Here is a 144179-nt window from a genome sequence, read left to right as displayed (position 1 = left end):
GATCCCCTCTTTCTCTAGCTGGTCTCTGCTCCTTTCGGAAGAGACCTTGGGATGATGATGTACTGATAACATTCAGATCACAGGATGCACTGATGGCAGAACAAAAGATTTCTCTTCAAACAGCTCTTCCTGCTCACCTAAGAATGGCCCCAAACCTGCCTGGCTTCGTTCAGTTCCTTTTAAAGATATACTAGAGTCAGAAGCAGGGTGTCGCTGCAGAATAGGCTGAACCTGGGAGGCAGGGACTCAAGCACCATATAGCATCCTGCGAGACAATGAGAACATTACACAACGTGAACAATGCCGTGGTGAAATGGATGGGTTCCAGGTCACATTGCCTGATTTAAATCCCACTTCGCCTTGTATTACCTGTGTGATCTTGACTAAGTTTTTCATCTAGAACAGTGGGTGTTGTAATAGGACCGTTTTCATTGTGAGTTTTAAGTCAGAGAATGTCCTTACCGTACTCAGCACAGCTCTTGTTATTGTTAACATTACAACCTGGCTGTTAGTCTTGTCGCAGAGGGCAGAGTTATTGAGTCTTGACAGGATGGTATATTAAAGGGCTGGAAGAGCCACAGAGAACCAGAGTAACACTTCATTCCGCTTAGCCCGTGACAGTCCTGGGTTATGCCTGTTGTCTCAGCAGTGTGATCATAAGAGCGTGCCCTGTCACTCTCAAAAGCATCCTAATTTGGACAATGAATTATGTGGTCCCCCTACCTTGAACTCATCTAGCTAGTGAGAGTTTTCTCTGTTCTCTTTCCACACGCTCTTGCAGTTTTCTTAAAACAAACTAGATTTTGAACAAATGCTTGTTGGATGATAAAGGAAATTTTTAAAAAGAGATAAAGAGAAGAAGAGGAGGAGGAGGAGAAGGAGGAAGAGGAAGCGGCTGTTGGTGGGGGGAGGAGGAGGAGAAGTCTCCAGAATTTTATCACCAACCACTTGCTGAAACCCCTTCTGGAAAGATAGTCTATAATCTCAAAGGAAAGACGGAGTGTTGTGGGCTTCAGATAGAATGTGGTCAGCCCTAGGAGAAGGACGGGGGTGGGAGCGTATGTAGCTGTCATGACAAGCTGGCTTCTCATTCTCACGTTACCTTCACTTCTGACACCAGGAGCAGCCATAACAATCCTGCTGGAGATAGAAATATAAATATCCCTGAGGGTCATGACGTAAGTTTTTGTGCTCCCCTTTTTCTTCCCCAGCTTTATTGACATATAACTGACATATAACATTGTGTAAGTTTAAGGTGTACAATATGTGATTTGACACACCTATATTGCAAAATGATTACCACGGTAAGGTTACTTGACACCTCCATCCTCTAACATAATGACCTTTTTGTTTCGTGTGGTGAGAACATTTAAGATCTCCTCTCTTAGCAACTTTCAAGGATGCAATCCAGTGTTATGAACTGTAGTCACCATGCTGTACATCACATCCCCAGAACTTAGTCATCTTATAACTGGAAGTTTGTGCCCTCTGATCAACATCTCCCCATTTCCCCCTCCCCAGCCCCCGGTAACCACCACTTTACTCTCTGTTTCTGAGAATGCGGCTTTTTCAGATTCCGCATGTAAGTGAGACTGTGCTGCACTTTTGTGTAGAGCTCTCTTTTGGGAGCCCGTCTCCCTCCCTGTGCCAGTCGCTGGCTCTGGACCACAGCCTTCCTCACACAGGTTCACCATGAAGGCCGCTACCCAAATCCCTCCCTTGGCCCCTGCCAGCCTTCCAAACACTACTGCTAAATTCTGTTCTCTTTTAAATAGGCTTTTCTTTTCTTTTTGTTTATTTATTTCTTCTTGAAAACAGAGCCTACTGGGAGCCCCAGAATCTGAGGTCTCCTGTTCTTCAGCATGTTAACAGTTGGCCCACTGGGAGCAACAGTGAGAGGCAGTGTATTTTTCCAACCTTGTACTACAGCCTAAAAACAATAAAAAGATGTTCTGGAAAGATCTCAATGCCAAAGGTGTTCTTGGCAGACGAATTTGAAAAACAAGTGACGTGGAGGCCTACGGTGCCTGGCCCTCTTAACGTGTCAGAGCAGCAGGTGGGGTTCTGGGGCAGCATTGGACCAGATGTGTCACCCTGGCTTCCTTCTTACTAGCTTATCACATGATGGTCCAAGCCATCTCCATCTCTAGCCTGGACCACTAGAAGAGCATCCTAACTCTTCTTCCTGCTTCCACGCTTGTCCCTAGGTCTGTTCTCAACGCCACAACTTGAGTCATCCTTTAAAAATGCAAACCAAATAAGGTCACTCCCCCACTAGACTCCTTCCAATGGCTTCACTTTACAGTTAGAACTAAATCCAAAGATCTTCCAGGGGCTCTGACGCTCTGCGTGTGTAACCTGGCATCGCCTCCCACTCCCTCTCCTGCCTTGCTGTCCCCCATCATTGTCCTACACTGGATCTAAACCAGGCCCCCTGGCGGAAGCTCCCTACCCCTCTCTCCACATGGCTCACGTTCTGATTTCTTTTAAGAACGTAAATCGCCTCCTCATGGCCACCTTCCCTGACTGTCCTGTGAAAACAGCTGCCCGTCCACACCTCCCTCTCCATCCTCCTACCCAGCTCTATTCTCTTTGTTGGTTGTCTATCTCCCCATTAGGGGAGGGCGGGAGCACACCTCTGGTTCACTGGTGTCTGGTCACCACCTAGAACAGTGCCCGGTCCACAGGAGTCTCTCCATAACCACTTGGTCTATGAATGAATGTTACTTTGATTGAACTGACTTGACTTGCTGTCTAAGTTGACTAGATGCTTTAGGACTGTTTGCACAGCCAACGTTTTTTCTTAGGGAGCAAGTGTCTTACTCATTCATTCAGTCAGTCAACCATCAAAGATGTTTTCATTGGCAAAGTTACTCTGTCGTTCATGCCCAGGTGGAGGTGAACTAGTGACTTAGCTTCTGAACTGTCTATAAAGTCAAGACCGAAACACAGCCCTCTCATTTTTCTTTCCAAGGACTCGTTTGTCTCATTAAGAGGAAGTCAGGTATCTGTTTCTTGGGCCTCCCTCTCATTTGATTTACCCAAGAACCCCAGAAGCCTCCTCATGCCAAAGGAGTGAGAAACTGCTCTGGTTTTCTACCCTCACTCATGCTGGTGCTCAAGCCAGGGACCCTTCTTGCTTCTGCAGAGAGGCCTCATCCCAGTCCCCACCGAGCCTCAGGGGGTAAAGCTTGGAGGGGAGACAACCCCATTCCATGGCCTCTGAGGGAGTGCCCCACATCACAGCTCTCAGACAGTCCTCTGTGGGTTGGACACCCGGCCCCTTCCCAGGGTCCATGCTGGTCCCAAGAGTCTGAGGTTTGAATGCAACCCAGTACCAGCACCCCACGGTGCCTCCTCTAGAGTAGGCTAGCTCCTTTTTAACCCTCAAAACAAAACCACTCTTACTCTACCGTCCTCAGGTAACCCAGGCCAACCCCCTCTGCACCCACCTTTCAGTGAGTCCCAGATAACTGACCAGCCCTTCCTCTGCTGAGGATAGCAGCTTCTCCCACCAAGAAAAAAAAATACACCCTTAACATCCAACACAGCCCTCCTTTGGAAGGCTCCCGACTGCATTTCTAAATGAAAGACTGCTTTTTTTAAAATTCCATTTCATATTTAAGTCCCTGAATTTCACAGATGACACTCATGGCATTTGTTAACATCTAAGATTGCCTCTAAACAAAATTTCAAAATAAGCTGAGGGCAGACCCAGCCCTTCTTTCTTTCTCTTTTCCTTGCGCTTGGCACCTGGGTGTCTTTGGATGAGTCCTAAACACCTCGGGACATTTTTCCCCAACCTGTACTCTCGGGAGGTGAACTCTGCCCTGCCCTCACAAGGTTGTTTGGACCCAAACAAGAAGTCTGTGTGAACAACACCCATAAGCTGTGGACACGCAGACATGAGGCATTCTTCATCAGACTTTTGGTGCTCAAAGCCAGTGGGGTCCAACCTCAGCTGTGCCTCAGAATGACGGGGAAGCATGTCAGAATGAAAGATCTCTACGCCCTGTCTCCGGAAGTGGTTTGTCTGATCCGTCAGACTTGAGGCCCTGGTGTCCGTTCCATAGGTTCCACAGGAACGTCTTGCAGTCTTCTAGGATTGGGGAGACAGCCATGAGGATGTGAACTCGGGTCAATGAGCTACTACGCTAAAGGGTATTAGCGCTTTCAGTCCTATCTCTACTTGAGAAATAAAAGCTTTGCACCCATTAAATTTTTAGGGCACCCAAGATCAAGTAAGAAATCTATTTTTCATTCAGGAAATCTATTTTTATTCAGGTAGAGCATCTTTGACAGTTCCCTGGAGTTAACCCAGCTGGGACCTTGGGTGAAAGAATACAATCAAGGTATTTTCTGACCATATGAGTTTTTATGGTGAGGAAGCAAATAAGGAATTTGGTAGGACTAAAAACAGTTTAGGCACGTGGTAGGAAGGGGAAAGTCCTAGATTTTTTTGGAGGTGTGAGAAAAAGGGTGAAAAGCTAAACTTCAAAGCAATCCTATTTAGTAAAGATTTTATTTTTTGGACATTTTTTTCTCCTCATAAATCTCAGTGTCTTTAAGGATTACTTGTCTGTGTCTCTGGTGCACTTATATTCATTACATCTGAAAAAAGCCCGTTGGGTGAGTGCAGGAGCATTTGATACACGTAAAACTTGAAAGCTGGTTTTTAAGCCCGTCTCCAGACCAGGAAGTTGAATTTTCCCAGAATCAACCGGGCTCATGTTTCAATAGAAACTCAGAGCTCACAAAATACAGGTTGTATTTTTCTACCGCAAGCTAAATTCTTCTTGCCTTCCCCCCACCTCCACCCACCCTTTTGCTTTAAGAGCGTTTACACTGCTATAAATGCAGGTGGCAGGTCTCCTTGTGGAGATCGCGTTAGACGGTCCACCTCTCCGAGGACTTTGGGGGCTTTGTTCTCTTTCATGGGACATGAAGGCATAATTGTTAGGCTGCTGTAAGCTGAGCAGTTTCTGAAGTCACAGAAATGACTAGGGATCAGGTACGTGCTTAAAATAGGTAGGTTATACACTCATCAACAGCTGTGAACCAGCAGAGAAAAGGACCCGGCTCCATCTCAGTGGGTATGGACGTCAGCAACAAGGAGTTGATTCTCCTCCCTTTTTAAGGTTGTACCAACAAAATGAGCTGCATGATCTAATTAGAGCAAGATGCCAGAATCCAAGTCCCCACAGGTTATATGGATAGAATTCAGGACTTCATGGGAAAAAATATTTTTATATTTATGAACCTCAAATTGAAACATCATTTCCTTCAATTATGAATGTGAGAATCAAACAACAGTAGTAATTATCGTGTCCGTGACTTTGTCCCCAATAAAAATCACAGATATTTGTATATCTCATTCCAGAAGTGAGTTATCTCAAAGTGCCACTTACACTCATCATTACCTGGAAATTTCAATAGATATTAGACCTGCCTGGGATTTTATTTGATGTGTTCGTAAAGAAATACATATGCTACCACATCACAATTTCTTCTTAACATTTGATCATTGTGTTTCAATGTAAGTGACTTCCTTTGGGATCCTATGCATTTTATTTTACGCATTAAAAACGTTATTCAGAGATGAGTTCACCACACTAGCAGAGGGACCCATACCTCAGAAGAGATTAGGAACCCTTGAACTAGAACTTGTTTCTCAGTGGTATTTCAGATGCACATATATGTATGTCTTAAGAGGAGTGCAAGTTACATAGGCATATTGATTTGTCAAAATTATACAGTTAATGAAAACAGCCTAAACGACCTTGAACTGGGGAATGGATAAACTGTGGTATATCCATACACGGACTACTTCTCAGTAAGAAATAGGAATAAGCTACTGATCCACCAACAGCATGGATGAACCTCAAACGCATTATGAAAATGAAAGAAACCAATGTCAAAAGGCTACATGCCGTATGATCCCATTTATATGACACTATTTCAAAGCCAAAACCATAAAGACAGAAAACACATCCACAGTTGGCGGGGGAGGGGGGGGTGGCGGCAGGGAGTAGGGTCAGAATTGCAGACAAAGGGACACACAGGTTTTGGGGAGGCTGATGGAATTTTTGCATTTCAATGTATGTAAATTTACCTAAAAAGTCAACTGTCACCCATGCACTAGTTGCCTGAATATCCACCATCTTCCAGCTCTCCCCAAAGATGTAAGTAACCAGAAGCCTCATCCTGAGCACAGAGGGCAGCCCAGCATCTTTCTCGTTGCCTCCACTCCGTCTCCCCTGGTCACCTCTGGCTCTGGGTGCCTCTGTCTGTCCCACCCCAACCCTGTCTCCACCCGCCCTGCTCTCCCATCCTCTTCATCGCAGCCCAGGTGAGCCCAGTGTCTTTTCCTTGGTTTTTGAAACACATAACCTCACAAAAGGTAGTTGGCATAGTTAGGACACAATTTATAGCCAAACTCAGTAAAAATCAAAAGTAACTATGCTGGGGTTACAGGCGTAAACCACGGGACTGTTCTAACAAATTAGGACGCATAGCTCCATGACATGGGAGATGTTTACTTAAGATTTGGGGCTAATGATAAGCAGTGGTTGGGGGTTGGTTACATTAGAGCCACAACAGGGAAAAAAAATGACAAAAAGTTGAAAATTAGACATAAAGATTCTTAAGGGCTTTAGGCCATCCCCAGCTCCCGGAATTTTCACTGGTTACACCGTTAGCTTGTAACACCCGCCCACTCTTCCTCTTGGCCTCGTCCTGAATTCTTCCCCCTGTCCTGAATTCTTTTTGGATTCCCCCAGATCCCTACTCATTTGTTGTACAAAGCAATTTAGCCCACTCTCTGTTTCCTGCCTCGGCCCCATCTGCCTACGCCGAGAGCTATTATTCCAAAACCAGAAGGCCCATCAAGGGGCTTTTGCTAATTAGCTCTCTCCCCTGGTAGGATCCTTCTGTCTGCTCCTGAACTCCAAAACAGAGGGAGTAACGTTAACAGCTAATGCCTAGTGACACATTCGTGTGCTAAATTCCGCGTGTGGATCATCTCATTCCATCCTTTCAGAGCTCTGTGAGGTAGCTGAAATTACCATCCCCCTTTTAAAGATGAGCAGACTGAGTTTCAGAGGCAACAAATAACCTTAGAAAGAGGCAGAGCCAGGAGTCTGACTCAGGTCTCTGGGACAGCACGGTTGACCTGTAGAACTGCCATTGCCCTTCCTCGCTTTGTCCCAGGGCGCCTAGCACAGGTTTCAGGCAAATGTTTGCTGTCTGGCTGCTTGATTTAATTGTTCAAACAACCAAATTAACTCAACAGCTGCCAAATAACCCCATTGTTTCCATTGCATTTGCAACTGCATGAGCTCGAATAATCAGTCAAGGTCAGGATGAGCTTCTGAAAGCAGGCTCAAGAATCAAAGCACTCTTCCAATTCTTGGCTTCTCAGAAGCCAGGATAACCTTGTTCAGAAGTTCGCAGTTGTTTCCCCTCTAGACATTAAAACCTAGGCTTGGCACCACACCGGGTTGTTTCTAACTCCAGACCTGTGAATGCAAACTGAAAATGTGGAAGGAGAATTCAGGTTTTAGTTCACTGTCCCATGGCATAAATATGGAGAATTTGAAATGCCTCCAAGGCAGATTTGAATTTTCCATTTCAACCAAATGCACCACGGTTTCATACAACTGGCAGTCCCTTCTTTTCTAATGGATGTGTTGACAAGCGGAAACGTAGGAACTTGAAATGCATTTTTCTCATGGAAACGATGTGATAAATGCTGATCAGGTGACCAGAGAAGCTTCCTCATGTGAGACCTGGGGAGAGAGGGCCAAATAGGAGAGGAGGGAAGGAAGAAAGAGAGTTTCATTCTCCATTCCTGGACCCCAAATAATTGTAAAAATGAGTGAGCTTCTGGAACCTTCCCACCCTCTTCTGCACTCCTCTCTGAGGTCCTAATATTATTCTTAAGAATTCCAGGCTATTGGTTTTCTCTTTTACTGACATGAAGACTCCCAGCCTACCTTGTCTCCCATCCCCCCTTCATCTCAACCATCCACTGTCCCCCTCTTACCAAAATTCTTATCCTCTTACTGTAAGTTCCATTGAGTCTTCAGAAACTCTAACAACAAAGGTAGTGCTGACTGTCTGCCAAGCACTCTTAAGCACATAACACATACTAACTCATACGATTCTTATGATAATCCTTTAGGTAAATACTTCTCACCACCCCACAATAAAGGTGAAAAGACCGGAAGAGAGAAGGTAAGGAGTTTGCTCAAGGACACCCAATCAGAAAACAGCAGAGAGCAGCCATGTACCTAGACAGCCTGGCTCCAGTCTGTGAACTTGACCCCTCCTAATATTTGGGAAGCATGTGCCTAGTGCCAGGCACTGTACAGTGTGTGCACATATTGAGCAGATACGCCCCGAGACCTGCTGACATGCCAGTCACTGTGCTGGGGCTGGGGACCCGGGGTGACAAGGCTTCATAGCCTATGCCTAATGGAGCCCCAGCCCTAGGAGGCCTCAGACAATTAGACAAGCAGTTACAACCTGGAGAAGTAAATATTCCCTGAGGAGAGGGCCACATGTCCAGGAGCATGTTGGAGGAGTACCCAACCCTGATCTGGCACTGAGTAGTTTTGGAGTGAAGCCTGGTCAGGTTGAAGGTAACTGAAGGAAGACTGGAAGTTTAGCTGGCCAAAAAGAAGGTGGGAGATAGCATTCCAGGCAGAGGAAAGAGCATGGGGAAAACCGAGAGCAAGAAGTACGCCAAGAAAAACAAATCGTCTCAGTGTGAATGGAACACAGCGTGGAGGGGTGCCGGGGGCGAGCTGGTGAAGGGCTTAGGTTCTAGAGAGGGAGCAAGGACTAGCTGTTGATGGGGACCCTGTGAGCCCCGTCAGAAAGTCTGGGCTCTATCCAAAGATCAATGAGGTACCTGAAGGGCTGTCCACCAGGGGACTGGTATGAACTGATGTGCTTCTAGAGAAAGCACTTGCAGAAGATGAGTTAGGAGGATGTGGCTGTGGTCCAGGAGAGGGCATTGGCCACCCTTCTCTACGGATCAGATGCAACAGCTTTCTAAAGAGTGGAGGGCTCCAACCTGGAGGTCTAGGGCCTGAACATTTGCACTGGGCTCAATATCGAAGAGTAAGGGGGAGGTAGGGGACATCTGAAAAGGGTCACCCAACTGTGGGGCTGTGGTTTCCCACTAGTAGTTCTCAGCTGGGGCCCTTTTGCCGCCCAGGGGCATTTGGCAAAATCTGGAGACACTTTTGGTTGTCCCAGCTTGGGAGAGTACTAGAGGTATCTAGTGGGTAGAGACCAGGGATGCTGCTCGACATCCTACAAGGCACAGGACAGCCCCCCACAGCAAAGAATGATCTGGCCCCAAATGCCAATTGTGCCCACATTGAGAAACCCCGCATTGGCTCAGGGCTAATCTTCCTCACCAAAAAAACTCCACAAAACTTGGCATTGACTATAGACTGTTGGTTGGCATGAGCTCTGGAATGGGGTGATTTGGGATGGTTGTTTTATTTAAAATTTTTTAGACCAGAGGTTTCTACCCTCCCAAAATTCAACTCCTTCCCTTAAAGAGATTTTTTAGCTTATAGCAAATGTAGACTTGAAACAATTGGCAATGATTCGATTTTCAGCAATCAGTCCCGGGGCCTCGCTCCCCTTTGCCAAGAGGTTCCGCCCTTCACCAAGGTAAGGGTGACCCCTGCCAGCTCTGGAGGGAAAGGAGCCTGGTTGAAAGATGCCGCTTCCCTGCCAGAACTGGAAGGGGAGGGTCGTGTTCATCAAGCCTTTCTCTCCTTTCCTTTCCCACATTCCCAGAAAGGCTGCAGCCGGCTGGTGACTCAACTCAGGAAAAATAACAAGATATAGGTACTGGGCAGGGGATGGGGGGCGGGGAGTGAGTCATCTCTGTGAATACCTTTTTAGTGGGGCTTTGACTTTTGAATCCCGTACCTTCAATTAATTATATTAAAACTTTTAAACATTAAATGTTAAAAATTCTTTTTCCCAATTCAATAATAATATTTAATTAATTTTTTAAAAGAGGTTAGCAATTCAGCTTTCCAAACTTTTATCGCTTCTGAACTTCATTTGTAAACTCTGGATTTTTCTGACGACTCATCTTCTTAACAAATCTTTATTTATTGGTGGCATCTTTATCAAAACACTGCACTGCCTGATAGTCCCTTCCTGTGAAATTGACACAGCTGATATGCACCCTATTTCTTTAAAAAAGCTCACCCGGAAGGTTTAATCTTTCCTGGGGCCAACAGTGGTCTGGTTTCAGGGAACTTTGTTTTGTTCCAGGACTTACCTGTGACACGTATTTATTCTACAGGGAAGCTTTTGAGGGAGTCGATCACCTGATCTCTCCCTGGAATCCATAGGCTCCGAGAGGTCAAAATTCCTGTTTTCTCCCGAGGCCGCCAAGTGCCGTCACAGAGGACAGATCATATATCCAAGGTGTGTGAGCCCTCCTTTCAAGACTCATCCACCTGCGAAGGGGTTCTTGGCAGGGGCTCAACCTCCAGGAACTTGAAACCTTGACTTGTTCCCCAAAGCCCTAGATCATGGGGCCCAAACTGGTTGATTTGGGGGGTCAGCCCATGGAATTTATGACACACCTATCTGTATCAGACAGGGTGGCATGCCTCCACTATGCCCAGATAAATGGAACCAAAAGCCTTCCCACTTTTCCAGGAGCTGGCCCTCAGCTGACTCTTTTTGGAGGTGATGGGAGGCAAAGAGGATCTGGAGTCCTGGCTGGACCTGTGGGACTAAGCTAAGAGGGGACTGGACGCAGGAGGAAATTCAACATCCAGTGCAGGAGGGAGTTTTCCTTTCCTATAGGACTTGAGGGACTTGTAATGCCCTCAGAGAACACTCCAGCACCAGAATTCTGCCCCCTGGGGACAGCATGCATTTTTTTTCTATTGAAATAATTTTGGGGGTCGGCTCCATGGCGGAATGGTTAAGTTCGCACGCTCTGCTGCAGCGGCCCAGGGTTCGGATCCTGGGCATGGACATGGCACTGCTTGTCAGGCCACGTTGAGGTGGTGTCCCACATCCCACAACTAGAAGGACCTGCAACTAAGATATACAACTGTGTACGGGGTGGGGGTTGGGGAGATAAAGCAGAAAAAAAAAAAAAAAAGATTGGCAGCAGTTGTTGGCTCAGGTGCCAATCTTAAAAAGAAAAAAAGAAAACCAGGATTGAAAAATATTTAAAAAAAGAAAAAAAAGAAATAATTTCAAGGTGCAAATATGTTAATGAGCTGAAATAGCCAGCCATTAGCATTTCCCAGTGTATGGCATTAGGGCACCTTTGTAAGTGCCTAATAATTAAGTAGCCAAATTGGCTTATTGTCATACACTAATAAAGACACTGTTTCATGGACACATTGAGTGAAACCTATAATAGGAACTAAAATTTTAGTCTGTCAACATGGTTTTTCTCTTGAGCGGTGTCTGCCCCTGGTTCCTGGCACAGCACTCCTGAAACCCTTATAATTTCCTGGGTGACAGGAGTGTCTTTTGTTCTAATGAGGTATCTCTGGGTGGGCTCCCAATGGGGGCTAGTCACTGGAAATAACAAGCCATGATGAGAAGCTTGGAATTTTCAGCCCTGCCCCCCATCCTCTTGAGAAGGGAGAAGGGTTGGAAATGGAGTTAATGATCAATCATGCCTACGTGAGGAAGCCTCCATGAAAATCCCAATAGTGTGGGGTTCGGAGAGCTTCTGGGTTGGTGAACGCGTGGAGGTGCTGGGAGAATGGTGGGCCTGGAGAGGGCATGAAGACTCTGTGCCCCTTCCCACATACCTTGCCCTATGCATCTCTTCTATCTGGATGCTCATCTGAATCCTGTATCATGTCCTTTTATAATAAACCAGTAAGTGTAAGTTGAACTGTTGTCCTGAGTTCTGTGAGCTGCTCTAGCAAATTAATCAAAGCTAGGAGGGGGTCGTGGGAACCTCTGATTTATAGCTAATAGGTCAGAAGCTCAGGCAACAATCTGCACTTGCGACTGGCATCTGAAGCAGGGGTGGAGGGGGAAGTCTTGTAGGAGTGAGCCCTGAACCTCACTCCTACAAGGATTTGGTGCTACCTCCAGGTAGATAGTGTCAGAATTGAGTTAAATTATAGGACACCTAGCTGGTGCCACAGGAGCGGTTGGCACGGGGCAAAAGACAAACCCACACATTTAATGATCAGAACTGTCAGAAGTGTTCTGCGTGAAAGTAAAAGAAACACACAGAAAGACTGGATTTTTCTTCTCTAACTCAGTGAGACATTGTACAAATAAGTTAAACATAAAGCTTCTGGTTGACCAGTGTAAGAGAGAGAGACATAAAACCTTGTGACTCAAATGGTATGATACTACAGAGTAGGATTATCCAGGAAATTTATATCTGCATTTGCCCTTTGACCCAGAAATCCCACTTCTGGGAATCTTTCCCAAAGATATAAGGGCAAAATACAGAGGAGATTTACTCACAAGGCTGGTCACAGAAGCACTGTTGTCAATAGCAAAGGGCAGGAAACAACCCAAATGTCCATCAACAGGGAACTGGTTCAATAAGATAGAAACTGGCTGAGTAAACTAGGGCACAGGTGCACAGTGGGATGTAGAAATGAAGGAGGAATAGTTCCCTGTACACCTGTGGATTGATTTCCAGGAGGTAGTATTAAGTGAAAGAAGCAAGATAGAGAAAACAGTAAAACATACACATACGGATATATAATACCTCTTCCCCACATTGCAGTGGGACTTGCAAGTGAGGCGAGAGGGGGGTGACAGATCTCTGTTGCTCTGGTCTCCAACAGGTCTCCAGGAGCAGAGTTCTAGCGTTCCCTGAAAGCTGCTGCTTCTCCCAGGCTGTTCCTAAACCCCCGAGTCCCTCAGGATAGTCCACTCTGACCATCATCTCTAGGTTCTGACCCCTAGGGCTCCATCCAGTTTTTTATATCGTAGCGATGTGATGCTTCCTTTGGCGTGTTATTAAACTATCACTCTTCAGAGCTCTTCAGGGGAAAGCGTATGAAGAGGCTGATTTTGTCCTATCAGGAGAGGATGGCTGTGTCCTATTAATCAGACTTGTTTGCTTGAGGTATTTGGTGAGATGCTAAACGGTAATGGAAAGGGGCTTGGAGGATGAAATAAATGAATACATATTCAATTTTTTTGTTATAACATTTGTAACCTAAAATTGACATGAACCCCCTATCTTTCATCTGGAGAGAAGTCCAACGTGCTCACTGATATCTTGATAATTTTCCAGGGATAACAATCATTCCCATGGTAATGGTGGCCTCCACTCCAGGGCTGAGTCTCATTAATCTAAGCTGGTCATGGTGATCTCATGTCCCCATCAGCAATGGATTCAAGAACTTGAGCCTGAGTCAATCCACAGGTGGTATTTTTCACACCAAAGATTCGTTCAGCCATGGACCCATTGGGTAACGGAAGTGCAAGGAGGTTTGCTGGGGGGACTCTGGGAAAAATCCTTTGCTCTTAGAGAAAACCACAGAAGGAAACACTCTCCTGTTCCTTAGGATGTTGTCATGCCTGGAAGTGATCTAGAGCACTGCCTCCATCTCATGGAAGGGCAGAGTCAAGAGAACTATGGGAGAGGGGGCTGGGGTCCTAGACCTACAGTTACCGTTAGGTGAGTCAATCAGGAAGCCACTTGTTGGAGCCAGTCTGAGTTGGGCAATCTGCTATTTATGGCCAACAGCATCCCGATACAGGGACCTGTGCTTCATACTCCTGTCTCCCCTGAGGTCTCCAATGCATTCATGTCTCACCATTGGTGGCTATTCTCCTCCACGGACCCATGCAAGTGTACGGAAAACACCTTTTACCCCAAACAAGTGAGAGTGCCCACTGGATGCAGGTTCGGGTCTGCCTGTGCAGGTATGTTGCAGTACCATCAGCAAAAACGTCCCAAAGGGAAGTTCTAGCCACTCTTCCTGGGAAGTCCTTCAGCTACATTCGCCTGCACCTTCCACTATGTGGCCCCCCGATCCCTCCTCTGTGCCATCAAAATAGGGGTCACCTCTAGGCTGGGAGAGTGAGTGTGAGCAGGGAGGATATGCTGGAGCTTCTAAGTTACTGGAAAGATCTCTTTATGAATTTAGGTGGTAGATACACGGATATTTGCTTTATTACTCATGAACCATATGTGCGTATATTTTATACTCTCTTATATCTAATATGTAACTCACAATAAAAAGAATTTATGAAGCAGCTTGGGAGTGAGGTGGGGCAAAAATGCTAGTTCGCCCTTCTTTTTTATTTTATTTTATTTTTTCTTCTTCTTCTCCCCAAAGCCCCCCAGCACGTAGTTGTACATTCTACTTGTGAGTGCCTCTGGTTGTGCTATGTGGGACACTGCCTCATCATGGCCTGATGAGTGGTGCCATGTCCGCCCCCAGGATCCAAACCAGCAAAACCCTGGACCTCCGACGAGGAGTGAGTGAACTTGACCATGGGGCCAGGTCCGTAGCTCACCTTTCTTAAAACAACCACAGCAAAACACTGTGTCTCATAGGAAGTCCACTGCTCTGCCCTCTCAGAGACATTGGACAGCTCCCCTCTGACCAAAGGATAAAATCCAGAGTCCTCAGCCTCAGGCCTCCCTTTGTCCAACCCATCTGCCTTTCCAGGCCTTTATCTTCATTATTGGTGCTTTTTCTGAAACTTTTCCACTCACCACGGCCTTTAGCCCCCACACTGACAGCTCAGCTCTGTGGGTCTTTGGATTCAGCCCCAATTCAGGCCAAAGCTTTGAGACCCTTGGACATTGTGAAGAATCAAAAGATGACCAAATGCAGGGCAAGTGGGGACATCTCTATGCAGGTTATTATTATTATTCAGATTATTCTGATGACAGGAATGCCTAAAAACAGTGACTTCCAGATTTTAGTATGAATTGAAATCGTCTAAGTCTTTTATAAATGCACCATTTCTGGAAATTTCAATTCAGTAGGTCTAGGTTGGGCTCAGGAATCAGAGTGTTTAACACACATCCCCAGTATCAGATGCATGTGGTCACTGGATCCAATTCAGGAAACCCTGCCTTAGACATCAATTTCCTGATGGAAAGAAGTTATGCTTTGTTAGAAGCTATTAGTTCATTTTTTCAAATTGTGTCACAACATCAGTTTTATCAACATCAACACTAGGATGTCTACAGTCTTAGAAATCTCACAGTGGCTTCAACAACTCTGGCAAATGGCCCCATAACAAAATACAGTGTTGCAGGAGGTTACCTGCACCAATCATTGACACACCATCATCAGAGTCCTCTTTCTTCTCACACTTAGGGTCGTTTGAGTCCTGTTGCAAATACAACTGAGGTGTCAGGTCCAGGACCATCAGAGGATGATGAAATTCCTGAGCTCCACCATCAGGGGAACAATCAAATCCACCTGGCCTCAGGTGTCATGCGCTGCTACATCAGCTCCTGGTTGATGCTGGTGGGTTTGCATGCTCTGCTTCAGAATCCATTCTCTACGTCCTGGAACCTGCAGGTGGGGCACTGTGAATTCTTCCAAGGGCGGGGGAGGGGTTGCCCTCTCCAGCCCTCAGCTTTAGGTCTCTGGGAATTTCTAAGCTGCGTGTCTCTGAAAGAGGACTGTCAGCCACTAGATTCCAGCGTAGTCACACCACCGCTACCCACTAGCTCCTGGGAAACTCAGAAACACAAGACAGCTTTGAATCAACCTTACATCTGAAACCTGGAGCAGATGTCCCTTGAAACTCGAGGCCTTGCCTGGCCCAGAGGGATGCACATGTACCCCACGCTTCATTCCTTGCCCTCATGCCTGTGGCATCCCCAGGCCTCATGTTCCATTTCTACTAAGCCAGCTTCTAAGGTGCAGGTGTCTGTGGTCATTTGTTCTTTTAATTCTTCTTGTCCCCACTCCGTTGTCTCCCCTTTGCTGATGTATGCTCCAGCTCTCACCCAGTCCACTGTGTCTTCAGGATCCGCACCACTCCATGGGCCTCTTCTTCAAGGGGGTCACTCCTGGGTTCAAACACCAGCGGAGGCACCTATGACCTCTATGTCCTTAAGTGGCTGTTCATCTTCTCAGGTCTCATCTGTGCAGTGAGTGTGACAGTTCCCCCCATGGGCTTCAGGCAGGGTCCACTCACAGTTGTAGGAACCAGTCTAGCTATCTCAAGCAGAAATGGATTTAATACCAAATTTATGTGCTTACAAAATCTTCAAGAGGGCTGGAGAAGCAGGCTGCAGGTGAGGCTTCGAGGAATGACTCACAGAATAATAACGCAGAACTAACTCAGCAGGGGAGATGCCTCTTTCACTCTAGCAGGAAGCTCTGGGATCAAGAAGTTGCACAGCTGGAACCTCTGAGTCAACCTTTGCCTCCAGCGACAGAACGCTTTGGGTGGCCTCTCTGCACCTACTGGATCTGCACAAGCAAAACAAATGGGTGCCCCTGACTGCCAGCTCTCTGTGCACTTAATCCTGTTCCAAATCCAACACTCTCCTGGCTGCATCTAATCTGCCGATCCCGAGTCATGCGTGGAGCCTGTTTGCAAGGCAGCCTGGAAAATGCAGTTTTCACCTCTCCAGCCTTTGCAGAAAAGGAAAACCCGGTGGAATAGGTTGAAATGAATGAACGAGACCTGTCGTACGTGCCACGCTACCTCATAGAGGTGTTGGAAGGAATATAGCCAGAATCTTCTGACATCCTCATCGGTTCATTCATTCATTTACTCAGTAAATATTTATTTATTGCTACTTATGTACCAGGAGCTCAATGATGAATCAGGCACAGTCTGTGCCCTCAAGGAGCTTACATTCTATGCTATGGACTGAATTGCATCCCCTCAAATTCATATGTTGAAGCCCTTACCCCCAAGATGTCTGTGTTTGAAGATAGGGCCTTTAGGAGACAATTACAGTAACACGGAGTCATAAGAGTAGAGTCTTACAATGATAACGTTGGTGGTCTTATAAAAAAAGAGGAGGTAGATCTCCCAGTCTCTCTTTCAATCTCTCTCTCTTTGCACACATGGAGAAAAGACGTGAGGACACAGCAAGAAGGTGGACATCTGTAAGCCAGGAAAAGAGCCCTCACTAGGAACTGAACCCTGCTGACACCTTGATCTCAGGCTTCCAGTCTCCAGAATTGTGAGAAAATAAATTTCTGTTGTTCAAGTCCCCCAGACTGTGGGTTTTTTTAATGGTAGCCCAAGCTGACCAAGACAGTCCAGTAGGGGTTGGGGCAAGAGGACAAGCATCTGTGAAACAATGCAGTAAGTGCCAGGAGGCCAGCACCATGGGCTTTGAGAGCAGAGGAGGGCAGCTCTGTAAGCCTGGGGGGCTAATAAAGGCATTTGGAAATATGAGGGCAAAATCCTTGCAAAGGTCCAGAGCGAAGAATGACCCTGGCACATTCAACAGGGCTAGAAACGCCCTATTTCTGGGGCATTGGAGAGTGTAAGGAGGGAGAGGTGAGGGATTAGCCTAGAACAGCACATCCCTCACACAGGATCCAGTCACTGAAAGTACTCACAGACGTGCCGCATAGTCACACGTGGCTTTAATAAAGGGAAGGATACAGCACAACAGTAAGAGAAAATGGAGGCAACCAAGGAGAGATCCAAAAACCTCCAGTCACAGACCCCCATGGCCCTTCCTCAGTTACGCAGGATGCACTTGTCTCCAAATTATGAACCACCAAGATGTGTGCACATTATTTCAATTTTGGGGGTACCAGCCAGTTTAGAGCTGAGTCTTTCAGAGCCAGACCAAGATGTGGAACTGGTTAAAGCAGATGTCCAGCATCACTCTCTACATGGATAAACAGTGTAGACAAGCCAGCCCCCAGTGCCTCCAGGAGAGATGCAAACTTTAAACAGAGCCCTATAAGTCACTAACTAGCTCATCTCATCCTTGTTTTGTCCATGAGTCAGTACCAAATAGGTGACCCTACCATCCCCGTTTTCCTGGAAATGAGGGGAGTTTTCGGTGCGAAAACCAGGAAATTCCTAGGCAAACTGGGATGAGTTAGTCATCCTGGCAGTGCCTAAGCATCTTCAGGAAGCTTCGGATTTGCATGGAGCTGTAGCGGTTCGCTGTAAAATGGACCTATCCTACACAAGAAGTAAGCGTATTCAGATCTGACTGGCACCGTGAGCCACCTACAGACCTGTTGTAGCTACCCCAGTGAATCCCCTCTGTGCTCGTGAGCCATCAACGTCCTTCTGAAAGCACTTTCGGCTCCCCCTGAAGACTTGTTTCAGCCGGGAACACAGGGGAGTCAACACCTGCAGAAATCGTCCTCAATGGGAGTTGGAAGATGCACACCCCAGCTGCCGTACCTTCTGGGTTGGCAACTCTGAGGTGTGTCCCATGCATCTCCACTGCTTTGAGGCACCATCACCCCGAAAAGGAGGCTAAATAGGGAAATGACATTATCACGTGCGTATTTTAATTCCTGCCTTCATGAAGCCTACATTTGGGGACAGGAGGCTGTGGTGGGCAGAATAAGGGTCCCCCAAAGATGTTCGTGCCCTAATTCCTGGAATCTGTGAGTATGTCACGTGATAAAGAGCAATTAAGATTGCAGATGAAATTAGAGTTGCTAATCAGTGGACTTTGAAACACAGAGATTAAATTGGATGATCCTGGTAGGGCCAATATAGTCACAAGTATCCTTAAAAGATGAAAGAGGGAGACAGCAGAGTCAGTGAGAGGAAGAGAAGGAGATGAAATGACGGAAGCAAAAGTTGGAGTGATGTGAAGATGGAAGGGGCCAGAAGCTAAAAAATGCCGGCAGTCTCTAGAAGCTGGAAAAGGCAAAAAACAGATTCTGCCTCTGGAAAAGAATGCAATCCTGCTGACGCATTGACTTCAGTGAGACCAGCAAGACTCATTTTGGACTTTGATCTCCAGAACTATAAAACAATAAATTTGTATTGCTTTTGCCACTAAGTTTGTGGTGATTTGTTACAGCAGCCACAGGAAACCAATGCAGGAGCACAGGCAAAAAAAAGAAAAATAGTGATCGACAATCTTTATACTATAAATTTTAAAATCTACTATATATGATGGTGGTAAGTGTTATGGAGAAAAACGAAGCAGCAAAGTGGGATAGGCTGATGGGCACGGCCTGCTTTTAGTTAGAAATCTCCTTTTTTGTTTGCTTGAAGATCATGTACGATGAAAATTTCTCAGTGTGGCAGCCCCCCGAAGTGATACAGCCACTGTCAACCTGTTCAAACGTAGAGTACCTGCTTGCATTCCAGTGGGGAGAACGTGCTGGAATTTGTGACCAGCAGGTGAGAAGCTGCTTTGGGCTGGAACCTCAGTGCCTTTCCTCCTGAATTAGTGGGTTCAGCATTTGTAAGTGTGAACACACCCCCTGCCGTGACCATTTTGTAAGAATCCGTTCTGGTCACCAACGATGGAGGAGAGCCGCTGTGGAACTGGGTGCAGACAAGCAGACTTCCAAAAGCTGGTCATTTACTGGGGCGGAAACAGCCGAGCAGAGATTTCCCTTAACTCAAAAGAGCCCAAAGTCACAGACACATCCAAGAGACAGACACAGGAACATGCAACCACTGTGCTCTCCTGACATGACATCACATACGAAGCCAAATGCAGTTATGGCACACTGGGACAGGGTGCATTTCCTGGCAAATTATTTTTTTATTATTATTTTTTTAAACTTGACCTAGCTCACATCTTTTTTTTTTCTTTTTTCTCCCCAAAGCCCCCCAGTACATAGTTGCATATTCTTAGTTGTGGGTCCCTCCAGTTGTGGCATATGGGATGCCACCCCAGCATGACCCAGTGAGCGGAGCCACGTGTGTGCCCAGGACTCGAACCGGCTAAACCCTGGGCCGCCACAGTGGAGGGTGCGCACTTAACCACTCGGTCACAGGGTGGGCCCCCTGGGCAAATTATTCTATAAAGCAACTCAGGCAGTGTGTTGTGGGTTGAAAGGTGACTCCCCAAAAGTTATGTTGAAGTCCTAACTCTCAGTACCTGTGAATGTGACTTCCTCAGAAACAGGGTCTTTGCAGATGTAATCAAGTTAAAATAAAGTCATATCAGATTAGGGGGGCCCCCAAATCCAATGACTGGTGTCCTTATATGGAGAAGGAGATTTAGAGACAGAGACACACACAGAGGATCACACTGGCTGAAGATCAAGGCAGGGACTGGAGTGTTGCAGCCCCAAACCAAGGACCACCAGGAGCCGCCAAAAGCTGGAAGAGGCAAGGAAGGATTCTTCCCAGAGCCTTCAGAGGGAGCACAACCCTGCCGACACCTTGATTTAGTTCTTTGGGCCTCTAGAACTGTGAGAAAGTTGATTTCTGTTGTTTAAGCTGCCTGGTTTGGGACGTTTCATTTCAGCAGCCATAGGAAACCGATCGATACACAGGATAACCCAGCAAAGAGCAGCGGAGCCTGACGCTCTGCCTGGAGCCCCTTCATAATAGGAATTTTCCTGTGTTGAGACAAAGAGACCCAGAATCAGCCACCCATTAACCAGCTAAAATGTTTCACCAGAGGCTGCTGAATTGCTGCCCCCCAGGCCTGAGGCTAACTCAGAGAGTGGCTAACTCTTGTTTTCATGGCCTCCCTGCTTCTTGCCCTGTGGGTCTCCCCTGAACCCAGTTAATGGTGTCCCTCTAAACACACTCTCTTGACCGGGAGCCCTGGGTCCCCCTCCTCCAGCTCCAGAGTCGCTCTCCAAGTCTCCACTCCTGCTCCCCTTTCATAGTCAAAGGGACACATTGCAGGAGGGAGGGATAGAAGGCAGCCCATATTTCCAGATGACATGCGCAGTCTTCTGGATGTAACGTTCCCCCCAGCATGCCCAGGAGTGCCTGGCCCCGAATGGGCACCCACTAGAGACTCACTGAATGAGGGGTGTCCCTGCGTTTTGGCCTGTCCCAGACTGTGGGAATCACCATCAAGTAGTGCCTATGGGCAGTATTGTGTGGCACAGATGTTTTTAAGCAAACAGATCCCGCGGTGCCTTTTAAATCACTCTTATCTGTAATAGCCTCTGTGCTTTCCTATCTGATCCGTCTGCCTAAGTCGGTCTGTCTGATAGAAAATGTTAAGTGCCTGACCACGTGGGCAGCCAAGCTCTCCTTCTCCTTTCCATTTATCTTCCTCCTTCGCCCATTCCATCTTTCTTCCAGCTTTTACAAAGAGATGTGGGCACTTCCCCCGTGTTACTGATAATACCTCAGAAAATGACCCATGCAAACCACGTTTTTGAAAGTCTGTCCTCTACCACTAGGTGGTAGTGTTTCTATGGCTTGCTCTGCCTTACCTTGCAATTTGCTAGGAGGGGCCCCAAGAGACAAAGGAGTTTATTCTCTCGATATTTAAGGGGAGAGAAACCCCCTTACAATTAGCTACTCTAAAACCAAATCAGTATTTTGACATACGTTCTCCAATATTATCCTGGAGAGGTACAATTTGAACTAGTTTGTTCTGGCAAGTTTACTTGACTTTCTTGCTTTAAATCAGGTGTTTTGTGGACATATTATTAGACAATTAAAAAAATTAACAGACTATTTCTTGAGAGCAGTTTTAGGATTACAGAAAAATTGAGCGGAAAGTACAGAGTTCCATATATCACTTCATCACCCCCACACACAATTTCCCCTATTGTTAATATCTTGCATTGGTGAGGTACATCTGTTACAATTGATGAGCCAATATTGATACATTATTATTAACTAAAGACCATAGTTTACGTTATGGTTCACTGTTGGTGTTGTACATTCTACGGGTTTGGACAAATGTAAAATGACATCAACCCATCCTTATAATGTCAAACAGAGTATTTTCACTGCCCTAACGGTCCCCTGTGTTCCATCTATTCATCCTCCCCTTACCCCCACGCCCAACTCCTGCAACCACTGATCTTTTTACTGTCTCCATAGTTTTGTCTTTTCCAGAATGTTACATAGTTGGAATCATACAGTATGTAGTCTTTTAAGATCGGCTTCTTTCATTTAGTAATATGTATTTAAGGTTCCTCTACGTCTTTTTGTGGCTTGATATCTCATTCTTTTTAGCACTGAATACTATTCCATTGTCTGGATGTATCACAGTTTATCCATTCACCTACTCAAGGACATCTTGGTAGACACTTGCTGGACATCTTTTGGTAGTTATGGATATAACTGCTATAAACACCCATGTGCAGGTTTTTGTGTGGACATGAGTTTTCAACTCCTTTGGGTAAATACCAAGGAGCACAGTTGCTGCTGGGTCATATGGTGAGACTACGTTCTACTAGGCAATTTTCATCAAGAGGGTGAGCCAATGGCAAGGAGTACTTTGAACATTTTCCTCACAACACCTACAACACTGGGGCTCTTGCTATTTTATGAGGATAATCTTGATTCTCCTTGAAATAAAAATGAGGTGCCACAGGAGTCCTGCAAAGAGAACTTTCACGGTGTCAAGGGAGGTCCCCGCTCTGCTCACTCAGTTGACAAGGAGATGGATCCACCTCTAACACACTGCATGGACTTCTACATTCGGAGCGGAAAATAACCTCCCACTCTCTTCTGACCAAAACTAAATTTAAGAACTCAGGTGAAGTGGTTTTAGTTGAAGGAAAAACATTTTTTTTAATAAAATAAAATGGCAGTGGTGCTTCTGCATTGTAGAGGGATGGCCTTGGTCTCATAGGTAACCCAGAAACACCCAGGTGAGCCCTGAAGAGTGGTTGCGTGTGAGAAACAGGAGACCCTCTTGGCAATGTAGCGAAAATAAGAAACCCTGACAATCAACGCAGCCTTCAAAGGGGCTTAGCATGTCCAAGGAGCCCGCGTGGCTGAGAGAACTGAGAGGCCCAGGGCCAGGATTAGCAGAGGATTAGGGTTGAAATGAGGATCATTTGAAGCTTCTGTATAGGAAATAACCATAACAGCACACATGCACATGCACACACTCACACATGGGCATGTGTATGCATGCACATGCAAACACACACACAAACACATGCACACACATACTCGTACATGTGCACACACATGCCCATCCATGTGTACACACATGCACACACTTACACACATGCGTGTGCACACACTTCCCATATAAACACACATACACGCTACGCATATGCACACATGCAGCTATGGATACATACACAAGCATGGGCCTACACATATACACATACACACATAAGTACACATGAACACAAATATACATATGTACATATGCACCTACACATACAAGCATGCACACACACATACAAATGCACATATGCACACACACAGCAAACAGAATACAGCAAAAACCCAGATGGCTCTTCCAATAAATGGAACAAACTATCTGGGGGAAGCTAAAACTTTTCTTGCTAATTTCGGCATCCCAAGTAAAGCCCTCGCCCTCCGGCATTTGGGGGTCTATGTGCTGAGGGCTAGTGCCATCCTACACTGCGGGCTGACAGTTACCTCACCCATAACCACATCCCTCCTCACCTAGAGCGGCTACTCAGAAACCCCGGCCATGAGAGACCCTGGGAAAAACTGCCGCCTTCAACAGCAAGGGAAACACACGCTGTTGTCCTTCTTTCTTAACGAAACCAAGCTCACTAGACACACGAGAACAAGGAAGATGAACCAAGAAAGTCAAACTGCTTTGGAGGCCACGGAGGTAACTGAGAAAACCAAGCCCAAAGATTTTTAATCGAATTAAAACTCCAGAGAGATATCAGATAATAAAGCAATAATTTATTATTATTATAGAGACGACAGAACAATGACGCTCTTGAAGGTTGGATATGCACTTGCTCAACTCATCTACGGGGCAGGAAGCAGCTCAGTGGTGGCTCAGGGGTGCCGTGGAGGGAAGGATGACCAGGAAGTATGAGGAAACCTGGGGGGTGGATATGTTCACTCTCTTGCTTGTGGTGACGGTTGCAGCATATGTCAAAACCTATCAATGGTACAGTCTATGTTTAGTTTAGAGCATGTCAGCTACACCTCATTAAAGTGGCTTTAAACGTATGCTTGCTCCACAAAAAGCCATAAAGCACTGGAAAATGAATGCAAATTTGAAGAAATTGATTAGAATTCTAGCAAAGACCCCCTTTAGGGCTTCCAGGGTAGGAGGAGAGGTGGATAGACTGCTCGACGTACATACAGTCTGACCGTTCTTATAGAATAGTTCATTCATTCTGCAGGATAAATCAAAATGTATTCCTGAATTAAGCCAGTCTGAGGACCGCAGTGTCTGCTCCCTCTTGGAATTGCTTTAGGGGACTAAACAGTGCTTTGGTTCACGTCCCTCCAGCTGGTACTGATGGAAAGTCTAAGAAGTGGTCTTATAAAATGTGCCGTTCTGTTAATTGGAGGGACGTTGTCCATCATCCATTCATTCCTCCAGCAGTCAGTTATCAAATGCTTGGGTTGGATGCACAGATAATTATAGGAAGGTGCTGTACTTATGAAATATTGAAAGCCTGTGTGCCTGGAATTATACAGGGTACAAGGAGACCCCCACTGTCCCTGTCCTCAGGGGCTCACAGTACAGTGGGTGAGATAGTGGGTAAGAAAGATAGTGAGGTGTTATAATGCAGTATGATCGCTGTGTTTGATGAAAGCGATAAAGAGGGCATCGATAGAGGACTGCATCCATAGCAGACCACGGACCTTGCCTTGGAGGGAGGTGGGTATCACTTATTTGGACGCCCGATCCTTGGAAGTTTCTGGTGATTAACTCAACCATGAATGGAGAAGGCTTCCAAGTCCTCCGCTCTGCTCCCAGGAGCTTCCTGGGAGACACTGGAGGGCACCCACCTCATCATCTAAAGAGAGACAGGACTGGAGGGTGCAACTTGGACCCGGGACTCAGCTACAAAGCAGTTTAGGTGATCCACATAAGAAATGCAGTAGTCCTGAGCTAAGAGCCTGGAGGTGGGAATCAGGAATGAGGTGAATTAAGCCAATACGGTGTGACGATTCAGCAGGAAGAGTGGACAGCACCTGGTGGTTGGTTATCTGGAGTGGGGGTTGGGTCACTTGGCGGGGTAAGATAGAAAGAGCAGTATACAGGACTCCTGGTTCCTCCCCTGGCGACTGGGCAGAGTGCAGGGTATGAACTAAAACAGAACAGAGTGGGGTGAGAAGGTTCCATGGGAAAGATTATGATCTTCATTCTGGCCTTTCGAATTTGAAGTGTTCTTTGGAAATTAGCCTGTGCTCCTGACCCCAATGATGAGCTGGGAGGGTGGAGAGGGCAGAACTTGGTAAAACCTCGTAAGCTCCACTCACAGAAGTCACAGTACCTAGTCAGAGCGAGACAGTCCGTGTGCCAGGAGCTGTCCTTGGTGGAGTCTTGTTCATTTTGTTTATTTGCCCTAGGGGGTCAAGGTCACATACCGGGGTGAGAGAAAAATACTAGGACTTCTGTTTATATTTTGGTTTCTATCTTAAAAGGAAGAAAGAGAGAGAGAGAGGCAGGAAGGGAGGGAGAAAGGAAGGAAGGAAGAGAAAGAAAGAGAGGAAGGAAGGAAGGAAGGGAGGGAGGGAGGGAGAGAGGGGGAGAGAGAGAGAGAGGAAGGAAGGAAGGAAGGAAGAAAGAAAGAAAGGAATTATGCTCTGCTGCCTTGCCATGTGGGGTGACCCTGGGACCTACTCTTGCAGCAGGATGCAGACTGGCAGGTGCGACAGGAGTGCACAAGGCACTCTGATGGAACAGCTGGAGCTCCAGGTAGCATGCATCAGCGAGGCTGCGCATGGCTTCCTCACTTCCAGAATTCTGCTGTTATTGCAGATGCCAAATTCCCTTTAAGAGAATTTGCAGATTATATTATCTAGTTTTTAACCAAACTAATCCTCATGAAAACAGACAAGTGCCTTACAAAGATGTCTGCCAACAATGGTATGAGGGTATTTCTAAGTAAGCAAGCAAAGTTGGACAATGAGAAAGGAACAGAGCTGGCACTTCTCCTCTCCAGGTACGAGCAACCACCAGCCAAATTAGGAAGTTTGAGCCTTGACAGTAGTTTAAAATAAACAAACTTAACCTGCCCTTTCAGGGTCAAGGTGACATTTAACAACGAGGGAGAAAGTACTTTCTGTCAGAAACGAGTGCTATGGTGAGAAGATTTTGAAAACAGAAGTTTGGAAAGGTCTCCATCATTACGTGATTTTATTGCCAACAAATGATGTGTGACGTCTATAAAAGTTCTCATATCTCACACTTTAAAACTTGGAAACACTTTTCTAACCTGTTAAAAAGCTTCCAAAGGACTCTGTGGGTTTTAAAACCCATTTGTGAAACACATAAAAACGAATAATTTCCAATTAATTTGTAAGAACAACTCATTGACATCAAGTGCCTGGAAATTTATTAACTACATCTCAATAATAATAATAAGCCTTTGCATATTTGGCAGATGGAATTGAAAAATGAGGATGATTTAGTAATCAGAGCACACAATACCCACCACGTGGCTCACCACGTTTTCCGAGAATGAAACGTGTAATCACATCACTGTCACTAAGATATTGTTAACAAGTCATTGAGAGTAATAGGAGACTTTCTAGAAAACAGAATATTTTTGACTATTGATAAAGACTTTCATTCATTGATCTTCCAAGCTAGGGGAGATGAGGATAAAAACACAAAAAACATTTCAATTTGTGTTTATTTCTCTGTTCTTATAATTTTAAAATTTCTATGTATGTTTCATAATAAGGAAGAAAGAAATATTCTGTACATTATGAATAGAGTGGGGGAGACAGACAATTCAGAAATAAATATGTTTTAATTGTATGTAATATACACAGTTTATTAATATGTTATTACGTACATTATCTGCATATATTTCTATATTCATATATGCTGGAAGAACATAGAGTTGTATGCCATATTACATATAATATGTATTAAGCACTGTTGATTTTAATTATTTTGTAACGTGTGTTATATTATACAGATCTTCCTCAATTTATGATGGGGTTACATCCTGATAAACCAATCATAAGTTGAAAATATCGTAAGTCAAAAAAGCATGTAATACCCCTAACCACCCGAACATCACAGCTTAGCCGAGCCTACCTTGAACGTGCTCAGAACACTTACATGAGCCTGCACTTGGGCAAAATCATCTAACACAAAGTCTATTTTATAACAAAGTGTTGACTAGTTCATGTAGTTGATTGAATACTAGATTGAAAGTGAAAACAGAATGGTTGGGTGGTACGGATGGTTGTAAGCGTATCGGTTGTTTACCCTCATGATCAGTGGCTCACTGGGAGCTGTGGCTCGCTGCCACTGACCAGCATCACAAGACAGAATCGTACCACAGATCACTAACCAGAGAAAACATCAAAATTAAAAATTCGAGCTACGGTTTCTACGGAACGCTTATCGCTTTCGCACTATCGTAAAGCCGAAAAATTGAAAGTTCAACGACTGTAAGTCAGGGACCATTTGTATTTTACTGATTATGTATAAACATTATATTTGTTTACATCTATGAAGACATATGTATACATTGTAATTATATACATAGATTTACAGATTGCATACTTATATTATACTCACACTACATTTGTGTGCAAATGTCATCCTCCTACCTTCCCCTAGTGCATTCACTCTCCGCTCTCCTGGAAGACTACTTCACATTTTCTCACCTGCCTTCAACTCTCACTGCCACGGTCCTCATCCTCACCCTTAGCTGATCACATTGCTTTCTATTTCATTGAGAAGGTCAAGCAACCACAGGGCACTTTCAGCATCCCAACTCACTATCACATCACCCCTCCCGCCAGCACCTGTCTGAGCTTGCTTCCTTTTTTCTGGGACAATGAATGGATTCCATTCTTCCATCTGGGGCCCACCGCTCTACTCATATACCAGGTACCCTTTTCTCCCAACTGCACAGAGATGGCTCCAGACATCCCTCTCACCCCACCCGGTCATCAAGCCTTCCCTGGCCACTGGGTCATCCCCATGAGTGTACAAACCTGGTGTTTCTTCTCCCATCCGTAAACACACAAATAAAACCCGTCCCCTACTCCAACCGCTTCTTCCTGCTACTGTCCTATTTCTCTGTTCCCCTAAACTCGCTGTCTGCAATTCTTCTTCCCCCAACTGGATATTTACCTCCCACTATTTTTCCAAAATTTCCCTTGCCAAGGTCAACAATGACTTCCACACTGTGAAATCCAAACCTCAGTTCCCAGTCCTCCCCAAAGCCGACCCTTCGGCAGCATTGGGCACAGAGGACCTTTCTCTCCTCCATGAAGTCCTTTCTGGCCTTGGTTTCCAGGAAGTACCAGCTGCCTCTCTGACCCCCTTTCCCAAGCACCACTGCTGACCATATCTGAGCTCAGCATCTTCTCTTCACGCCCTCCAAAGGGGATGGCAACAGCCTCATGGTTTTAAACACCATCTCCCGAACGTGTGACTCCAGATTCTCTACCCAACGCATTCCTTGACAACTTCACTTTCAGGTCCAGGGGTCTCTCAGGCCCAAATTGCCCCAAAGTGAGCTCTGAATAATGGCCCCTCTCCCACCCCAATCTCCTCTTCTTCCTTGCAGCTGCACAGGCCCAAAACCTTGGAGTCAATGTTGACCCCTCTCTTTCTCTAAGCAGGGTAGGTACAATAATGGTCCCCCTCACCCCAAGATTTCCACGTGCTAATCCCAGAACCTGTGAATATGTTACCTTACAGGCAAAAAGGACTTTGCAGATGTGATTAAATTGAGGATCTGAAGATGCGGAGGGGAGCCTAGTCATCCTGGTGCCCGACGTGATCACAAGTGTCCTTATAAGAGAGAGACAGAAGGGGAGCTGTGACAATGGAAGCAGAGGTCGGAGTGATGTGGGGCCATGAGCCAAGGACTGCAGCAGCCTCGAGAACCTGGAAAAAAGGCAAGGAAATGGATTCTTTTCTAGAACCTATAGAAGAAAGACAGCTCTGCTGACCCATTTTAGGCTTCTGACCTCCAGAACCATAAGATAATTTTTTGTGTTGTTTTAGCCACTACATTTGTGATATCTTGTTACAGCATTACTAGGAAACTATTACACTCAAGAAATCCTGTTGGCTGAACCTTCAAAATATAGAGAGAATCTTACCACTTCAGGTCTTCCTTCTTGATCCAAGTTCCTATCATTTCTCACCTGGGTTATTAGAACGGCCTCCTGACTGGTTTTCAGCTTCTACCCTTGTCCCCACCCAGTGTCCTGTGCATGAAGCTCCTGAGCGAGCCTTCCCGATTGTCATGACAAAGTCAGATCATGTTAGTTGCTTTCTGTTTAAACCCTCCACTGGCTCCCTGTATCAGTGAAGGGAAAAGCTAAGCCCTTACTGTGCCCTACAAAGCCCATTATGATCTGACCCTATCACCTCTCTGATCTCAACTCTACTCACTGCCTGGATTACTCGCCCCTGCCACACTGGCCTTTGAACCCTTCCTTCAACAGGCTAGGCAGCTGCTGCCTCAGGGCCTTTGCACTTGCTCCTCTGCCTGGAATGCGTTTCCCTAGAAGTGGGCATGGCACTCTCTCCCCTCCTCAGGTCATGGTCTTCCCTGGCTGACCTAGCTGAAATCCTTTCCCCCATACACACATGCACGTGCACACACACACACACACACACACACACATTTCTAATCCCTCTTTCCTGGTTTACTTTTTGTTTCTTCGTACTTATCACCATACATCTATGTGTTATATTTAATTATGACCAACATCTACAAGTTGTATTGGTTTATCTTATCTATTGTCCCCCCATTACCACCACTAGAAAGTACACTTTATGAGGGCAGGGATTTTTGTCTGGTTTTTGAACCGCTATATCCCTACCATCCCAATGAGAATGGGAGTCCCCAAAGTCAAAGTCAGGGAGGGGTCAGTCCTGAATGAAGCTGGCTTAGTGTCGTCACTTTAGCCCTGCTCCTGGTGAGTTCACGAGCGCTAAGTCATCATTATTCAACACACTAGGCACTGTTAGGTGTTATAGGCAAATAAGATCTTACACAAATAACACCATTAGTTAAAACCAAAGAAAGAACCCATCACAGTGGTTTAAAATCATCCCCAAAGAAAGGCACTGGAAGAGGTTCCAATGATGCTCTACCCCAACCCTAAAGTTAAATCTCTCCTGTTGGAATAATGACAATGACATCAGCTGGATCTCAGGACAGGCTACCCCAGCACACAGGTGGCTTCCAAGGACAGACTGTCAATACAATGGGTACGAGGTGGGACAAGTCATTAATATATCATCCACCTTTCAATCTAAAGAACTCATGACTGGCACAATATCTAACCAGTCCCTAGACCCAGATCCTGCCCTGGTATTCATCCCCTAGAAGCTGGCCAGAGGGGAAGATCTGTTTACCTGCTACCCCACGGTTAAGAGGCTTTAACACAGAAGAGAAGGGAGCCTGCAAGTGGGACATCCAGGACCAAGAGCAGAATTATAATCCTTCCGCTCTGGGCCCCTCCTCTGTGACAGGCATAGGTTGGATATGGTTTCTAGTCCCCACAACACTTTTGAAAGGAAGCTATTGACATCACCTTTCTATACACGAGGAGTTAGAGACTGGAAGAGATCAAGTGACTTCTCCAAGGCCACAGAGATAACAAAGGACAGGACCGGAATTTAGACCAGATCTTCTGAGCTTGTGGAGTGATACAGGAGATGGTGCGATGCTATGACCGGAGCGACAACTTAGCTCAACACCAAGGGAGACATTTTGAGCAGTGAGAACCCCCTGCAAATGCGTGGGCTGCAAACTTTCAGAAGTGGACACCCACTTGCTTATGTGCCCATTCACCACCTTGGATGGTCCCAAGATGGCCCAAAATGACAACCTGGCTTCTGGATAGCCAGTGAGGTTCAGTCTCTAGGACCTTCCCAAAGCCTGGCTGCATTCCTGCCTTTGGCTAACATGAGATGCTCTACAGCCTTGATTTAAATTCCCTCTTGTTTAAACTGGCCCCAGAGGTTTGGGTTACTTGCAACCAGAAGAATCGTAACTCACATAAAAGCCACACAAGTGTCAGCAACTTTGAAAGAGAGCTTAGAGTAATGTAAAAGGCAGTGAACATTCCTTCTAAACTTGGAAAGGCAAAGCAACCAAACTCCAATATTTCCCCCAACACCTAATTTATAACTCGGGCTTTCTGATTTAAAAAGCATCAGAAGATCACAAAAAATAACAGATTTTAAGAGCAGATTTTAAGAATGAATCTTGAGTAGAGAAAAAAGTTCCTTTCTCAGACAAACCAAAGCAACACTAACAACAAAATAGCATATATTTTTATTCATTTTACCGGAGGTAACAAAATAGAAACTTTGAGTTATTTAATGTATCTATGCGTTCCAGCGTCTTTGGAACAGTTCATTCTTTGTGACAGCAAACACTCAGAACGTCAGCTATTTGCCTTCTATCTTAAATAAATTTCTTAAATGTCTATAATTTCCCAGAATGTGCAGAAATGGTTCATTTAATAATCATTCAGCGAGTGCCTACTGCACACAGCCCCTTTCAATTTCCAGAACAAAATAGGAAGCAATTGACAGCGTCATACAGTGATAACTTTCCCACCTGGCAAGTGAATAAGCTAGTTTATCTGCACACAGGCGTGTTTTCCATAACTGGCCTGCATTCAATGTATGAAACAGGTGCTAAGAACCAAAATAACCAAACTTGGCTTTTTAGTGCCTCTTCTCCTTTTATATTCGGTAATTGCCAAGGCTGACATGGAGGAAGTGTAGGGGGAGGAAAATGAATGGGAGGTGGTAGGATATATTAATTAAAATGTGTGCCCCTTTCCCCATTTCAGAGTCAGAATTCACAGAAACACTGAGAGTCGGGTTGGCTCCTGCCCCTTCTGGGTAGCTGAGATCTGGATCAATCTATTCCTGTGAGCCAACAAGAAGGAAAGGCTCTCTAGTGAGACAGATGCCGAAGCTGGAAGCAGAGACAGATCTTAGATTCCCACGCCACAGCTGGAAAAAGAGGGACAGTGAACAATTCCCAGAGACGCTTGAGGAATTTTGTACACGTTCTATGGTGGAACAGCTCTTAAAAGATTACCCTCAAGTTTAATTGATTTTACCTCGGAAATGTCTGCGACCATACGTAAGCAGCATGTTCTGCTTGGTTTCTGCCTGCGCTGTTGACAGCTCACATTTTCTCTGTTTTTTCCCTCCTTGGGAGCCTCCACTGATTGTTGGTGTTCATTGTTAGCGTCAGTGAGGGCATAAGCCAGAGCATCTGCCCTCCTTAAACTTATAAGGCATGACGAAGATGGAACTTACTATAAAGTTTTATTTTCTAAGTGAAAAGAAGCAGCTGACGTTTTATTACTAAATATGTCACCTGCAATAGGGCAAGAACCTTGAGCACCCAGATGTGGAAGGCATGACACTAATCCTATTTATTGAGAGCTTCCATCACTTGGCGCTGATATTTTGAGAGCTCGCTGTCTCTCAGGCATCATGCCCAGCGCTGGCCCTGAGTATCTGAGAGGGGGCCCTGCATGGCAGGCCGTGCTGGGGAGACACAGCTCTTCCTTTGGATCATCTCTTTGAACCTCAAGCACCTCCTACCTTCTGCTCTCAAACTCCTTACCTTTCTCTCACCTCTCCATTTCCTCTGCTTTATTGTCTCTCTCCTCTGCTTTTCTCCACCATTTTTCGTTGGTTCCTTCCCATTTTTCTGTTTCCTGTAGCCCCGGGGGCAGAGGCATCTTGGGAATGAGAGCAGGAGGATGGCCTGCTTTGCCATTTGCTGCCTGCTTGCTTATGGGAAGGTCATTCAATCGCTTTGAGCCTCAGTTGTAAGAATCTAGAGTGACAGTACCTTTTTGTGAGGATCATGCGTGCTATTTTATGTGTGTACACTCATTAACTATTTAAGAGCTACCGAGATGAAGTCGGCATTATTACTGGAGTCATACAGACAACTGAGAAATGTCACCGCCTTTCCTTTGCTGCCTGGAGAGTGAGAGGAGAGAGAGAAAGGTGGGAATCCAAAATCACTGCAGGGATGTGTGACTTGGTCTGTCTTGGTGATGACTAACTGCATTCCAAACCCTATTACAGTCATGTCTCGATTAACGACAGGGATTCATTCTGAGAAATGCGTCCTTAGGCCATTTCCTCTCTTAGCTCAGTGGCTAGCCAGCTGTGATGGCCTGCTCTGCGTGCATTTCAGGATTCTGTTTTGCTGGTACTTTCTTTTGCTCTCACACGCTTTGTCTACCAGGCCCACTCTGCATGCTGTAAGCGGCTTAGGGTAAGCCAGGATTGAAAGAGCGTGCTGTCCTAAGGGTGATGACAGCACGGACCCACCCAGCAACGGGGGTAGCTGGGAGTTGTTTTTCCAAAACTGGTGCCTCATCCTCTTTGTTACCCTTTCCAGAATGTCTGACTGAGTTCATAGAGTTTTCAACTCTGCAATGTCATCCACTCTGCCACAGTTAGTCTAACCCCTCGTGGCCTTTATCACATTCTCTTTTTTGTAAATACCAGCTTTATTAAGATATAATTCACATCCCATAAAATTCACCCTCTGAAGTGCAATTCAGTGAGTTGTGGTATATTCATGGAGCTGTGCAAACATCACCACAATCCAAGTTTTGAACATTTTCTTCACCTTACACCGTTTAGCAGTCACTTCCCTTCCCGCCTCTCCCAGCCAGCCCCTGGCAACCACTAATCTACCTTCTGTCTCTATGAACTTTCCTATTCTGGACATTTCACAGAAATGCAATCATACAATATGTGCCTTTTGTGACTGGCTTCTTTCACTTAGCGTAATGTTTTTGAGGTTCGTCCGTGTTGTAGAATTTATCAGTACTTCACTCCTTTTTGTGGTTGCATAATTTCCCATTGTGTGGATAGACATCTGGTTTACCCATTCATCAGTTGATGAACACCTGGGTTATTTCCACTTCTGGGTTATTATGAATAATGATGCTATGAACCTTCATATATACATTTTTGTGTCGACACACATTTTCATTTCTCCTGGGTCTATATCTAGGAGTGGAATTGTTGGGTCATGTGATAACTCTAAGTTTAACTTTTTGAAGAACCGCCAAACTGTTTTTCCAAAACAGCTGCACTGTTTTACACTCCCACCAGCAACATACGATCGTTCCAATTTCTCCAGGTCCTCACATCACATTCCATTTTATGAGTTATCTCTGCATGCATATTACTACTCCCCTTGGATTTAAGCTTGCAGAGGGCACAAAATGCCCTGAGATTGTCATAATAGCAACCATAGCACATGGCATGTTCTGAATTAATCTCAGCTGTCAGTTGACATACTTTTTATTATAATCACTTACAGTTCCTAACTAGAGGGTAAGCCTATTTTAGGAGAAAATACAAGTCTAATTTCACATCTTTCAAAGAACCCTGCACATAAACAGAACTGTCTTTCATTGGGCCCTTCCTGGATTCTTACCATATATGACCTCATTTTTCAGATGAGGAAACTGAAATTCAGGTTACTTGTCCAAGTAATTAACGTCAAAGCTGAAATTCAGACCCACGTTTTCACTCTCCCACATTGTCTTTTGCAGTGAAAGAATTCTATCTGTTTTGCAGGAAGGGAGAGAGGGAGAGTGAGACGCTTATTTAAGGACCTCTGCTTTCCTTCTATAAACACTCCAAAGGCAAGAACCAATGTTTTACTTCCTTTATCTCCTATTGTACATAGTACAAGGTGGAAATTAAAAAAGTTACTTCTGATTATATAAATTTTGAACAACGATATAATGACTAATACGCTGAAATATAAAAGTAAGGCGTAGTTATGGTCTAGTTCAATTCCCTACTTGCGACTATATCTGATAATATACGGTAAGCATCTAACCACTTGCCAATGGCCACGGAGCCATAGCCAGGACTATATCTCGCTTAAATCCACAGAAGTTGGCCTGTGTGCCTCAAAGCGTCACCTCAAGGGAACCACAGAAGCGCTGCCTCTCCAGCTATCATTCCAGCGCCCAAAACACTGCCTGGCGCTTTTCTGCCGGCATCAGCTGTCAGAAGAGCGGAACTGGCTAAAGAGGCCTCTGCCCCTAACCAACATGGCCGCATTGAGGCTTCAGAGTGAGGGCGGCAGAGTGAGGATCACGTGAGGAGAATCCTCTTCTCTTATTGGCTTTTTCTCCTGGAAGGGCGGAACACAATAACCCAGCGGGGACCGGCCTTAAAGGGCCCAAGGCTAAATCCGCCAGAGCTCCGCCCTCGGGGCTGGGCGGGCGGGACGCCCCGCGGAACGGCGGCAGGCGGGACCGGCGCGCGGAGGCCGTCTCTCCGGGAGTCCCGGTGACCGCCGCCGGCTGCGACGCGACCCCGAGGGGGTTAACCGCGGAGTCGGCTGACGGCAGAGCGCGAGGATCCTGCGCGCGAGCCCGGCTCAGCCGACGGGGGCGCACGGGGGCGCGCGCAGGCGGACGCGGGGATGGAGGACGGCGTGGCCGGGCCCCGGGTCGGGGCGGCGGCCGAGGCTGCCGAGGCGCGAGCGGGGCCCGGGGTGACGCTGCGGCCCTTCGCGCCTTTCTCGGGGGCGGCCGAGGCCGACGAAGGCGGCGGCGACTGGAGCTTCATCGACTGCGAGATGGAGGAGGTGGACCTGCAGGACCTGCCCAGCGCCACCATCGCCTGCCACCTGGACCCGCGCGTGTTCGTGGACGGCCTGTGCCGGGTGAGGGCCGTGCCGTGGGGCCGTCGGGCGGAGGGCGGACACTTGTTGCCCGGAGGAGGCGGCGCAGGTCGCAGCGCCGAGGTCCTGGCCGGCCCGGGCAGCCGGCGGGGCGGGGAGGCGACCCTCGGGGACGCGGCGATGCCCCCGGCTGCCCGGCCGCGGTCCCCGTCTGTCCCAGCGAGGGTGGGGGCGCGCTCCCCTATAGTCCCGGGTTCCCTGCACCTGCCGGGCCACCCGCGCAGCCCGTCCAAGGGAGTGTCAGGGGTTCGCCTTTGGGGGTAACCGCCTCCCCGCGATGCCCCTGCCCCCGGGTGTTTCCTCGGGCGGGGAGGGGGCGATGGAGTGGGAGATAATCAGGGGATGAATTAGCCCCAAAGTGGCCGAGAGCTTCTACTGTCCCCCTGGGGCTTTAACCGTCGCCGTGCCCTTACTCATTAGAGGAGGGGGTCGCCTCATTCATAGGGAAGCAGACGTTGAGCGGCGACGTGACTCACTGTTCAGAAATAGGACGAGGTCCCTGCGTTCTCAATCTGCACCATTGGAAGGAAATCCAATGTTTGGGTGAGGATCCGTGGTTGCTCATTATCCTGCAGTTGGCCAGTTGTGGTCGAATGGTGTTGGGGGGGAAGGGGTCCATTTGTTAGGCCTTCAGAATATTTAGTGAGGAGTCTTGCTCCCTGAAGGGGTGACATGCCACCATCGGGGACACTCAGTACCTGGGGAGTTGATTTTTTATTTTTCAAATTCACACAGTTTAGACACTTGGAGGGTGAGGGAGCAATAATGAGTAATCAATGGTGGTGGTGGTGGGAGGAGGAATTTATTTCAAATCGGCAATTAGCATGCAGAAGAAAATTTGGACAACGTAGGCGTTGCAGAATGAAGCCTGTCTTTGAGAGATATGCTCCATTAGGAGAGCAGCTGTTTAAAAAAGCAATGCTTTCCATGCTTGGCTCTGGGTCTGCACATACTGTCAATGAACTGTAGTCGAAGGCTGCTGCCAAGAGGAACACCACTGTAGAACAGAGAATGGTGCGCTTAATCCCATTTATTTATAATTTATATGCCTGTCTACTTTCAGAAAGGCTTTACAGTGGCTGCGTGCTTAGGTAAGCTTCCGTGCATGCTTTCTAAAGCAACAATTGTCACAAATACAGGGTCTCCCTTATCTTACTCTAAAACCTTTTCTCTGCCTGAGGCAAAGGTCTAACCAGCATTTCAAGTCTCTTTCTTAGGGGTCCTAGGCTCTCTTTCATGGAGCAAGGTCAGCTTATATAAGAGTGCACTTATTACCTTGATGTCTAGCCATTCATACTGTTGCATTTGTCTCATTCATTCATTTGTTTATTCTTTTGCTGTTTATTGAATGCTTACTTGTTCCAGGCACTGTTTTAGGCCCAGTGGAGACAGTGGTGAACGCCATGAGCTGCCTGTGGTTGAGGGGAAATAGACAATAGAAAAAAGTAAGTGAACAAGGTCACTTCAGATAGTGATAAGTGCAGTGGAGACAATAAAGCAGGATAATGTGATGGAGAGGGACCAAGGAGGAGATGGGGCTGGGTCATATCAATCAGGGCCTAACAGGGACGTTTGGAGGTTCAAGAGGTTTTAATGAAGAACTGATTAATTGGGCCCGGACTGAGGGGATCAGCAAGGGGTGTTGGACCAAGGGGAGGAAGTAGTGTTGCTGGAACCCTAGGAGAGGAGCCGCCTGGCAGGAGCTGCTGATGTGAAGGTGTGGAATTGAGATGCTGAAGCCAGGAGTGGCAGGGAAGAAATGCCCTGCTCGACTTGGCCCGGCTTTCTGATCCCGTTGGCAGAACCCAGCTGGCAGCCAGGAGGCAGGGGAGCCCAAGCAATACAGTCCATAGATGGGGTCAGCCTTCCAGGGCCAGGAGAAGGAGGGAGAGAGGCAGAGAATGGCTCTGGGGACAGTGCAGGTCAAGAGGACGTGCAGAGAGGAGTCAACATGGGGCCAATTCAATCTCAGGGGCTGGGAACTGAATGACCCCCGAAGGCCTCTTTGCACAGCTTGGACTTGGCTCACAGGATGAAGCTCCTTGTGTAGATTTTGTGTGGCCGGCGTCCAGGCAGAGGGAATAGCAAACAGGAAAGTTCTGGTGCAGGAATGAACTGAGTGTATTCAGAGGGCACAAAGGGGCCCCCATGGCAGAGGGAGAGGTGGGGGTGGTGGCCCAGGTTGGACGCAGCCGGGGAATGGTTCCATGGAGGACCTTGGAGGCCATGGTAGGGATTCAGATGTTATGCTAATTGCAAAGCTGGGTGGAGAATGTCTTTAGGGAAGGAGGGTGCGTCGGGAAGAAGAGAGGAAGCAAGGAGACCCCCTAGGAGGTTCTTGACATTCGTTGTCCAGGGGAGCCGTTAAGGTGTTTGCACTAGGTTGGTGGCATTGGTGACGGAGCAAAGGAGCCTCTGTTGGAAACTGGCCTCTCCACTAGGAGGGTCAGGGGCTTCCGATGGGGGCAATAGGAGCTTTGCCTGTTGAACCTGTAAAAGGTAAACAATCGGTGAAGAGGGGAAAACCCACTGGGCTAAGGAAGTCGGAGTCCCTGAAGACGACGAGCCCTGTGATGCGCTCAGACAAGGTGATGGGAGCAGATGTGACTGCAGGCCATTGGGAAGCCGTCCTGGAAAGGGATCTATCTCATCTAGCTGAAGCCATCCCTCTGGGTGGAAAGATATGGCCTCTGAGGTTTCAGTCTGGCAGCTTTATTATTTTAAAGGCCATTCTTCCTTAAGGCTGGTCTGTCACCTTTGGGTGCTGTTGTGAAAGTGTGATTCTACTTCAGGTCGGTCGTGTCTGACCCTTGCGTAGGCAGACCCTTAACGACGTTGCTGACAGAAGTCCCTGTGCTGGTGGTCTGGCCATCCCCTCTCCTTAACCAGTCTGTTGGAGGGCCCCCTGTGTGAGTGATGGTGTCTTAGCCTGCTGGGCTCCTCTGACAAAACACCACAGACCAAGTGGCTTAGAAACAGCAGAAGTTGAGTGCTCACGGTTGATCAGGTGAGGGCCCTCTTCCGGGTCGCAGCCTTCTCGCTGTGCCCTCACGTGGTGGAAGGGATGAAGGAGCTCTTCCCGGTCTCTTTTATAAAGGGACTAATACCATTCATGAGGATTCCGCCCTCATGACCTCATCACCTCCCACAGGCCACACCTGCTGATACCATAACCTTCAGGGGTTAGAATTTCAGCATATGCATTCGAGGGGGACACAAGCATCCAGACCACGGCAGATGGTGTGAAGGAAAAAGGTTGTGTCAAACCTGTTTACATTTGTTCATACTCTTCTCTAACCTTAGTCTTAGAGGAATGAAAGAAGTTGACCTGAACTCCCAATTTATTAGAGAATTTGCATCCAAAGCTGTTTTCTAACTATAACAGTTGGGTCTGATATGTAAATTTGTTTTTGTTAGCCAGATCATCATCAATATTGTAAATAATTTATACTGAATATGTTCATTAAATGTTTATCTAAAAAATAACTGTATCGTCATTAATTTCAAGTAATATTATTAGAGAGATCCACACTGTTACAAAGGAATGCAAACTTTTATTAAAATAAGATGATTTTCTGTTGTGCAAATATTCCATTACTTTGTTCTTTCTGGGCCTTTTTTCTTTTTACTGAGAAAGCAGAGCGCTGCTGCTCTGAACCAGTAATTACATGTGCTTTGGGTTGTTGGCAGTGGTTCGTTGGTTCCCTAGAATAAGAGTTTATTCAGTTGTCACCAAGCTAACCAGACATTTAAGGGTTCTCAAATAATATTGTTAGTTTCCAGGCAGTAAATATAGTTCCATACAGTAATGGAAACGAATACCATTTTTTCGGTTGTCTGAAACATGGATCTGTATTTGATAGAGCTTTGCATGAATGCCAAGTTGGAAAATGCTAATCCTAGAAAAATTTACTCTCCTCTAGTGAATAAACTCATTTTTCTTAAAGCACATGCCCGCTTAAGATTTTTGCTACTTCCATGACTTTCTTTTAATAACATGAAATATTCTGATAGGCATAAAAGAAGTTTGAGTGACTTCTTTAAATTCTTTGTATCAGTGAAGATGCTGAGCGGTTCACATCTTAGCAGCACTTGGAATCCCTGGGGAGCTTTGCAAAACCCCCATACATTGGGGCTGCACACCAATTCAATCTCAGGGGCTGGGAACCACCTAGAAAGTTCCCCCAGGTGATTCTCATTGGGAGTCAAGGCTGAGGACCATTGTCCTAGCCAGAAGGGGTTTTGCCTGACCAGTGGCATTGTTGTGTCATGAAAAGATCTTTGGGTTCCACTTGTAGCCAGATCTGTGCCTCAGTTTCCTCGAGCTTCAAATGGGAGTCAGGCTCTTCTTGGTCTGGCACCTCCCTTCTCCTGATTGGCATGTGACCTTCTAGCCTGACAGCAGGATGATGGGCCGTCAGCCAGAGAGCTGGAGTCCTTAGGCAGGTGACACATGAGATAAGAGCATTTTACTCTAACGTGGGGCTGCCCCCACCCGCCTTTGTATGCATCCTCTTCACAATGCTGCTCGCTCTCCCTCCAAATGTTAGATCCCAGACTCTTTCTCCCAAAATTTGTTTTTTGGTAGACAAGCTATCATTCAGTAGTAATTTGACTATTGACATGTTTTTAAGATCCAACTGCTGATACGCAGTTTCTGCTCAGAAGGTTGTATCTACTTGGCTGTGTTTCTGCCTGTTTCTATTATAAGTCAGTCGGTGGCAGCTTGTTGTAAAATGTGACATTCCATCAGGATAGTAACAGTTGGATCCTATTACAGTGTAAAATCCAGGCGTTTTTAGACCATTTTCACTTTTCATCCTGGTGTCATAGTCATGTTTCTCGGACTTAAATTATGCACAAAATTTCCCCCTTACGCCTCCTTAAGAGTGAAGCAATATTAAACTAATATGACATGGTTTAATCTACTTGGGAATGTTCAGAATGTTGTATGTTAAAAAAACTACATAATATAAACATGCAAAATTTTTAGAAGTTATATGCTATTTCCCTAATTTTAGAATTTCTGACTCTGAAATAAATCAAATTTGTCTTTTACATCCATGAGGTTCTTTTAATCCCTCCTTCCACTCCACTCCCAAGCAAGAGTTTGGGGTTTTTTTCAGCTTAGTGGGCCACCACTATACAAGGCTGAAAGCATGCTTTTCTTCAGTAGCAGTAGCTTTAAATGGTTTCCCCACAACTCCAGGCTTTTCAAGCCCCAAGACGATTACATAAGGGAACAAAAAATTAGGCTTTGTGATAGAACAGAATAGCTAAAGCAGAGGCTGTTTGATTTCAGTGTTTATATTTCAGGCTGTATTCTTTCTTTCTTTCCTTTTTTTAAAAATGTCATCACACAACACAGCCCGCTCTTTTTCGTACGTGTCACTGAGGGACCTGTTTGCCCTGTTCTGTGACTGCCTCACTCTCGTTACAGTAATAATAATTGTGCACATCAGAGTGTGTGCTGGGGGGAGGTAGAGCCCTCAGTGCGTGTTTTCTATTGTTAGGACTCATTTCAAGGGCCTTGGGGGACTGCTGATCATTTGCAATACAATCTAGTTGTGACAGAGTTTTTTCCTTTGTGAAAATACTAATCACCATCAAAACCTGGGGATGCTGACAGTTAATGAGACGTGAATGACTCTGCCACGTCCTCTGAGCATTGCCAGGCTGTGCCATGGCAATAGGAAGTAAAAAGGGCTCTTCCACCCTTCTTGGGCAAAACAAACATTTTCAAAATATAACATCAGGAAAATATTAATTACCTTAACTCAGACTTTGACGTTGGAGAGAGGGTTGGCTTCATGTTATATAGATTTCAATCATGGTCAAAATCCTTTACCTGTGTTTGATTTGGTTGGTGTAGAGTGTTGTTATTTATTTTTTTAACCTCTAAAGATTTAATTGGGTTTCATATGCTCACATTCCCCCTTGAAGTGTGTACTTGAGGAGGGTGTGGATCTTAAGCATACCTTTACCACTTATGCCTCGTGACTCTGGGGAAGCTATTTATCCTACCTGTGCCTTAGTTTCCCTACCTGTAAAATGGGGTGCTAATAGTACGTAATATCTTAGGATGTAAGTGCTTATCATAAAGTGCTTATCTCAGTGACTAAGACATAGTAAACCATAACATAGCTTAAAAATAGTCTAGATGATTGTATTATAGATAAAAACATAGATAGAAATAATATAGATAAATAAAAACAATATAGATTGTTAATTACTGCTGTGTAACTAACTCAAAACAGTGGTTTAGAACAATAAACACTTATCTCACAGTTTCTGTGGGTCAGCAATCCAGGGATAGCTCACCTTCGTGCCTCTGCCTCAAAGTCTGCAATAAAGTATCAGCTGCGGTCTCATCTGAAGGCTCGACTGAAGGAGTATCCACTTCCGGGCTCACGTGGTTGTTGGCAGGATTGCACTTCTGATGGGTTGTTGGACTGAGAGCCTCAGTTCCTTGGTGGCTGTGGGCTGGAGGCCTCCCTCAGTTCCTTGCCACATGGACATCTCCATTGGGCAGCTTACACCATGGCACTTGCTGCCGTGAGAGCAAGCAAGCAAGAGCATGCAAGATGGAATGGAATTCATAGTGTTTGCGTAACTTAATCTCAGAGGGGTATCCACCACCGTGGCTGTGTTGTCCTCGTTAGAAGGGCGTCCATGGTACAGGTCACCCTGAAGGAGGCTCAGGCCAGGGCGTGAATGCCAGGAGGAGGAGATCACTGAGGACCCCACAGGCTGCCTGCCACGGTAGCTGTTTATTAGGACATTGTTTTCTTTGTAAACTTTTCTGACTTCTGTGGAGCAGTGAATGTTCAGAAATGTTTGTTAAGGTGTTTTCTCATCTGATTTTTTTTTAGCTTCAACTATAAAAGAATTCTATAAAAGAATACAGTTTTAGGCTCCACATCTTAGTATAAAATACCTCATTGGTAGGATTATAGCCGGGTTATTAAGTTTCTAAAGTGTCAAGAGCTGTTAGCCACTGCATTTCCGAAAGAAGAGCTCAGGAAACCACACCTGTAACTTGGGCAGGCCCAGTACTTTTCCTCGCATACTAATTTCAGCAGGTGCGCTGTGTACGAAATTCCCACGTGTGATCAGAATTAACACCATAGGAAGAGGAGTTTGAGGCTAGCCTGCATTCAGAATTGAAAGACAAAAACGTTATTTAATTCAGATAGCTAATTTTGGATTTTTTTCACTCCCCATAACAATAGCTTGTTTTACTTTATCACCTTCCTATTTTTGGTTAAACTTTCTGCTTTATTTTGAAGATGATAAAGTAATTTCTGTTCATTAATGTGAAGTGCTTTGTGTGTAATACATATATCATTTCATCTTTTTACAAGAACTCCCTGAAGTAAGTACTATTTTCATCCCCATTCTTCAGAGTTGGAAAGTGAGGCCAGGGGTGGCCCAGTGACCCATCTCAGGTCACGTAGCCAGTAAGCGTTGGTCCTGTGATTCAAACCTAGTTTTAGCCAACTCGAGAGCCTGTCCTGTAATCAGCTTACAATATGCAGTAAGGTACATGAATTTTTCATATCTTTCACATCTTATTTAAACCCTAGGACAGCTCTGTGAAGAAACTATTTTTAGCCACAGGAAACTCAGGTTCAGATGAGTTACAACTCTTGTTCTTCCAGTTATTTATTTATATTTGATGGACGTATTTGAATGGCGGCCCTGGTGATGTTCTTGTGTGTAAATGGAAGGCCACGCCTGGGCATTGGAGCCAGACAGATCGGATTTGAATCCTGGCTCCATCACTTCACTGTTTCATTCATTTATTCAACAACTATTTTCTGAGGGCCTGTTGTGTTCTGAGCTCTGTGCTGGTTGCAAGACCAGCTGTGGGACCCCAGGTGAGTCAGTCCGTGTCCCCAAGCCCAGCCTGCTCAGGTGCAGAATGAGGACAGTGTATGGTGAGGTAGGTCAGTGTGAGGGGGGCACAGCCCGGGACAGCCCTGGGTGAATGACGGACACCATCCCTCCCTTTATGGAGCCCACAGGCTAGCAGGGAAGATTTTTATTTTTTTTTGTTGTGTGTTATGTAAATAACCAAAGAGCTTAATGGATCCATACTAAACCACGTGTTTTTGGGCACGTTATTCAGCCCCACCTCAATTGCTTCACCTGCAAAGTGATCTGGTCCAACTGTCTCTGTGAGGCCATTTCCGGCTCTCACAGCTGGATGGCCTCTGGTTGGACTCTTCCATCAGGGAAACACGGCCTGGCCCCATGGCCCCTTGCTCCCCTGCATCCCCAGAACGTAAGATCAGGCTTTTCCAAGTAGGAATTTGCTCCGGAAGAGAGTTTCTCTAGTGTGATTCTAGTTCTCTTCCATCCAGCCCTTCCAGCCTTGCACCTGGGGGAAGACAGAGCTTGACCTCCACCCTTCCTAGGTTTTCAGCCGCGGATCTTTAACGAAAAGACGGATTAACGAGAGAAAAACAATTAACGCACGCAGTGTACATGGTGCGGGAGAAACCTCAGCGAAATGTAGCGCAAAGCGGAGGCTTCAAACTCGGCTTACGTGCCTCTTCAGCAAAGAACAATAAATTCATAGAGAAATAACAGGACGGAGCTGAGCAGTTTTAGGCTTCCAAGCGGCATCAAATCGTGGGAAGGTAAATATGTGGGAAGAAACCAATAGAACAAAGTTTGCTTGCAGATTCCTCTGGGCTGATAAGAGTCTAGAGTCATCTCCAGCAAAAGGAGAATTTATATCCTACCTTTAGGCAGAGAAGGCAGAGAGGATAGAGCAAGCTGCTGCTTAATTGCCTTCAGCTCAAAATAACTTTATGTCAGGGAGGCATATTTTGGGGTGACATTCGAATTTCCCTCACACCCCCTCTCCAGCCTTGTCCTGCATTGTTCAGTGGGAGGCCTGTCTGCTGGTTTGTGGCTAGAGAGGAGGTAAATTTCAGTCACTTAAACTTGGTCTTGAATTGGTCTTGGAAATTTACCTAGGACGGGTCTGAGAGGAACCTGTGTCAGAGAGGGTATAACTGAGCCCAACACAATTCTGTCCAGGCACCATTTGAGGATTTGCCAAAGACACAGCCTCGCAAAGCCACAACGCTTGAGTGAAACGTTTTTTTAACTCTTTCGATTATTGGGAGCTTTTCCAAATCTCCTGATAGCGTTTACTTATTGATAGGGTGACTGTATGTCCCGGTTTGTCCGTCTGGTTTATGCCTGTCATCCGGGGAAAATTATTCGTAGTACCCCCCCTTTTAAGCATGGATGCTAAATTATATGGTTGGTAGTTACACAATTAATCATAAGCACCCTATTGATTTAGCACTTAGCATTTGTGCCACATATTTCATGTCCATCATTTCGTTTAATCCTTCTTACAACCTTCTAAGGGAAATACTATAGTTGCCCATTTTATAGAGGAAGAAACTGCCTTCTCCCTTTGCAAAACTAGTCAGCACATGGATTCCCGCGGGAGCCGGGTGTCTGACCTGGGGTTTCTGGAACCTCAGCGGGGAGGGCCCCCAGACCCCAGCCTTGCCTTTGTCCGGGGAGGAGTCAAGGTGCGGACAGATGGTGACGATTTCTCATCGGTGCTCACTAGATAAGGACAGAACTCAAACTTACCCGCCGGTCTGCTTCCTCCCAGCTGGCTGATTTTTATATCACTCATTTAATTCTCTGTGAAATAATGTCCTCCGCTCTTCCACCCCCACCCCACTCAAAAGAACCCAGGGCGTGCAAATAATGAGGAGGGCATCTAGGGTCACGTCGGCTAGAACAGGCAAACTGTAACAACACATGGGATGGCCTGTCCTCGGCGCCACTGGCCCTGGGTCTGTGCGGCCGCTGCTCGAGGAGGGGCGGCGAGCTTCGCCTCGAGAGCGAGTCCGATGCTGTTGAGAACGGCAAGTGACCACCAGGGGGCGGTAACCACACGTGTGTCCTGCGATGGAGGCGGGTGGTTGACTTACACTTCTTTCAGGCGTCAAAGACCACGCGCATCTTCAGAAGGGAGGAGCCATGTCCTGTGCTGCACAGGAAGCTACTGTAAAGATAAGTTTGCAGTCGAAACTTGAAAGCGGAGAGACAGCCCCCAGCAGAAAACCAGGGCAGTGAGGAAGCCCACGTCCCTCGCTGGACCCGTCCCTGCTGCTGGGCCATGGGACCCCCTTTGGTTAAACAGGAGACACAGGGGCACTGTGTTCGCCTGACGGAGTGACCCTCCTACTCCAGCTAAGTGTGGGTACAAGTTTGTGACCTTCTCTGCCGTATGCTCACATTGATTGCAATTTATTTGGACTCTGACTCAAATTATCACCATAAAGAAATACCAAGAGAGAACTCAGAGGAAACAGAAGCTTCATTTCAGGGACAGGGGGAATTTTCTGAGCCGGCTTCAGATAGTAGGGCACCACGTGGATTACTTTTAAAAGGCAAAGCTTGTGCTGGTGGATAGGTCTCCAGACCTGCGTGATGGGAAGTGTTCTCTCCCATGGGAGCCCTGTCCTTGGATGATTCCAGAATTACCTGCTGCTCAGGGCATATAGTGACAGTATTCTTCTGGGCTGGAGGAGGGACTCTGGGGAACCCAGATCTTGGCTCCACCAGCACAACTATCTTTGCATCCGAAGCTGCAGATCGCAGACGGTGATGGAGACCCCCTCAGGCCTGGGTCAGCAGTCTGTAATCTGCTTTGCAGCCCCTAAAAACAGACCGCTCATCGGAAAAATTCACTGGGTTGCATACAGGTCAGGAACTGGCCTAAAGACACTTGTAGATGTTTGGCAACTTCAGGGTCGGTTTGTATCTGTACCTCTCTTTCTAGAATTGCTGAATCCAGAATGTGTCTGTCCAGCTCGATCACCTGCTTTTTCCCTGACACAGTATTTCCAGAGTGGTTTTCATTTTCAAAATCAGTTCTGAATTTTTGTAATTCTTTAAAGTGATTCATAAATTTGCAAGGGGCTAACTCTCTAATGCACTCTGTTTTGTCAACTACTCATTTAATCCTTGCTGTGTATTGGGAAATACTGTTAACAGATCATAAGATACTTTGTAACCTCCACATTTAGAGTATTTCGGTTCATTAGAGCAAGTTTGGGAAAGTGACCTGGTCCTCAGCACCGTGAACCTGCCTGAGACTTTGGCATAAGCTGAGGTGGGGTGGGGGTTAGAGAGGTTGTCTGTTGAGGAGGTGACTTCCTGCATTTCGTCACGGGGTGGTTGCACAGAGGACGGAACGGAGCATTGTGTGCTGTTAGTGGCTCGGAAAGCAGCAGTACCAGCTGGCCGCCTCGAGGGCTGGGGCTGAAATTCTAAGCACCTTCATCTTCTATCTGTAAAAGGAGGGTTGGCAGTGCCTTCACCTTACTAGGATGCTGTGAGAATTAAATACAGCACGACAATATTTGTGATAGTATCTGAAGGCAGGAGATACTCTGAAAATATTTGTTTAGTCTCTATCAAGGACTCTGTTTTAATGTCAGTATATCATTAGAGGTTTTATATTGGGTTGCTGTTTAATTTTTGTTTGTCCATTTATTTCCTTTTCATTTATTTTCTTTTCCTCCTTTATCTACTAGGTAGCACAGGAGCCACATTGGCAAGATCGTCTGCTTGCAGGTTTTCTTACTGTGGTACTAATCCTATTTTTATGGGTCAGCCGAGAGTGGAAATGTATGCAGTGTGTTTGCATATTACCCCTGAGTGTCCACCTTTCTTTATGGACAGATACCTACCTTAGTTTGGAGTTGTGCATTTTAAAAGGCAGACGATGCAGCAGTTAGGAGGTAGGTCCCAGACCCAAGTGGGCCTGAATTCAAATCCCAGCTCAGACAGCAGCTGGCTGTGTGACCTTGGACAAGTAGCTTAACTTCTCTGTGCTTCAGTCTCTTCTTTTGTAAAATGAGATAAGAAAAGTACCTACCTTACGGGGTTGTTGCGTGATGAAAAGAGAGCATATAAATAAAGGGCTAAGAAGAATACCAGGCTCGTAGTAACTGTTTAATACTATACGTGTTAGCAATTTTATCAAAATGCAAAGATTACAGTGTATATATTGCTCACTGCTATTTATCCTATGCCTAAGACAGTGCCTGCCACATTGTAGGCACGTAATAAATATTTACTCAGCAATGGAAGTAAAACACTGACATAAAAAATGAGAGTATTGCTGTTTAAGTCTGTTAGATATTAAGCCTTATTTTCCCATGAGTAATTTAGGCTCTTCCAGAAGTTGCAAAAATTATTTTAAGCCAGTGGAGTCTTTGCCTTCAAAATTATTGCAGTGATGTCTGTGTGTGTGTGTGTGTGTGTGTGTGTGTTGCAGGCACACACACTTCTGTGCACGTGTATGAAATTAACAGGCTTTGATATTGCTGAACATTTAGGAAGACTGACATGGCTTGTTATCACTTGTAAATGCTTAGAAAAAGCGTGTTTTAACATGGAATGAGCATGGCTACAAAGTTATAAACAACTCAAGGAACTAAACACTTTTTAAAATAAATAAAAGAATGGGTATAAAAACCCCATGAACTCCAAAGCATAAAATCACTATTGCTGATGATAAGACATCCTAGGCTTCCTAGCACAATTTAAAAAAAAAAAATCTTGTAATTGAAAAATAAATACCATGTTTCCCCGACCGGACCAGCCCTTTCTCCCTCCCCTCCCTCCCTCCCTCCCTCTCTTGCTCTCTTCCTCTTCCCTTCCTCCCTCCCTTCTCTCATTGTTCTTTGGATGCCTTCTAGGAGATACAGGGATCATTCCTTGGCATCTGCTGAATCTCCACGTACTGCACCAGCCAGCCTCTAGCACTCCTGATAGAAGGCAGCTGGTCACCCTTTGCCCAATCTTGTCCTAAGAGGGCAAAATCAACTTGTGATCTGATCTCTGAATGCCACCCTGGTTTCCATTAGATTGTGCCAGGAAAGATGACCTTCTTTAATGAAATGCATGCTGTCTTCTTGGGAACTCAGTAGCCTGCTGTGCTTTTAATTAAAATGTACCAATCTCCAAAAACTTGATTCTTACCCCCGAAGCGGCATGTCACCCAGCAGTCTGTTCCCAGTTACAGGAATGCAGGATGATTACATCATAGGGCAGCCCCAGTGCGGACTGAAGGTTGGAGCAAGGGGCCTTAGCATGGTGTAACCTGGGCTCATAGTACTTGGGGCCAGTTGTCTGTGCTTAGGTCCAGGATAACTCAACCCCTTATGCAGCCTGCTTGCAAGCTGACTTTAGCAAAGTTACCCACTGTTGTATTAGCTCTACACTGTACTGGGTGTAAGGGTGTTTAATGGCATTGGGGAACACAACTCATAATAACTGCCATTTGCTGAGTACCAATTTACAGGTCATTACATTTGTCTAGATTGCTGTGTGATTAGAAGAGTAATTCATTATAAAAGTAATATTTGGTTGTAAAAGTCAATAAAAGCCTTTACTAAAATTCCCCATCCTCTTCTCTCAACCTGTTCTTAGAAATAGCCTTTGTTAAGTTTTATATGTACTCTTTCATGTGTTTCTATGCATGTTTAAACATATATATGGTATATATAAAGAGAGACCAATGCAATTAAATATATACAGTGTATATACATTTATATGATATCATACTATATACACTCTTTTGCTACTTGCCGTTTAAAAATATTGTGGACATCATCTTTTCTTTTGATAGATTTCATTGTAAGAACGAAACATAATTTAACCAGCAGTTCCTGTTGCTAGCCTTGGGTTGTTCCTAGTTTTTTCCCATTATAAACAATGTTGCAAGCAGCATCCTTATACATATTATCTTTGTTTACTTGTGTAAATATGTTTGTAGAGACACATTCCTAGAAGTGGAATTTCTGAGTCAGAGGCTATGCTTATTTTGCATTTTGATACATACTGCCAATCTGTTCTCCAAAATGTTTTTACTAATTTATATTACTGCCTGCACTGCATAAGAGTTCCTTTCTCCCACGTTCTTGTCAATACTGGGGATTATAAATCATTTTGGATCATTGCCAAGATCCTTGATGGATGAAAATAGTCTCTCTGTGTTTTAATTTGTTCTTCCTTAATTACGAACAAGGCTGGCCATCTTTCATGCTTGTAGGTCATTTGTTGCTTTTTTTGTCCTGTAAATTGATTGTTTATATCTTTTGCTTCTTTTCTGATAAGTTTTTGGTCTGTACTTAGGAATTTGTAAGATTTTTGTACATTAAGGAAATTGTTATTTTATCATGTATATTGCAGATATTTTTCCCACTTTGCCATTTGATTTTATGGTGTTTTTAGCTCACAGAAATGTTTATTCTTTTCGTTTGTAGTTCAGATATAGAATTTTGCCTTCCTGTGTCTCAGCTTGTCTCATACCTAGCGTGTCCTTCCTGGGCCAAGATGTTAGGAGTAAGTTTTTTCTACTACTTTTACATTTAATTTTTGATGTTTGCCTTCAATTCACTGGATGGTTTGGTATAAGGAGTAAGTTAGGTTTCTGGTTTGCTTTTTTGCATGTTCCCAGAGTCCCAAATCCTGCAGATTGGAAGTACCACCTAAATCGTCAAATATCCTTGAATCAGGACTTTTCTGTTGATCTTTTTGTCCATTCTGAACCAGGTTCATACTATTTTGAATGCCTGTGACCTTACATTTTCGCCTTATTTGACAATGAATAGGGTGAATCCTCCCCTGTTCTTTTTCAGAATTTATTTTCCTGGCCAGTTTCATTTTCTTATTCTTCTCCGTGAACTTTAGAATCATTCTGTCATGTTCAAACTATCCTTCACTCCCCTACAAAGAACGAAAACAAAAATACAACAACCAAACCTGTTGGTATTTTGAGTGGAATTACATTGGGTTTATACTTACTTGAGGAGAACTGACATCTTTGACTATTATGTTCCTATAATTTAATGTTCCTATCATTTATTAATATTCTTCATAATTTAAGCCATCTTTTGTGCCACTCAGTTTGACATTTTCTTCACATAGATCCCATTTCTTTAGTTTGTAATTTATGTTTTAGATCCTTCAGTATAAATATTTTTATGTAAACTTAAGAAATGCATTAAATTATGAGATCTCTTTTTCCACTTTACTCACCTTTACTTTCATGTGAAGGGAAGTGATGTTTCTATGTATTAACTTTGTAACGAAACACCATAGTAAAGCCTCTTACTATTTCTAATAGTGTTCCAGTTGATTCTTTTGCGGTTTTTTTTTTGCATATAAAATCGTATCCTCTCCAAATAGTGATGATTTTGCCATCTTCTTTACAATACCTGTGTTTTATTCTCTCATTCACATGGCACTTCAACATTAAATTATAGTAGCAACAGATGGCATCCTTGTCTTGTACCCAACTTGTAAGGGAAACGTGCTCGTGTCTCACCACTGACCGTAACCTTGGCGTGGCGCTGTGGTATCGTAACTCACCCTCAGGTATCGGACAAACACTTCCCTGTTCTAGACCCGGTCACACACAACAGACACACCCAGCTTTCTCTCCCTGCCTTTTTGTAGGCTCTAACCCAGCATTCAGTTATCCTTTTAAAGAAGTGACTTCCAGAATGTTCTATGAACCATATGTCTCCATCTGCTGTCTCCATGCTGCCTTATGGAACTCTGCATGGATGGAAATGTTCTGGATCTCCACTGCCCAGTGCAGTAGCCACCGAGTGTTTGAAATGTGGCAGATACAACTGAGGAACTGAATTTTTAGTTTTGTTTAAAGTTTAATCGCTTTTAATTGAAAAAGCCACATGTGGTTGGTCACTACAGACTTGGGCATCATGGGTCCCTCATGTCATGAAAGGATAGGATGTGAGCACTAAGAATGACCTAGTGGCCACTCAGCGTGCCCAGAGAGGTTGAGATGAGCCCCAAATCACACAGCAAGTTCCTGACTAAACTGAACCTCGAAGGCCAGGCTCCTTGTTCTCGTCCTGAGCTTTCCCACTATGCTTGACCCTCACTTTACTCCTTGCCTCCCATTTTCCTTCTCTAAATGACAGCCAAAGTCCCAGGATGTGCAGCCTATAAGCACTCAGTGAGCGGGCCTCAGCACCGCTGACCCTTCACTGAGTGTGGGCTGACTCCGCGACGTGCAGCTGTGAGTTTCCGGCTGTCACCTTCCTCTGCACTCACAGTCCTTTCCCAGTCAGGGCAGGGCAGTGGGCCTGGGAGGCCAGTTCCCGGCTGGTGGTCCAGGTTCCGCGTCTGGCCTCTGCAGCAGGACTGAAAGCACTGTTGGGCCCTGGTCTCATGTTCCAGCATCCGCAGGAAATATTAGTTCTGTACGCTTTTGGTCCACATGTATTTTCTAGTCCTTTTCCTGAAGGATTATAAACATCCGTGCTTCCAACAGGATAGCAGCGTGTTGCTCCTATCCGCTATGACTAAACTAAACCTACGGAGAACTCAGGTCTGCTAAGTCAGGGAGTGGGCTGGGAGAAGAAAGAACGGAGAACCTTCCAGAAGGCCCTCAGCAGGGCTCCAGCATAGAAGTCAGGTCTCAGTGATGAAGATACCACGGCGATGCTCAAGTGTCCCTTTGAAGTCTTCCTCCTTCATCTACCCTTCCTGTCATACCTGGGGGCTCCTGGCTCAGTCACTTGGGGCCACTGCTGGTACATCCTTAGCTTTCCCTTCCAGCCATCAGTCACATGAAGCAGGGTGACCTCCCCTCCAAGGAGCTCTTGGCTTTTTCTGGCCGATAGGAAGACGCTCCCCTTGCATCTGAAGGTCACTGGTCAGAGCGTAGCAGTTAAGACTACCGGCCCACCTGGGTTTCCTTCCAGCTCTGCTGCTCCCTCGCAGTGTGACTCTGGGCAACTCACTCACCCACTCTGATCCCTAGCTTGCTCGCCTGGAAGATGATAACGGCCCCTCACAGGGCTCTGGTGAAGATTACTTGAGTCCATACAGGGAAAGTGCTCCGAGGTCCAGCTCACCAGGATGCCCTGCACAAATGTCTTCACCCAGGTGATGGCTCTGCCTGCTCCGAGGGCAGGGGACCTCCAGGTTCGCTCGCCCCGCCCCTCAGTGAGAGTACTCAGTGCAGGCGTATCTGGGGGGCATTGTCTGGGTGTATGCGGATGGCTGCACCAGTGTCCCCAGAGAGTCCACTTTCCTGGCCTGACCACACGTATGTCCCGGCTCGGCAGAGTGGTGGCCAGTTTATCTGACAGTAGGGCCCCAAACCCCTTGGGGACAGCTGGTCCAACCCGAGTGGGCTTGTTCAGAGCTGTCGGGACCCATTGGGTGGCACATCCCAGCGGCCATGAAGGCGCATCCGTGTCTGAGCCTGTTGCCAGTTCAGAAGTCAGCTCCTCAGGTGGGAAGAGGCCCCGGCCTCCCGGGAGCCTGAGAACCCCCCAGTGTTTCTCTTTCTCAGCACAGGCTTCTGCAGCGGCTTAGAGGGAAGCAGCCACCTGCAGGGCCTGGCCTTCAGGACCCCCTCCCCGGATGCTGGAATCTATGATGAATAGATGGGTTGTGTACACTCTTAGCAGAGTCAGTCATTTACTAAAAGGTCAAACTCAGCTTGATCAGAACACAAAATTGCCAGGATTCTGTTCTTTCTGCGGGTGTTGTCCATTTTTTGTTTTATGATGGGGGAAGAGCCTTGGGGTACTTTCTTCGAGCTTAAAAACTAGGTCACTTTGGGGCTGGCCGGTGGCATAGCGGTTAAGTTCACACGCTCGGCTTTGGCAGCCCAGGGTTCACAGGTTGGGATCCTGTGCAGGCAAGTACACACCACTCATCAAGCCATGCTGTGGCAGCGTCCCATGTGCAAAACAGAACAAGATTTCCACTGATGTTAGCTCAGGGACAATCTTCCTCAGGTGAAAAGAGGAAGATTGGCCACAGATGTTAGCTCAGGACCAATCTTCCTCAAGCGAAACGAGGAAGATTGGCATGTCCGTTGCCAATCATCCTCACCAAAAAAGTAAAATTTTTCCTCCCCCTCTGGGGACCCTCTCTTCCTGCCTCCCACCATACCTGCAGAAGGGAAATGGCTATGGTGACTTTCCCCAACCGTTTCCTCAGCTCCTACCGTGTGCTGGTTCGGTGGCAATTGGCTCATGTGTGTGCTTAAGTGAACGCTTTTACAGTGTTCGTCCTGTGCGAGGCGCTGTTGTGCACGCTTAGACGTGGATGCATTGAATCCTCACGCAAACCCGGTAAGGGGGATACCACCGTCGTCCCCATTTTAGGGATGGAGTAACTGAGGCAACTGAGGTGGAGTAACCTGCTCCATGTTGCACAGCTCCGTTGTGGGAGGGGCCGGATTTGAACCCAGGCTATCTTGTCCCAGAGTCGGCGCTCTTAACCACTACCCCCTGCTGCCTCCGCTCCCTCCCTCATTTAGTTTGTGGCCGCATCCCTGGGAGGTGCGCACTTGTTGCAGGAGCCCTGGAGAGTTCGTGCGCAGACCATAGCCTGCCTGGGATTCAGACGCAGCCCCCGAGGCCCTGACTCCCGACACTGCTCTTCCCCGTGTCCCCGGCTGCCCATCCATCATTGCCCCTGAGCCCTGGACTCTGCCTCGCCGCTGCCCCTCCTCAAGTCAAATGCAGCTAACTGACCTTAGGGGGTTCGAGGCTCCCTTAAAGGGGCGCCTCTCCTCTTCCTTTTGTAGAACGTTCTGGGGTTTTTTTTCCGTTAAGTCTCAGGCTGCAAAGTTGTTCTGTCTTCCCACATGCTGTGGACTTGTTCTCTTTCGTCTGGACAGTTCGTATCTTCCGCCTGTCCAGCTATGCGGCTGTTTATTTTAGGTAGGTCCACTTTCCAACTCAAGAGTTGGGACAGAAATTCCTCTGAACTCATCAATTGATACATAACATTTTTGTACCTTTTCTATTTTGCAACAACTCTGAAAATAATCCCTACCCATGATCCTGAATAATAGGATAAGAATGCAGATTTTGTCCACCCCCCAGCCCTCCAGCCTCAGAATACAAACAAGTGTAAACTAGCAGTTTTTTCCCTACACGTAGTGTGGAATTATAAGTCTGTCTGGGGCAGCAGTTGCCCAGGGCATAAGCCACTCCTCTAGCCTGTGCACCTGTTCCTTGAGGGCAGGGACCGTATGTGGTTCACCCTGTCCTCCGGCCTGGACCTGGTATGCAGGAACCTTCATTCAGTGACTGTCAAGGGAACGACAGTGGGCAGCTCACATACATTCAGTGGGAAGGGACACCCACGGAAGACAGAAACTAGCCCTGAACTTCCATGCAGAGAATGCCCTCGATTGTTTTCCAGACACTTTCCCATCTGTGTATTTATCAAGCCTATTTCCTATTCTGAAAACTGTGCCCATCCTTTCTCCAGGCTTCAGTTGGCTCAGCAGCCAGAGGGCCCCTGAGCCCACCATATAACTCATCGAGGCCCAGTTCCTTAATCTCTTGGAGGTTCTATGTCTTCGTCTATAAAGCAGACACTGTTGTTCCTATTCAGGCTGCCTCTTTCTTGCTCCCTACCTTCCCAAGAGAAAGGCCAAGTGGGCTCATGTGTTAGAGCCATTCTCAGTCTTAGTAAATGCAAAAGATCGCAGAAATACCAGCTTGGTTAGCATCCTTTCAGACTTCCCTAAAAGGAAGCTTGCGACTCAAGCTGGCATCTCAGCCCATGTCACAAGCCAGATCTTATTCATAACCATTAATTATTTTATAATTTGTGATGAGGCACTTAGAGGGTTGGCCAAGCGAGGATCAGCTTTGCATATGAGCTTTGCAAAATAGCGTGGTTCTTGAACGGCAGTTCCAGGCGCTATGCAAGCAGAGTTGGGTAAGGGCTAATTAGTGTTAAACGTTGAAACACATGAAATGCCAACATCTGAGCATTCTTGACTTAAAACTACTGGCACTTCACTATTATGCCTCTCTCTGTGATCAGATTTCTCATAGGAGACCATCTCATACAGAGCTGCTTTCATAGCTAAAGCAAGGTTGAGGACACCCTGTGAAGTCCTAGTCTGAATACACCAGGGTCAAATTTTATCGTAATCTAGATGAGGGAAGATTTAGCTCATTTTGGAAAGAGGGCCACCATCGTTGATTTGTGATACTGGTCAGCGTTGGCACGTAACTGTGCTCGGGGGTCTTCTGTGGATTGAAGCCCTCGTGACTGCTCGGATTCCAGCGCCCGTCCTCTGTCTTCATGTTCCACGTGTGCTTAAAAGAAACAGCAGTACCGTCCCTTCCCTCGTCCTCCTGGCACTCCACTTAAGTCAAGCTGTTGAGGTTTTCCTGTAATTGTAGATCGATGTCTCCGCATTAATTACTGGAGTACACAGAAGTTATATAGGAAAATCAGGTCAGGGACAAGACGGCCTCAGCCAAGAAATGCTTTTCTTTGGAATCAGAAAATTCAAGTAATAGATGATTGGGATCTGTTCACTTTTTAAGGCTACACGAATTAATGTGGGGGCGTTGATAAACAATTCTCTCCTTACTGACTTTGAGTCCCAGTGTAGACTAATGACAGGCACCTAGATGGAAAAGGCGGCTCGGGTGGCAAAGGGGGCCGGGATTTGTGTGGGAGAGTGAGGGAACAAATTGTCCTGTTAGACTGACTTGCCATCTAATCCCAGTGCTGGGAAAATGGGACTTACCCCCCTGCTTGAACTTTAATCACCTCCTGACCAGTGTTTTATTCAGAAGAACAGCAGCCTAAATACTGATCCTTGGGTTTTATCGAATCTTTTTTTAGCCAGTCAATCAGAGGGCAGTGCCAACAGAGTGTGGGCGTGTGCTTGGGTGCCATCCTCCTGAAATCATGAAGATGGTGCCGATGGTAGGGTTGGCCTTAGCCCAGCAGGAGAGCTACCTGCCGATGAGGCCAGAGGAGGGGTCCCGACTCCTCCTGACGTCCAGGTGTGCTGCGAGGCTGGGAGCTTCCCCGACGTCCCCTCCCCCAAGCAGAACTTCTCTACAGATGGAAGTTCAGACATTTGAGTCAGTTTGGGTAGTTTTCTCAGGTTTTCTGGCTCCTCATCATTTGTCTCTCATCTATCTAAGCCCAGACAGAGGAAGGTTTGGTAAAGAGTGTGGGATCTGAAATTCTGGCAGGCGGCAAGGGGCGGGAGCACATCTTCATTACATTTGATGGCGCCCTACAGCTCGGACCCCAGTCATGCTGTGCTTTGCTCCGTGACCCCGTATGTTGTACTGGGGGCAGGGGCCGGGGGAGGACAAGAGAGGATGGGTCGAACGAGGTGATGGCTCATTCTGTGGACTCATGTAAAATAGTGGACATCTGGGTATTAACCTGACAATCATAAAATTCAACTTGTAGGGATCTTGAGCCCTTTAGATCAATTCATGGAATTGCACTTCAGTGGCTCAAGCCCCATGTAATCTTAAAGTCGTTGTGTGGAAGCTCAGCTTTAATTCCGCTCCCCTGTATTCACTCCTTCCAGGTTTTCCCATGTCTCCCTGGACAGCATAGCCGGCTGGCCCCTCCTCACTGCCTCCTGTCATTCCTGCCTCAGCCCTTTGTGCCTGCGCTGCCCTCCTGCTGAGATAGTTTTTGCCCAGAAAGCCATAGCTGGCTGCCTCACCTCCTTCTGGTGTTGGCTCAAGTGTCACCTTCTCAGGGAGACCGTCCCCAGCTATCCTGTTCCAGTCGTACCTCCCTCCTCTGCATCCTGTCCCCCACCCTACTTTTTATTCCTCCGTGCCACTTCTCACCACACGACACACTGTATGTTTTACTTATTATTTATTGTCCATCTCTTCCTTCCAGACTGTGAACTGCACACTGGAGCTGTGCCTGGTACACAGTAGGTGCCTAAATAAATATTTATCAAATGAGGGAACGAATCCTTCCTGACAGATTTCCACTGGCTCTGGCTGGGTGGCGCCCTGGCAGCGAGGACCGAATCCGGCTTCTCTCTGGCTTCCACACTCTTCATCAGGACATAGCTTCCGTGGGTCCCGGCAGGTCTCTTGTTTGGAACACTGCACAGGCGTCACCTGTCCTCAGATTATAAGAGAACAGCTTGATTGGTCTTTACTAGATAAATACTTATCATCACCTCCCAGGTCAAGACAGAGAATATAGTTGGGCCCAGAAATGTCTAGACCATCCCAATCCAGTCTTTCTGAGCACTTCATTCTACAGTAATTGGCTAGATAGAGTCTGAGTTTCGACATGGCCATAGTTTTACTTATCCATGAGATTCCAAGCTTCTCAAGGGTGGGAAACGTGTCTTCTGGTTCTTTTGTAACCTCCCTTCTGTGGCCTTGCACACGGGGACCATCACGGATGTGACAGATCAGCCTTTGTCCCTGGCTTCACCAGCGTAGGCAGAAATGCTGGCTAAAGACACAGCGTCCTGGAATGTCAGCGCCCTGCAGGGTGCTAGGTGCTGGTCGGCGCTGGGATGGGAGGAGGTTTGTTATGTGTCAGGATAATATGGAGAAAATACTCGGTTGAAGAGATGCGGTTCAGAAGGGGAATTCAGGACACTTTCCCCTGTAGGTTTCTGGTCCTTACTCCCTTGTAAATCAGGGTGCTGAAGTTAATATCCTGTGAGGCCTGCTCAGTAGACATTTGCTTATTCATTCACTTGTTCGTCCAACAAATATTTATCGAACTCTTCTGACGGTGTACCCAGACCCAGGGGAAAACAAAGCCATGTCTTTGTCCTCACGGAATGTACCTTCCCACGGGAACGACAGATAATATTTTCTAAGTGTATTGGTTGTAGATGATGATTACTGCTCTGAGTAAAGCCAGTGGGGGGCTGCGGTAAACAAGAACAAGAGGCTCCTAATGGGAGCCCAGAAGGTCTCTCTGAGGAAGAGTTGTTTAAGCTGAGGTTTGAGGGAGGCAAAGAGCCAGGTAAGGTCCAGGCAAAGGGAATGTGGTGCAGAGGCCTCTGGTAGAAAGAGCATGGTGTGTTCACACATGAAGCCAGTGTGCACAGAAACTAGTGAGCACAGAGAAAATGGGTAAGAATTGAAAAGTGTTTGCTTGACTTCTGTATTAGTCAGGGTTCTCCAGAGAAACAAAACCAAATAGGAGAGAAAGAGAGAGAGAGACAGATAGATAGATGAATAGATGGATGGATCTAGATATATAGATAGGCAAAACTAATCCCTTATAAGTGTGTATATATATGTATATATATATGTATAAATATGTACATATGTTTATAGGCTATCCTAGAGACAGAGATTAGTTTTGCTTGTTTGGAACTTTATATAAATGGAAACACATGTTTTTAATTATTTGTGTCTGATTTCTTTTGTCCATAATCTTCATAAAATTCATCCGTGTTGCATGTGGTATTAGTCAGAGTTCAGAGCCAGTAGGATGTGTATATATATAGAGAGAGGGATTTATTTTAAGGAACTGGCTCACACAATTATAGAGGCTGGCAAGTCCAAAATTTGCAAGGGGGGCCAGCAGGCTGGAGACCCACGGACAAGCTGATGTCACCATTCAAGTCCAAAGGCCATCAGGCCAGAGACCCAGCAGACACACGATGTTGCAGAATTCACTCTTGCTTCCGGGAGGTCAGCCTTTTTGTTCTACTGAGGGCTTCAACTAATTGGATGAGGCCCACCACATTAGGGACGGCAATCTGCTTACTCAAAGTCCACCAGTTTAAACGTCAATCTCCAAAAACACCCTCACAGAAGCATCCACAATAACGTTTGACCATATATCTGGGTACTGTGGCGCAGCCAAATTGACACATGAAATTAACCATCACACATAGAGTAATCGTTCATTTTCATGGTTGTTTCTAATCTATGATGTGAATACATCACAATTTATTAATTGTTCTACTGTGGATGGCCATTTGGATGTTTTCCAGTTTGGGGGTATCATAACAGTGCCGCTGTAGCATTCTCCTACGTGTCTTCTGACATACACATATTGACATTTCCCGGATTGTGGTGCAGTGTTCTTTGTTATAACTCCAGTTTTGCTTTACTATTATTTTCGTTTTGGAATTTTATATCTATATTCATGAGAGCCAGAGGTCAATAGTTTTCTTTCTTATATCCTTGTCAGTTTTTAGGATCAAAGTTAGGCTAAAATCATAAAACTAGTGGAAAGACTTCCCCTTTTTATCTCTTCTATTGAAGAATTTCTGTAAGATTGATGTTATTTCTTACTTAAATGTTCAGAAGATTTTACTGATCTTCTGTGAGGGCCTGGGGTCTTCTTGTGAGAAACTTTTTAATTAGAGATTCAATTTCTTTAATAGATATACACCTAATTGATTTTCTCTTCTGTCAGTTTTGTAACTTGTATTTTTCTAGGAATTTGACCATTTCATTTAAAATTTCAAATATGTTGTCGAAAAATTTTTATTCTATTTTTATAGGCTTTTTAACATCTCTAGGACCTATAGTCATGTCTCCTTTTTCAGTCTTGGTGATGGCAACTTGTTTTTCCTTTCCTTTTTCTTCATCGTCCTGTCAGAGGTTTATTGAATGTGTTAATGTTTTCAAAGAGCCCACGCTTGACTGTTATTTTTTTCCTATTGTATATTTGTTTTTTATTTCAATGTTTTCTACTCTTTTTCTTTTCCTTCTACTTTCTTTGGGCTATGTTTACCGTTCTGTTTTCCTGCTTTTTGAGATTAATATGTAAATCGTTGATTTTCAGTCTCTCTTTCCAATATATGCATATAAGGCTACACATTTCCCTCTAAATATGGCTTTGGTTGCATCTTAGAAGTTTTGATATGTCATATCTTCATTATCTCTCACTTCCAGATATTTTCTGATTTCCATTGTAATTTCTAAAGTGCACTGCTTTGTTTACTAACATTTGGGGGTTTTCTAGGTATCTTTTATGTTATTGGTTCACAACATAATTCCACTATGTGATCAGAAGATGCTCTATCCCAGTCCCCTGACATTTTTTCAGAATTGCTTTATGGCTCAACAAAGAGCCAGTTTCCTGTGTACTTGAGAAGAATGTGCATTCCACAGTTGTTAGGTGCACTTAACAATTTATAGTCAATTGGGTTAAATTTGTTATTTGTGTTGTTCATATCATCCCTTGCCTTACTGAGTTTTGTTTGTTGTATCAGTTGCTGAGAGAAGCGTGTTAAAATTTCCAGCTATGATTTGGATTTATTTCTCCTTTCTGATCTGTCAGCTTTATATGTATATGTATTTGAGGCTATATTATCAGGTACATACAAATTTAGAATGGTTATATCTCCCAGGCAGATTGGCCCTTTTATCATTATTAAATGTCTTTCTTTTCTGCTAAAATGCTTCTTGTCTTCACGTCTGTTTGCATGATATGAGTATATCTATACCAGCTTTTTCTGATTAGTATTTATATGATACATCTTTTTCCACTCTCCAATTTTCTGTCATCTTACTATTTATCTTCCAGTTGTTCCACTTTCCTTTCTTGCCTTCTTTTGAATTAGTTTTTATTTTTTCATTATTTCACTGTTCCCCTTCTACTAATTTGTCTGTTCTTTACTGTTCTTTCAGTGGTTATTCTAAAGGTTCCAATATGCATCCTTGACTTATAAAGGTCTAACATGAATTAAAAAGTAGAATAATATCTTAGCATATGCTGCCTCTGTAGCTAATGCATTATTCAGGGAATGCCTATAAATTTGCTTCTTTTTTTTTTTTTTTTGAGGAAGATTAGCCCTGAGCTAACATCCACTGGCAATCCTCCTCTTTTTGCTGAGGAACATTGGCTCTGAGCTAACATTGGTGCCCATCTTCCTCTATGTTACATGTGGGATGCCTGCCACAGCATCGCTTGATAAACAGTGCATAAGTCCACGCCCAGAATCTGAACCTATGAACCCCAAGCCACTGAAGCAGAGCACACGAAATTAACCGCCACCAGGCTAGCCCCAAATTTGCTTCTTTTTGTGTGTGTATCAGTAGGGTTCCTAAAGACCTCTCAGAGGTGTTAATGTTATAAATAATCACCAAAATGAGTTAAAAGAGTGAAGTTGAAATCTTCCATAATCTTTAGAAATTATTCAACTTTTTTGAAATTCTGTTACTAATTTTCCTAGAAAAAGGGAACATTTGTTTTAAACCAGGATAATTTATAAATGATTTTTATAATAATCAAAGTACACAGTTTATGTAAAATTTTAAAACACTGCTCTTTCAGCATGCAGAAGTAGTATCTATTCCATGCGTATCAAACCAGGGTCCTCAGAAAACAGTTCTTCTTTTAGTTGCTAATGGCACACATTTGCATGAAGCTGTGGGGACGAGTGGTCAGTGTGCATTTAATTTTGTCATTTGGATTCACGATGCTCTTAGGAATCCTCCGGTGAAAGTCAGACTTAAAAAACATACAGGTTTATTTTCAAGGAGACTCCGTCACCAGGCAAGCAGGTACACGCTCCTGCACGGCTTGACGACGCCTGGCCTGGGAGCTCTTTTGAATTTGTAACACATGATCCAGAGTTAAAAGCAACTTATGATCTTCTCATTCTTTACCTCCTTTGGACTGATGTCCTCTGCATCCTTTGTAATTTTCCCCTTGCCCGTCCCTAATTACACCGTCTCACCTAGCAATTTGATGAAAACCTTAATAGGTGTTAATATCAACAGGATTATATTTCACAGAGGAATGTAATTTTCCACTGCAGTCAGCGATGGAAGACGAGAAGGGGAAAGAAAACCTTTTGCAGGAAGGATATATTTGAGGAGTTATTCACAAGAACGAACTATAATTATGAAGCCTTATTTTTACAAAGTACAAATTTTTTTTAACCTCGGTAATATCTGTTTTCTTAGATGGGAGAAACATTAGGAAAGAGAGACACTCCGGTGTTAGGTGACTTATTTTTCGTTATCATTTTTGCTTTGAAGTTGTCTGGTGAATTCATTCTGAATGAGACGTTTTGGGTGTTTCTAGCTAAGTGAGTTTCTGATTTCCCTTTCACAACGTATTTGTATATCAATTCATCATGTCGTATGCCTTAATTATATACAATTTTCATTTGTCAGCATCTTCCGAGGGTTAGGGAGGGAGGTTAAGAGAGATTGCTTGAAATAAGGCGTGAGATTTTTCTGCCTCTAGAATATAGGCAAAAGGTTAAAGTCAACACATTGTTGTGTGATGACAGTCAGCAGGCTGGGCACTCCAGATGGCTCTTGCAAGCTGTCTTTGGCCAGCCCTGTCCCCGGGAACCTGGACAGGAACAGCAGTGTGCATGCTCTTCAGCAGGAAGTTCAAAGAAAAGTTGTCCTGAGGTAATTGGAAGTAAACAATAGCTGTTAGTTGGATTTCATAATCTATGTGAATTTTGCGTGTGTGTGTGTGTATGTGTGCGTGCACGTGTGTGTGTAATTTTTTTTTTTTTAATGGTTAGCCTTCATGTCTCTGCAGTGGCTGATCTGGTCACAGGACCTCTGTAAATTGTGGCTCAGTTTATCAACCTATGCAGATTCAAAGCAAAATAGAGGCTCTTTGTATCAATCCGCTAGGGCTGCCGTGTCAAAGTACCTGGGGCTGGGCGGCTTAAACAACGTACATTTATTTTCTTACAGTTTTGATGGTTGAAGTCCAAGGTCAAGCTGTTGCAGGTTAGGTTTCTCCTGAGGCCTCTCTCCTTGGCTTGCAGAGGGCTGCCTTCCTGCTGTGTCCTCCCTCGAGTGCTCTTTCCCCGGTGCATGTGTCTGACGTCCCTCTGTGTATCATCTCTTCTTATGAGGACTCTAGTCAGATTAGATTAGGGCCCACCCTAAGGGCCTCATTTTAACTTCTTTACCTCTTTAAAGGCCCTGTCTTCAAATACAGTCGCATTCTGAGATAGTGGGGGTTAGGAATTCAACATATGAATTTGGTGGGGGGCGGGGGGGGCACGGGGTACAATTCAACCCATAATACTATTAGGGTAATCTTAGCTCTCTAGTGGAAATAGAGAGTAGAAGGTGGTTACCGGGGGCCCGGGGGTGTGGGCAAGATGGGGAGACGTTGGTCAAAGGGTACTCACTTTCACTTATAAGATGAATAAGTTCTGGAGACCTAGTATGCGGCATGGTGATTACAGTTAATAATACCGTATTGTATACTTGAAATCTGCTGAGAGTAGATCTTAAGTGTCCTCATCACACACAGACACCCCCGACACACACAAAGGGAGTATCTATGTGAGGTGCTGGATATGAGAATTAGCTTGATTGTAGGAATCATTTCACAACCTATTTGTATATCAATTCATCATGTCGTATGCCTTAATTATATACAATTTTCATTTGTCAGTCATACCTCAGTATAACTGGTGGGAATAAAAAGAGTCTCTGCAGGAATTTATTAGCACTGTTCTTCCTAAAACCAGCATCAGGTTGTTCTCTCTTTGATACTAAGGACTCCAGACCCAATTCCAACGTGTGTGTGTGGAGGGTTTCCCTACACCACCAATTCTCGGACACCAGGAACTCAATCCTGACACGGTCTACCCAGTGGCTGCGTCAGATTCCACAGGGGAAGGGCTCAAGTCCTATAAGACAGCCCTCCCTCCTCCCCCACACACACATACACTTCAGATGTCAGTTGCAAGTCCAGGTTGTCACCTGTGCTTCTGATTGACCAACTATAGATTGACGTTTCCAACGGCCCCTCCTTGGGTTTGAGTAATTTGCTAGAGTGGCTCACAGAACTCATTTACTTACTAAATCACCGGCTTACTATAAAAGGATATAACTCAGGAACAGACAGATGGAAGAGATGCATAGGGCAAGGTATGGGGAAGGGCGCGGAGCTTCCATGCTCTCTGAGGGTGCCACTCACCGAATGGCCCTGTGTTCACCAACCGGAAGCTCTCCACAGCCTGGCCTTTTGGGTTTTTATGGTGGCTTCGTTGCATAGGCACGACTGATTAAATCAGTGGCTCTTGGTGACCCGGCCCCTCTCCCCTCCTTGGAGGTCAGGGGGATGGGCTGAAAGTTTCCACCCTCTGATCACCCTGTTGGTTCCCCTGGCAACCATCCCATTGGTTGGAGCTGTCCCGTAGTGAGCTCATTAACATAACAAAAGACACCTTTATGCTCTTATCGCTTTGGAAATTCCAAAGGTTTTAGGAGTTTCATGCCAGAAACAGGACTAAGGCCAAATACATATTTCTTATTATAAATCACATGATCACGGATACACTTTAAAATGGCACCAACCTCCATCTGGCAGCCACTCGGCTCCTTTCTCTGCACCCCACATCCAGCGCAGGTGCAAGACTAAATGATTCGTCTGGCTTGGAAGAGAGCAGCCCTGTTGGCATTTGGATAAGAAATTCAGAGCCGGGAGGTCACTGAAGAGGCTGGTCCCTGATTCTGTGACCTAGATGGACAGGCACCTGCTTCACAAGAATGCCGCTGAGCCCCTGGGAGACGCCCTCTCACCGTGCACGCTCAAACAACACCTAGGCCACTTCCTGATCTTGCTGGGTTTTTTTAAGATTTTTCTTTCATAGTGATACTCTATTGAAACTGTCATGCTAGGTATCCTGATTGTGTTTAATATTTTTTAGGGCCGATATGCAAGAGAGGCTTTTCAATTTTAGTGATTTTTTTTTTCGTTAGCAATGGCACTGATGTCTGGGGATGACTGCTATTTTTCTTTTGGGCTTCTTGCGACGTCCATGGTCAGAATCCAGCAAATGGAGAGAGGAGAGTTGGGGCCTTCGAGGGCTGGGAATTTCCTCTTCCTCCTCCTCTTTCTTCCTCTTCCATTTGGGAAAACTTTCCAAGTAAAGGGAAAGATGGGGTATGAATAATACTTCCTCAGATTGAAAAGATCTTTAAGCAGCAGTATCAATTCATTCTTTGACTCTGGGAGATAATCACTTTTCTTTTGTTCTGTTTTGTTTTGTTTTGTTTTGAGGAAGATCAGCCCTGAGCTAACTACTCCCAATCCTCCTCTTTTTCCTGAGGAAGACTGGCCCTGAGCTAACATCCGTGCCCATCTTCCTCTACTTTGTATGTGGGACGCCTACCACAGCATGGCTTGACAAGCTGTGCCATGTCCGCACCCAGGATCCAAACCGGCGAACCCCGGATCGCCGAGAAGCGGAACGTGCAACCTTAACCGCTGTGCCACTGGGCCAGCCCCTCGTTCTGTTTTTTAATAAACCTTTTCTCCTTGCCTTCCTCGCTCTGCTCAGTCCTGGAACTAACTGTGCAGGGTCAGTCAGGACCCTAGAAGCAGCATCTTCATTTGATTGAGATGTTAGAATAGGTATTTTTCAATTCTAAGACACTCTTGGAAAAAAATTAGGAGGTAAGTTCAAACGTGTTGGTTACTTAAACTTTCCAGCTTGAACACGTTTCCAGCTGCTCTTTCCCACAGAGACTAAGACATCTGTGGGGCAGCTCTGGGCCTGTCTGTAGAAGGGCCTAGAACTTCCAACTCGCTGCTCAGTGCTTTTGTTTTTCCGGGTGCTTCTCCTAGTGCTTGTCTAAAAGACATTTTTGAAGCTTTAGCCTAAAACTCTCCTCTCCCTCCTCCTCACCAGTTTGGCTCACAAACGTCCCCTGTTGTCACTTGCCTTTCTATGCTTTTCCTTTACTTACAACAACTTTTATATGTAAGTGAATGGGACACAGGCAGCGTCACGGAAAGTTCACAGGTCTCAGGTTTAGACTCACAGGCCTCGGGTTTGGATCCCTGCTCCCTGCAACCTTGGGCAGGTCATTAAACCTCTCTGGGGTTGGATTTCCTCATCTGTGAAGTGGGGAGAATACTGCACACCTCTCAGGATCACGCATAGAGATGAGGGGCCAAGAAGCATCCAGAGAGAGCTCTGCTGGATGCTTGGTTTGGCAATTAGCACCGGCAGTCACCACACCCATCCCTCCTCCCCGCTTCGGTTCTCAGGAGAACGCCCCGTCCCATGCCTGTTTTTGCAAGCACTGTCTTCTTCAGCTGCTTCGGGTTGCAGCATATAATTCCTGCAGCCCAAAGGACGTGCCTGGATAACAGCCTAAGTGAGCTGCAGTGATATGTGAACACGAGCCCCGATCTGATTATTCTGCAGTCATTCAACCCCAGGCAAGAATGGATTCATACTTTCCACTGCCGCCTGCGCCAGCCGGTTTCCATATCAGCCGGAGCCTCAGGAAGATGGAAGGACACACTGTCATTCTTTCCATTCACACTGACCCTGCTCGCTATCAGGCCTGAATACCAGCACGTTCAGCCAAAGGAAGTGGCAAGTGCTGACCAGGCTGTGCAGACGTCTGTTTCCAGCACACTTGAGGATAGATAAGATGCCTCTTGATGCTCTAAAGCTGGACTCGCCTTCCCTATGAAAGCAGAACCAATAGAGCCCCTTTCTCCTTGGGAATCCTTGGTCAGGTTCTCTTATTCTGAGCTGTTGAAGTAATTACAGTGCAGACGCTTTGAGTCTGAAAGTAATGCAATGTGACATTCTCCCCTCTGTTCCCTGGCGCCTGGTGTTAGCTGTAAAGAGTCAGATTGATGGCAAATTCCATATGAGTTCTTCCCAACAGCCCGGGGAGACAGATTGGTGGTTGTTCGTTCTATTTTACAGAGTAGAAAGGCAATTTAAAAGAAAAAAACAAAAATTCTTCTGCTCAGGGTCGTCATGACAAACCAGTGGTCCAGATGGAATGAGAGCACGTGGCCCTCGACCTGCCAAGCCACCACCTCCCGCCTCTCACCTCAGGGATGTTGCTGACACTCTGTTTCAGTTTGAAAAAATTCATCCAAGGGAAACGAGAGACAGGGCTATTTTAGGACCCCTGACTAATTCATTTTATTCTGTTTTCTGTAAAGCAAAGAGCTATTCATCAGCAAGTATAAGCAATGTCTGTGTAAGGTAACCACACTGTTGGGTTTAGGGTCATGGTTATGGAACTGGTCATGAGCATTTATTAAATACATGCGTTGAATCATCTACTGTTAGAGCTAGGAGAGACTTGAGTAATCATTTCATTCAGTGGCTCCCAAATCTGACTGTTTATCAGAGTCACCCAGAGAGCTTATTAAAAATTCAGATACCCCAGTGCTATCCCAGGCCCAGGGTCAACGTTAGCACTGCATTTGTAACAAGCTCCCCGAGTGGTTCCTAAACAGCCAGGCTAAAGATCTCCGAAGTTCCCACATTTGAGAATCATTGAACACAAATCCTTCTTTTTTTCCATTCGCTCGTTTTGTGTTTGTTTGCTTGCTGTTTTTGTTGTTTCTCAGGTGAGGAACCTGGGACCCAAGTGCCAGGTGAGCTTGCATGGGGTCACCCAACTAGTCAGTGTTAGAGTTGGGACCAGAAGCCCAGCTCTGCTCTTGCTAGGGCATCAGTGTGAACAGAGCCTGAGAGGGTGGCCAGCGGAGGCTGATGACCAAAGCACTGTGTGCAGGGTCATGCAGACCACTCCTGGGAACGTTCTGTAACATGCCCGAGGCTCCTGCAAAGTCTCTGGTCAGGAAGGACCCACTAGGCTCAGGAGATTCTCAGGGCCATCTACAAAGCCGTCTCTCCCGCTCTGGGAAGACCCATCTCCCCAGGGCCCAGGCAGGGCCCAAGAAGACCAGAGCGGATGCTAGGGCTTAGCTCTGAAATAGAGCTGATCTGTCCAGTCTACCTGCCGCCCAGTGACAGCAACGTGCCTGGGAGTCCTGCTCTCAGACAACCAGTTCACTTGCCCTCACCAATGATCTTTACTTGTCAGTGGCATCAGTTAAATGGCCCACTTTTAAATGATTGTCCAATAGGCTTCGGATGGGGCACGAGCTATCTGATTACTTATTTGGCTCAGTTGAGACATGATAAGAGCACGTCATCTGGTTTGTCTCAGATTTCTAGGTGGTCTGGATAATTGTTACTCACAGCAGGAGACCTACTAACCTATGATGTAATCCATTTCTTCATTTCCTCCTGCAAGATAATTCTGATGTCTTTCCTCCATCCCTCCCCTTCCTGGAATTTCTCATATTCTGACTTATTTCCAGATCAAATAGGTAGAAACGTATTTTTCCAGATTGTGCCTATCCCTGGTACTCCTTTAACATGAAGTGCAGTATGATATCCTCATTTGTTTACCCAAATCATATATTTTGGGGGGAAAAATCATGAAGTATGTAGTCAGATACAAGGGTCAAGGACAATATAAAATCTATCCCGTAGCACACATCTTGCTCTTTCACAATTTTGAATTATCGCTTCCACAGTTGCTTGTCCTCAGGACTCTGACCTCGGCTGGCTGGGCTTCCTTATCCTATTCAACCACTTTGAACAGCGTGCTGACACACCCAGACCCCTCTGCCGGGCTCCACACCCAGCTAGCCCCTTCTCAGTGGACCTTCCACTTGGACGCTCTGCGGGCATTTCAAACTCCGTGTGTCCAAACCTAGGCCATCGTCTTCACTCCTGGACTTCCTGTTCTTCTTTTGTGCTCTCCCATCCACTCAGTTGTTCATGCCCAAAACAGAGGAGACGTTGCTGACACCTTCTCTCTCATCCTCATTTATTCAGCCAAAAGTTCTGTCGATTTCACATCTAACCCTGCTTTCCATCTGTTTCCACTTTCCTGTCCCCACTACAAGGGCCGTAATTCAGTCTCTTAGACTGCCTCTTGCCTGGGTTCCTGCAAAGCCTCCCTCCTAGCTTGCCTGCTCTGCTCTGGCCATGTCCGATCTACCTGTGGTCTGCTCCCTGAGACCTCTCTGAAGAACTATTTACTTATTTCACTACCCTGCTTTGAACAACTCTTCCGCACTGAACCATTTTCTATAAGCTAAAGTTCAAAGTCCTTACTTTGCGAAAAAGGCCTTTCCTTTGGCAACTGCTTCTATCTCTGCCCCATTCCCTAATACGGGATGTTAATGGAGGGGTGCAGAACCACTTGGGGTCCCCAGACACAGCGGAGGGCTGTGTGATGGAATGCGGCCTGCTGTTGGCTCTGCCTGGGATGCTTCCCCCCACTTCTGCATCTAATTGACCCCTGCCGTTCCTTTGGATAGCTTTTTAAAATCGTTTTTAAAATCAACTTCATATTTTAGAGCAGTTTTATGTTCACAGCAAAATTGAGCAGAAGGTGCAGAGATTTCCCATATACCCCCTACGCCCACACAGGCACAACCTCCCCCACTATCGACATCCCGCACCAGAGTGGCACCTTTGCTACCATCAATGAACCTACACTGACACGTCATAATCCCCCAAAGTCTGTAGTTTACATTAGGGCCCATTCTTAGTGTGGTGGTGTGCATTCTATGGGTCTGGACAAATGACATGTGTCCACCCTTATAGTATCGGACAGAGTATTTTCACTGCCCTAAAAATCCTCTGTGCTCAGTCTGTTCATCCCAGATAGCCTTTTCTCAGTAGAGGTCATCTCTCTTCCCAACTAACTTCTGATCTTCTCCAATGAAGAAACTCTCTTAGTCCTGCCAGGTCCTAGCCCAGTTGCTTGCCATGTTATGGTATTAATAAGTGTTTGATCAATGAATGAATGAGTTAGCAAGTTGTTTAAAAACCAAGTCGTATACTTGAACCAAAGGGGAAAACAGAATTCATTAGGTCTCCTCGGGTCTTCTCCGTCCCCCAGCCATTTGTATTATAAAATTCATTTGACTGCGATAGATTTCCTGCCAAGCAGCAATTAGGTCCCCTGGAAATCTGCCCAGTTTAGACTTTAAAACATTCATGTGTATTTACCAAAATATGCAGACTTCCAGGGCTAGTACATTATTCTCAATCAAAAGCAATTTATTCCTTCTAAAGACCATACTTGCTGGCTGGTTTTGGTTTCGTTTTTAATAAAATTCATCATTCTTCCTTAAAAAGAAAGGCTGACTTTAAGAGCACACAGGACATTCATAGACGGATTTAAAGTAAAAGGAGAGGTCCGTTGAGCCTGTAACTCCTAACAGCCGCCCACCCCACACTTCGCTTGTGTCTGAGTTGGATGGTGTCCCAGAGGCCCTTTTCTCCTTGTCACAGGCTCCTCTGGAAGCTGTCCAGAGCCCTGCCCTCCGAGAGGCCCCAGTTCTCATTGCTGGAAACAACAAGTCAGGGAGAGGACATGGCCCCCAGGCTGGAGCAGCGCAGGTGCGAGCCTGCAGAGCTCCCAGACTTGATTATCACACTGATATGACAAAGACAGGACAAAACCCTTCATGGTGTTGGGAAACAGAAGGAAGAACTAGGAGGCCAATTACGGAGTCATGGAAGTTTATCATTGGGTGGCACTGAGGGAGCATCTAAGGTGCGCCTCATTGTTGAGCTCTTGGACTCGAATCAGAATCTTCCTCGAGCTCTCTGACACGTTATACTTCTTCTCCAGCCATCACATCTGGGGTGCAGCATTTAGAGACTTTTGTAGGACCCTGGCTCTCTCGCTCACTCACAGTAACCAAGAGTTAACGATCCCAGACAGTGTGATGGAAAGAACCCAAACTCTGGTGCTACCCAGGCCTGGACTGGGCCAACTCAAGTTCTTTGACTTTGTTTCCTCATCCTTAAAATGACGCCTACCTCAAAGAGTTGATGTGAGGATTGCATGAGATGATGAGTTGGAGGGTCCCTCAGCAAAATGCTGTCTCATCTACTCTTCTGTGTTTCTGCAGGCAGATTTCTTGCTCAGTCCTTCTGGTTAGTGGAATTATGCTTAGGAAGTCCTAATCTCTGATCTTTCTATGTTAAACGCCTTTTAGAAAATACTTTTATGGCACATGTTCTCTGTCACCTCCAGGCATAGATTCTTGGGGCCTTAGGTCTGACCTTGTTTAAGATGGGCTCACCTCAAGAGCAAGCCATGATGTTTGGCATGTACAAGAAGCTTCATAATTGGGAGAGAAGAGAGGGAGGGAGGAAGAGAAGGAGGAGAGTCAGGAAGAGGGAAATGCTATGACTAGCAGGTTGAGTGTGGCAGTTCCAGGCAGGGACAAGGAGAAGAACTGTGCATTTTCCTGTGGAGTGTCGCTGTCCATGCTGAGGGTGGGCCCGGGCCATTTGGGGCCACCCAGGCAAGGATGGCAATGGTGGCCAGGGAGCTGTTGCAGAGAGAGGCTCACTCTGACCACCTCTCTGAAAAGCCCAGGACCAGTTTTCGTGGAGTGACCCACGATGCTGTTCGAAAAGTCATTTGATATAAATGGACCAGTTGGAGCAGATCCCCTCAGATTCTGGAATCGAGAGTTTCCATCTTCCTTTTCCTCTCATTTCTTCTTGACTCCCTTCCGCCTATCCAGTTCCACCTTCCAGCAGCCATCATTTTTCATTTAGGTGGTTAACATTAACATTCTATGCTGTAACCGTTATCTATGTTTTACTCATAAGTTGATTCTAAAACCTGAGAATCGGGAAGTAGGGTTTATGCTATTATAGCTATAAAAATATTCTTCAATGCTGGGTCAAGCTATTGGTTGGGATCATGTTTCCTTCTAAGTAGGTCCAATTTCACGACCCAGGAGGCACTTGAAGAGAATGTATTTAGCATCAAAGGCAAATGGATACTCCTTTTACACACTCAGAAAGCTGTCAGCTTAAAACTGTGTCCTGTTATGCTTTACTTCATATTTAGACCTGACGTTTTTGAATAGCATTTTAATTTTCCTTCGGGTTTCTGGGGGTTTTTTTCCCCATGTGTCATGTGATTTAATATAGTCTTGAGTTTTTGTATCTTCTCAATTATGGGAAACATGCTGTTATTCACATTTCCCATTCTGGAAAGAGAGGACAAAAAGTAAACTGTCTGATTTCTTGAAAATATCTTAAAATATATGTATTTCACCTTCGCACTTGAGCCCTAATTTCTCTGCATGAGGAATTCTATCGTGAGCACTGTTTCCTCTCGAACTTGGAGGGAAAGCTCATGGTCTTCCAGGGTCTGGTTTTGCTGATGTGAAGGTTGATGTCAGTGTGATTTGCACACTTCTGTAGGTGACTCACTTTTTTCTCTCCTAAAACATCTCTCTTCCTCTTTGATATTCTGAAACGCTTTGTAGGTGTGCCTACATTGGGTCTCTATTCATGTTAGTCTTCCTTTGGTGAGTTCTCTCCCATCTGAAGACTCATCCTTTTAGACTCCAAGAATGCTTTTTTTAGCATCTCCAATCTCTTGCCCTTCATTTACTTCTCTTCTTTCTGGAACCCTAGTAATTGAATGTTGAGCCTCCTAAATTGGTACTCTATAACCCTTATCTTTTCTATCTTTATGTGTTTTCACGATGCAGATAATTTTGGCAATTTTTTACGAATCAGAGAAGCAATGTATATTGCAACAGCAATAACAAAAATTATAAGTAGGAGTCATTATAAGATGGAATAAGGCCTTGGAGGAGGCAGGAGGGACCAGAACTGACGGAACAAATGAAGGCTTTAAGTTTGGGAAGGAGGAAGGATGCTTCTCATTGACATGATAGAGAAAGAGCCAAGAATGAGTCAAGATTCAGAAAAATGTTGTAGTACACAGGGGAGAAATGAATTCAAGTTCCTTGGCCTTGATAGTCTTATAAAGTAGAAGTTGAGGTTGTCTGCTTTGACTGAAGACTCGGGACGTAAAACGGCATGAAATGTCTGCAGAGGCAACAAATAAGTGAATGGAAGTTTGACCCAGAAGCCTTGAAGACTCATCTGAAGTTATATAGGATTTTTTTCTGTAGTGGGACCAGTTGGCCTGGTTTTGTAACCTCCAATAATTAGAACCTGTGAACAGGAGTGGGACTGAAATTTGGCAAGGCAAGCATGGTAACAGGACAATGAGGAGGGAGCTCAACCAAGGCAAAATATTTTTATCAGTGATATTAATATGAGACGTGAGCTAAATGATCTTGACTTTATCCAAGTCCGTGACTTAACGTTCTCTCTGTGGCCCTCCCCCAATCACCATCATCATGCCAAAGTTTGTCCCAGGAAGAAGTGAAACAAGGAAGTTGGAAACTTTTGGTCCCAAAATTTGACGATCTCTGCTAAAATCTTTCCATTTACATCAAGTCCATTTTCACACAGCATCCTTGGGTCGTTGTTGTGAAGCTAAAGTCTCACCCGAAAGTAATTTCCTCTTTTATGCAGACTTTCCAGCTGACGTTTGCTTGTACCTAGGGGCAGAGTCCAGATAAGCCAAATTCACCCACTTTCATGCACTTTAGAATGTTGAAGCTGGAAGGAACGTTAGAGATCAAGCTCAGTGGTTTTGAAATGGTCTCATTTTGGGGTTTTGTTTTTGTTTTTAGTGAAATATCTTTTCAAAATGAACTCTTCCGCTGAACTCGACACATACACAGAGCAAAGTGGAGCTGCCCCGTTGTGCAGTAGGGTCTGCCCTGGAGCCCCACGCTGAGTCCCCTTCACTTCCTGTACCATCTCCATAGCCTCCTAGGACGTCCCCCTGTTTTATGATGAATGAAAGTGAGCCCAGAAGAGGGTAAGTGGGGTCAGAACTGCACCCTGGCCTCCTCTGTTCTGTTCACTGTGCTCTTCTCCCTGCCATCTGAGAAGCAGTGGGTCCTGGACCCAAAAGGCATGTGGATGAATCCAGACCTTTGATATTCTAGCTCCTCATGGGGATGGAAGGAGCTTTCTCAGGAGAGCTTTAATCCGAGGCTTTTTTACTGGAGGCTCTTGTGAAATCTCTCGGTCAGAAGGGAGTTAACTGCTTGTGTTCTCACCCCATAGATGCCCATGTGCCCTTTAGATAAAGTGCAGGTTAATTCTGTGGATTTTCCAGGCTACCATCCAAGGAACCGCTGGGTACTGTGTTCCCTCGTCACAAAGAGGGCTCTTCTTGCAAGAGGATGATCATTCTCTGCCTTTTCCTGGTCCCCAATTATGTTAGTGATCATTAAATTAGGTCTTGACAGGCACGCAAGTAAAAGCAGTTTGCTGTAATTTACCAAATTAAATAAATTGTCTGAATGATCAATTGTGAAGTCATTTAAGATTTTGATCTGTATTCTCTGCATAGTTTTAATTTAAAATGAACTCATTGGCATTCTTAGGGAAATGTGAATTCTTTAATTAAAAGTACATTCATGTTTTAACATAATACTTGTTTTTAAGAGGTATGTGTAAGTTTAATGCTTCTCTTTTTTTTTTTTTTGGTGAGGAAGATTGTCCCTGAGCTAACATCTGTGCCAGTCTTCCTCTATTTTGTATGTGGGATGCCACCATAGCACAGCTTGATGTGCGATGTGTAGGTCCACGCCCGGGATCCGAACCTGTGAACCCCAAGCCACTGGAGTGGAGGGAAAGAACTTAACCACTGCACCACAGCTGGCCCTAAGTTTAATTTTTATAGAATACATTTAATCAAATTTTAAGTGGTGATTTATTTTTATTTTTTCAGGAGAAGTTTGTCAGAAAACCGACATATGTTTTGACATATTTAAATATGTTCCATTCATTTATAAAGCAACTTCTCTCTGAGAACTCTCCATAATCAAGATTAGTTTGTGTGGGTCTTTGTTAAAGTTTGCAACTTGCTTGAATCTGTGACTGGGGAAAGGATTTTTTAAAAATATATATCATTTATACAAAGTCATGTAAATCTCTATAAACAAAGCATATTCTAGCACTGTACCAAAAGCAATTTGCAGCTCTTCTTTTCAAATTATATTTGGAGCAGGTTCACTAAGTACATGAGAAAATTAGATGGAGGGTTATGGTCATGTTCTATTTTTGGTTTATAATAGTGTTACTAGGTTGATCACGCACTTCATATACCAAAGTTTGGTTTCAAGTGTTAAAAAAAAAAAAAAGAAACCAAATTTACCATCATCAAAGGGCAGAGATGCATCATCAGAAAAATGTGTTATAAAGGCAATATATAGAGATTGTGACTCCTAAAAGAGTTTTAAGCCATGTAGCATAGAGTACGTGGACAACATGCTTTATATATTTTAGTGGTGGAGTGCTCGTTCAAGATGTCCGCCATGTTGCTCGATAGTCTAAACACCTATTGCCTAAGAAGTTGTCGTTTACATCTTGTTCTTAGGACTTCTTTCCATATTTACTAGACCTCTTACACTGCTGGTACTTTAACGGAAGTTATGTGCCGAAGCAAATCATCTAGTTTTTTTGAAAATTCTTGTGCCAAAAAAGCTTCCTTCTTTCTGTCTTTCTCTCTCTCTCTTTCCTTCCTTCCTTTCTTCCTTCTTTTCTTTTTCTCTCTTTCCTTCCTTCCTTCTTTCTCTCTTGCTTTCCTTCCCTCTTTCTATCTTCTTTTTAAAATGATTATTCCCTTACTTGATTTGTTCTCTTTTATTTTCTCCAGAGCATATTTTACCTCTAACAATTTTTTACTCTGAATTTTTAGAAATGGCCTTTTTCATTGTCTAGGATCTCCTAGATGGACTGGTTATCTTTAAAATCTCTACAAGCACCACGCTATTGAAAACCCAACCGTGCTCATATGGGGCCCCAGTAGTCAGGGGCATCGACCTGCCCCTTCCGTGTCCTCTGTCACTCAGCTTCAGTCTGCGGTTGGACAATGCTGCAGGCTTCCCAGGGGAAGCAACGGGAGTACCACCATCTTCACACTGGTGCTTCCTCCAGCCCCTCTCGCCTCCACCGGAGGCCCCTAGACCTTGCCCAGTGGTCTTTGGCTCCAGAAAGGAATTAACTGATGACCTCAGGCAAGGCCTTTCACCTGTGTGAGATTGTTTCCTCCTCCACAAATGGAAATAACATGTATCTCATAACCAAGATGAGAAATTGTAAAAGATAGTATATTTGAACACCTACACACGGTTGCTGGCACATAGGATGCGCTGACATTGTTAGTTGCTTTCCCTTCTGTTTCTTTCCTCTTCTCTCCGGTTATTTGTCCATCCCCACCCCCTCACTGGCCCCATCCCAGCAGCTCTGCCGGTGGCTTCCCCACCTTAAGCAGTGCCTGGAGGGTGCACACGCAGCAGGAGCTGCTCCGCCTTTTTCTGAAGGTGCAGAGAGGAGAGACCTTCCATCCACAGCTCTGGGTATTCCTTCACACGGGACAGTGCTCAAAAATGGGTTTCTAATCTAAGATATGTAACTATGCAAAGAACCACCACAGAATAAAGGTAACATTAATTTGTTACTATTTGTATTAAATTATTTTTAAAAAACTTAAAGGAAATAGGCTCTTATTTGAGGTTCAGTCTTTCAGGATTTATGGCAAGTCCTACACAGCAGTTGTCCTGACTTCAAAAATAAATTTTATTCCCAAAAAACCTTTCTGCAAACCTGCCATTTAGAGTTTGTTAGGCATTTTCCCACCTGCCCCTGAAAAGGCAGGTCCAAACAAACCCTGTTTAGTTGGTTCTGCCCCAGTTGTCCCTGAGTGCTGTTCCTTAGAGAAACAACACTCTTTTCTGCTTAGAGCCCCTCACCCTTCACATACAATCAATATGAGATTCCTCCGACTGAGGCAAGGAGACCCATCTAAGCAGCACAGTCGGCTGCAAATGTCAAGGAATTAAGCTGGCGCCAATACACCTATGCTCCCTGGCATTGCTGCCATCTCTCACCAGCAAACACACTTCTTACCCTCAGTTACAACTTCACCTTGTTGCTGTAGGGGAGGAAGACATTTCCTCTACCCACTCTGGGTCCTTCTGCTGGACAACGAATTACATTCACATGAGACAGAATAATAGGAGACAATTAAACAAAGCTTTATAGCATGTGTACACGGGAGAGGCTCAGGCAAACTGAGCAACTCAGCCAAGTGGCCAAGGCTGCGTGTTTAAGGATCTCTAGCTACAGACAATGAGGACGTATGGGGTAGTGGTTTGGGTCTTCAAAAGGGAGGAAGGCAACTCACCTGGAAGCGGAAAAGCAAATGTTTGGTAAATAGAACTTTGATAAGAGTGGGCTTAGCAAGGATCCTCCCAGTCTACCGGGACCCAAAGTTATCTATGGTGATGGCTTGCCCTGGGGACAGGCCTTTAATTTAAATTTCTTTTAGGCAGTTAGGGGGGAAAGGGCTAATGTTCTTGCTGAGTCTGAGCCTTTATTGTCTTCAGCTGGAAATAATCCGCATACCACAGTGGCACATGTTGGGGCAGACTGCCCTGGACCCCATCATTGCAAAGTTGGAAAAGTGGATTCTCAAAGTTAACCGAAAGGTTAAAAGACGCTTGAGGTCAAGCTCTTAACAGAAAATCTAATGAAATCGCAAGATCTTTTGATGGGTTTGATGGGGGGAGAGGTTGTGCCAAATATAGAGCGCCCTTCTCTCGCCTAACGTGAGCACAGAAAAGCGTGTAAGTTTCAAGACGGAATTCCGACTACTGGGGCCTCAGTAGCCAGCTGAAGTGCTGGATGAAGCAGGCGGTGGGCTTTCAGTCTCCATATCAAACTTGCTCTTAGTGGGACCTTGGTGTACTTTCAAAGTTGGAGCTCCGGTCGTCAGTGGAAGACTCATGTCCTGGTGGAAGGTGTTTTAAGTGCCTTGCCACACAGATCTCCCAACACCTCCCCTATTCTCAGAGCTAAGCCCTTTCTACACAGTTATCCATCAAGTGGAATTTGGTCTGAGATCGACCCACCAAATGCACGAGAGGCATAGGATCAGCTCTATTTCACTCTGATTATTTCCAACCACATAGCAGGCGGACCTCTGGACTATAAAAGGCAAAAGGGAGGTACATGATTCCTCCCCTTTTTTTCCTCTTATGTTCCTATTTCATTACACCAGCAATGCAGGGACAAGTAGAAAATTCCAATGAAGCCCATGGATGCTACAGACTTCTTTGGTTGTAGGTTAAAACTTACAGAGATTTCCCCAAGCATTTTCCCTGTCAGTACCTAGGCTGAAGTTCTGAGTTTCAAAGTGGATTTGAGAGTATTCTGAATGGCTGTCTTTTTCTACACACGGATGCCTCTTAGAGCTTGGGTTCTCAATCTTTTAAGCATTCAGAATTTCTTTCTAGTGGAAATGACCTGACCTTTTCTAACTTTAAAGCATTTGTTTCGTGCCTACATAAAACCTCAAACTGCAGAAACATGTAGAACCATCATGCGGTTTGCTGGCGGAGGCGTGGGTAGAAGGCAAAGCAATACCATTTATCAGATTTTTAGTTTAAAGCCGCAGAGAACACTGAAGCGAGGGTGCTAAGTGTGATTCTCACCTCTCTCAACCCCCACCTCAGGTGAGGTCTGAGTCTCTCGCAGGTCCGCTGTGTCTCCTCCAGGTCAGATGCGCTCTGACCGTATCCTGTTCTACCCTGGGGAACATGTGATTAGTCCATCACGGCGTACGTGCGCATGTGCACCCAGGAAAACACGCATGCACGTGTGTGTGTGTGCGTGTCTGTACGCACTGAGAAGGGAGATCAGAAAAGGAGCTGGGAAGAAAAAGCAAGGAGAGTCTTGTTCATTGTAACTGAGAAGCTACAGGACAAAGAAACCATGTTCTTTTGGGGAGTGGGGAGCATGGCGGTGCTTGTCTTATAACCAAGACCTCCTGTAGACCCAGCACTGGGCGCTAGCCAGAGTTTCCCCACTGGAGCCCTCCTCTGTCCACACCCCTGTGTCGTTAAGGGGACATGCCACCCATTCCCTACACCCCGTCCATTTACACCACATCCTGGGTACTGGGGACCCTGGAGTTCCTTCCTAGAATGGCCCAAATCCACTTCCAAGGTCTGAATGGACCTCTTCCCCAAATCTGTGGACCAAGCCACAGGTGATGCCCTTTAGGCCAAAGGGTGCTGAGGAGCAGCTGTCTCCTGGGGCTGTAGGCAGAGCTTCAACGTCTCATCAGGGGTGCCGACCTGGAGTGGACAAGGCCCCTTGGGGAGTGATCCCAGGGCGTGGGGTGCAGGCGTGCTAGGGAGAGAAGGGGTCAGTTCTCTCTCCCCTGCCACATTCCATGGAGGGGCTCCAAGGAGTCTGAGAGTCTTGGAAGGCCGTGAGCCTGGCCTTCCAGGTTACCATGACTGTCTTTGTCAACTTGAGCTGCCGTAGCAAAATGCCATGGACCAAGTGACTTATAAACAACAGAAATGTATTTGTCACTGTCCTGGAGGCTGGAAGTCTGAGATGAGGGTGCCAGCATGGTGGGATTCTGGTGAGGCCCTCTTCTGGATTGCAGAGGACCAACCTCTCCTTGTGTCCTCACATGGCAGAAGGAGCGAGCTAGCTCTCAGACCTCTTCTTGTAAGGGCGCTAATCCCGTTCATAACGGCTCCACCCTTATGACCTAGTCACCTCCTAAAGGCCTCACCTCCAAACACCATCACATTGGGATTAGGGCTTCAGCATATGAATGTGGTGGGATCATAAACATTCAGTCCATTGCAATGCCCATCTTTTTTTTTTCCAGATAGGAAGATAACGACATATTTTATTCAAAATTTATTATTGATGTATAACTTTTAACCATTTAGGCACCTGGTACGTGGGCCTACATTTGTTCAGCCTGCTATAAACCCAAGTGCTGTAAGATTGAGCAGGTCTGGAGTTCTTCACACAGAATTTGGAGACCCACGGTTGGGAAAAGACTTTCCATGTCCAGAAGCCATCTGCGCTGAGCCGCCTTGACATTCCCATGTCCACACAGCATAGTTGCCCGGCCTCCGCACCCAGAAAAGGGCAGCTTCCTCTGTCCTACGGAGCCCATTTCATCTTTGCATCGCTCTCAAATAGTTCCCCCGTCTCTTAAGCCAAAAATATCCCCATTTCCACCGTGGCATTATCTAGTACATTCCAGAAAGATGGCAGGTCAGGGGAGAAGTCCAAAGTGTTTCTGGATGAGCGTAGTAACCAGTCCTCCCCATCTAGCAGACAGGGTGCGGCTCCACTGAGGCGATAAGCATGGAAAGGCTTTAAACCATATCGTGCCATTCAAACAGGAGGTGGTAGCACTCTTTCTGTGGGCCCGCTTGGTGTTCTGCACGCGCACGTGCTCATACGTATGATGGTGACATGAACCTCGCCCTTATGGAGCTTCAGTGAAATGCATAAAGAAGTCATTGTTGAGGAGACACGACAAAGCCCTTTGAATCGAAAGGCATGTCATCTCTCTGTGGCTGTAGCTCTTATTAAATGTAAGTGCAAAATTTTTGGAGAGCACATAGAAGGAAGGCCATTGGATTCATCTAATGGTGCCTTTTAAAAATGACAAAAGATAGAGGTGTCGGTCAGGAGGAGGTTCTAGTGCTATTTAATGGTACCCTTTCTTGTGTCGGCAGTGTTTCTAATCTCTCGTAGTGTGTGACACATGTATGCTCATCTCAGCGATCTTCCCCCAGTTATGGCTGTCTGATTGTACAATATGGCCGTTTCCCAGCTGCTGAACCCTCACCATCCCAACTACCATGTCAATGGAGCAGCAGCCCAGGTTTGGGGGTGGGGGTGGGCTAAGAGACGCTGGTGCTAAGCCGCGAGTTGGAGCAGGCGGCCCTGTGTGGACCATGCCAGCCTCTGAGAGCCTGGCAGCTGTGTCGAGTTTTCAATCAGAGCTTTTCCAACAATCTGTGAGGATGACCTGCTTTGTTTCAATTTCCAATCTCTTGCCAACTAATAAATATGGTATAATAGAAATAAATTACTAGGAGAATGAAGTAGAACAGAAAGACGTAAAAAACAGAAGCATTAACTTTTTATGTTTAGATGCAACAGACATGAAATTTTTCTGATAAATTGCTTTAAAAGTTTCTAAATGCTTACTCCCGGTTTCCGTTCTTACCTCACTACAGACTGGCCTCTGTCCACAGACCACACTTGGGTAGCACTCTCCTAAAGGACAAGTAGAGGTCAAAGCCGGAATTTGAAATGATAAGTATGTATATTTATAATTATGACGTTTTCATAAACTTTTCAGGGAAAAAAAAAAAAGAAAATCAATGCACACCATATTCGATTTGCATTACTTTTAATTTATTTTTAAACCTTTTCTGGTGAACAAGGACACGTTTTACATCATTGTAATCCCTAACTGTGTTTATATTCTGCTTTTTTTGACTGCCCTTTTCTCACACCTACATCCCCAGAGCCGCTGCCTGGGTCCTGATCCTCCTCACCTGCCACCTGGGCGCTGTCCCGGCTTCCGCGCTGTTCTCCCCTCTTCCCTCTGCTCTCTGTTCAGGTCAAGCCCCGAGAGGTGCTCAGCGTGGTCTTCCCAAGTCACAGACCTAGTCTCATTCCTTCCAGTGGTCTCTCAGTTCTTACAGGACGGTGTCTGCGTTCCTCCACAGTCTGATCTGGCCCCTGATTGCCTCTCTGGCTTCATTTCTCATTTATTTCTTGTGCTATAATCCTTCCTACCCTACCCCAACCCAGCCACACTGAACTCCTTGCAGGCCTGGAAGATCCCTGCCTTTTCATGCCTCCCTGCCCGTGGCAGTGATAAACCACGAGTGCCCAGCACTCAGTCAATGCTAGCTGTTTGTTCTTACGGAGAATTCCCCGTTCTGCTGCATTTCCTGGGATATTTTTCTATCATAAACAGCACTGACTTAAGCATCTTTATCCAATCTATTTTTTAATGCAAGAATTAATTCCCCCAAATGGAATTAGAGAGTCCAAGATTATGGACCCTATGTAAACATTGTTGCATGTTGCCAATTTGTTTTCCAGAGAGGATGAGCCACTTTTCAGCATCAACATCAATAAATCATGAATTTTAACTCAGAAATATTGTGCCAATATTGGCCCCAATTAAGTTTTGCACTAGAGTATACGGTGTCTTCTTCAGTTTGTAATAGCTAATGTCACCCTATTGGCTTTCTGCTTTGGATGTTAGTTCTGCAAAGGCAAGGGCCTTATCTTCCAACGTTCTTTCACCCTGAAAACAATGGACACATAATCAATACATGATGGCAATGATGTTGATGACGCCAAGTCTGCTGCTGAGGTGAGAAGAAGTTAAGATAAAAGGTTCGTTGATGGAAAATGTCTGTCCCTATGTGTCCAGCAAAGGTGGAAATGAAGAGTATCAAAAATAGCCAGCTCAGTACATAAGATATGCCTGGGCGTGGTGGTGGCAGAAGGTTGACATGGATGCGCCGTCAACGTGGTTTTATTTGGGGTGAGAATATCCTAACACTCACACTTATTGCAGGATTGTTGGCACTGTGAGCACGTCACGTGTACACTGAATCCTCACGACAACTGTACGAGCTAGGACCAGAGTGCTGTTAGCCCTTTTTATGGATGAGAAAGCTAAAGCCCAGAGACATTAAATAACTTGCCCAAGGTGGCAAGTACTCAGCACGGGACAATGAAGCCAGGATTCGATCCTGGGTGGCCCAGAGCCCCAACATCAGCCTGGGACAATGCTGTGTTTAACCTCTGCATTTGCCCGACTTGATGTGTAAGTTCTCTCTGTGGCGGTTATCATTATGGGTATTGTTGTTGTTATTATTACACAAAAGTTGCAAGTTCAATTCAAGTAAATTTTTTTCTGAGACGTTTGAAAGTCATTGCCAACCTGATGCTGCAGCATCCTTGAATACAGTAGAATATCTCCTTAAGACAAAGACATGCTTCTAGGTCATCATAATAAAACGTCAGGGTCCGTACTTAACACTGACACAGTACTGCCACCCAGCCCTGAGACTCCGTGTAAACTTCCCCGTTTGACCCAGTCATGTCCTTTGTAGCAACAGGATCCAGTTGCACATTGTCAATAGCTGCCTCATCTCTTGAGTCTCCTTCAGTCTAGAACAGCTCCTGTCTTTCCTGGGCTCTCATGACCTGGACGCTTTTGGAGGGTACAGGCCCGTCATTTTCTGGAATGCTCTCAGTCTGGGTTGGTCTGACATTTCCTTGCAACTGGATTCAGGACATGCATCTGTTTTTTTTTTTTTCAATTGTGGCAAAATACACATAACAGAAAACTTACCATCTTAACCATTTTTAAATGAGCGGTTCAGTAGTGTTAAGTATATTCATGCTGTTGTGCAAAAGTGTTCTTTTGTATGTGTCCTAGGCGTCTCAGGTGGGTAAGAGCCCCCTGGGAGGACGAAGGCTCTGCTGGCATTGCCACCACTCCCTCCAGTTCTCCCACTGCTGTCATCCCGAGGCCGTTTGCGAGTGCTCCCCCAGGGCATTTGTCACATGGCTTTCTTCACTTGCTGCCCTTTCTTCTGGCTCTGCTGGAAAATACACTTTCTTGGGAATGCCTGGCACGTAGTAGTTATCCAATCAGTGATGACCAAGTGGAACAGAATATACATGGGAAATTATCAAAGGTAGCGTGATTTGATTTTCCGTGAGCATAAGAAGGTCCCCCAACTGATGTCACTGCAGAGTGAATCAGTGCTCCATAAAGTCTTTTATTGATTTTTAGCCAAAATGTGACCTTAGGAGATGACCCATGAGGGAAATGGAGCGAGATGATTGTTTTATGTGCCTTCATAATGAAATTCACAGAGCGTGTGGCCAGATGTTCTTAAAGTGCTTGTTCTGCATGACCTCACAGAAACTATGAGACCGGTCTGGGAGTGCCCGACTCAGTCAACGCAGTCACGTTTAAGAAACTGTAATGGAGTGCTGCACTAGAGTACTGGAGTGATAAACAATCTGGAATTTTCTGGGTAGATCCCTGAATTAGAAAAGATAGGATCTTGAGCCTTTTAAGGAGCCAAATTCCTGAATCCTATGTACCTGTGGAAAACACAGTCGGGCAGGAGCTGACGCTGTGTGCTGCTTCTCTTCTGAGCACAGAACTGTGGCGGCCCCCTGACAGGGGCCAATATTGACAGAATATTTCTGAGGGAAAATTCAGGTTTTATTGGCATTGACACTGTGTATTAACTTCTCTTCTTTTCGTAAACAGATTACTTAGGTAACTAACTTTTGTGTAAAACAATCCAGGAAGAGGTAAACGTTTTCCAGAAATTGCTAGTTGTTGCAATTCTGCCTTCAGGTTTTTGAACGAGCCAGGTAAAACTAGCACAATATTTTTAACTCTTGGAGGAAAATAAGACTATTCAGATGTATTTTTGTTTACCTACAGATCCTTAGACTAGTATTTAAAATCCATAGGATATGCAGGCAGATTGCTATTTCTGACATCAGAAATAGTCCAACCATGGCTTACAAATATACTTCGGGGTTTATTTTTCTTTGTACTAAAAATAAAAGTTTTAAAGTAACCACTTGCCAAAAAGAGTTTCCTGGTGCTTGAGTAAATGGCATAGATTGGGAACTTTTATCCTGTGTTTATACCGATTATGATTTCAACATATGTTTGTTTGTAACTATAGTCAGAGCGGCTTTGCTACACATCGCTCTTTTTCCTTTCTTTATTTCACTGCTAATTCTTCCTTTAGCTTTCCCCACACTCTGTTTGTGCTTCCTAGCTGATGTATCATTCTTCTGATGTCTTTGTGAAATCACGTCGATATTTCCAATTTTTAACACATTATTTTCTTTTTGTTGTCACTCCAACCAAATTTTCTTCTGGCACATTTCAAAATGTTATATTCAGTATTAAAATTATTAAAGAATTGCAAAATAGTTTCCATTATAAAACCCCATTTTCATCGTTAGAAACTTCACAACAATCCTCCTTTTGTTAAGATGTTTTCCAGTCGATGGCTGTCCCACAAAAATCAATGACCTTGAGATGAATATCAATGTGGATATTCATTGTTTGCTTCTCTTCTTTTTCCTCAATTTTTATTCTTATTCTCTATTACCTGTTTGTAAAAGATGGAGAAACAATAAAGAAAGACCCTGCTTTTAAATTCTTACAGAAGTCTAGGTTGGTATCCTTATGTGGAGCAGTTCACTGAGGGAGCCTTCTTGCAGAAACTTCCAGTGTGGGAGTCTTCCTTACTAGCACCCTCATGTGCTGCCTGCCTCTGTGCCAGTAGGTACCTTTCATCAGCTACACCTCCAGACTAAAGCGTGCTTGTTCGAGTCATAAATCCTGCAACCTCTATAAGCTTAAGCAGGTTCTGGGTTTGTCTTAGGGCTCTAGAAAATGCCTAGAACCTAACTTCTTGTATTAAAAGATAAATTTGGGGGAAAGATTTTTTTTTAGTTATCTTAACCCCTTCTCAGTTCAGAGCCTGAGCCCTGAATGAGCTCTCCAATGATCCCTTTGAATAGTGTTTACTGACTCACCACCCACAGGGGCGCCCACATTTCCTTGGCGTTTGGTGATTGCGACATCACAGACCCGCGCTCGTGTGGTTTGGACCCACACATCATGCAGCAGAAGGCAGTGGTAAACCACTACTGTATTTTCCCTTTTTGTTTTTCTTTTGAAATATGAGATAGTGGTGGAAGATGAGGTGGCCCAGGTTGCAAGGCATTCAGTTCCTTAGGAAGAACAATGAATAAGCACGAATAGCACTGTTGCTGATGATGCAACCAGACTCAAGCCCGAAGGACGTCTAGCAGCTGAAGCGCACGAAGGTGAAAGCAAGGTCCGACGCTGTACCACACACACGGTTGGAACAAGGACCCTGAGAAGCATGAACCAAAGTAAACTGGAAACCATACAGCAGGAAAGGGAACGTTTAAATATCACAGTGCTTGGTGTTGCGAACGCAAATGGACTGGAATGGGACATGTTCAGTGAGACAACTACACAGTGTTCTGCTCTGGAAATGACAAACGCAAAAGAAAGAGTGGCTCTAATACTGAGGCAGGAGGGAACACAGGCAATTAGCGGCTCTAATGCAGGGTCAGACCAAATAATATATCCATCAGATATATTAGGGAAAACTTCAGGGAAAACCTTCTAACATAACCATCATCCACGTCTGTGCTCCAACTATGGAAGCTGAGGAAGATGAAAGTTTTTATGCAAGTATCCAAGAAGAAATTGATCATACACCCAAACAAGGTACCCTGATGCTTATAGGTGACTGAATGCATAAGTAGGAAAGAAAGCAGAATCAAACATCGGTGGAAAATTTGGACAAGGGGTCAGAAACAAAGCAGGAGACCGGCTTGTGTATTTCTGCGAAGCCAACTCCCTGTCCATCGCAAATACATGGTTGGAGCAACAGAACAGACGACTGTCTGCACGGACATCACCAGATGGCCGATATAGAAATCAAACAGGCAGGAGATGGAGAAGCTGTATTCTCTCTGCCAGAACAAGACCAGGAGCAAATTGTGGTACTGGCCCTGAACTGTTAATATCAAATATCAGAGCAAAGCTGGAGAAGAGCACAAAAAGAATCGTGGTGCCAAAGCATAACATAAACCACATTCCCGATGAATTTAAAGTCCACGTAAAAACCAGATTTGCATGGGTAAACTTAATGGACCAAGAACCAGAGGAACTAGGCACTGAAATCAGAAATATTATTAAGGAAGAATGCGAAAAGACAACGCCTGAGTAAAAAGAAAGCAAAAATTGAGATGAATGACAGAAGAAACTCTAAAAATCATACAGGAGAGGTGAAAAGCAAAAGTAAAAAGTGACAAAAGCAGCATTAGAATCCTGAATGCAGTTTTTCAGGCTGTCACACACAGATAAAGAGAACCACCACGATGGCCAATGCAAAAAGATAGAAGAGAACAACAAAAAAGGAAGAACAAGAGGTCTCTTCCAGAACATTCAAGAAATCAAAGGGAAATGGCAACCTAGATTAGGGATGCTGAACAGCCAACAGGGAAGCTCACTCTCAGGTCAAGAGAAATTAGAGAGAAGGTGGAACAGTCTACTGATGGTCTATACAGAAGAGACAAAAGGATGACAGATGCCTTTACAGAAGATTCCACTGATGAAGAACTTGGAATTCTAGAAAGCGAAGTGAAAGTTGTGCTGAAAGTACTGGGAAGAAATGTCACCGGGGTGGATGGGACATTGATAGAATTATTTCAAGCTACAGAGGCTGAATCTGTCAAAATCCTAACAAGAATAAGCCAATAAATCTGGAAAACAAAACAATGACCTACAGCCTGGAAACACTCCACATACATCCCAATCCCCAAGAAAGGAGATGCCAAGGATTGCCGTAACTATGGGACCATTTCCCGTGCAAGTAAAATGAGGCTCAAGGTGCTGCCATGAAGGCTTTGACCTTATATGGAACAAGAAATGCCTGATGTCCAAGCTGGGTTTCAAAAAGGGAGAGGCACGTGAGATCTAATTGTGATTATTCATTGGCTGCTGGAGTGCCCAGAGAATTTCAGAAGAAGGTTGGTCTCTGTTTTACAGACGACAGTAAAGCCTTTGACTGCGTGGATCATGAAAAGCTATGGGCTGCTCTGAAAGAAATGAGCATGCTCAGTACTTGATTGTCCTGATGCGTAATTTGATGGTGGACGAGGAGCCACTGTCAGGACAGAATAGGGACAGACAGAATGATTTGCTTTACGCAAAGGTGTCAGACAGGGGTGCATTTTCTCTCCCTGTTTAATATGTACACAGAACATATCGTATGAAAAACTGGGCTAGACTCAGAGGAAGGAGGAGTGAAAATTGGTGGAAGAAATATCAACAATCTAAGGTATGCAGATGACACCATCTCTCCGGCAGAAAGCAGCAATGTCTTGAAATGACTTCTGACAAAAGTAAAACAAGAAAGTGCCCAAGCAGGACTACATTTGAACATCAAGAAGACAAAAATCATGACTCTAGAAGAGCTACACAACTTTAACGTGGACCAAGAAGACATTGAAATGGTTGAAGATTTTGTTTACCTTGGTTCAGTCATCAATTTAAAGGGAGACTGCAGCCAAGAAATCAAGAGAAGACAGAGACTCACGAGGGCAGCAATGAAAGAATTAGGAAAGGCCATCAGGTGTAAGGAAGTGTCCTTAGAGACCAAGGCCAAGATTATCCACACCCTCATACTCCCAATTACTACATACAGGTGTGAAAACTGAGCAGTGAAGAAGGCTGGTAGGAAAAAAATTGATTTATTTGAAATATGGTATGAGAGGAGAGCTCTACCCTGGACTTCCCGAAAGCTGAACAAGTGGGTCCTAGAGCAATTTAAGCCTGAACTATTGCTGGATGCAAAAATGATAAACTGAGAAAGAATAAACAAATGGGACTTCAACAGACTAAAGAACTTCTTCAAGGCAAGGGAAAACAGGATTGAAACAAAAAACAGCCCATTAATTGGGAAAAAATATTCACAAGTTATTTATCCGACAAAGGGTTAATCTCCATAATATACAAAGAACTCACACAACTCAACAATAAAAAATCAGACAACCCAATTACAAAATGGGCAGAGGACATGAACAGACATTTCTCCAAAGAAGATATACGGATGGCCAATAGACACATGAAAAGATGCTCATCTTCACTAATCATCAGGGAAATGCAAATCAAAACTACACTAAGATATCACCTTACACCGGTTAGAATGGCAAAAATATCCAAAACCAAGAGTGACAAATGTTGGAGAGGCTGTGGAGAAAAGGGAACCCTCATACACTGTTGGTGGGAATGCAAACTGGTGCAGCCACTATGGAAAACAGTATGGAGATTCCTCAAAAAGTTAAGAATAGAAATACCTTATGACCCAGCCATCCCACTACTGGGTATCTATCCTAAGAACCTGAAACCAGCAATCCCAAAAGTTCCATGCACCCCTATGTTCATTGCAGCATTATTCACAATAGCCAAGTCATGGAACCAACCTAAGTGCCCAGTAACTGATGATTGGATAAAGAAGATGTGGTATATATATACAATGGAATACTACTCAGCCATAAAAAAGGACAAAGTCATCCCATTCACACCAACATGGATAGACCTTGAGGGTATTATGTTGAGTGAAATAAGACAGACAGAGAAAGACGAACTCTGTATGACTCCACTCATAGGTGGAAGTTAAAATATAGACAAGGAGAACTGATCGGTGGTTGCCAGGGGAAGGGGGGGGAGGGCACTAGGGGTGAAGTGGTGTACCTACAACATGACTAATAATGATGTACAACTGTAATTTCACAAGGATGTTAACTGTCATAACCTTAATAAAAAAAATTACTCCTTGAAAAAAAAAATGATAAACTGAGGCTGTCCTACTTTGGGCACATCAAGAGAAGACAGGATTCCTTGGAAAAGGCAGTGAGGCTGGGAAAAGTAGAAGGCAGCAGGAGAAGAGGAAGACCGAATATAAGATGGATTGACTCCATGTAGGAAGCCATAGGCAGGAGTCTACAGGAGCTGAGCAGGGCTGTTGAGGACAAGACATTGCTGACATCACTCATTCATTGGGTCACCAGGAATTGGAGCTGACTTGACGGCATATAACAACAACTGAGTCACCATGGAAATCTGAGGATGTCCTCTACCTCAACTGTGCCTTTTTTGGTTCTATCTTAAGTGTTTACAGCAAGGCGTGTTTGGGTACAGCCATCCTGGGTGACAGTCAGAGGCATGACTGTGCATGTTGATGTTGTCAGTTATGAGCTGTATGACCTTGGGCAAGAAATCTAAGCTCACCGAGCCTCATTTCTGCAAAGGTGGGGTTAAGAATGCCTTCCCTATGTCCTCTCAAGGGTTTAGGGCAACTTAAATGAGTTAATACATGTGAAAAGACCTTGTAAACTGCAAAGTGTAAGTTGAATGTAACTTAGAATTATCATCACTCAGAGCCTGCATAATAAACTGGAAAATGTGAGCTACACTCTCAGAAGAACATCAGGGCCTTTGTGGGATCCAGTGCTGGATATTTTGACTGACCGAATCCACTGGAACAAGGGGATATTCAGAGCATGGCATTTAAAGCATTAGGCTGATTAGAGTATTACCAGGAGGACATTGGTGCACCTTACAAACGAATTCTCCATCCTCTCCCTTGCCCAGGAAAGTTATGGAAACGCCTGTGTAATAGGATTCATCACGGAGCTCTCCGTTAACTTGCACTTGTCTGAACTCATTCATGAGCATGTCAGCCATGATCCAGAAAAAACAGAGTCTGATGAGAGTTCTTACAGAAAGAATCCTGTGCTGTAAATCAAACAGATTGTATTAAACTTCCTGACACTACTTAATTGTCAGGCTAGTTTTCTTTTCTTCTTTTTTCCCCTAACCCTGGCCTTATTCCGAATTTTCCACTGATTACTGGAATAAGCAGGCTACATTTATCCGTCTTTGCGTTCTCACAGTTTCCAGTGACTCCAATGGGAATTTCATGCAGCTAGGATGACAGCAATTTATGATCTTTTTTTACTATTATGATGATTACTTGGAAGCCTATTTTTAGTATTCAGGTAAAACGTTTTTATAGTGCTCCATTAGCGTAGATATTAATACACTCGAGTATTAATAACTCTGCCTGCTTTCCCACACTTCGTTCCGTTATATGAGCTGAATTATGTTATACATATTATGATCTTTCCTGTCCCTGCTGTCATGCTTTTGGATTCCCTGGACTGAGAGCAGTGGAGCTGAAGGAGCCCTTACCACTGATTTTGCAACAGATGAGACTGAGACCCAGGGAGGTGAAATATTCTGCCCAGTGCAACACAAGTTGTTTGTTTGTTTGTTTTTTCCTCTCCCCAAAGCCCTAGTACCTAGTTGTATATCTTGGTTGTAAGTCATTCTAATTCCTCTATGTGGGTTGCCACCTCAGCTTGACTTGGTGAGCGGTGCTAGGTCCTAGGTCCGTGCCCAAGATCCTAACCTGCGAACCCCAGGCCACCTAAGCGGCAGTGCACGAACTTAACCACTCGGCCGAAGGGCCGGCCCCAAGCAACACAACTTGTTTTTGCCCAATCTTGGGCTAGAAACCAAAACTGACTCCCGGACTGGCATCCTCTCCACCAGAGTCGATCTCAGCTATTCAAAATCCTTAGATAGCCAGGTTTTCTGAAGAGAAGTGTCTACAGCATTTTGATCGTTAGAAGTTTAATGTTTAACCATTTGGGGTTTGATGTCTAAAATGGACAGTCCAACCCTGCCTTCTTAAATAGGGATGAAAGGGGTTTTTTCTTGATAATTTCCTTTCTTGATAATTCTTGATGATGCCGTTTCTAGATCATTCCAGGTTATCAATCACCCTGAGCCTCAGTCACTGTGTTTTGCTATTGGTGGAGATGGTGTGGTGTATAAGATGGAAAAACAGGGCCTGAGCTCTCTTAGAAAAGGTCACCGGCCTTGAAGACATTTTGATCTTTGTCTTCCTCGAACACATTTCTTTGTTAGTTTGTCAGTGCAGGACGCCTGTGCGAGGTAACATCTTCCATAGAGTGGCCAAATGTCTCTGGAACTGTCAGCAGCATTGAAAGCATTATGCTTTTTCCATTGGTAGTACATGGGGCCACAGCACCTCCTTGACAGCTTGAACTTGTCATCGTAGTTTGCCACCGGGTGTGATGGATCATTCTTCACTATTGTAAGAATTTGTGTTAGGCTGGGTACAATTTCATCATCACTTTGCTTCAGATTCTGAGGCCAAGTCAAACATCCAAGAGAATTAGGCATGACATGTGGTCTTAGTTCTTCATGTGCAGAAAAAAGTATAGTGCATATCTCATAGAGTAGTTTGAGGATGAAAAGAGAATGTTTGCAGCATACCTGCCTCAGTACCTGGCAGAGAGTAAGCTGTCCATTTATGATAGCTGCTGTTGCCCATTATCTTCATCAGCATCCATATCACCATTTGCTACTAAATCTGTTAATGTCATCTTCTGTGAAAATTGGACACCACTTTTCTCATTTTTTAAGTACATTAAATGTGAAAGTTGTCTTAGTGTTTATTTTTTAAAATTATCTGGAAATTTAAAAACCCACCACCGGATACTTGCTAATATGCATCTTAGTGTGTCATTCAGTTTAGCATCTTTGCCAGGCTTGGAAAAGGTACATTGTAATGGTTAAAGCCGTGTGCTGGGATGTCCAAGTTGGGTTGGGTTCCATTTCTGGCCTTCCCCTTGAGTTACTCCCTGACTTGAGCAATCACATTGGTCATTTCATAGCTGAAATAACCTACCAATTGCCACCTCCATGCCTCCTTGGATTGTTGTGGGAGTTGGGTGTTAGTCCTTCTGAAATGGGTGGAATGAGCCGTGCAAGCATGAGGTGGCTGAGTGGCGGATCTGGTCGAAGGGGCGTTACCTTTACAGATACTGTAATGGCTCCCGTGTGGTCTTCCCAGCTGTGAATATTTCATCAACAGTGCGGTATGGGCACCCTTCTCTCCATGGCCCTTAGACCTCTAGGTCATGTGACTGATAGAGGTCTGTTACACAGTAAGAAAGAAAAGCTACATAGTACTTGGTCTTCACCTGAAACGTGGGCTGAGACGTTTCTCTGCTGATATTGTCCAGCAATTTGAAAATTGTTCTAAATACTTTCCCTACTATCTGTATTACCATGATTGTAAAAATAATCTCAATATTTTCCCTACTGACTGTATTGCCATAGTTGCAAAAATAACTCATGTCCAAGAGAGTTCTGTTGTATACTTTTACTGTCAGAGTAGGAAATTTTTCATCAGAGACCTGGCTTTCTTGAAAAATTGTTAAAACTCAAATTATAGATTTTCAACTTGTGCAAATTATACATTTTATTATGAAAGCCATCTTAGACCATATATGTCGATTTAGAATTAGTATGGGTAGTGCTGACCTTATTTTAAATCCTTTATCAACTCTTCACTACTTTTGTTTTTGCCTTTTAACTTTTTGTAAATAACTTTATTATGGAGGTTTGTAAACGCGTACAGAAGCAGAGAGGGTAGTCTAATGAACCCCAAGTACTCAGCACCCAGCTTCAACAGTGACCAACACATGGAACTCCCCCCCCATCCTCATACCATGGGGTAATTTTAAACATACCCCCCAGGCATCATATTATTTCAACTGTATGCATCTCTAAGAGATAAGGATTTTTTTTTTCTTAAAAAAAAGATAAAAGTCCTTTCTCAATATCAAATACCCATTCTGTGTTCAAATTTCCTCAGTTGCCTCATGAAGCTATTTTTGTAATTAGCGTGTCTGAAGCAGAATCCATCAAATGCGCCCGGTGAATTTGGTTATATATCTCTTCTGTCTCTTAATGTCTGGGTTCCCCATCCATAGTCGTTTGCGTTTGAAGACACTGGATCCTTTGTCTGATAGAACATCCCACAATCTGGAGGCAGTGGTTGCATCCCTTTAGCATCCTTTAGCACATCCTTTCCTCCTTCTCTTTACTGTAATCTCATAAGTCTGGGAGACTGGTCAAAATCAGAGTGTTTTGTTCATTTTGGTTTTGTTTATCTGAGATGTCGTGTTACTGACTGCTGTTGCACCTCGAGAGGCACACAATGACTGGTTGTCTCTCCTTTGGTGTGTCAGACGGATCCATCCCAGGATCACAGTGTGATCAGTCTGATCCAGCTTATAAAATTCCCTATTAACTTTTCCGCTGATGGTTTCAGCAGCCATTGCTGACCCTTGCCTCCAGACCCTTCATTTCACTAGAGTTTCAGCACTTGAAACCTAACTTTCAGCACCCAATGCATGATTCATTTTGAAAGATTTTCCAAAAATATTCCTCAGTGGGTATTAGAAACACTGAGTGATTCTAATAAAATAGATATTTTTGGTAAAAGCAATTCAAAATGTTTTCACATTTTTATATAGAAACATGCTTTTCAAGAAGCTAATTAGAAAAACAATAACAATTCTGTCTCAAAGAAAGAAGGTATGAGAAATAATTAGTAAAAGGTTGACTTGTGTACTCTCTTCCCATAAGCTCCAACTAAAGATTTGAAATGTGCATTGTTTCCAAGAGTTTGTTTATTTTATGTTTGGGTTTTTTTTTTTGTGGGGGGGGGAAGATTAGCCCTGAGCTAACTACTGCCGATCGTCCTCTTTTTGCTGAGGAAGACTGCCCCTGAGCTAACATCCATGCCCATCTTCCTCTACTTTATATGTGGGACACCTACCACAGCATGGCTTTTGCCAAGAGGTGCCATGTCTGCACCCGGGATCCGAACTGGTGAACCCTGGGCCGCTGAGAAGCGGAACATGCAAACTTAACCGCTGCGCCACCGGGCCGGCCCCTATGTTTGTTTTTATTTAGGGAATAGAGAACACAGTAATTTTAAAGCATTTGTCTCCCTTAAAACACAGGCAAATCTAGGCAATTTAAAATACTTGATGTTCCTTTTGCTAATAATGTAAAAAAGAAAAATCAGTGATTAAATATTGAAATGACCCTTTAAATAAAGCCTAACGGTGTGCAACCTTATAGAGCAGGAACACCTGTGCTGCTTCTAATTCCCTTTGCACCTCATCCTGCTTCTAGACTTCAGATCTCTCTTTGGTCTGAAAAGATTTCTGCTTTATAGCTTCTTTGTTGCGTTACCAGTAGATCTGATTCTGGAACTGACGTCGGTAAGTTTTGGTCATGAGCCCCGCACTGTGCTACAGGCCCATCTACTAGAGTATATGATGTCCTAGAGAACCCAGAAACCGTGGTCTATCTTATAAATTAATGGCCAAAAGTTTATTTGGGACATAGGGTTAAGAATTTAAAATTGTACTAGGTTTCTGGGTTTTATATATCATTTCAATTTTTATATGGCATAGCCTTCATCAGAATCATTTCAGGAAATGAGAAAAGTAGGATAGGGTTATGAGTCAGCCATGGAAAACTGCAGCATGGAATGAATTAGTCAGAAGAAGGGTTTCGGTGGCCAGCGTGAGCTGTGTGCTATCAGGAAGTGGCGTGACTTTCCATGATTTTACATACTGTAAATCATGTGGCCTAATGCTCCAGACACCTGGAGTTTCTTCTTTTCTTTTTTAATCATAAGTTTTGAAATAAAATTGAGAGGTACTATGGAGCAAAAGCGCCACAGCCCTCTCAGTAGTCGGCAATCCCTACTGTCAGCTCCAATGGCTCTCCCCCACTCCTCCCACTCCATCCCGGATAGGAGCACTCACACGAAAGACCCTGGAGCTGCCAGGTCAAGTCCGATCAACGACTGGCCTTGACAGTCTCTGCTACAAAGGGCGGCATCTGGCTCTTTCTTTGATTTCTAACACTTTTTGTCATACCCCTGGTCTTGCTGCTTATAAAACCAGGCCATTTCTGGTCCGCAGGAGAGTTGCTTCTCCCTGTGTTATGCTGTGTTTTAGAAAGGGACTCTGAAATGCAGATTCAGGCCGTGTGTTCCTATCTTCCATCAGCCTGTTAAAGAGAAAAGAAAAACTTGTGGAAATGGGTGGATTAAGAGTTTGAGTCGTGTGATGTCTGTAAAATGAAATCTCTAGAGGAAAATGCCGGAAATATATAGACAACCACTAAAACTGGAGAGAAATACGTTTGTTGTTTTATTGGCAATGCAAGTCAATTAAAATATAATCAAGTAATCAAGTCACCTCTTCTCTGTCTGTTATGCTTGATAGGTACATACAACATTTAAGAATTATGGCTTGGGAGATATATATGTATGTGTATATAATTATTTATATACGTATATATGATAATGTAGTCATTTATTTATATATAAAAAAGATATACATATTTTTAACCAGCATATCTAATGGAATAATTCACATTTTTTTAACCACCGTATCTAATGGAATAATTCAGTTAAGAATGGAGCCTGCATGTGAGTACTGACATTCCCCATTGAACATCAGTGAAATTTCCAGTTGACTCTGATGCGCTTGGCAACCTGGTAAACATTTTCTCTGGAAGAATCCTGTAAACCGCGTTTGCCTGGTTTGCCATTTGTGGCAATCTGGCAGGATTCCTGTGGAGAAGTGTTGGTGCACGGTTAACCCAGGACAGTTTAATATTCTTGTCCCATGGTATCGCTGAACAATCAAGGCAGCCATGCTTGGCACGTTCTGTCTCCCCTCTGCCTTGGACCAGTGCTTCTCAAACCTTACCGTGTGCCGTCGACTGAATATCCAGGTCCCCTGAAATTCGTATGTTGAAATCCTAATGCCCAACATGCTGGTGTTAGGAAGTGGGGCCTTTGAGGGGTGATGAGGTCATGAAGGTGGAGCCCTCATGAGTGGGATCAGTGCCCTCATAAAAGAGACCCCACAGAGCTCCCTAGCCCCTTCCGCCGTGTGAGGACACAGTGAGAAGATGGCACTCTCTGAACCAGGAAGCAGACCCTCGCCAGACACCAAATCTGCCAGTGCCTTGATGTTGGAATCTAGCCTCTAGAACTGTGAGAAAGAAACGTCTATTGTTTATAAGTGGCCCAGTCTACGGTAGTCTGTTACAGCAGCCAAACAGACTAGGACAGTGTGCATAGGCGTCACCTGGGCATCTTGTTCAAATGCAGACTCTGCTTCAGTAGATCTCAGGTGGGGCCTGGTGCTCTGCATTTCTCACAAGCTCACAGGTGATGCCTGTGCTGCTGGCTCAGGGCCACCCTGTGCGTATCCAGGCCAGAGCTAGATAAAGGAACTATGTCTGCAGAGTTAGCAAGATGCCAAACCCTAAAAGGTGTCGCTGCCTGATACAGAGCCCTTCTTTGTTCACAACCTCAAGTCTCTTTACATCATGTTAACCCTCCCCCACCCAGCAGGACTGGGAAACACCCCAGGATGGAGGGACCCTCATAGCAGCATAGCGTGAGTCCCCTGCCTCCCTTCCCACCCGGCATCTCAAACCGCACTGCGTGCAGCACATGACCGTCTGCCCCAAACTCTGCCAAAGCCTCATAAAGGTCTGGCGGTTCCTTCCCTTTCTCCATTGACTGGCCCCTTTCTTAGTATGAAGACGATTTCTAGAACTGTTGGTCATCTAAGTCTTCTCGTGGGACCCATGGGCCCTACTCTTAAGTATTAATTCTAAGATTTTTTTACACAGCCCACTTGTCTTCATCCTCCGACATACAGAGAAAGGGCTCAGAAAGTGCAGAAAGGCAAGAAGGGATTTCAACGTGAGTGACCAAGGAGTCATTGCAAGAAGTTCTATGAATAAAGGTTGAAGAGGTTTAAGAATTCTTTAAGGCTGATTTAAAGAAAGAATGTTCACCAGGAGTGGATCCCAGCCTAGAAACTTCAGCAGTTGCTGTATTTCAGAACCACTCATTGTCAGAACGTGGGTTTTAGACTAGCTGAAGAATTATTAAGCTAAAGTGACAGAGCCACTTTCTGCCACCTCCTTTCCCTTGATTTCCCTGATGGAAATAGGTTAAATCTTTAGTTGGTTATTTTATTACCATGGAATTTTCAAGTAAACCAGCAAATCAGCATCATTATTTTAAGATCCTAGGAAATGTGATTCAGAATTTGTCATTATTTTTTCCAAGGAAGAAACCGTTATAGATATTTTCTACAAGGATAAATTTCTGTGACTTTTCCATTAGAAGCCAGCCAGCCGACCTTTCATGCCCCTAGTTTGAAAAGAAACACTGTTCAGCATGTAGGAGTAAAAATAGTTACTACTGGCATGCATACATCCTCAATAGTTTCCCTTCGTGCAATGGGTGCCTTTGAAAGCCTTTGCGCTGTTCTTCTTGAGTCTTTGTTTAGGAAGGAAAAAAAAACCCATCCCAAATGATTGCCAAGAATGTGGCATTTGAGGGGTCAGTCCTGTGGCCAAGTGGTTAAGTTCGTGCACTCTGCTTCGGTGGCCCAGTGTTCGTTGGTTTGGATCCTGGGCAAGGACCTACACACCGCTCATTAAGCCATGCTGTGGCGGCATCCCACATAGAAGAACTAGAACAACCTACAACTAGGATATGCCACTATGTACTGGGGCTTTGGGGAGGAAAAAAAGGAAAAGAGGAAGATGGGCAACAGATGTTAGCTCAGGGCCAGTCTTCCTTGCACACACACACAAAAACAATGTGGCATTGAGTTTGATCATTGTCATAGACTTGCTTGTCTCACTTTAGCAACATCAGAGTTCTGTGGTTTTGCGTATCTGAGTGACTGATTTCCAGCGTGGAGTCGGATGATGGCAGAATACGAATTCCAGTGGATACGTGATAAAGCCCTGCACACTCCACTAAACCCGTGTGAAGGCAGCTGGGTGTGTGTTCCAGTGGTGGACTGGAGATGTCATTACATTCCTGTCTATCATTTCCTTCCAGAGACTTTTCCCTTGAAAACGTGAAGGCAAACCAGATAGGAACTGGTGCTTCTGCAGGCCCCTTATGCTGGGATGTTTAGTAGGAGTAGCAGTTCAAGATGGGCACATTGTATGTTGTTACAGACTCTTAAATTGGAGGTTGTGTTAGTTTCCTAGGGCTACTGTAACAAAATACCACCGGCTGGGGGGCTTAAACAACAGAATTAATTTTCTTGTAGTTCAAGAGGCTGGAAGTTCAAGATCAGGGTGTCAGCAGGGCTGGTTGCTTCTAAGGCCTCACTCCTTGGCTTGATGGCTGCTTTCTCGTTGTGCCCTCATACGGTCTTTCCTCTGTGTGTGCACAACCCTGGTGTTCTTGTGTGTCCATATTTCCTCTTCTTATAAGGCCACACTCCTGTAGGACTAGAGCCCACTCTAACAGCCTCATTTAACTGTAATTACCTCTTTAAAGGTCACAGTCACAATTTGAAGGGTGGGGGGTTAGGACGTCAACATACGAATTTTGCGGGGACACAATTCAGCTCATAACAAAGGTCAGAGAAACCCCTTTGAATCTGCAAAACTATTTGTCAGACTCAGGTCACTTTGCATTTCTTCCGTTTCTTTTCAATAACGGTCCTGTCTTCATCTTAGTAAGGAGAAGGCAGATCTGGAATATTGTTGCGGAAGTCAAAATTGCAACAACAATAACGTGATTCTCTAATTGGTATTCAGGCCACTGAAGAGGTTTTCCTCTGTAAGAATAAACTGTGGGACTGTCTGCTCCTCAAGGAACCATAGGGGAGTTATTTCTTGGCCCCGGCACCTGGCTTAGTCAGTGCCTGCCCCACTGTAGATATTCAATGAATGGATGAATAAAAGAATGAATTAATTGATGACAATGGCAAACCACTTCACAGCTGCCTCCACTCAGAAGTATTTCAGAAGAGTCAACCATTGAAGCTACCAACCTCCTCCTGCTCCTCCATCATGGCCTCCACCCCGTGCAGCTCTTGCGGGATGGCTGCTGTAGATGCCACCAGTGGCACTAAGCCTCGTTTTGCTTTAGGGACATAGAAAACAGGCAGTATTGTGCAGTCCTGTTTTAACCTGGACAGGAGGGGCACCAGCACCACCCTGTCTGTGAAAGAGGACTAATTTCCCAAGTTTACGTCCGTCATTCGTCCTTTTGGGGTCATAGGCACCCACTGCTTGTGCTGATTCTGAGCAACCACAGCGAGTCATCTGGTAGATCCATGTTCAGACTCAAAAGCAGATTAGAACGTCACCTAAACCACAACCAGGTTAGAAAATGAGCATTGCGATGAAGAAATAAAAATAATAATTATATAAAGTCATACGCACTCCTAGAAAGTACCTTCGTGGCAGAGTTCACCTTTCTGAATGCAGGCTGCCACAACTGTGGCTACTGGCTGGCTGACTCTCTTCTTTCGCCCGGTAACTTTGAGGCCCACTGAGAGCATAAGGCGGAACACTCCGGGACCCAAACCAAGCATGCAGGGGCACGGCGCCTTAGTCATTGGCCAGAGACGCTGGGTTTTCTTGCGTCAGATAGGATGGAGGCAGTAAAGAGCATGAGTAACCGAAGGCAGATGAAGGAGAACTTCAGACATGACTGTTTGGTCATTGTCCAGCATCTGGCAACGAAATCGCATCATCTCTCTCCTGGGTGTTTGACCACAAAAAGCCAGTTTGTTGGCAGTGCAAGTTAGAAAATCTACGCAAAACAAGAAGTGAGCACACAAAATCAGGGCAGAGGGAAAGCATGTGTCTCTTCGTAATTGCTTCATACTCTGTTACATCCTTTACTTGAGTTTACACTATAAACTTAGAAGAAATTAGGTTTTATTTAGGTGGCACAAAGACAGAACCTAACCTTCTTCTGCCAGCACGTTTTGCCCTAGACATTAGTAGATTTACTGACAGGTCTAGAACTTCTTAACAGCTTTTTAAATTCTCATGAATAATGTTTTTCAGTTAAAACAATATTTCTCATGATGTTAAGCGAAATATCAGTTTTATCACAATATAGTTAAAGGTGAAGATTTTTTAAATACCCTAGTGGAGTTTAAATTGTATCTTCATACAGCTGTTTAAAAAGGTACTGTGCTCAAATTTCAAAAATTGTAATGTTGCAGAAGTTTTAAATCCTGAGCATGTACTGATTTAGCCGTTTTGATGATTTTTACCCTTCTGAGAACTACACTTTTTCAGTTTAAATGTGAAAACCCAGCTTTCCCAGTTTAAGTCATTAAAAAGCTTTTGCAGAAATCAGAGAAATATCTTTTTATTGAGAACTCATTTGATTATTGATATGTTGTTGTTTTCCAAATTCTTAATCATCCAGCACGTGCCTAACCATACAAAACAAATTTCCTGTTTAGCTTCGAAAGCAAAAAGTACATTGTAATTAAAACACATCAAATGTCTTAATTCAGGGCTTCTCGAAAAGTGGTAAAGTGCAGTTGTTGAGAACATGCACTTAGAATCCATAGACTTTGGTTCAAAGTCCTCGTTCCAAAGCTGAGTGGGTGCCTTGGCTCAGGCTGTTGTAACAAATACCGTACTCTGGGCAGCTTAAACAACAGATATTTATTTCTCATGGTTCTGGAGTTGGGGAGTCAGAGCTCAAGCTGCCAGCGTGGTGTGGGTTCTGGTGAGAGCTGTCTTCCTGGCTCATGTTGTGTCCTCACATGGCGGAGAGAGAGCGAGAGAGCCCTGGTGTCTCTTCCTCATTTGGCAAGGACACTAATCCCATCATGGGGGTCCCATCTTCATGGTCCCGTTAGTACCTTCCAAAGGCCTCAGTTGGAACACTGGAAGTTTGGGAAATTAGTCCTCTTTCACAGACAGGGTGGTGCTGGTGCCCCTCCTGTCCAGGTTAAAACAGGACTGCACAATACTGCCTGTTTTCTATGTCCCTAAAGCAAAACGAGGCTTAGTGCCACTTGTGGCATCTACAGCAGCCATCCCGCAAGAGCTGCATGGGATGGAGGCCATGATGGAGGAGCAGGAGGAGGTTGGTAGCTTCAATGGTTGACTCTTCTGAAATACTTCTGAGTGGAGGCAGCTGTGAAGTGGTTTGCCATTGAATTTTGGCTGGGGACACAATTCAGTCCATAAACTGGGCAAGATACTTAATTTATCTCATTCTCCTGGCCTCTTCAGGACAGATTTTTACTTTTTCTTTTGGGACTATTTTTTTCCAAATTTTCTGTCCTAGGAATATTTACCTACATGGCAGGAAGCAGAGGCGGGGAGGGAGTCCTGTGGTGGACAGAGAGCAGTAGGCCTAAGTGACAAACTGGTCGCCCGTGAAAAGTCTTCTTGACTCCGCTGGAAGTGCCCCATTCTCTCGGCGTGCTGGGAGAGTCCCCGGGCCTGAGCACTTCACTGGCTTCACTGCTCCTGGGTTCTGGGGGTGGCATGGCTGCAATGTGGTGGGAGTCCTTCTGTGACTCTGAGTTCCAAGGAAAACACAACCCACAAAATCCACCTGTCTTGCTCACTATACAGACCTTTCAGAAGAATGGATCCCAAAATAGAGGTTTGGAGAAATGTTCATTCACGTAGTCCTGTCCCTGTTATCCAGAAAGTCATACACTTATGACTAACCATTCTCTCCACCTTTTATATTTTCCAGCTAGGACACAGTAATAGGTCAAGCTACATATACCTTTCCTGTTTCCCCTTCTAATGGGAAAAACACACTATCTTTCCATATCTGAAAATGGAATTGAACATTTCTTGTAAAACATCTATCTCAGGGGAAAACCCGTTGCTATTCTAAACCTGCTTCCTCCTATTCTTCAGTTCCTGGTACGGTGGACGTTGTCTGTGACCTCTGACTTCTAATTTCTGAGTCGGAGAGTTATAATAACTTGTTTGCTTATTAATATTTGAGAGTGCTGTGTTTATCTTCAAACTGCAAAGACAGTTTTGCTTTTAAGCTGCACTGATTTTTCCTTTCACCTTCAAGATTGTGGTATGTTCTTGGTATCAGCTTCTAAAATAAATAGTAGTTACACACCTGTTGAGAGTATAGTAACAGCATTATTGGGATTTTTCAAATAATTTAATGCTCAGGTATACCAGTAAATGATTTTAAGTTAAAGCCCATTTAGTTTGAAACCAAGAAAATGGTTTCTACGTTAAAAAAAATAATAATAATGATAAGAAAGAAACGGCAAACAAGTACCTAGAGTCAATATTTCTATGTCATTTCCTCTTAGAGGCAAAGTTTAGTAAGTTCTCAGCCTGCTGGCAATTGTTTGGAGCAGGAGGTTGCTATCAAGCAGGGACTTTTTTTCTTTCTTTTTTTAATGGAAAAAAGTGAACTTTTACCTAATGTGATTTGTGGCCATTTTCTGAGTCACTGCAATGTTTGTTATTATTCATTTTATTTCTGTAAATCACTTTCTTTTACTATCCCTCAGATGATCCAAGAGCCTTGTTGCATCTGTGAGGGATTTCTTTTTATTCAAGACGGACTGAAATCTTTCAACATTTCTACATGTGTGTTTCAACGGACCGGTTGAAAAGCAAACAGTATCTCCTCCGGACCCGTTTGAAACAACACGTTTCAAAGGAGCTCCATATTAAAAGATGTCATTCTTTCCTGTTGCACAAGAAATTTAATGAATGCGTTTGGTGTGCTGGGGCTATTCTTAGGATGCTTGAACAAACCTGCTTAATTTTAGATCCGAGAGTTATTATCCCCCCGGGGACCTCTGAAAATCCGTGGGAGACAGTCGGGTTGCAACCATGATGGAGGGAGAGCTGCTGGCCTTTTGGGAGGGGGGAAGGGAAACCTGCAGGGTGCAGAACAGTCTAGAATGCAAAGGACAAGTCTGCACGAGGAAGAACTGTTTTGTCTAAAATGTCACTGGTGTAACTGTTGAGAAACACAAACAAAGAGAAATCATAGGCTCATCGAATATTAAGACATAAAGGATCTTCCCATCTGGTCAGACTCCTTCGTTCTGCAGAAGAGCAAGCAGAGGGCACACATCTCTTTTTCAGCGTTTTCCTCCACCCCAGCCCCACATTGCAGAAGTTTTCATCAGAAACCACAGGGAGCCCAAGAGACACTTCCTCATTTCTAAACTGACTTTCTTAGTCATGGCTCAGATAAGCTTTCTGTGGGGGACCGCGGCTTATGTACTCCGCCAGCACAATCTTCAGTTAGAAAACTTCAAGCCGGGGTTTCGGGAGTATGGGTCGCACACATGGACAGGCCCCCACTGCCCATTGTGCAATGCTGTGATCTCCCCGGGAGAGCAGGAAGCAAACTTGAGGTGACACTGACACGAGGCATTGGAGGGGGCCTGCCTCGGTGACTTAGCGTTGCTTTTGCCTTCCGGTTCGGTTTCTCTGAGGGATAATGTCCTGCTGAGAAATATATGGGGCTGCCAAACCGGAGGCCCGTCCAGCCTGCCCCCGATGGCAGGCATGGGGCTCAGGAGAGGTGGTCCCAGCCGCCCTCCCACCACTGACACTGGGCCAGAGAATTCTGTTGAGCTTGTCAACATAAAGTCGCATATAAAAGGCCTCCATCTCTCTATGTGCTTCCTGGCCTTCAAGGATAGATCCTGCAGCTCAGGTCCCACAGCCTGTAACAGGCGCCCCTCCCTGCACCAGGGGCACTGACTGCTCCCTTTGCTTTGACATGCCTTGCTCATCCTGCTGTTTGCTAAGACTTTAAGGATAGTTCCATGAACTCGCCTTTCACTCTGACCTGAAATGGGTGCTTCCTGAGAGCAGGGCCCTGGCTCCTTCACCTCATCTCTCTCTCAGGGACCAGCCTGGCTCCTCAGACAGGGAAGATGCTCAGAAAATGCTTGTTGAATGAATGGGGAAAGGAAGGCTAGGGGACTGAAAATCGGATTTCCCCCCACTCATTTACAAGTTTTAAAAGGTGCCAATTACCTGTTTTCTATTTTTTTCTAAATTCCTCTTTTTTAGATCAGTATTTTGGAGTTTACAGAGAGCATGATCATTAATTCATTCAGTCATTCAGTTAACAGATGGTCGCTGAGCTGTCTCCTGGGTGCCCAGCTTGGGACTAGATGTGGAAATATGGCCGGCCACAGGAAGGTCACTTTCCAGCCCTAAACCCGGGACCAGTTGCACTTGTCATATGTGCCAGGAAGGAATAAGTGCTCTTAATGGAGGACTTAACCTCATCTGGGGGGCCAGGGGCTACTTCTCTGAGGGGGGATATTTAAATATTCAAGAGGGAATCAACCAGGAACGGACGCAGGAAGTGCTCCTGGCAGAGAAACCAGTTTGGATAAAGACCCTGCAACCTGAGATGGGCCTGGGGAGCACAGATTAACCAGGATAGTGTGGCCAGTGCCGGACTGTGGCAAGGACGAGGGTGGGACCTGCCCGGGAGGTAGCAGGAGCCGCTTGTCAAGATGCTGGATTTTCTCCTGAGAGCAAATGGAGGCCACAGAAGGGCTGACAAGAGGAGAGGGGTGAGCGATATTTTGACGCTCGCATTGGGGATGTCTCAGCTGGCTGAGGTAGTACATTTTCTGAGGCTTACCTTCCAGAATGCCTCCCAAGACACGTCTTCTTCCTTGTATGCTAGGGCCTGTAGCTGTTGAGTAGCATGCAGAGAACTGAGTGGGGCTGCCAGCCATCCTTTCCAATAAACAGGCTGCCCTAAGCTTATCTGAAGGCACCGGTGGCCATCCATGGGACATGACCTCCCCAGGACCCTCTGGGTGACCCCAGCAAAGGAAGCCTCATAGGAGCAAAAGGGGAGTTGGACAATGACTCAGGAACCAACCAGAGAGCTGGAAAGAGGGATGGGGGTTTGAAAAAGAGTCAGAAATCACAACAAATATCATAGATATTAATCTGACTAAATCAGTAATCTCTTTGAACATCAGTAGTCTAAATGCACCAATGAAAAGATGGAGAATATGGGAGTGGATCAAAAAGTAAGACCCAACCATATGTCGTCTATAAGAAACCCACTGTAAATGTAAAGACACATATAGGTTAAAAGTAAATGGATGGAGAAAGATAAACCATGCCAACACTAATCAAAAAAGCGTGGGAAAAAGCTGGAAGGAATGAGAGATGTGCAGAAAGAAATGGAGGGAGACAGAAAAGGGGTCCACCATGACTGCCTGTCTGCAGAGTACCAGGCCCTGGCACTGGCTGAGCCGTAGGTGTGGGTCATCTCATTGTATCCTCACAACCACCCTACAGGGAGGTCCTGCTCTTATAGTTTTAGTGACTTGGGTCCACCCCTCCTGCTTGCAGCCTCTCCGAATACGGCCTGTGATCCCACCCGCCCTGGCCCACTTCAGTTAGAAATCTTCTGCAGCTCCTTTAGCGGGATTACCTCTAGCTGCCCTTGACCCTTCGGCTGAAGGGGAAAAAGGGACTTTCTCATGGTCCCCTTTTCTGCTGTTTGCAGAATGTCCAGTGCTCACTCTGATCTTACACCTGAAAGGGAAAGTCTAGAAGATTCTTTTGTTTTGTGCTTTTTAAAACTTTTTCAAATGCAACAAAAGAACCAGAGGATTCTCAGAAAATATAGCGATCGTCCGGCCACGGCTGCCTTCACTCCCTGCTTGCAGTGAGCTCTGTGCTGGGCGCGCCCTTTGTGTACACCAGAGGTGCTCAAACTTGAGCGCGCATCCTAGTCACCTGGAGGGCAAAACACAGAGCTTGTGATTCAGTAAATATATTCTGTAGCTGCGTAAGGAATTACCACAAATTTAGTGGCTTAACAACACCCGTTTATTAGCTGACAGGTCTGTAGTCAGAAGTCCAGGCATGGCTGGGCTCTCTGCTCAAGGTCATGTAAGGCCAGAATCAAGTCATCGGAGCCAGCTCTGTTTCTGCCTGGAGAAGTGGGGAAGAATCTGCTTCCAGGAGCATTCAGGTCCGCCTTTCCTTGTGGGGAGAGGCCACTTGCATTCCTTGCCACCTTGCCCCCTCCATTTTCAAGCCAGCAACAGAGGATCTCTCTCACGGCAGATCTCTGGCTTCAGAAAGCCCTGGTGCCTTTTATGGGCTCGCCGTGGATGGTCTCCCTTCCACAAGCTGCGCTGTATAACCAACCTGATCACGGGGTACAATCTATCATGGCCACAGTCCTGGAGATTATGCAGGACGTGTCCACCAGGGAGCGGACCGTGGAGCCATTTTAGAATTCTGGCTTGTACAGTAGATGCGGGAAAAATCTCCACCTCTCACAAGTTCCCAGGTAAAGAGATGCAGCTGCTCTGGGAATCAGCGTTTGAGAACTACTTACCCACACCAATTCCACAACTTTTGACTTAGATTGTGCCTAATTTACAGACGAGGAAACTCAGAGTTTTAAGTCTAGAGGAAACACTCAAAATATACAACAACTAGTACCTCGTGGGCACCGACCAACCAGAAGGGACATCCAGCCAATCAGGACAGGTTCTGGCTGTGAATAACCACTGTGGCCCTGCTGACCGGCACCAGTTGACCCAGCAAGTATGGGCCGGAGCTAGTGCTCATGCCTGAGCTGGGGCTCTGCCGACTCTGCCATGCTAAGAGTCAAGGGCAAATGGCATCCCACCAAGGCCAAGTCAGGAGAAGGGGAAATAGAGCAGTTTATTGATTCCAAATCCATCTTCCTTTCATCATTCTATCTGCTCTATGTTCTGTAAAACCACCTTTCTCAAGGTTAAAATCTGAATTAGTTTCCTATCACTGCTATAACACATTATCACAGATTTAGTGGCTGAGGGGCCGGCCCCGTGGCCAAGTGGTTAAGTTCACGTGCTCCGCTTCGGTGGCCCAGCGTTTCGCCAGTTCGGATCCTGGGTGTGGACGTGGCACCGCTCATCAGGCCATGCTGACGCAGCGTCCCACACAACACAGCCAGAGGCACTCACAACTAGAATATACAACTATGTACTGGGGGCTTTGGGGAGAAGAAGAAGAAGAAAAAAAAAGATTGGTAACAGATGAACAGATGTTAGCTCAGGTGCCAATCTGTAAAAAAAAAAAAAAAAATTAGTGGCCAAAAACAAGACAGACTTATTATCTTAAAGCTCCAGAGGTCAGAAGTCTAAAATCACTCTGAGTGGACTAAAATCAAGATGTTGGCAGGACTGCGTTCCTTCCAGGAAGGAATCTGTTTCCTTGCCTTTTTCCAGGTTCTAGAGGCTGCGGCATGCCTTGGCTCCCTGCCCGGCATCGCTACAATCTCTGCTTCCATCATCACGTCTCGGTCTCTGACCCTGACCCTCCCCCTCCTTCTTATGAGGACCCTGAAATCACATTGAGCCCTGCCCTAGACAATCCAGGGTCGTCTCCCATCTCAGGATGCTTAACTCAATCACATATGCAAAGGGCCGTCTGCCATATAATGTAACGTGCTCACAGGTTCCAGGGACTAGCACAGGGATGTCTTTTGAGAGGCTATTCTTCAGCCTACATCACCATCTAAGGCTCGCATTTGTGTGGCTCACAAGAGCAGACACCTTCCTAGAACCTGCCACATGCCAAGCCCTTTGTAGTCGTTAGGTCAGTTAGTGCCGCAACCACCGGATGAGGTAGCTTCTGCTATTGTCCTTCCTTTGCAGACAAAGAAGCTGAAGTCCATGGGAGCTGAGAAACTCACCCAAGGTCACACAGCTCAGAGATGGCAACGCCAGTGTTCAAACCCAGGTGTTCTGGCTCTGGAGTCCATGGTCTTTACCATTGTGTTGGGTGCCTCTCATAGATGTGCAGGTGAAAAGCAGGCCACTTCATATAAATGGCAAGAAACCAAAGTCACCAACCCTGCCTCAACCCCTCACCCGCCCTTCCTCATAGTCCGCTGTCCCTGGTAAGAATTCTATGCTCCTCTGGTGTCTCAAGTGGGAAAGCAGTTAAAAACTTTGGTCTCTCCTTTCTTCCTTTCTATGTCTAACCAGTAACAAGGCCTTGTCACTTCTGCCCATGTCTGAAATGTTGTTCCAGTTACTCTTGCTGTGAAGCAAACCACCCAAAATTTAGTGACTTAAAACCGCAAGAAGCATTTATTTTGCTCATGAATCTGCAATCTGCGTAGAGATGTTCCCTCTCTCCTCCACGCGGCGTCTGCTGGGTTTGCTTGGCTGGGGACCAGAGAACTCACTCTCAAGATGTCACATTCACATAGCTGACAAGTTGTGCCGACTCTCACTTGGCAGCTCAACCAGGGCTTTGGGCCAGGGGCCTCAGTTCCTCTTCACGTGGGCCTCTCCACAGGCTGCTTGGGCTTCCTGACAGCATGGTGACTGGGTTCGAAGAGAACGAGGTGGAAATGCATGGCTTTTTATGACCTAGTGTCACTTCCACCATCTAGATTGGGTTGAGGCACTCACAAAGGCCCTCCCACGTTCAAGAGCAGGAGACATACACCCCTCCCTCTGGTAAGAGAATGGCAAGTTCTACAAGAGCATGTGGATGGGAGATGACGTGGCAGCCATCTTCAGAATATTCAGTCTGCCAGACCTGTCATCACTGTAGCTCCCTGCGTCCTCCTCACCCCGCTGACCCTTATCAGTACATTATTCTCCAAGCCCAAATTAGGGTACATGAGCTAACAGAAGATTTTGTCTAATATATTCATTTATTTTGATATCCTTACCAAAATATCAAATATGTAGCCACATATACTGCATGAATTGTCTTTATTTTAGAAATAAATCAAAGTATGCAAAGGTAAATTTGTCCTGAACTCCAGTACATCAGATTAACAAATATCAGCACTTAACCAATGACACGTAAAAACGCACTCAATCAAAGAAATTTGTTCAAAGTGAGTAAAGTTTTTATGTCCTTTAATAAAAGCAGCTCCTTATTTGATTCTGCATGATAATGGAGGAAGAAAATGTTAACTTTCCTAATCCTTTCCCCATCCCCTCCCCCCCATTAGGAATGAGGAAATACAGAGATATATCTTTTTCCCACGCATTTAAAAATCTAACCCTATTTTCAAGGCCTTTGTCCAGAGGACTTTCCATAACTAGACTAATTAGGTAGAAAGATGGGATCATTAAATACTAGACTAGCCTTCACTCATCACCACCCTCCACCTCCTATATCTTGACCCTTATTGCCTGCAACACACAATGGACATGATTCATCTTGCCCCTGAAGTTGCAGTCTTGTCTCCCAGGGTTCAATGTTAAGCCCCTGGAGGGACAGGAACTGTGTCTTGGGCTTTGAATCCCCTAGTAGAGTACTGAGCACCTGGTACTGGCTTAGGATGTGTTTCCTGGTTGATTTGGCGAAGAGCTTTTTGAAGGAATGGTCATGACTTACTCTTTGTATCCCCATGAAGAATCACGTACTTGGCTGCATGCGTTCATTCAACAGATATTTGTGGAGAATCCTAAATGTTCCAGGATCCATGGCGTGGTCTATCCTTAGTTTAGCAGAGGAAACCAGTTAAAATGTGGTAAATGCTAAGAACCAGAGGTTCCCGGTGTTATGAGAATATGTAATAGGTGTAGTTTGACCCAATCATGGAGTTTGAGAAGGCACATAGCAGATCCTTGTTAAATGGTGGTTGAATGAATGAATGAGTGGTTTTCCTTTAGACTTGGAAGTCTGTTCTTAACTCCAAACAGCCTGTGCAAGAATCTGCTCAATGAAGGTACCTGAAAAATATGTATCTCATCTCCAGGTAGGCAGCACCCAGCCCCAGAAGAGCTCACCGGTCCAGGGAATTTCTCCCATAACTGACTTGCTGCCTGGAATTTTCCCCTTAATGATGCATTCTTTTGGGGCTAAGACTTTGATCTCCACACTTTGCTGATTAAATTGGTCCGTATACATTAAACAGCTGTCATCGTTAACGCCGTAATGGGAAGTTATTAGAGAACATGCCAGTCTTATTAGAAGGGAGCTGCAGAGGGCAGGACAATGCCAGGGAGAATGGAAGAGACCTGGATGTGATTCTGGAACAGCAAGAAGAATGGAGAAAATAACACAGAAGAGGAAGTAGTAAATGTGGGGACAGGACAGTGATGAGAAAGAATTTCATAGTTTTGCTAAGAGAAGGCATCCTGCTGGGGGACATTTGCAAGGCCTGAGTAGGAGATTTTCCAAAAAACATTGGATATCCTCTGGGGCTTGCAGAATGTGCTGCGTGAGCTCTGTTCACACTAATGCAGAGCTCCGCCCAGCTACCCGTGCTGGAGCAGGACAGAGTGACAGCACTGCTTCCTGGCATGCGTCGGGCCTTTACTCCAGGGAGATGACTCTGTCAACACAACTGATTAGCTGGGCAATTCACCTGATAAAGACGGTTGGCAGGAGAGGTTATCAAAGAAAAGCAAAATAAATATTTTCTGGTGAAATCCCTGTTTCTAAAGATATTTAAGTAAGAAACAGAATTCTTTCAACACTTGGCACTCCAAAATATTAATGGGCTAAAAATACCAGGTTTGGTAATTGTGTATTACAAATACTCCCAGTGCAAAGAAATTAAAGCAGTAATACCACAGCACTATGCGAAGAGGGGTAGATTTCTTGTCCGACTAAGCTTTACCCTTATGTCTGTTAAGCATGGTTAACCATGGTTTTCATGACCATTGACGTATAATATATAGCGGAGGGAGGGGAAAAAGGCAAGCTTATTTGTTATTACAAAAGAAAGTAATGTTCATTGTGGAAATTCTAGTAAGTCCAAGTAGGCAAAAAAGGAAAACATTGCAATTTTCTTTAATACTAACATGCATTTTCTTTTCCCACCAAAATGGAGTCACAACAATAAACATTGCTTTGTCACTTGCTTTTTTCTTAACAGCAAGTTGTGGACATCTTTTTAGGTTCTTAGATAGTTTTCACCTCCTCCGTGTGAGTAGCTCTATAGCCTGTTGAATGGATTCAGCATGTTTATTAACTGGTCACTGATTGGATGTTTAGGTTGTTTCTAGTGTGTTATTTGCATAAACAGCATTGCAGGGAATGTATTTGCATCTAAATCTTTGCCCACAGCCATGAGGATTTCCTTAGAATCCTAGGATGGAAACTGTTGGGTCAGTATTCAGAGTTTTAGTTGACCTGGTTTATATGACAAGCTTAAACCAATGAGTTTGCTGCTTATTTTACCATATTCCTTTAGAAGTCCCTCACAAGGATAGATGAGCTAATGATCTGGAGTGGAATCAGTAATATTTTCATGGTGTCCAGTTTAAAGTCTGCCATATCTGTGAGAAATCTCAGATGATTAACTTAGGGTACAAATCTTTGACCTTGGGTCTTGTTGGTTCCTTGACCTTGGGTCTTGTTGGTTCCTTGACTTGGGTCTTGGTTCTTTGACCTTGGGTCTAGTTTGCTGGTTGGTTGGTTGATTGGTTGGGGGACATAATGACACACCCCAGGTTCCTTCAGGAATAAAAGATTTGTCCCCCGGTTGCCCTTGGCAGTCGCCCCCTTTGGGGATTACTTTAGCTGAGGAGAACCACCTCCCTAAGTCCCCTCCTTTCTCAAGGTAGCCCCTATCCCAGAGCTGACCAATGTGGGGGTATCAAGGCCCAGCCCCTCTGCTCCAACGAGGGCTGTCCCATCTTCAGAACTCCCCACAGGGTCAGCGAGGCTTCCATTGGGAGCACACTGTAGCTCTACTCTCCCTCTGCCTAGTCCCAATTTCTCCCCTCCCTTCCCCTCCCTTGCCCTTCCCTGGGCGTTGATCCCAGGAACACTCCCTAATAAACCTCCTGACTCAGATTCTGGAAGCAGCCAGTGACTGTTGAGTTTTTCTTGGTTGGTTGGTTGGTTGGGTCAGGGGGCAGAAGTGGGGGCTCAACAGACCCCAGCAGTTGATCACTGTATGTGACTCATAATTTCACCCTTACAGAGGGCAGTACTGCCGCTGTGACCTCCCTCAGGATGGAAGAGCCCAGGGCAGCTCCCACTCATGGGGAGGGTTTCTTACAAGTATAAAGTCAGGTGTGATCTTCCTAAGAGTTCTTTCAACATAAGAAGATTGATCAAATCAAGTTGTATCCTAGATTTTTACAAGAGCTGTTTAAAAGGCTGTCTTCTCAGAAAGGTCTTTTAAAAACCTGTGTTGAAAACCTCACCCCGAACATACCTGGGTCTCAATCTACTTTCAGATAATCTTTCTGACTGCGTCTTCTATTGCTGGTCATGACAAAACATTTATTCCTCCATTGGTTGTAAGCTAGGTCTGTAGAAATCTGTAAGAGTGTTAAGGTTCTGATCCACAGCCATGCTGGTCACCTCCCTGGTATGGCCAAATCACGTATAACTAACAATTGCTAAAGAAACCAACTGTGGTTTGTAAACATTTGAGCAGAATCTAGGCCATCTCCATAATGATGTCTCTACTGTTCACTTGTGTTACGGTATAATTTCGGGCATGGGGAAGAACATTCTACAAATCCCTAGGGACTCACCCATGGGAATCTATTGTGCTAGTGAATGGATCAGAAAAAAACACAAAATTGCTGTGTAAGGGGTGAGGGACACGCTCTCTAAATGTATTATTTGGAGTAGATTATTTGACAGAACATTTGGGGCCCTGGGGATGGATGGTAAGCTGCCGTACGTGTATTCTTACTTCTCACAGTGTCTGGCTTATAGCAGGTGACTAATCTATTTTTGATGACTTACTAAATTAAGCCAGAGGCCAAAAATTCAGATGCCTTTGGAGTCGAGAGCAATGGGGCCATTGATATTTGGAGAGCATAGGTTTGGCCAAAGTTTCAGCCATGGTCACGTGGGCCTCTGGGCCCCAGATTGCAACATCTTCCTTTTTTCTATCCTCCGGAGGCCAGGAATTCTGTTTCTGTGTGAAACCTCCCAACTTTTCAATATTGACAGCTAATTTTTTAAATATTAAGCTGCCAGTTCACAACCAGTGAACGAACCTAGCCATTCTAGACCCCTGGTGGAAAGAGGGCAGCTCTTACATCTCAGACGCTCTGGTGCAAAGGCCTGTGCCCCACTTTTAGTCACTTGACATGAGCACCCATATTTTTCTAATGAACAAAGTTGGCATAATCGTTCCCTTCTTTGATGGTGTGTGTTAATATCCAAGTGTGGTGGTGTCTTGTTTGTTCTGTGCTTTTTAAGTATGTTTTGAATCATTGTGTTACCCCTATGAAGAGGACATGGCATCTTTCCTCATGCGACGTATTGCCAGACTTTTAAATAATCAGCGAAGAAGGCAATGTAAGTGTAAAAAGACAGCGTGTGCCACGGCCTATTAGTAACTTCTCAACCACAGACGCGGGAACAGGGCCTGTGGGTAATGGAAAGACTAAGAACACTTAACACACTTTTCTCTTCTCCCACACTTGGCAAAAAACAATTTCTGAGCTGACTCCTGAGTTTTAAAGCTGGGTGTGGATACAGACTCCGCGTAGCAGGGTTACTGAAAACCGTTTTATATGTGGTATTAAAGATTCACAGATTTCAATTTTACCCCATTTCCCCCTCCCTCTCTTTCGGTCTTCAGTGTAGCCAGTCACTCACCGAGCATCAATAGGCTATTTGCATTGCGCCCACCACTATGCCAGGTTCCCTGGGAGAACCTACCAGACTGAGATCCGGCCTCTGCCTCGTGGCAGCACACAGCCTGGCCAGGCTTTAGTTGTGTCAGTTGTTCCGAGGTGAGTCTGGAGTATGGCAAGGAAAGGAAGAAGGCTTTTCCATCAGCATTAACACTAAGCGTAGAACCCACACTTGGCGTGTAAAGGGTTTTATTGATGGGAATGAACCAGTCTAGGGCTGGGAAAGCTGTTTCGCACTGGAATGAAAGATCATCAGGTCCTGGTGGTTGATGAACGGTGCAGTGGCCGCCCTTCACCAGCCCACCCCGGCACAGCTGTTCCTGCCCAGGTTTTTGTCACCGCAGGTTTGTGCCCTTGCCTGAGAACGGCTTCAAAGCAGAAGTTAAAATCAGCAATTGAAGCAAGGTGGGTCTGGAAGGGAATAGACTACAGAGAACAAATCAGGAATGATTAATGAGAGTGGCTTTGGCCCCTGTCATCTCTAAATAAACGTTACCTCCCTGAATCGTGCGGCCGCTGGTCTCCAAGTTATTAAGTATAGTTTTGATTTGCCTGTGGCTATTTCCCCATCTTAAGCATTGCAAGCAGTGCGTTTCCAAGAAGTTACAGAAGGGTGGTTAACCTTTATGTACTAAGGAAAGATTGAGGTAATCAGGAAACAAGAGTTAATGGGATTTCGAGTCACATGGAATTTACCAAATAAGACGAAATCTTGTACAAACTGTGACCTCTCTCTTAAGGCATAAATTTGAACACGCTCTTCCTCCCTAATTTCTCCCAATCAATTGGCTGTTTTATTTTATCTTATTTCTTTTCTTTTCTTTCTTTGTTTTTTTTTTTTCAATGATGGCAATTTTCCTTTATTTCCACCATGAGCTTTAATGGATCGTGATTACCATTCTGCTAAAATACGCATTTAGCATTTTCATCATTGCATCCATCCTTTTTGGCACTGGCATCAATAAGCCACTTTTCTTTTTTATTTAAGTGATTGAGAGTTCTGTGTTATCTCAGAAATACAAATTATTTGTACCCTATCTTGTACTAACCTGTGCAAAGTATCAAACGATATTTCAGGCTTTTCTGTTTTTTTCAAAGCGTCAGGAATGTGCCAGGCTGAAGTTTAGTATTAATATCATTTCTTGTGTGTTATCCTGCAGATTCAGAAGATTAATGCTTATCAAACTTAAAGGAGATTTCCATTTAAGATGGTTTTCTCATTTCAGATTTAGAATTCCAGGGGGCGTCATCCTCTGTAGTGGGAGAAACAGCGCTTGACTGTTTTCTCGAGGGGGTTCTGAAAAAAGCTTATCTGCTTTGTTTTACATTTTCCTTGAAATGGAGGCCCCTCTCCGTGGCAGAGCAGATTTTACCAGTAATAAAGCAAATACTAAGAGCAATAAATTCCTGAGCCCAAATCTGGCCTCCTGACCCCATTCCCCGATTACCCCTAAAAGTGAACAAAACTGGAAATTCCTTTTGAGATGCAAAAGAAGAAGAGTTTTCCTGTTCTCTTTCTTACCCTGGATCATTACGAAGAAGCCTAAAGAAAGTTGGGAATTTAATCTCATCGCTGCTTCTTGGATAAATGGTCTCCAAATGTTTTTGATCATGAACTTCATTGGTGGAAGATTTTTGAGTACCGCCGCCAGTAAAAGCGTTTTATTTGTAAATTCTGTACAATCTCTGCTCTCCACTGGGCACCTTATAAAACACACCCTAAAAATAAGCCCTTAAAAAAGACAAGGGGAACATATATTCAGTTGACTGTGTTCTTCCCACATGCAAAGTATCGTGGAGACCGCTGCTGTAGATGCATGAGAATCATAAGGCTCTGGTAGTGCCGCCTGGGGTGGGGCCTCAGAGTCTGGAGCTGATGGTGCAGTCCCATGCCCCGGCACCCTGTGAGCCCCCACACAGCAAGGGCAGAGAAAGGACACCAGGAATGTGATGGCACCCGCTGAGCAAACACCTTAAGCAATGCTGTACCACATCCTATGACAAACAGGAATGGCGTGGCCTTTGCTCAAAGACACAGACTGCCCTGCAGTCAGGAGCATGAAGGGCCATAGCTCTTCGATGCCTGGTGAGTTCCAGCTCCTCACCTGCTTCAGATGGGCCCTCCCCAGTTCAGCCCCTGAACTCCACAAGCATTCATCCGCATCTTGGGGGAGTGCCCTCATGCAGCTTTCACTGTGGTGGGAAGATGACCAAGTTAAGAACAGCACCAGGATGCCAGGCAGACTGTGGTGAGAGCCGGGGGCCACCAGGGTTCAAGGATGGAGAGAACATTTAGTTGAGAGGGGCGCCTCCTAGAGAAGTGGCCTTTGTGATGGGCTTTGAAAGATGAATAGGAGTTTGACAGACAGAGAAGAGACAAGGGAGGAGCTGGCTGAGGGATCTGAGGAGAGTAGGTGCGGCTGAGGGCATGTCTGAGAGCTGTGGGCTCCATGGCAGAAGAAGGCCCCATGCCTCACTGGGCATCTTGCCTCTACCCTGCCCTCTCCCACTGTTCTGAACCCAGACATTGGAGTGATTCTGGTCTACAGAAGTCAGACCATGCCCCTCCTCTGCTCAAAACCCTCCAGCAGCTCCCACCTCAGTCAGCACACAAGCCAGAGGCCTTCCAGTGCTAAAGGTCTCATATAGCCTCGTTTCCAGCCACTTTCTCCAAGTCCCTCCTTTACAGGCACCCTGAGCCTCCGGCTGGGCCTTCAACATGCCTTGGGTCTCTGTGTCTTCTGTTCCCTGGGCCTGGAATGCTGTTCCCCAACACCCCGCAGTTCACTCCCCCGCTTCCTTCAGGTCTTGATGCATCCTTATGTCCTCTCAGAATGCCTTCCCTGGCTAGTCTTTCAACATCTCTTTTTCCCAACTTTTCTAGCCCTCCTCTCTGCCTTATTCTCAGCACTTATCACTATTCCAACCTACTGTATATTTCTCCCCATCTAGGATGTAAGCTCCGTGAGGGCAGGAGTGTTGTCTGTTTTGTTCGCTTGAACCCCCAACATCTAGAACAGTGCTTGGGTGAAAGAATGGATGGATGAATGGACAAATGAGTGGATGCATGCCTGGATGGACGCATGGATGGACAAACAGAGAAATACTAAGCGAAAGGCTTCACCTTCAACCTAAGGAGCAATGGGAAGTCACTGAGCTTTTATAGTAGAAGAGGACTCTTTTATGTTGTAGGAATTACACGCTATATTGGAGCAATAAGAAATTGGCCACAGTGAGGCCAGTTAGGAGGGCACTGTGGGTGCAGAGGGCTGCCTGCAGTGATGTGCTGGGGGAGCAAAGGGGTACAGAGAACCTACAGAGCTTTCCATTGGCCTGTGGGGAACAGGGCATCCAAGGTGCCCTGGATGGTCCAGCGGAGCGACTAAGAACAGAGATGGGGAAATGAGCTCCAGTACCAAAGGGCACTGTGCCAGGTGTGTGGAGTCCATGGAACAAGCATGGAATCTGTAATTAAAAGACCACGGTGAGTCCTGGCTCTCCACTTGTGTCTCAGGCACAGTGCCTATGTCAGCTTGTTCAATCCTCACCACAATGGTGAATCTGATATTAACCCACTTTGCAAGTTGAGGACAAGAACACCTATCAGCTAATAACACCTCTCAGACTGGGAAGTGATCGAGATGAGTAAGGGGGTGAGCCGCTCTGTTTTTCTTTGGTATGGTGACTTAGGTTGGGGAAACAATGTTCCACATTAGAGAGAGAAGGGCTGCAAATACTCAATAAAAAGGAGGCTATTCCATTATCTCAGAAACTAAAAACTCCACTACAAAGTAAGTTTCATTCAATTCCAGATAAATGCTCTGACACCTTTTATCATTTTCCTTCCCAAGAGACCTTTTGCAAATTGCCTCGTTCTTTCCTCTGCTTTGGTTTGCACATCAAAGTCAAAACTCAGTTTCCCTCCCTGGTCATTTTGTAGAAAGTTCCACCCAAGGCACATTCTTGGTGTAGTTGTAAACTCCTTGGGGTTTGTAATGGATGTGCTGAGGTCATCCTAACTATGTTTTAGGAATGCTGTAATGGAGTTGATGGAATTCAACATAAACCTCAAATTTTCCTCACTGAAAATAGAAACTTCTTAATGAAAATATGCTCTTACTATTTGGAGCCAGAGAATGCAGGTTAAAAAAAACTCATTTAAGATTTTTATGGTGTGAATGGAAGAAATGCAAAGCATCTAAAGCTTTCAGTTGACTAAAGCATTTCATTTCTTCAACTTCTGGTTTCAGTTTTACTATTTTAAGTGCAATTCTTAGTATGCTTTTCAAAAGTTCTAATGAGACATTAGGCACTGCTTCCTTCAAATCTCTTACATCCGACCAGCAAACAAGAATCGAGAATGTACTTGTCTCCCAAACCACCAGGGGTATAGAAGTAGGAAAGTGAACATTTTAATTTATTTATTTAATTTTTTTCTTTCTGCTGTTTCTCCCCAAATCCCCCCAGTACATAGTTGTATATTTTAGTTGTGGGTCCTTCTAATTGTGGCATGTGGGATGCCACCTCAGCATGGCCTCATGAGCAGTGCTATTGTCTGCACCCAGGATCCGAAACCCTGGGCTGCCTCAGTGGAGCTCTCGAACTTAACCACTCGGCAACAGGGCCAGCCCCAAAGGTCAACTTTTTGTATACTTGCTGTCAACGAAGATAATCCATAACCAATCTATAAATGAAGATTTGGGTGATTTTATTCTAAGCTAAAATGTGACGACCATGGCCCTGGGCCTTTCTTCCCAAAGGAAGAAAGGGCACCAAAGAAGTGAGGTGTACAGAGTGGTTATATACCCCCAAAGAGGATGTTTCACATATGATTGAAATGTCCCTTTTACAATAGTCACGAGACTGCTCTGTCAGCACGGTGATTGATGGACACAGCAGGTAGGTCTGCTGTCTCGGTGCACACAGCAAGGGTGGCAGGTCTGTTGTCTCGAGCTGGGTGGTCACAGGTGGGCTGGGTGGTCAAAGGTGAGCACAGCAATCAGTTACTAGCCTAAGCAAAGATGCTTATCCTTAAGGAGTTGCCAATGTGGGGGAAGTTGCACCTTTATCTTAAGGGCATTTGTTCTGGCCATAGTGAGTGTTTAAAGCAGATAAACAATGCATGCTCAATGGCCACGTCAGGCCCTTTTGGAAAAAACAAAGGCTGAATTAGGTTTACACCAAATGGCTTCCTCATATACTCCAATATATCCTGCTGCTTGCCATTTCTATTTGTCATTTGCTTTGGATCAGTTTTTATTTTCAGTGGGGAAAATTGCTATTTACAAACTGAATTCTCACATAGGATGTTTAGAAACCCAAGTTTGTGGATAATAGGCATGCAGTCAAAGAGCGGACATTCCTAGCAAGAACTGTCAGCTTAGCAGATGAAGGGAAATCGAGATGAGTGTAAAGCAGTGTTCCCTCTGGATACAGGGACAGGTGTCTGTCCCCTTGGCCAGCCAGGGTGTTGGAGCACCATAAAGGAGCCACACTACTCAGAGTGACACGATGGAAACACAAATCTGCTCCACACCTCTCACACAGCTGTGGAAGCCTGCACCGGTGGACCCTGGGTGCCCTCTCTCCTGGTCCAGGGTGCTGGTATACTTTGTGACTCAGTGATTTTTGCCAGATAGTGAGCGTCCAATCCAGCCTCCCTACAGTTGGCCACCATTTTGAGCCCCTTTCTCTGATCTGAAAATGGAAGCACTCAAGTTCACTAAATTTGGTTCAGATGAAGCTTAAAATCAGTTCAAAGACAGGTGCAGAGTTATACATTTTGTGAGGGTTTTGGGGCAGCCTAGTGAAAGATTGATCGTTGATCATTTCTTTCTTTTTTTTTTTTTTTTAAAGAGAGATGATCTTTCTTTTCACTTTTTTTTTTTTTTTTAAAGATTGGCACCTGGGCTAACAACTGTTGCCAATCTTTTTTGTTTTTTTCCTGCTTTTTATCTCCCTAAACCCCCTGTGTACACAGTTGTATATCTTAGTTGCACATCCTTCTAGTTGTGGGATGTGGGACGCCGCCTCAACGTGGCCTGGCGAGTGGCGCCATGTCCGCACCCAGGATCCGAACCCTGGGCCGCCACAGCAGAGCGCGCGAACTTAACCACTCGGCCACGGAGCCAGCCCCTGATCGTTTATTTCTATGAGCAAAGATGCTTGAGCAATCTTCAAATACCTCACGATTCTTTCTTTCTTTTCATCCCTATAATGAAACCAAAATTGTACATTTGGGTGACTGTACTGTTGTCTCAGACAAACAGAAATGTTCCAGATTTGTCTGCACGACTGAACTGGAGCTTCATGTCGCAATTTTTAAAAGAAGAAGGAGACAGAGGAGGAGAAGAAGACAGTGAAATTAGCCTCTTCTTCCTCCTCTGATCACCTATGAACTCTGTTTGCCAAAGTGGACCCCAGGAGAAAGAGAAAGGAGGGGGCAAGAGGTTGGAGCTCAGGGACGGAGTGTACTTCAGAGAAGATCCTGGGCTCCCTGGAGAAGAGGAATGCCGTTCTGTGTCTCCTGCCTCCCCCTCCCCTTCCCGTTAGCCTCCCCACCAACATCTCCCGTACTCACTCCACCAGCACCAAAGTCTGCATGTGCCTCCAGAACACACTGCAGACTGCACGGAAAATGCAGCTCGTCCATGCGCACACTCCCCATCGCCAGGCACCATCAATGTGGCAGTTTCCCCAGGGTGATTGATGTATACCAAACTATTGACAGCGTTCCAAACTTTTTTAGAATCTATGCGTTTAGATCTTTTCAGGTTGGGAGTTATGGGTAATTTGGCAAAGCAAACACCATAACTGGTTTCTTACATAACTCTGCAGTTGGCAGCAAATTAAGCAATGCGCCTTCATACAAGAAGACTCTGCGTCTCCTTTTTTGGAAGGACATGCTCTGGTTTGTTTTTTCCCCATTGCATATATTCTTTTTATTATTGACTGACTTCAATGATTCTTTGAAGTCAATTTTTTTAAGTGTGAATGGCAGGGTTCCGTTTAACTTTCAGAAGCTTGAGAGGTGTATCTGTGTGCCTCCAGACTAGAGAAAGCTTTTATAAATAACGTGAGTGCTTTTAGGTGATAATGAAATTGGGGAGTTTGAGAAGGCCTTTGGACCCAGACTGCCATAGGGATCTAAACTGGTAAAGTGCTTAAAAGTTCAAAGAGGGGCCAGCCTGGTGGTGGCACAGTGGTTAAGTTCACATGCTCTGCTTCAGCAGCCTGGGGTTCACTGGTTTGGATCCCAGGGGCAGACCTAGCACTGCTTATCAAGCCATGCTGTGGCAGCATCCCACATGCGAAATAGAAAATTGGCACAGGTGTTAGCTCAGGGCCAATCTTCCTCACCAGAAAAAAAAAAAAGTTCAAAGAGTTGCAGCCTTTTGAAAGAACTGGCCTCCTGCCATCCCAGTATGTTTCTCCAAACCAGACGTGTACCTGAAGAAAGGCCAGCTGAATTAACTTTTCAATTGTAGTGTACATTCTTTCTATTTCTTCTTCCTTTCCTACTTAAAAAAAAAAAATCAGTTTGTGAGTATCAAAGCAGGGCAACCTCTTACTGTTTCTTTTCTCAACTTCAGAGACTAGATTCTCTAAACTGTTTCTGTATCTTTTTCTGAATTCAGTAGCTGTTAGAAAATGATCAAAGTGTTGCATATTCCTAGTTCTCAAATTACAATAATAAAGTTTTCCAATGAAAATCCTAGGATGGCTTGAGGATCTCTTCCCACATTTTCACTGTGGAATACAAGTGGGAATTAGGACCTTCATCCAATAAAGTTAAATTGGGGGGGAAAAGTCCCGTATTTCACAATGAATTCCACTTTTCTTCTTTGGAAACAGAGTTCATTGACCAAGACAGATTTCAAAATGTTTTCTCTAACACCCCAATATGAAACTTTGATTGAGGCTTTCAGGAAATTACAGGGATCAAAGAACTCACCAAGACTTTGGTTTCCAGGTTTCCCAAAGCCTTGAAACTTCCCTGGAGGCTAATTGCTGTTTACTGCCGTAGATCTTCCTCCTTTTTCTTCCGTAACATTTTCCATCTTAAGACGGTTGTCCCATTCAGCTGAGCGGCGTGGTGTCTGAGTGGCTGAATGGAATTACTACCAGTGGAAACTATGCTGCAACAGGGGTCGATAAAGCAGCTGCAGAGCAAACCTTGGCTGTTTTTTCCATCCTCCCCAAGCAAAGTTAATTAGCATAGGGAAAATGACTAAGGTGTTGACGTCATCTCTTTCCAGTAGAAACTTACACTCCGTCCCTGTCTGCCAGCAAGCATGCAGGACTTGACTCAGGAATTTGCTGTCCAAACAGGATGCTCTAGAAGCTGCGCTTTTGTTCCCAGGGGGCTGGACCTCGGTGCTTTATAAGCGCTGGCTCCAGAAAGAACCCACAGCCTCTTGTACAGGAACCCCACTTGGAGCTCGGCTGTGTGCGTCTCTAGCGCTTTCACTGTAAAGAAAGCAAGATGCATTTTAGAAACTTTAACTACAGTTTTAGCTCCCTGATTGCCTGTGTGGCAAACAGTGATATCTTCAGCGAAAGTGAAACCAGGGTAAGGCTTCTAATATAATGTGATTTCTGAGAGTTTTCAAAGCATTATGTTAATTGGGACTATTAACTGAAATATTTGGGGGGGTGGTTTTTGGCTCTCTTGTGGGTTTAGGGGTGTTGAAATAAATCCAAATTACTTTGAGCCTTAAAAATCAAAAGCTGTCGCCTGAGGAATTAACTAGGAAGGAATTTTTAAAGCTCTCAATATTTGAAAACATCCAGGTCCCCTGACCAACTAGGAAGGCAGAGTTTGGGCATCGTGTGTTTTTCATTCTGTGCAGGTTTGTAAGTAAATTTCTTGGAGGGAGGTCTTTTCTGGTGATGAACAGGATGTTTCACTTTGACGTCTAGAATTCAGAATATTTGATTTTATCTTAGGAAATAAATATTGTAAAGACATTTATATGTTTGCAGTAATTACAAGGGTCTGTCCTCGAGTTTCTAGATTTCTCTAGCTAGAGAAAATGCAGTCGTGGCAAATAACAAAACTGCATAAATAACTTAAGTGTGGGGTAAGCATACCTCCTGGAAAGCAGCTCTCATTGATGGTAATTAATGTAATTAGTAATTTTAATTATTATGCTTTGCTTCTTCATTTGATTAAAATGCAAGATTTTCATCAATAGCTACCCAGCTGTCTAAATGATCTTTAACAATATTGTATATGGATGAATTCTGTATGTTCTGTTGGGGGGGGGGGGGGTGTTTGTGTTACATGCTTTATACCCAAAGCTGTATTGGGACATATGAAGTTTTCTTCTTTTTTTTTTTTAAGTCCAATTTAACTCCGTAATTGTGTACTATGCTTGTGAGCCAGGACTGCAGTTTTTGAACTAAATATTAGAGCACATTCTATATGTAGAAGTATAAAGTCTGTGTATTTAGTATTAGCCTTATGTGAGTAAAATCACTATTTTGTTTATTTAATTAAGTAGAGATTCTATCCAACAACTGTAATAACTAGATATCAGTTATCAGAACAAATTAGATTATTTTGTAAGAGAATGGTATAATAGTATCATGGCCTTAACAGATAACGTGAGTTCTGTTGTGTTCTTGTCCTAAGCCTTGATTTGTATTCTAAAAATATTCACGAAAGTCATCTCACCTAAATTATGAATCATAGCTTCAAAACTACACAGTTGGTCACAATGCCCATCGATGAGGTCATGCGAAATTCCAAATTTACACAGACATCCATATGCCAGAAATTTGCCCATGCACAGAGAGGTGGGGAAAAAAGTCAGAGGCAGCCAGATGAAATCCCATGCGAAGCATCTGCTCTGCTTTCTTTCTCATTCTTTGCCTCTGTGAAACCCCTCACGGGAAAGTCACAGAAATTTCTAGAAACTAAAGAAAAGCCAAGGAATTTGCAGAGAGAAAGTTGTGGGTTGTTCCCACTCCCCGTTAACAACCTGCCTCTTGGAGACACCACCAGACCTGCTGGCAGCCCTGCCATGTGGAGCGAGCACGTGGTCCAGGGTGGCCTCTTCGCTCCTCCTCTTTCTATCGCTGAGTATTCTTGAAGACGTTCTCTTCTCTATTCAGAATCCTCTCTCTCCTCTGCAGAAGTCCTGTGCTTTCCATCAGTTTCCACGGTACTTTGTGGTCCCCGCCTCCTCTTCTGCACCAGTCACCTGTGTAAATGTCATGCTGCCCCATCCCAACTCTCAGACACCCCCTTCTGCCTTTCACAGGGGTTCCCAAACTTTCCTCAGTGTTTAGTCTGGAATAAAAGACTCGTAAAACACAACAACTAAGTCCATGTAATCTTCCTCAGTTTCAACTGCCCATTGCTCTCTGGTTGGAATGCTGAAGGATTGCAGTGGCCTCCCGGCTCCCCCCACCAACACCTCCACCCCTGGACCCACCAAGGGGGCGTCCCCCAGAGCTTTTCCCAGGAGGCTGATGAGCTCTTTCCTGAATCTAAGCTAGTAACCATTGACCTCGGGCATTTCAATTCTAAGAGCTCCTGCTGTTTCAGAATTTTCACCAGCCCTTATAACATTAGAGCTAGAGATGTATATATGTTCAAGCCAGCCTGCAGAAACAGCTCCATTGGCAGTCCTCTCATCTTTTTAAACCAGTATTATTTTTAGAGAGTTAAAAAGTAACAGATTGAGTGGGAAAACAATAGTGGGAATTTTTTTTAAACCCACTTCCTTTACGTTAAGAATGTAAGGCTTTTTATTAACTTCTTTTCCAGTTCAATAAAAATGGGTTTTTCAAATTAGTTCTAGCGCTTTTAAGCCCTAAAGAAGTATTTGATGCACACAGCAAAGCCCTCAGCTGAGTGGGGGATGGCCAAAGGTCACCGGATACAGGAACTGTCAGGCCAGAGGGGTGGCAAATTACCAAGCTGGTCCTCTTTCGAAAATGCTCATTCTACTTTAAAAGGAAGGTTTCTGTGACTATAACAAGTATTTAAGTATTAGTAAGTGTTCTGCTGAATAAATGAAGTTAGTAAATCGTATACATCCTTACTTTCGTATAAAATCACCTGTATTAGAATTAAAAGGGCACAATCGCTCAGAGGGGAAAGTTGAGTTTTGTCTTCTGGAAGAAAGAAGTTAGGAGTTCTTGAAATGATACTAATAATTATCGGTATTATAATTACTAGTAATTACTAATTCCATTGCTCAATAAGAAATGTAATTGGTTGTCTAATCAAGGGTCATATGCTGGTAAATTTTAACTCCTTTCATTTTATTTTTCAGGCCAAATTTGAATCCCTCTTCAAGACATATGACAAGGATATCACCTTTCAATATTTTAAGAGCTTCAAACGAGTCCGAATAAACTTCAGCAACCCCTTATCCGCAGCCGACGCGAGACTCCAGCTACATAAGACTGAATTTCTCGGGAAGGAAATGAAATTATATTTTGCTCAGGTCAGTCGAGTTCATCAATCCTCCCACTCACTCCTTCTAAAAATAGCTTGTACATCGATTGAGTTGATTTAAGACTCCAAGAGTTCATCTTGAGAAGGGCAAAGTTCATACTCCAAATTTTCCTTGTCTGCCCTATTTTAAGAAAACATCAGTGTGTATTTGAAAGCTCTCTCAGAAATGGTTCCTGACCTCCTTGGGTTGAGTGATGATGGAAGGAAGAACGAGCTGGTAGAGGGCAGTGTTGTGGGCACGGCTTCCCCAGAACCCCAGGATCTGTGTAGCAAGTTTTCATGAATTGGCTCAAGGATCAGGGCTAATGACTTGCTCCAGACCCAGAGCAGACCAGACTGGCTCCTGGCTCTGTGCAGGTTCTCAGCAGCCTCCTCTCTAAGTGGAGAACTTGTAGTCTGCCAGCAGGATGCACATCAACACAGGGCTGCCAGGCCCGGCTTGAAGGAAAAAAATGAGTTGACCAGACATGTAGCCAAGACTAAGACTTCCTCCTGGTAGAGGGGTCCCAGCCCCAGGGCACTCAGGCGATGCTGTGAGTGGGTTTGCTTTTTCTCTTGCTCACCACCCTTCCAGCTCTCCTCTTGGGGACCCTCCATGATAGGTGACCCACCTTCCAGGCAGCTCACAAAGTTCCATTTGATGATGTAACAGGGGTCGAACAGGTTGGCAGTGGGGAGGGGGAAGAAGCTTCTCTCAGATTCTGCTCCCTGGTTAATGTGAACCCCAGTCCCCTGTGGGGGCTCTGAGTTCCACACCAGTTTGGAAGCAGACCCTGCAGAAAGGCTCCAGCCCGAGAAGACGAAGTTGCCCGCCCTGCCCCCTGGTAGTGGATGTGAGGCAAAGCCTTGGCCTTGGATCCTTAGTGCTGAGCTCACTCCTTTGTGCATTTCTGGGGTTCCATGTAAGTAAAGACTTGGTCCCTCCATGACTTTTTCTGATTATTAAAGTAAATGCCTGTTCATTCTGAAAATCCCCTAAACAACTGTATAATCCTAGAGATGTTGCTTAGCCTGTTGGAGCTTCAGCTGCACTTTTGTGATATGAGGAGCTAGAAGAAATAGATTCTGAGATCCCTTCTGACCTGGACGACAGTGGCTTTATTTTTTCCATTTCTAGGAAAACCATTTCTGTTGATCTTCCCTCAGTCTGGGTCAAGCATAGTTACTTGCAGTCCCCGTGCTTGGAGTCCCAGGCTGGGAGGGGCTTCTAATCACGTTTGCACTAAAACCAGAGTTCTTCCCTCCCCCTCCACTCATGGACCCTGTTACCATTTGTCCCTGAACTGCCCGGTCCTGCTGCCCCCACGTGGCTCGTCCCCTCCCGCCTGTCTTCCGTAAGCTGTCGTTCAGTGCTGCTGCATTTCTTCAGTTCTTCCCTCGAGAAACATCCGCCTGTATTTATTTCTCTCCTCAGACTTTACACATAGGAAGTTCACACCTGGCTCCACCGAATCCAGACAAGCAGTTTCTGATCTCTCCTCCTGCCTCTCCCCCGGTCGGTTGGAAACAAGTGGAAGACGCCACTCCTGTCATAAATTATGATCTTTTATACGCTATCTCCAAGCTAGGGCCAGGTAAGCGGTGCTCTCCGGGGGGAGCAGGGCAAGGAGATGTGGAGAGATTGCGCTCCAGGTCCGAGACACAGATGCTCCCCCACAGCAGGGAGCAGTGGCGGCCCCATTGCCTTTTCAACTTTCCGTGTGATGGATGCCAGTGGCGTTGTGAATCTTCTCTATTTGCATTCTTCCTCATCACTGTAACTCACGCTGGGAGCCTGCGTGCCTGCCTCGGGCCTCATTCCTTAGGAAGGTGTACAAGAGGGACTGTAGCTGGCCATGGGGACCAAGCACCGTGACCCTCCCACTCGGCGTCACCTGAATCCGTCCCCTCACCCACTGAGCACACCTCATCTGGGTGGCTCAAGACCTGGCCCCACGTCCTGTCGCTCCAAGTGGGGATGAGCAGGTGGACTTTGGAGAGGCAAAACAGACCCCTCCCTTTTAGGAATTTCATTGTAGTGGAAGGTAATTTTGACCGCTCATCTCATTCTCGCCTGCCCTTTTGAATGTGTGAGGGAACAGAGAACCATCAGTTGTCGTAAGAAAGAGCCCCAGTCTTGCATGCCCTGACTTGGCCCCATACGGGTGCTCCCCCGGCAGGGGGAGGCTCCAGTCCTCTGCAGGGATGAAGGGAGACAGGTACTCTGGCTCAGGCTCCTCATCTGTAAAATGGGTGTTACCCAGTGGAGTGACCGGGAGAGGAGACCATTGTGGAGAAAGCACTTTAAACAGTATCTGGCTCATAGGCAGCACTCAATGCATGTTTTTTGAAAACAATAAAATGTTAGTGACCCCTGTCCTCTCTGATAGGGTTTGGATGAGAGGTGGGTACAAGAGGGTCTTGGGGTACAGATGTTTGAGCCCCACTCCTGCCCCATCTTTGGAGCAAACGCAGTAAGTGCTGAGACCATCAGCTTTCTCCTTGACCAGCAGTCCGATGTTCCTTTGGGTTGAGAGTTTTATTTTCTTGGACCATCAGCAGTTTCGTATTGAAAAGATCACATTTCTGAAAACATGGCCCGACGGAAATCCCCCGTGTGGTAAGAAGCAAGGATCACGTTACTTACTGCTCATCCTGGCGTGAAGGTCAGGATGGAAAATGGCTGGTCTGAGCAAGCGTGTGCTTCTCCGGGCAGCTCCTGGCCCAGGCGCATCCCCACAGCTGAGGGTTGGAACCTGCTGTGATGTTAGAGGAGGGAGAAACAAAATCTGCACCTGCAGAGAGGTGTCACACTGCTCCAGAGGCAAGGAGAGATGCTAAGGAGAATTCCTCACTCTCCAGAATGTACCACTCCCTTCCAGAAGGCTTATTTGAGAAGGCTTTATAGAAAATGGACATAATGTCCATTGGCCCCTTAGTTTACTTAACAATGAGCTTGAATAATATTTCTTATCTCAGCTTTACTTTGCCCCCAACAAGATTGCACATACAGTCCTACGCCAAGCTTTCCGGACTATGATTGATGGGGAGCTAGATAAGGATTTGTCAAGAGCCTCCTGACCCAGGGGGACTCTGACCCTCCACCTTAATTCTTGCCAGGAGAGAGCAGAGGCGCCTTCACCTTCTCAAAGGCAATCATGATGACAGTCCAGTCTCCCCTGTGGGATAGAGGGAAGGGAACCACCTTTTTTATGAGTCACAGCGCATTCTGTGTTCAGAGGAGTTGCCAGAGCGGGGTGAGGCAGGAAGCCCTGCTTAGCTGCCCTTCTAATCCAGTCAGGCAGGAAGAGAACTTGGAGGAAAACCCACCCCAGGCTCCCCCGCAACTGAGAGGTAGAGCAAACTGAAGCAAGCTGCCTCCCTCCCCACCGCACCCCTATCTGAAATCCCCAGCATTTCTGCTACTCCCAGCTTTCCACCAGTAACCATTCACGTTCCATTTTTCAACATAATGAAACGAGGTGACACTTATGGGGAATGGGTACCGTGTACCAGGTACCAGTGCTTTGCCTGCATTCACTCATGTAATCAGCTCCCTGAGATCAATGCCTTTATTATCCCATTTTACAGAGGAGGAGTCTGAGGTGCACAGGGGGGTGAAGGGACATGCCCATGAGCACCGGGTACTAAGCGGCAGCACTCACAGGCCAAGTGCTGGCCTCTGTGCTGCGCTGCCTTCCTCAGCTCCCAAGATGCAGACTCTTCTGTGGCCAGACCGGCGCCATAGAGCGCTGCCAGGGCTTGGCTGCTGAAGAAAGCTCCCCCAGCCCTTGCTGGACCAGAGTGGCCTGAACTTGACTGAACTGGAAAACTAAGGCTGACCCAGAGCAGCAGGACACTCCTGGTTCCAGGGGGTTGATAGCTGTCGTTTGAAAAAGGATGCCGTGGTCGAAAATGTTTTGGGAGCCCCTGGTTCAACCAGCCACCCTTGTGTCTTCATGCAGGCCCTCCTTGAGCCTCCTGTCCCCCGGGGTGCTCTGTGGAGGGAGGCTCACTCTGTCCTGTCCTGACACATTTATTCATGTGGCATCTTTTCCTGAACAGATACTCCTCACACCACGCTGTGGGGCGGGGGGGGGGGGGGGGTCCTCTGGGTGTTTTAGGAGACCTGGTGGACATGTTAAGTGTAATTGGAAAACACATTCTTTCTGTACCTTTCATCTTCCTGGACTCAGAGTATTTGACTGAAAGCAGAGTAATATGCAATGATGATATTGTATATTACAGTCATATGGCACTTAATGATGGAGACGCATTCTGAGAAATGCGACCTTAGACAATCTCGTTGTGGTGTGAACATCATAGAGCGCACTTACACAAACCTAGGTGGGATAGCCTACTACACACCTAGGCTATATGGTACTGATCCTACGGGACCACTGTCATGTATGCGGTCCGTCATTGATCGAAATGTCATTAGGCGGTGCATGACTGTGTGTGTCTGTGTATATATATTTTTTTCCTGGATGAACCAGCAAAGAAACACTAATCCAGAGCATACCGGCCATGTCCCTCAGTCCCCACTGAATGTCCACAGACCCCTACTGCTATTCCAGTTACTGTTGCCCATTGGCTGTCAGTGACTTCCCTGAGTTACCCCGCAATCGTTTTCTTTCCCCAGGGGAAAAGTATGAATTGCACGCAGCGACCGACACCACTCCCAGCGTGGTCGTCCACGTATGCGAGAGCGACCAGGAGAACGAGGAAGAAGACGAGATGGAAAGAATGAAGAGACCCAAACCAAAAATTATCCAGACCCGAAGGCCGGAGTACACGCCCATCCACTTAAGCTGAACAGGCACCGGGACGCAGAAGTAATCCAAGTCATACTCAATGGGGAGGAATCTTTTACTGTGGAAGTGGCCGGTCACAACTTTGGAGGTGGCAGCCGTGATCACGGTGGCAGAAATTCCAGTTCATGTTGCTCAGGAGAGAGGCAAGGCTTTGTCTCCTGGTTCTAGTGCTGCGCGTCAGTCAGTGTTCATGGCTCCCAGGAATGTCCTGGGCCAATCACTGAGTCTGGGGTGATCGCACAAGGACATTTGGGAACGTCTCGAGAAAACTGATAACGATAGTGTTTTGTACTTGTTCTTTTCTAGTAGGTTCTGTTTTTGCCAAGGGCAGGTTGATAATGGGTCCGGGGAGAGCCTTCTGTTTCTAACCAGCCCACGGGGTAGACTATCTCTACTGGTAGGACAAGGCACTGCGTGAAGCCACGGAGTGTCTGGTGCGGAAAGGTTGCGAAAACAACAACCATACAATGTGGGAATTGTAGTGTTTCCTTTCTTCCTCTCATGTTCTAATGTTTGTGCATGTATATTACTGATTTTCATGACTAACCTTTGTTCGTATATAGAGTTCCGCCATTGTTGTTTTACATCTTTTGGGAAGCTAGGAAAGCATTTGAAAAATCTGTCACCTCTCCAGATTCGTGACTCTCTTTGCAACAGCGCTCACACGTGGAATTCTACGGAACTCACTCACTCAGCACCCTGTCCGAAGCAACTTACAACTCAGTGCTTTGGCAAAAGAAGTCGATCTGAAATTCCTGTGTAGAGTTTCGCTTATAATATTCAGAGAACCGCAGTTTCACTGCCAATTTTTTGTGGATAAGAAATTTTAGTTTAGGTGTTTTGGGTAGGACATCGGTTTCATTGATTTCTTTCGTGTGGTGGTTTATCTCCATGAGTCATAGCCAAAAGCCTTTTAGGAGAGCTGTCGGGTGACATAGTTGATTTTTTACCCCACTAAAACATCAAGATAAACTTGTAAATACAGCTGATAGCATATATTCATACCTGTTGTGCACTTGGGTGAAGAATCTGGGAGTGGGAAAACAGTGTAAGACGTATTAACCCACTGTGAATTGTATGTTGTAGAAAATGCTGTCACAGCGTTGGGCAGGACTCGAATTCAAGGCGTGTGAAGTGGGTAGTTGATGTGTGGTGACATGAGAGAGATGCAGTGCCTTTTCCCATTAATTCCTGATGGAATTGTTACACTAGGTTAACGTTTGTAATGTTTTTCTAGTTGTAATGTGTATGTCTGGTAAATAGGTATTATATTTTGGCCTTATGATACCATAACAAAATTTGTCCTTTGGAAATACCTAATGCCGAGCTAACAGTGCATGCTTTGGAAATTCCGAAGATGGTTTTCTTTAAGAAGCAAATACATTTGGTGGTTCATGTCAAGAAATTGACAGAATGTTCTCAGAACCCTGTTTACAGAACTTGGCAGGTTGGGTGGGGCAGGTGAGGGAGAGACCATTGCATAGCTGTCAAGTGTTCCTAGTGACGTGCTTTTAAACTGGAGAGGCTAACCTCAAAATATTTTTTTTTAACCGCATTCTATAATAAATCGACACGATATGCTCTTTACGGAAAAGTTATGTTTGTCATTTTATTTCTAATGATCGGTCTGCGAGCCCTTTGAATTCTGCACTGTCAGAAGGACACATCCCGTCTTCAGTTTGAGCATAGAAACTGCTGATCCTTTGTTATGGTTCACGGAGGGTCAGCCACACTAACAGTACGTCACCTCATAAAGGGGAAAAAGGATGAAATTGGAAGTTTGAGTATTTCCTTTGTCTAGGGAGATGATACTATGATGAAAACTAACGGCTCCACTAAACAGTGTTTATGATTGTTAATTTGAGGAGTTCTCCTTCCTGTTAGGAAAGCAGTCCACAGAAGGTACGAAATCCCAAAGGCCAGTTATGTTCAGAAAGTCCATCTCTAGCCTTCTGGTTGAATCTCAGGCAGCCTTTTCCCTGGAATTCTTGTTACAAAGGGTCATCAGCTTCCTGTGTGCAAGGTGTAAATAACCCAGTATGTATTTGCTGAACACTAGCAAATGACATTCATCTGGATCAAGATTAACATTCGGCATTTTTCCATGAAAATTCACATGCTTCTCTTGTTTCCTTTTATGAATAGCCTCATCCTGTCATTTCCCAAGAGCATTTACATATTTCAAAGCCATATATGTTTGAAATTGAAACCTGTTGGGAATCCACATTTCCGTCAGGTTGGTTGAATCTGATTAGTGAGCAGATTCACTAATTGACCACTTAGTGAGGGAGGGGAGCTGTCATTTATCATTTGAAATCTCTAGGAGCCCACGGATGAACAGAGCTGGGTTGAGATGTGCGCCAGCCCAGGATCCTGCTTCATAAATAACGCTGGAGCGAAGCCAAAATGTGTTGTCAGTTAACTCAGACGTCCAGCAGGTCCGCTTACACAACTGGGGAAATGTAAGTGGATGGTCCCACTGCCGGGGAAGCCAAGAGATCCTGGAGCAGAATTCGCAAGTCAGCCAACATCCTCACTCATGAAGGATGATGTCTGATGAGTAGTTCTGTGGCAGGTACGTGGGGCAGCCTCAGCTGAAATTCTGAAACCAATAATGCCTGCGGTTGCTGGTTACCAGGCTGATGGATATGAAGGGCCCCCAATCATGAATGTGCCCAGGACTCCGCATTTCTTTGTCTGGCCCTGCTTGTGTGAAGACTCGGTAAAATGCAAACTGACAGACGCAAAGTGGGTGGCATCCCGCAAAACACACCCTTTGTCATTGATTGACTGCGTTCCTTAAATAGATTTGATAGTCTGTATTTCTGATCTGATGGTAAGTAGCTTAGGGCCATCCAAGAAAAGAAAATCAGCCCCTCCGAAATGTATGCTACATCCTAGTGAAGGGTAGTAAATGATGAAAGAAGCATAACATTTCACGCAGCTGTTAATACTTGGGTTATTAACATTGATTTGCAGTCAGCGACCATTTAAGATTTTACATTTCCAGAACACTGTGTGAATTAGTGCCCACAGAAGACTTGGGTTTTCAGAAAGCTTTAACTTTAGGTAGAATATACAGAACTCACTACAAAGTAAATAGGTTTTATCAAATACCAAATTGCAAAGGATTCAATACACTATATGGACATGTTATCATCAAAAATGAATCGGCAGCTGGGGTCTGTCATCCTTTACGGCTTTTGCAGAACCCCAGGGAATGTTTGCCTCAATATAAGTGCCTATCAAGTAACATTCACCTAAAGAGCAACAATTCGGAGGGAAACTGCATAAATAATTTCCTTAAAATTATTTGGGAAGAAGTTAGAACATAAGGAAAAAAATATATTCTTTCTTCCCCAATTCTCTGGTATTTTGATTCTAAAGTAGGACATGTCAGGAATTTTTTCCAGCATGCCACCACTCTTGGCAATCTTTAATTCACATCTGAAATTCTCACTCTTGTGACTCACCAAAAGTTACATAGCAATCAGGTAGATGGATTTTGTTCTCGCATACCTCATTTTCTCCAGCAGTCCCTCCCTGCTGTTCGTGAAAGGTCATTTTAATCATGGCTATGTTTATGAGAGACAGAAGGAAATTATTTGCAAGTGATTGAGATGTGGTATCTATATTCGACATTTCTTTTTCTTGTGAGATTCTGATTAGGGCTTCATGACGATGCTACACAGCAAATGGGAGCCAAGGATTGCTATAGCCCCAGGTCACAGCTCGCTCTTTCAAGGCCATCAGGTCACTGCTCCTGGCTGACATTGATACTCTGATCAGTGGAATTTTCAGACAACTCACCATGTTGTCTTCCCTATGCACCATTATGCATGTTCTCTCTGTCTAGAACATTATCCCACTGCCCCAGCCCAGCCTAGGCTAACTCCACAATGATATGCACTCCATGAGAGCAGTCCCACATCTGTCCTACTCAGATTTGTCTGGATCACTTGCAGCCACCACTGTGCCCAGCCTGCTGCCTTCAATAAATGTTACTGAAATAATTAACTGACTCATTGATATTTGTCAGACAGGTCTCCATCATTAATGTCTCTTTTCCCTGAGAATCATTCTTAGCTAGTCCTGCTGAATCTCCCATTGTATCCCATACTTCCCCATTGCCTTTTTATTTACTTATTTTTTTATATTATTGCCTTTTTAGCATAATTGTTAAATTGTTTGTGTTCCCTGTTAGAACATAAGTCAAGTGAAGGCAGGATTCCTGTGGCCTGTGGCTCATTGTAGAAATCAACAAAAGATGGAGGGATGGATGATGGACAGATGGGTGGATGGATAGATGGGTGGGTAGATGGATGGATGGATGGGTGGGTGGGAGGATGGGGATTTCAGAGGCAGAGCAGTGAGAGGTCACTAAGAGAGAATAGAAAAATAATGAGGCATGTTGCCCTCTCCCTACTCAGTAGAGCCAATAAGCAGCTCAGTGCTTTAACCCAACAAATTGCCAGGCTGCTGAAACAACAAGAACGGGAGAAAGAGAGAAAGAGACATAATTGTGTTGGAGCAGGGCAATAGAAGAGGAAAGAAAAGAAAGCTTTTTAAAATTTTCTTCTCAAAACAGAGCAACTGGCTAGAAGATGAGTGACTGGGAAGGGGCGGGAAAGAAACTTTCAGGTAGATGGAAGTGTTCTGTATCTTGACTGAGCAATGCAATAGTAACAACACAGTCACAGTAAAACAAAGTCTATACATTTGCCCAAAACTCATCAAATTGCACACTCAAAATGGGTGCATTTTGTTACGTGTAAAGTATGCCTCAATAAAGTTGATTTAGTTTTTAAAAATCAGCATAAAAGAAAAAATTTCAAATCTTGGGACAATGGGCAACAGTTGGGGGAAGGTGTTAATTCTCATTATATCCTGGAAAAAACATTTTCAAGTGTCTAATGCTTTAATAGCATTCTTTTTTTTTTTTTAGTTGGTGCCTAAGCTAACATCTCTTACCAATGTTCCTCTTTTTTTTTTCTTCTTTTTCTCCCCAAAGCCCCCCAGTATATAGTTGTATATTCTAGTTGTAGATTCTTCTGGTTGTGCTATGTGGGATGCCACCTCAGCATGGCCTGATGAGTGGTGCTGGGTCTGCGCCCAGGATTTGAACCGGTGAAACCCCGGGCTGCCAAAGCAGAGCACACGAACTTAACCACTCCACCACGGGGCTCGTCCTAATAACATCCTTAAAACACAATATTATACAGCAAGGCAAAGCAGAACCCCAAATTAGTGTGAGCACTCTAATTAAGCTTTTCTAGGAAAGCTTGATATGTCCATGACAATGTTAACTTTAAAAATCAACTTTTTGATATTTATTTCCTTAAAGAATAATATACACCCTCAAATAATCAGTGGTAAATAAAATTGACTTTAATGTGTCTTTAATGTCAACCCACCCTCTCCTGAGACCTCGGGCAGCAGTGACATATTGGACCAGGAAAATACATCTGTAGTGATACATTTGAAATGAATGAACTATTGGGAAAAGAAACAAACAAACAAAAGAACCCACTATGTTTCTACAAGGTCAATTTTATTTCTGAAGCTTCTAAAACATTTTTCCTGCAAACTATACAAAATCCATATCATTCTTTTTATTACAAAAATAAAAAAATTTTAAGCACCATGAATATTGGAGAAATAACTTTTAAATGTTATATAGGATCATGAATAACCATTATAAATAGTGGCTCATATCAAATACGCATGTCAATACCTTCCAACATCTAATATTCTTCATTGGGTTTTATTACAGGCTCAGTTGCCAAATAACCTCTTTTAACTGAGTTCATTTGAATTCATGATTTGGATAAGGTAAAAATAGGCCCAGCTTCAGTTTTTGGTCTTCATTGCAGGTCTTTGGTGAAAAAGCAGAAAATTTGCTTTTGTAGAGGTACTGTTAAATAAGTGGGTATGTAGAAGTTTCTTAAAATATCTTCATATTGAATAATCAAGAATGGAGGGATTCACATAGATTAAATTGGCTACGGCATGGTATGCCTTGTTTTTATTAAATCGTTGCACACCCATAAACATGTCAACATGAAATGCTACCATGGAAACAAATGTGATGGTGGGAAAAAAGTGCCCACAGCCTTCTCCCCACCACCCAGATTTGCTGCCTGGCTCCTTGGCTGGTACTGGGAACTAAGGAAGCTGAGCACCTAGGAAGCCCAAGGGACCACTTGCATCTGGGAAAATAGGAGCTCCCATGGGAAAAGAAAGAATCAGGGTAGACCTTCAGAGAAAACGGGGAGCCGATCCTGCCCACACCAGCTTTGGTCTGGTTCTTCAGGGAGCTTTCATTTGTGGCCAGTGAGAGACTCAGAGCAACTGCTGAGCTCAGGAGCTCGAGAGACAGACAGACAGATAAAAGAGCTTGAAAACCACACTGAGGCGGGACTTGTTTTCATTTAATATCTGGCTGGCCATCTGCTGTTTCTTAAACCCAACTGCAATGCTCAGGCACTGAACTGCCTCGGCTTTGAGTCAGCTGGTTTTCTCTGCTGAATTTCTGGGCTGAATTTCATTTCCTAAATGGTTTTTCTTCTTGTTTGGTTGAGAGCCACCCTGTTCCAGATTCTTGGTGGATATATTCTTTAACCCTCCCGGTATTGTGGCTTCATCAGGACACGTGGTGTTCTTCTCCCTGAGGTTACTCACCATCTCTGAGCCAAGTCTAATGTTGTAACCTATTGAGAAGTTATTCTTTGTATGGATGGTTTTCTTGTTTTTTTGTTGTTTTTTTTAACCCTTGTAGGCCCATTAGGAAAAGAATGGAAAAAGTTTCCCCTTGCAAGGTGTTTAACTAGGATAATATGCTACTAAGTCTGGGCTCCTTTAGCCCCCAGAGGATCTCTCAGGTCCTAGTGTCTGGGGCTCCTCTCTCTGAAAGATCAAGGTCTTCCTGGTGAGTGGTCGAGCTTCCCGTGTCTGAGAAAGCAGTCAAAGGAAGAATCTGTGTTCAGAGTTGGGAGAGGAGAGGCCAGAGGTCAGGAGAGGTTAGGGTTGGGGTGGGAGAAACAGAAAGGGGATGAAAGGAGAGAACTGAGCCTGTAAGCAGCCGGGGCCTCCCAGGAGGGAAGACTGGGGAGAGCCTGACTCTGTCTTTACGGGTGAGATTCAGCGCCAAGGACAAAGCCTCCTCCAAGGTCCCCCATGGCCAAGCTTGGCGAGGACGCAGTTGATGGCTCCTCCTGCGAAGGATGCTCCTCTTTGTCCAGGCCATGCAGGCCTGAGCAAGGAGCAGAGGAAGGGCCGGGCCCTCTCCATGGTGTGGGAAGGCAGAGTCCTAGACTCCCTGTGTTCATGGAAAGAGCCCCCGAAATTGACCTCCACTGAACTGCCTGCCAATCTGAGAAGGTGGGTTCCTGGGCCAAATTTCATTTCATCCTATGCTCAGGGTGACTTTTTTTTGTTATTTTGCTTTTCATTTATTCAGACAAAATGTGCCCAAGTCCAAACTTTCTTTTGTCTTAATTTCCAAGCAGGACCCTTAGAGCTATCCCTTCTCCAGTGTTCCTTGTCCCCATCAGTGGCGACACCATTCACCCAGCTCAGCTGAGAAATGCTGGGGTCATCCCTGACTGTCCTCTTCGTCACTCCTCACGTCCACTCCACTCGCAAGTGTTCTCACCTGTTTTCAAATGCATCTGGAGTCCCCCTCCTTCAGATCGCCTGGTCGAAGCCAACAAGGTCTCCGCCCCAGGGTGCTGCAGGAGCTTCTTGTGTGGTCGCCCTGCATTGCTCTGCTCTTTCCCACTCCAGTCACTTCTCCACAGCAGCCAGAGGGACCTTCCTTACCTCAGGTCAGATCCTGCCACACCTTTGCTCATCACCCCCCAGTGACTTTCCATGTGTGACCACCTGGATGATGGATCCAAAGATATCCAGGTTCTAATCCCTGGGACGTGTGGATGTGATCTTATAGGGCAACGGCACTTTGCAGGTATGATTAAGATAAGGATTTGAGTTGGGGACATGATCCAGGTGGGCCCAAGATGTAATCACAAGGGACCTTAAAAGAGGGAAGTAGGGAGAGATCTGACGACAGAAAAGAGATCTGAAGATGCTCCACCACTGACTTTGAAGACAGAGGAAGGGGCCATGAGCCCAGGGATGCAAGGAACACAGTTCTTGAGACTGGAACAAGCAAGGAAAAGGATTCCTCCCAGAGCCTCCGGAGGGAGCACGGCTTTGCCCCCACCTTCACTTCGTCCAGTGAAACTGATGTTTGGCTCTGGCCTCCAGAACAGACAGGGAAGAAATATGCACTGTGTTAAGCCACGAGTGTGGTACTTCGATGCAGCAGCAGTAAGAAGCTAATACACTCCCGACTTAGAAGGGAATTTAACATCCTTACTGGGCTCTGAGGCCCTCTCCCTCCTGGCCTCTGTCCTTCATGTCTGACCTCCTCTTCTACACTCTCTGCTGGCTCAGCACTGCCCAGTTAGACCAACATGCTAAGCACCCTCCTTCGTATCTGAGTTTGCCACAGATATTAACTTCCGTGCAGTTTCCAGGACAATGCTGAAAGAGGTGTGGATGGGGATTTTTAGGCCTCTGCCTTGGGCTCTGAACACTGGAAACTACTAAATTTCTTCTAGAGGAGGAAATTACACCATCGACCCATGTTGCCAGCTGCCCAGGGCATGCGATGACCCATGTTGCTCCAGCCTTGTCGGGCCACATAGACTAGGCAGTGGGTGGACCACTGAAACAGTGGTGTGAATTAGGACTGACCAAGAATTCAGAATACTTTCTGGAAATAAAGCTTCCTCCCCAGGGAGTGAGGTTTGTGGATCTTGACTGGGATACGCTGCAGGGACGCTCCAAGGATGGTGGTTCAAAGGAGGCGGAGGCAAGTGACTAACAGATGGCCTTAAGGACTCAGGACATTTCTATTGCTAATGCCCAATCTTGGGTTATCTCAGCGGAGAGCCCAAGTCCTTCGAAGCAAGTATTTGGGGGTGGGAGGGAGCTATACAAGGTCATACAGACAGTTTCACGGTGATGGGCTGTCCACCTGATTGGGAGAGTCCTGGACTCAGGCCATGGGCCAAGGGTACCCTGAGGGACAGACTTTGCTCTATCTAAGCTCAGAGCAAGCGAGTTTGAGCCCCACTCACGGCTTCTTCCAAGTACAGAGGCTGATGGAGAGGGCTGGAGGAGAAAGCGAGGGGAGCATGATGCAGAAGGAGAATCATGGCGCCAGGCAAGGGCCGCGTGCAGAGGGGGCAGTGCTGAGCCAGCAGTTCACAGCTCAAATGACCGCCTTGCAGGATTCCTGCGGCCTCACCAGCAGGTCTTTGCAAGCTGGCTGCCATGCTCTGGCATACAGCCCCTGGGCCTGTCATGAAAGACGCAGAATGGTGTGGCCAGACCTCACACAGGGCAACTGTGCTCAGGAGGAAGAGACTAGAAAGAGTTCTGCCAAGTTCCTGAGACTGCCCTAAGGACAAGTACCTACTGCCAATGATGTGAATGCTAAAGTGCACTTGGGGGGCCGTCAGAGATGAGAAAGGGATAAGAGAAGGGGCAGTACTGGCCCCTCTTTCATTAGGGACCCCTGTGCCCCTGCCTCCATCCTCACCCCAACTCCCAGATGATGGACAGAATGGGAGGCGTTTCATCCGCTGACAGGGGCCTGGCCGTGGGAACCCCCCACTGATGTACTCTGCCACCCACCCGGGCAGGGCCTGCCTCCCCTGCAGAGAAGCAGGCTTCGAAAGAGGAGACCTCAGGCATAAGCAGAGCCTACCTCCTCCCAGGGCCGTGGTCCTGACAACCGGGAGGGAGCTGGGAACCTAAGAAGATGAGCTGGGCCTGGGAGGTGGCTGAGCTTCAGCTTCTGTGACCGCTCACCAGCCAAGGCCACCAGCGCCCCCTGCTGCCAGTATTGAGCTGTGCACACTTAGAGAGCGGTGAGGGGAGAAATACAGCACCTTGGGACAGGAAGTTTGGAGGCAGAGGCCAGTGTTACATTGGGCATGGAAGGGGAGGCAGAGAGGTGACCTAGGCAGGCCATGCAGGGCTGTGTAGGAGAAGGTAAGGGGGCTCAGCAGCGGGCACCCCCCGTCTGAAGAAATAGTTCCTTTATCCCCGCTCTCCAAAGAGTTCCCTGGACGTAGCAGAAATCTGGCAGGAGGCTGTGCCCCCCGGGGTTGGAGAGAACGAGAATGGGATTGATAAGGATGCCTTGTGAGTTGGGGCCGAGGGCTTGCGGTAGGCAGAACAGCCAAGATGCCCCCACAATTCCCACCCCCACCCCAGGTGAACAAGCCCTACGTGAACCCCTCTCTTGGGTGTGGGCAGGAGCTGTGACTATGATGGGGTATCACTCTCATGATTATATCACTTTATATGTCCTGAGTTCTACAGATAGAACTCAGTGCCCTACTCAAGTGACTATGAGTTAGTCAGAGGAAAGATTATCCTGGGTGGGTCTGACCTAGTCAGGTGAGCCCTTGAAGAAGACAAGAAGCCAGGAGGGCTCTCCTCCTGGCCGGGAAGAAGTGAGCTGCCAGGATGTGAGAGGAGGGTCATGTGCCAGGGACCTGATGGAAACTTCGAGAAGCTGAGAGCAGTCCCTGGCCAATAGCCGGCTAGAAAAAAGGGAAGTCAGTTCTACAAATACAAGAAAACGAGCTCTGCTAACAACTGCATGAGCTTGGAAGAGGCCTCTGAGCCTCAGGGGAGACTGCAGCTCTGGTTAACACCTTGATTTCCAGATGGTCTTGCCTGGTGAGAGGCCCTGAGCAGAGGACCCAGCCAACCCACACCAGGACTCCTGACCCATGGAAACTGTGAAGTACAAATGTGTGCTGTTTTAAACTTCCAAGTTGGTGGCAATTAGTTGTGCAGAGAGAAAACTATACAAAGGTGTGAGGTGTGACCTCAAATGACAGGTGTGAACTCTTCATCAGGGCCAGGCTCACAGGACCATAAGGCCAGCACATCTGGGCCAGGCTGTGCACCGCTGTGAGCCACCAGCCCCCAGTGGACCTGAGCTCTCCTCCCCCAGGCCTGTACTGCAGCCTTCAAGCCGTGTTGATGTAAATGTTGGTTTCTTGTCTCCTTTTTCGATGAATGCATAAGATATTTTAGTAAGCTCTTTCCTAGGCAATTTTACAAAAAGATGCATCTATGAATTTGGATGGGTTTAATTTGTGGTTTTTTTCAAGGGTATGATACTCTTGGTACAAAGTATTCCTGTAAAATATGCAAAGTACAGTTACTATGATTAAAAAAATCAGGCTTCTCATGACTATTTGAACTAATGGAAGACTAGAAGCACAGATAATACCATACACAGGTTAATATTGCAACGTTTCATTCAATGCTCATTTAAAAAGTATTCATGGAGGATGCAGATATGCCAGACACTGTTGGCAGAGCTAGAGATGAGGGGAATAGAAAGGACCAACACGGTACCCACTCTCACAGAGCTTAGTAAGAGGAATCAGACTGGAAACATGTAAACAAATCCATTAAATCATTTCAGATAGTAAGAGATGCCATGAAGAAGATAAATAAGATGCATCTGTTTCCTATGGGTGCTGTAACAAATTACCCCAAACTTAGTGCCTTGACACGACACAAATTTATTATCTTCTGGATAATAAGTTCTGGAGGTGAGATAATAAGTTCTGGAGGTGAGAAGTCTACAATCAAGATGTCAGCAGGGCTGTGTTCCTTCCGGAGGCTCTAGGGGAGAAGCTGTTTCCTTACCTTTTTCCAGAGGATACTTGCATTCCTGGGCTCGTGGCCCCTGCCTTGCATCCCTCCAAACCTCGCTTGTTTCTGTCACCTATTTTAATCACCTCCTCTTCACCCTGCTGGTGAGGAAGGGAGTCCTGCCCCAGGGTTATGGGATGCAGAACACTCGACCACAGATACATGAGATCAACAGCAGTTTATTAGTCTCGTACACTCACAGCCAGAGGAGGAGGACATTGCACACCAGGCAGGGCCATACGAGATGGCACTCAGGAACAGAATGAACAACGAGGGGCTGTGGGAGGAAAGCTTTGTAGTAACAATAGGGTGGGGTGACCCTTGGTTCTCACAGGAGGGTAGCATGGGCCTGCTTGAATAATTCCACTAGCTGGGTGGGAACTGAGTCCTGCTACTCAGGAATAAGCAAGAACTGAGCCTGGTCCCCTTGATAAGGAGGGTCGTTTGGCTGGGGGACCTCACCCGTGGGAGCAGAGTCCAGAGGGGAACTTGCAGTTAAGCCATTTGAAGTCCTCTGAATTCCACCAGATGTCAAGGCAGCACATGTCGAGTCTGATTTTATGTCTTACACCACATTGTCACCACTCCTCTTCCTGGCAGAAAGTGGTTGAGGCAAAATTTCCACCCATGTTTGTCTGACTCCAGGGCTGTTGCTCTAACCACCACATCACACAGCCTCTCTAGTGCTGTGGGTTGTGGTGGCCAGTGTGTAAAGATGGCCCCCAAGGAGCCATGCCTGCCAGCATTCATGCCCTTATGAGGTCTGCTCCCACACTGAGTCTCGACTGGCCGTAAGACTCAATTTAACCAATAGACCGTGGTAGACATGACATTGTGTCTGTTCTGGGCCTATGAAGGCCTGGCAGCTTACAGGGTGAGACCCTCTAGGGAGAGAAAGGGTACAGTGGGGAGCACCAAGATACCAGTCACGTAAGCAAAGAAGCCATCTTGGAACATTCTAGCAAAACAGAGTCTCAGAGACTATAGCCCCAGCCAACCTCATGGAGCAGAGGAATGGCCTGCTGAAGCCAGGTGATCCACAGTGTAGTCAGAGAGAATACACTCGGGGCTGTTTTAAGCTGCTAAGTTTTGAGGTGATTTGTTACTCCGATAGATAATGAAAACTCCAGTTTAAATCTCTCAGTGAATTTTGCACCATTAGTGAAGCAGAACCACTTCCGCCTAGTGCTACAGTAAAGAAAGCAACCTGATTCTCTCTTGTACGAGAAGAACCCTTGGGTAAAGAGACTTGTGTATCAATAAAAAAGGATGATGGAAGCCCTCCAGCTGTCCTACACTTTTTATCATTTATATTCACTTCTGTGGATATTTTAATAAAGCTTCCTCACTCTTTGCAGATTCCCAGTGTTTAAAAAAGAAATATTCTGTCACAATGCTTGATTGTTCTGAAGGCTTTCGAGAGAGTTACTGCATCCATGTTCTTCCAGAAACACCGAAAGCATGACTTCAACCCATTAGCTAACCTAGCCCCGAGGTAACGTGTTAGGTTCTTTGTATGGCTCCAAAGAAAGATGGTGTGTAATTCCAGGTGGTGGTGTCATTAGGCACAGCCGCTGTTCTAAAAAACATTCTAAAAGCCAGAGGAGGTGTCTTTAAAATTTTTCAGACGCATGCCAAAGCTGCTAAGTCAGTGGTGGCCTCCCACCAGGCCCTCCCACCTCTCCCGTGGTTTATGATGCAGCAGAGTTTTGAGGGAAAGCATTGTATTAAGCTAAATATGATCTGCTCAAAATTTCCCCACCACCGTTGACTTAGGTGTTCTCCTGAGCAAGGGAGATTCCAGAACACCCCATCCCAGGGTCATCATTTAATTCCCCCAAGAAAGATGTTTGAGGCTGACATGCCGACATGTGTTTATTTCTGTCACCATTAGAGATGTACTTTTCTTTCAGAAAGAAGTCTCCACATGCCTAGGAGGGCCCAGGCCCTGGTTCTCGTCACACTCTTCCACCCAGCCCTCTCTCAGCAACTCCAGAATTACCCATATCTAGCTGGGTACATTGATTTCCCCTCAATGTTTCCAGATCTCAGTCTACCCAGTGACTTGAGCT

At 45.3% G+C, this 144179-nt stretch overlaps 1 protein-coding gene and 1 long non-coding RNA gene across 5 annotated transcripts; one reads left to right on the top strand and one right to left on the bottom strand.

The window, feature by feature from the left end:
* The first annotated feature begins 35265 nt into the window (after positions 1–35265).
* Positions 35266–131947, top strand: RCAN1 (regulator of calcineurin 1). 3 transcript variants are annotated; one of them, XM_014736353.3, is made up of 4 exons: positions 35266–35717; positions 125376–125549; positions 126975–127134; positions 130182–131947. In XM_014736353.3, the coding sequence occupies exons 1-4, from the start codon at positions 35475–35477 to the stop codon at positions 130352–130354; spliced, it is 750 nt and encodes a 249-aa protein (XP_014591839.2). In that variant the 5' UTR covers positions 35266–35474; the 3' UTR covers positions 130355–131947. The 3 variants fall into 3 exon arrangements, with proteins under 3 accessions (XP_014591839.2, XP_070108489.1, XP_003364249.1); XM_070252388.1 differs by lacking the exon at positions 35266–35717 and adding an exon at positions 62765–62950; XM_003364201.5 differs by lacking the exon at positions 35266–35717 and adding an exon at positions 122134–122659.
* On the bottom strand, positions 61406–65064 carry LOC138920922 (uncharacterized). 2 transcript variants are annotated; one of them, XR_011432946.1, is made up of 3 exons: positions 64871–65064; positions 63246–63415; positions 61406–62945 (listed from the first exon to the last, which is right to left on the bottom strand). It is a non-coding gene; the product is annotated as an uncharacterized lncRNA (long non-coding RNA). The 2 variants fall into 2 exon arrangements; XR_011432945.1 differs by having other exon boundaries at positions 63232–63415; positions 64871–65043.
* Positions 131948–144179: the final 12232 nt, after the last annotated feature.

Source organism: Equus caballus, chromosome 26 (genome assembly GCF_041296265.1).
Source record: "Equus caballus isolate H_3958 breed thoroughbred chromosome 26, TB-T2T, whole genome shotgun sequence".
Lineage (NCBI taxonomy): Eukaryota > Metazoa > Chordata > Mammalia > Perissodactyla > Equidae > Equus > Equus caballus.
Note: the sequence above shows the minus strand (reverse complement) of the source record. Positions and strands in the feature narration are given on the sequence as shown.

What these genes read in the sequence shown, in the direction of transcription:
- RCAN1 (XM_014736353.3), top strand. Translation starts at nt 35,475, where the DNA reads ATGGAGGACGGCGTGGCCGGGCCCCGGGTCGGGGCGGCGGCCGAGGCT. An exon ending in TCGTGGACGGCCTGTGCCGG is followed by an intron (nt 35,718 to 125,375) that starts GTGAGGGCCGTG and finishes TTTATTTTTCAG; the next exon opens with GCCAAATTTGAATCCCTCTT. An exon ending in TATCTCCAAGCTAGGGCCAG is followed by an intron (nt 127,135 to 130,181) that starts GTAAGCGGTGCT and finishes TTCTTTCCCCAG; the next exon opens with GGGAAAAGTATGAATTGCAC.